General features: G+C 35.3%; 11 protein-coding genes, 1 long non-coding RNA gene and 5 pseudogenes across 16 annotated transcripts; 7 read left to right on the top strand and 10 right to left on the bottom strand.

Annotated features, from left to right (window-relative positions):
* Positions 1-18,368: 18,368 nt before the first annotated feature.
* On the top strand, positions 18,369-19,853 carry LOC120184758. The gene is made up of 3 exons (XM_039189137.1): positions 18,369-18,463; positions 18,500-18,637; positions 19,156-19,853. Exons 1-3 carry the CDS (start codon positions 18,424-18,426, stop codon positions 19,851-19,853), a joined length of 876 nt encoding a protein of 291 aa, XP_039045068.1. The 5' UTR covers positions 18,369-18,423.
* Positions 19,854-20,233: 380 nt separating this feature from the next.
* On the bottom strand, positions 20,234-21,514 carry LOC120184731 (phosphoribosylamine--glycine ligase, chloroplastic-like). The gene is given in 5 exon segments (XM_039189115.1): positions 20,234-20,499; positions 20,502-20,745; positions 20,837-20,862; positions 20,865-21,366; positions 21,458-21,514. Coding segments are annotated over 5 exon segments (984 nt in total). The 5' UTR covers positions 21,500-21,514; the 3' UTR covers positions 20,234-20,329.
* Positions 21,515-24,022: 2,508 nt separating this feature from the next.
* LOC120184724 (shaggy-related protein kinase kappa-like) lies at positions 24,023-28,694 on the bottom strand. Of its 3 annotated transcripts, none has more exons than XM_039189109.1 (14): positions 28,418-28,694; positions 27,917-27,988; positions 27,289-27,528; positions 27,019-27,111; positions 26,850-26,909; positions 26,486-26,758; positions 26,063-26,137; positions 25,698-25,754; positions 25,479-25,619; positions 25,336-25,386; positions 24,815-24,910; positions 24,644-24,727; positions 24,437-24,539; positions 24,023-24,339 (listed from the first exon to the last, which is right to left on the bottom strand). In XM_039189109.1, exons 3-14 carry the CDS (start codon positions 27,433-27,435, stop codon positions 24,251-24,253), a joined length of 1,269 nt encoding a protein of 422 aa, XP_039045040.1. In that variant the 5' UTR covers positions 27,436-27,528; positions 27,917-27,988; positions 28,418-28,694; the 3' UTR covers positions 24,023-24,250. The 3 variants fall into 3 exon arrangements, with proteins under 3 accessions (XP_039045040.1, XP_039045042.1, XP_039045041.1); XM_039189111.1 differs by lacking the exon at positions 28,418-28,694 and adding an exon at positions 28,075-28,101; XM_039189110.1 differs by lacking the exon at positions 27,917-27,988 and having other exon boundaries at positions 28,418-28,693.
* Positions 28,695-55,070: 26,376 nt separating this feature from the next.
* Positions 55,071-57,013, bottom strand: LOC120184757 (annotated as a pseudogene).
* Positions 57,014-62,136: 5,123 nt separating this feature from the next.
* Positions 62,137-64,430, top strand: LOC120184732 (putative 12-oxophytodienoate reductase 11). Of its 2 annotated transcripts, XM_039189117.1 has the most exons (6): positions 62,137-62,324; positions 62,545-62,685; positions 63,239-63,301; positions 63,367-63,392; positions 63,480-63,641; positions 63,823-64,430. In XM_039189117.1, the coding sequence occupies exons 1-6, from the start codon at positions 62,254-62,256 to the stop codon at positions 64,377-64,379; spliced, it is 1,020 nt and encodes a 339-aa protein (XP_039045048.1). In that variant the 5' UTR covers positions 62,137-62,253; the 3' UTR covers positions 64,380-64,430. The 2 variants fall into 2 exon arrangements, with proteins under 2 accessions (XP_039045048.1, XP_039045047.1); XM_039189116.1 differs by lacking the exon at positions 63,367-63,392 and having other exon boundaries at positions 63,231-63,361.
* Positions 64,431-69,907: 5,477 nt separating this feature from the next.
* LOC120184723 (ras-related protein RABD1-like) lies at positions 69,908-72,713 on the bottom strand. The gene is made up of 8 exons (XM_039189108.1): positions 72,625-72,713; positions 72,433-72,505; positions 72,246-72,293; positions 72,104-72,151; positions 71,430-71,501; positions 70,891-71,046; positions 70,585-70,688; positions 69,908-70,135 (listed from the first exon to the last, which is right to left on the bottom strand). Exons 1-8 carry the CDS (start codon positions 72,636-72,638, stop codon positions 70,048-70,050), a joined length of 603 nt encoding a protein of 200 aa, XP_039045039.1. The 5' UTR covers positions 72,639-72,713; the 3' UTR covers positions 69,908-70,047.
* Positions 72,714-74,440: 1,727 nt separating this feature from the next.
* On the bottom strand, positions 74,441-75,485 carry LOC120184722 (annotated as a pseudogene).
* An 841-nt stretch (positions 75,486-76,326) lies between these two features.
* Positions 76,327-82,959, bottom strand: LOC120184721 (probable serine/threonine-protein kinase At1g09600). 2 transcript variants are annotated; one of them, XM_039189105.1, is made up of 8 exons: positions 82,028-82,959; positions 81,318-81,602; positions 80,607-80,924; positions 79,690-79,917; positions 78,717-78,817; positions 77,793-77,916; positions 77,147-77,656; positions 76,327-76,915 (listed from the first exon to the last, which is right to left on the bottom strand). In XM_039189105.1, exons 1-8 carry the CDS (start codon positions 82,514-82,516, stop codon positions 76,733-76,735), a joined length of 2,238 nt encoding a protein of 745 aa, XP_039045036.1. In that variant the 5' UTR covers positions 82,517-82,959; the 3' UTR covers positions 76,327-76,732. The 2 variants fall into 2 exon arrangements, with proteins under 2 accessions (XP_039045036.1, XP_039045038.1); XM_039189107.1 differs by having other exon boundaries at positions 77,793-77,907.
* A 3,414-nt stretch (positions 82,960-86,373) lies between these two features.
* On the top strand, positions 86,374-93,566 carry LOC120184729 (annotated as a pseudogene).
* Positions 93,567-94,855: 1,289 nt separating this feature from the next.
* LOC120184762 lies at positions 94,856-109,588 on the bottom strand (annotated as a pseudogene).
* A 3,149-nt stretch (positions 109,589-112,737) lies between these two features.
* Positions 112,738-113,442, top strand: LOC120184755 (coatomer subunit delta-1-like). The gene is made up of 3 exons (XM_039189136.1): positions 112,738-112,798; positions 113,027-113,066; positions 113,177-113,442. Exons 1-3 carry the CDS (start codon positions 112,796-112,798, stop codon positions 113,440-113,442), a joined length of 309 nt encoding a protein of 102 aa, XP_039045067.1. The 5' UTR covers positions 112,738-112,795.
* Positions 113,443-117,163: 3,721 nt separating this feature from the next.
* LOC120184719 lies at positions 117,164-117,624 on the top strand. The gene is made up of 3 exons (XR_005522066.1): positions 117,164-117,193; positions 117,290-117,347; positions 117,456-117,624. It is a non-coding gene; the product is annotated as an uncharacterized LOC120184719 (long non-coding RNA).
* Positions 117,625-117,627: 3 nt separating this feature from the next.
* On the top strand, positions 117,628-118,704 carry LOC120184754 (C-type lectin receptor-like tyrosine-protein kinase At1g52310; the record flags this gene model as incomplete). Its single annotated transcript, XM_039189135.1, is given in 3 exon segments — positions 117,628-117,701; positions 117,703-117,866; positions 118,167-118,704. Coding segments are annotated over 3 exon segments (759 nt in total), but the record flags the coding sequence as incomplete, so codon positions are not given.
* Positions 118,705-119,519: 815 nt separating this feature from the next.
* LOC120184725 lies at positions 119,520-122,294 on the bottom strand (annotated as a pseudogene).
* On the bottom strand, positions 122,294-122,884 carry LOC120184726 (protein FAR1-RELATED SEQUENCE 1-like). The gene has a single exon (XM_039189112.1). The coding sequence runs from the start codon at positions 122,858-122,860 to the stop codon at positions 122,321-122,323; it is 540 nt and encodes a 179-aa protein (XP_039045043.1). The 5' UTR covers positions 122,861-122,884; the 3' UTR covers positions 122,294-122,320.
* Positions 122,885-129,046: 6,162 nt separating this feature from the next.
* On the bottom strand, positions 129,047-141,212 carry LOC120184735. The gene is made up of 4 exons (XM_039189121.1): positions 141,203-141,212; positions 130,154-130,365; positions 129,990-130,053; positions 129,047-129,776 (listed from the first exon to the last, which is right to left on the bottom strand). The coding sequence occupies exons 2-4, from the start codon at positions 130,336-130,338 to the stop codon at positions 129,465-129,467; spliced, it is 561 nt and encodes a 186-aa protein (XP_039045052.1). The 5' UTR covers positions 130,339-130,365; positions 141,203-141,212; the 3' UTR covers positions 129,047-129,464.
* On the top strand, positions 138,909-139,968 carry LOC120184734 (adenylate isopentenyltransferase-like). Its single transcript, XM_039189120.1, has one exon. The coding sequence runs from the start codon at positions 138,909-138,911 to the stop codon at positions 139,938-139,940; it is 1,032 nt and encodes a 343-aa protein (XP_039045051.1). The 3' UTR covers positions 139,941-139,968.
* Positions 141,213-144,179: the final 2,967 nt, after the last annotated feature.

Raw genomic sequence — 144,179 nt, 5'->3', positions numbered from 1 at the left:
TAATATTTTTTTATTTAAACTTATCACGTCGAAGTAACGAATTCCAATAAAATATAATTTTTTTATTAAATTTTATCAAATCGGGGTAAAATGTTTGAATAATTTTTTTAAGAACTCATTACCTCGACTTGACGAGTTCTAAATCAATATAGCAAATGCTATAGATCCCTAAATAAACTTCTATATATCCTATTGGGCTAATTAATCATACTGTTTTCCTTTGGGCCAAAAAACCGTATCATGAGGGACATCGGGCCATTTGCGTTTTCGTCCTTCAATATTGATTAAATAGCCCATTTTATTGTAATCAATTTTAAGGGTAAAGAACAATGGATGGTCACTTAACTTCGGGAATAGTTCTATCTTAGTCATCAAACTTCAAAATTTTATATTTAAATAACTGAACTTTTCTAAGTTTTTATTTTCAGTCACTCCCCCCAACATTTATACATTTTATTACAATTAAATAAAAAAAATAACCCTTCTACTATTTTTTTTGTTAAAAGGAGAGATAAATCAAGCTTAACAATTCTTGAGATATCCTACTGCAGGGCATTGCAGCCTTCTTGAAGAGTAAATAGTAACCACTGTACTATTTAACAATGAGTGACTGAAAATTAAAATTTTGAGAGTTGCTTATAATAACAGAACCTTTCAAAATTAATGATTAAAATAAAACAAATTCCAAAGTTGGATGATCACCCCTGTATTTTACCCTTTTCAAGTTACAAATTATATAAATTTTAGCTTCGAAGCTAAAATTTGTGAATTCATCAACCAATCAAGATTCTTGCCAATTAGTCTTCGAATGATTAGTAGAGTTGAAGTCTTGGATTTTTTTTTCGGTTCTCTTTTGATTTTAAGGTTTCGTCCTAATTAATTTGGATTATTTCACGTCACACAACTGGCTTGATGAATGAGTTTCTCCACAAAAATTTTCTGTATACACAAAAACTCAAACTTGAAATTTGTTTAAGCATTATCTAGCTGCTTATCACTTATTGGAGCATGGAGAAATCAGGTTATAATGAGGGATGTCGTATGACACACCAAAAAAAAAATTTGTATATAAATTTAAGGCTTAAATATACAAAAGGTGTCAAACGTATGCCCATTTTTCCATTTTAATGTCTAACGTTTTTTTCGTTCTAGTTTCGTATCTAACGTTTTATTCCGTAACTCAAAATGGGTCACGGTGTGACGGACCGTTTTAACCGTTAACTTATTAAGTTGGCGTGACCTATTTTGAGTTACGAATGAAACGTTCGTTTTAAGACTAAAAATAGTTGGATGGCAATCAAAGTTGATTTGGAAAAGGCATTCGATAGACTGAATTGGAACTTCATCGCTGACACCTTCTTGGATGATGGCCTTCCCCCAGGTATTTGCCGCATTATCATGGATAGTATTACTTCCACTAGTTTTCAGGTTCAGTGGAATGGTTCTCTAACTCCGTATTTCCAGCCTCAGAGGGGTATCAGACAGGGGATCCCCTATCACCTTATCTTTTTGTCCTTGCTATGGAACGCTTAGGACATTTGATAAATCATTCTGTTACTAATGTTGATGGGTTCCTTTTTCAGTTTGTGAAAAATGGTAGCGTGCTTTCTCACCTGTTCTTCGCCGATGACCTTATACTTTATTCCCGGGCTGATATGACCCAGGCAAACATATCAAGGACATCCTCATGGTTTTTAGAAACTCCTCTGGCCATCATGTTAATGCAAGGAAAACTAATATTACTTCTCCCTCAACACGGATCCTTCTATTCGTTCTGATATTACTAATTTCCTTGGGTTTCAGGAGGTCGATTGTCTTGGCAAGTACTTGGGAGTCCCAGTTCTTCACAGGAGGGCCAAATGCTCTGATTATTATCTTATCCTTGATAAAATACGTAATCGTCTTTCTGGATGGGCTGCTCACTCCTTGTCTATGGCAGGTCGTATTGTCCTTGCCAATTCGACCCTTCTGGCAATTCCGGATTATTTCATGCAGCCCACAATGCTTCCTAAGAGATTTTTTTGTTGATATTGAAAACTTGTCTGTAAGTTCATCTAGGGCTCTTTTGATACAACGTCTAAGATGTCTTTGGTTAATTGGGAAGCCCTTTGTCAGCCTCAAGAACACGGGGCCTTGGTTTAAGGAGGGTCCATGATTTCAATGTGGCTTTTATTCTCAAAGTCGGCTTTGCTTTGATTAGTAATGACACTTCTCTTTGGACTAGTCTCTAGCGTGAAAAATACATGATGGTCGATAAGTATTCAGACTCAATTTCTAGAACCAATTGTATACCCTCTCTGGCGGGTTCTTGCAAAGTATTGGAAAGATCTCCAGCCGGGTCTTACTTGGTCCATAGGTCATGGCACTTCAATCCGACCCCTCAATGATGTTTGGGTGCCTTCGCTTGGCTCGTTAGGTGATCATGTGGTGAACGCTGACTCTCTTTTTTCGGATTGCTCTATGCGGATTTCACTAACAATTGTGGAGAGTGAGACTATGGTAAACTTTCTCAAACTTTTACTCATGAAGTGATTATGCATATTCTCAGCATCAGTTGTCCTAATAGCTCTGCAGGTGAGCATCGAATTATTTGGCGTTGAAATCCTAAGCATCATTTTACTGTTAGTTCAGCTTACCTTATCTTAGTAATGCTGCTTGGGATGCGAAAGATACATTTTTGGAATTCACTTGGAAAACTCAAGTTCCCCGACGGCTCAAACTTTTCTTATGGATCGCTTTTCGGAATCGTTTAATGACCAATTTGGAAAGATGTTGTTGCTCCATCGGATCTTCTCCCTTCTGCTGTTTTTGTCCATTAGTTCAAGGCCGGCCCAATACATGTGCAAGATGAGCGACAGCCCAGGGCAGCATGTAGGGCCGGGGCATCAGGTTGGACCATTACAAAAGTGAAGCTGTTTTGCAAGTGATGGCTCTTTTGAGTGGATTTGTTGGAGTCTACACTGAGGTAAAAAAAATTAGATACGTGTTCCATTTCTTCTTTGAAGTTGTAACTTGTTTTTGGATGATTATTTACTGTTAAGGTGTTTCGCCGATGTTGCCTTATTTGATTCTGATTGATTTAAAAAAAAACATTATCGTTGGGTTTTCGTTAGAGTTTTTGGACAAAATGAGTTAATGGGTATCCTTTGGATGATAGCCTGAAAAAAAGTTGCATTCTTTTCTTTGGGTGAAAAGTATTGAGATTACACCAATCTGGATTATTTGGGTGATGGGTTTTTCTTTTAGAATATTCGAAAGCATGCCTTTTTTGTTTTCTTTATTTACATCAATGTCTTTTGATTTCTATTTGCATAAGGTAAAATAGAAATGAGTTTTCTGCAATGTAATTTTAGTTGTAGAAAAATCGTAAAACTTAGGCATAAAATGTATTAAGTTCTCATTTCATCTCGAATCAAAACTTTATGAGTTTAGTTCACTTTATTTAACAAATCTAGTGTTTATAGTTTGATTGTTTGAATTTTGATTGTGTAGTGACAAACTTAGTTTGATGGAAAAAAAGCTGTAGCTAAATATTTTCGTTCAAGATATATTTTAGAGTGATACTTCTGATTATTTTGATTTCATCATTAATTTTCAGATCAGTGATTGTGAGAAATAATAAGTAAGAAAGAACAAGTCAACAACATAAACTTCAGTCACCGGTCAGGTTGTATCTTTCCTTGCTAATATATCTGTTTTATTATTTACTTGCTATTTATTTATTTTATTGATTACTTTTAAATATGTTACCTCAAAAACAATCATCGGTTGTCCAAAATAGAAAACGAAAAACAAGAACAAGAAATACGGTATAAGTATAGGGGCATAAAAAATATTTCTCGTCCAGGCATTAAAATTCATTGGACCGGCCCTGCATTAGTTGAAGAATCGGTAATCCATATTCTGCGTGATTGCAAGGTGGCTCGAGCTGTCTAGCTTCTTTGCTTCCGCCTGCCCTCCTTCATTCTTTCTTTAATATGAATTTGCAGGATTGGTTTCGGGCTTGTCTCCTTTCTACCGCTACCGTTACAGGTGGCAGATCCCTTGGCCAATTCTCTTCTGTCCATAACCTGGCAGCTTTGGAAGGCGAGGAACGATCATGTTTTTAACATCTTGGAAAACTCCACTAATGGCATTTGAGTAAGGGGATTACTTGGGCCAGGTACTATTATAACAGTTAAACGCCTCCGACACCTATGGTTTTACCCCATCAAGACGCCAAATGGAAGAAACCGAACCCAGGATGGCTCTGCTTGATTGTCGATGTCGCCATCTCTTCAACATCAGGTACTGGCTCGATTGGTGGCCTCTTCCGAGATTAAACCAGGGCTTGGCTCTCTGGTTTCCAGAAATCTGTTGGAATAGCTTTCGCTCTTCAAGCCTAGCTTTGAACGATCCTCATTGGTCTTCAGTGATTCTCTTAGATGTAGGGCCTGGGCTACAGAAGCTGTTGACATGGTGAGTGATCCGAACGCAAGTCGCAATCCCCTCTCTCTCGTTAGACTCATTGATTCTCTTAGATGTAGCTCCTGGGCTACAGACGTCGTATGGATCCCTCGAGACTGCAACAAACCAGCAGATTACCTTGCTAGAAGTGCTGCTCCTCACTCTCTGGAGCTCATTCGACTATCTAGCCCTCCAGCCGAAATGATTCCCCTTCTGGAACAGGACTCCATGTCTCCTCTACTACTGTAGTAGCTTAATTGTTTCCACTTTTCAATTAAAAAAAAGATTCAAGTAGGTACATAACGATCTCTCCTCTAATATAAATATACCAGACCGGTTACATAATTTAAACATCTTTTGGAATGCCACAATTAGAAATTACTTCTGATGCAATTAAAAAACTTATTACAACAAAATGTTTCTTGCATGTCTCTTGAATTAATAACAAATTCACAATAACAGATTCCCTCGAAATAAGTAGTCATGGCCAGTGGTAGATCTAGAAAAATTTTGTAGGGTGGATATATATATATTAATAATATAAATTTTTTTATACGATAAAATTTCAGAATCGGCACCACAAAATTTTAGGGTGGACATCACACATATATTAATGAATAAAACTTCAATTTTAAAGAAGAAATTTTGAATTCTAAGAAATTTCAGAGTGAGCACGTACCCACCTAACTTCAACTTACGTCCACCATTGGAAGTGACCATATTATTATCTTAAGTCATGAATCATAGTTTTAATACCATTTGTTACTAATTTATAAGTGAAAGGTAATCAAAGTGAGATTAACATAAAATAAATCAAACAAAACTTGAAAAATAACATGATTCAGTCATGTCTATCTCAACATATGAGAAAATAAAAAATAAACTATAAAATTTTTATAATTTTAAATTTTCACAATTGTTAAAAATTTAAAAATATTTTTATAATTTTAAGTTTATTTACTAATGTGATATATATAAAAAAATAGTATCATTTATATATAATTAAATCTTGTTGCTATTGTTTACCCCTATAGTATTTGGATATATATATATATATAATATATATATATCTTTGGGTTTTTTTTAAATTGAGGATGTCACTGTCTATGAAGTATAATACTTCTAGGCAAGATTATGACTTGGCTTAAATGAAAAACTTAAATGATATTATTGGTTAAGGTCTTAGATAGTCTTTCAAACCATTCACCGACATTTTGACGATACTGTTGACAGAGAGTAGAAGAGAAGCTATTCTTTTTAAAGGGTCTTCAGCTCTAATCATTGCTTCTATGTAGGAGCAGTAGCTTCAGTGTTTCTGAAAAAAAGTGATGGGGTTTCTCTGCACATCATTCACCTTACCTGGTTTGCTTTTTAGAACATCGTGGTCTAAATCCATCACACCCTTGTTTTCGTTTTGATTTCTCAAGCTCTTTGCTTTAAGCCGCAGTCAATGTTGTTCCTCTTCTCTTGAATCATTACATTTATGGCACTGCATATGCATTGCTGTAAGCTCTCTCTCTCTCTCTCTATCTCTTTTTCTTCCTAAACTTTCAAGTCAATTCTTGTTGTGTTCTCTTTTCATTGCTTTTCTATCCTGTTGGGTCTTCTTGTGTTTGTTTTCAATCAAATACCCAACTTTTCTTAAAGATCATGCCGCAATTGTGTATGTTTCATCTTTTGCTTCTTTATTTGGTTTAGTTGGAGATTATGTGAGATTTGGTCATTTCTCATGATTACACCTGAATAGTTATTAATCTTTGATAGTAATCATCTTTTAATGTGAGAAATTCAGCCTTTGAAATTCTTACTTTAGAAAATGCAGTTAACAATGGATTTTAAATTCATGTGGAATTGGATTTGATTGAGTAATGAATTCAAATAGTTGCCAGCTTAACATTGTGAATTCAGCAACTAAAAAAGTGACAAACTTTAAAAAGGAACCAATAGATTTATGTTTGGTTTCTGGTCTCCAAGACAGCAAGGCCCATGGCTTTTGATTTCTTAGGGTTTTTGCCTATTCAGACAAGGGTATAGTATTAATTAAGCCATCAGGATTATGCACCATCATTCCCATTCAAAGAAGATCAAAAGCAAAGTGCACTGCTGGGAATTATCATATAACTTAGTCTTTACATTTTTCAGTTGTGTATATAAAAGCTAGCTGCTCTCAGCCCTTGAGAAATGGTGCATGTCTGCTTTTCCAGGGCAGTCTTAGAGCCATGGGATCAAAGGACTAACTTTCCTCTCTTGGTAAGTGCTGATGTGAGCTTTTCATTTGTAATGCTGCTTTTCAAGCTTGGGTCAATGTTCTTTTCTTCAGTTTTTCATCATACATCTATGATTTAGAGATCCTGACTGAGATACTGATATCGAAAGTGCTACGGCAGCCTGAAAGTTCCACTTCCATATCTTTTCCTGAAGAAGAATGATCGAAATCACCCGGAAATGACTATGGTATCGGTATCCATATCCGAATATGATGGGTCTACGATGTCTGAAAACGATTTCACTATGGTGTACCTCCTGCTAATGTTTATATCTTTTTTCCTGTAAAATTTCTTGAGCATTTCATCACTGACATTCACAAACATCCTTTCTTGTTAAATTTACTTTCGAATTTATCTGAATCGTGTATTACTGATTTGATCGCTTCAGGATGAGATTATGTTCGTATTGAATGCATTTGCTCATGTAATAATTCACTATGTTCACCATTTGGAGACACCTTGCCCTTGAAATGTGGATAATGTTCCTGGATTTTGATGATTACCTTTTGAATATTTTTCAGACTATGACAACTCTTGAATGAGGTTCATTTTTCTTAGAGGAATAACCTGCAACTATGACTGAATCTGCTGTAGTCGTGTTGTGATTTACTAACCGCTATTACGGTCTCTACAAGAACGATCACGGCCTTTCAGAAGCAACCATGGATGAGTTTGGAACTGGAAGATCAATGCCATGGAACATATACCAAGTTCAGATCCGAGTCCGTCTCCACCTGCAGTCGATAAGGAACCGCATTGAAAACCTTGGGGACATCCATGAATGCCATTTCTTTTGGCTTTGTTGCTACAGCCATCTTGATATCAATGTTGTATCATGGCCATCTTCGAACACCTCTTTCAGCCAAATCCTGCGGTTCATCACCGATGAAGACGCAGCTCTAGGATCTGGAGCGGTCAGAAAACTCGAGAATCCGCAAAGAGTAAGCTTCTATCTCATCAGGCTGTTAAGTTAGTGTACCTGCACATTCTGCTGTGCTTTCTCTTTTGGCAGCATTACTTTAATTAGAACAAAGAAAACTTAACCAGATCATCGGTCACGAATTTTGGTTTTCGACTCTTCGGACCTCAGCAATGATTGTGGAAAGATGATATATACAAGTAAAAGTTTTTTTTTTCATTCAATCTTGAACCTGATGTTTGATGTACCATCGTGATTGCAGTTATCGGCATCATATGCGGCTGATTTGTCGGTGGTGATGCCAGGGGAGCAGAATCCTACTTACATCGCTCAACTGCTCCCCTCCTTGCCCAAGGGAAGGCATCTATTGGCCTCGCCATGAACATAATTTGTATATCCTTAAGCAAACATCATCATCACAACTATGTTCTTTATCATATTCATCAACAATCAACCTTATTGTCATCTATACTATTTATTATCCAATGAAATATATAATCTTGAAGCTGGTTTCATCCAAAGAAAACAATCCCTTGCAGATCACAAACATCAATGATGAAGTTTAGTTTATCACTATAAATCTGACTATTTTTATGTTTCCACTTCCCAATTCCAATATATCTTTGGATTCTCTGATATTCAGTAACTTTTACTATTTGCTTCCATGGTGGCCAAAGAATACAAAGTGATAAGTGGAAGTGAAAATCGTCAATTGCTCATCGATGTCATCTTCATCAGTTAATATTGCAGTCAATAAAGAATATTTTACCAGGAGACACAACTAATCTTGCCCCGGAAACAACCCAATATCCAGGTATTTCTTGTGGTCCTCTTGTAATCTCTGTTGTATCAACATATTTCAAAAGCTTGGGAGCTTGAACGGGCACTGGAGGACCTCCGGGGTAAACTGCGGAGTTTATATTCACATCAGCTGGTTTTGGAGGTGGCTTAGTGATGACTGATTAGTGTGGATATGAGTCCAGACTTGGCTGCCGACCCAGGTGACCCCTCCCATTCTGGCTGCTTAACGGAAATAGCTCCCGAGAAGGTTGCGAAGCGTAGTCGTAAGAAGAGGATATTTTTAAAACCGTGATTCTCAACCTGCAATTGGGCTCCAGTTACAATTGAAAGATCCTCATCAGACTCGATGGGAGCGGTGCATACATAAGAATAGTTATTCCAATAAACTTTCTCATAGTATTTACGATCATGAGACTCTTGGCTGAAGTTCCCTTTCGAATCATCTACATGTTGGAATATTTTTGGAAGGGACGAAAGGTGCTGCAAGTGGATGGCTAAGTGGTTGCTCCTTTTACCTTCTAGATACAGTCGGAGGCCGGTCACAGGCCTCTTACCCACATCACCCTGTCATGAAAATATATAACTAAAAATTAGGTACAGTTCTCTTCATTTTTATATTAACGAAGACTTCCTACTAAAGGCTGAAGCTCAAATTCAACGACCCAATAGTTAATATCAGTTTCAAACTTTTTACTTGCCATGCGACAGTTGAATTATGCTCTCCTTGGGAGACCCAAGAAAGACGAAATCTTAATAAGAAGAACCACTCAACATGGACAAAACCTACATCGTCAAAAACTGGTAGAGCTCTCCCATTGGTGGTATATAACCAGTCATTATGAGAAAGGTTTCCATTATCACTTCCACCCCTCCTTTTGTAAAGGGTTATAATATCCTGCAATTTTGAGGTAATTATTGAAGACATTGATATTGGGAAAGAAACTCAAACCTTAATCAAGGAGCTTTAACTATTAAGCAAACAACACTATATGAAAGGAAACTGACCTCTTTATGTGCATGTGAACTTGATGGACTGTTACTAGCAAACCTTAGCCGCTGTTCCCTGATTTCAAACTGAAACATAAAAAAATTGATTAGATACCTCAGTGGGGAAGAAGAAACACACAAATTATGCCAAAGGCTCACCTATAATGATGATTGACAGATAAGTTAAAAAATTAAGTTTTACAACCAAAGGAGTCAGCAGATGAATAACCATAATTTATTATTTTATAGAGATCAAATGATCTCTAATATCAAAATGCTCACAATATTTTTCATGTCGAATCAGGTCGGAATATGATATAATTTTTTTTTAGATCAAATCAAATTAAAATAAAGGATATATATTCACAAATCGGGTCAGATTAATAAAAAAAATCCCACCTTAACCCAACCTGTTTTCATCTCTAACTAAATTACAAAACACAAACTAGACGACGAAGGGGATCACGTGGGCCGTGATGAAGACTTATTGACCAAAATGAATAGACAGCTTGGAGGACGTGCTGCATTAATTCAACGATCTAGCGTTTAGTCAACATATTTACCAACTTTACAAGCTTTTTCTGTTTATGCATGTTTTATTATTTTATCCAATAATTCATTGGGATGGAACACATTATTATAATATTTTAATTGTTAGATAATTATCTACCCATGTTGAGCGGAGAGGGTGAGTGGCATTCAATTTCAAATTCTTTAAATAAATTTTTTAAATTTTATAAAAAGAAAAAAAATTTAGTTAAAATATTTTATTTCGTTTTAAGAATTTGATATGATCAAATATAGGAGATTTTAGACCAAAAAAAAAGTTGAATTGTTAAATAATTGACGGAATATTTATGATGCTTGTAATATTCAGAATATGAATCCTTATAATTGTTTTAAAATATAAATTTATTTATTATCATATTAAATTTAAATATCATGTATTTTACATACCTGTTTTTCGGAAGACACCGAAATATAGATATCTTATACTATGTGTCGAGAAAAAAATGTTAATATGAGAATAAAAAAAAGGTTAACTACATATTTTGTCATTTAATATCACTTTGGTTTCATTTTGGTAATTTAATTATTTTTTAAGTCGTACTTAACGTTATATTTTAATTTTATTTTGATCATCGGTCGTTAAAAAATAAACGAAACTATTGACATAATATTTTTTTCAATTTTTCAATGATGACGTGACATTATCTTACGGCGATGCGTCAACATCACCGTTACTTTTTCAATGATAGATGACCAAAACATAATGTTAAGTATGATTTTGAAGAAAAAAAAATTGAATGACTAAAATATAATCAAAGTGATAATTGAATGACTAAATATGTAGGTTATCCTAAAAATATATGTTAATTGAAAAGTAATTTTTTAAACACTTATATTACATATAAGTACTTAAAGTGAACAATTTTCATGCAAGTACTTAAAGTGTTTTTTTATCAAAATAAATATTTAAACTTATTTTTTTCGGTCAAAAAAATTTTAGCTATTAAATAAAAATAATAATATACATAAGTTAGGGGTAAGCAAAACTTGATTTATCTCGACTCAAATTGACTTCGACTTGTAATTTTTTAACTTGACTCATCTCGAAAAAATTTAAGTTCAAATCTCGAATAGTAACTCAATTTTTTAGTAATTAGTGAATTAATTTTTAAGTTTGAGTCGGTCCATCGAATTTTTACAATATATGTATATTGCATATGAAAAAATATGAAGAAATATATTTGTATTGTATATGGCTATAAAAAATATTTATATGAAATCAAATATATTATAAATATTTACAATTAAATTTAAAACAGAAACTTAAAATTTTGACCTGACTAGATTTGAATTTTATAAACTCGAATCAACTCGAAAAAAATTAAAGTCAACTTTAAACTATAAAATAAGATTCGTTAATTTAAATAACTTAAAATTTTTTAACTCGACTTAATCGATCGTTCCGTTTTAAGTATTTATTTATTATATAAATTCTCTAAACAACGATATTAAGGTTAAAAGGTCCTTTATTTGATCCCACGTCTCCCCCCCCACTCTCCTCTCTAGGCTCTCTTAGCCACTCTAGCAAACCCCACGAGTCCCACCTCCCGTTTTCCAGTTCCACAAACCAAGAAACAATGAACGGATACTCATATTCCAAGATCAAAGTTGAAGTTGCAGGCAATGAAAGTTCCATATCCATGGTGTCTTCTTCTCCCTCAGATCTTCGGCCCATCCCTGAACCCGAAACCCCGAAACCCACTTCGAGCCCAACCCCAAAAACCGACCAAAAACTCGAACCCCGACCCAATGTTCATCGGAGCAAGAAGACGACGGCGGTGATCGAGCCGAGGGCAACAACGACGGTGGTGGTGAGGAGAGATGATGTCTGTCGATCCCACACTGAGACGAAACAGCTCGGTTTTCTTCGGCTTATGCGCGCTCCAGCCCAGACCGCCGTGAAGAGAGCGTTCTCGATGCGAAGATCTTGCTCGGTATCGGAAAGTTATTGTAGGATCCATGACCAGCTTGTGACTTAACATCTCCCTTGGATGAAGATCAAGTACCGGGCATCAGGGAACTGAAAGATCTGTGAAGAAGAAGAACACAAGAGACAAGATCCTTAAAGCATGGAAGAAATTATTTAGGCTCTAGTGTCGTTTAATCACTAAATTTTTCATATGCTTTGCAATTTTCTTTTCTTTTTAATTATGTATTTTTCCCTTTTTTAAAAATTTTAAATAGTTTTGCCATAATTTCATATACTGAAATACTAGGCTGATTTTTTTTCTTGCAATAATTCATCGAAAATATATTCGAATAGACCACTCTCAAAATTATTTCTTTAAATAGAGTGATTGTTACAGTACATCAAAAGATTACTTTGGAGGAAACGCAGTTCAATAAGTCTCCCATATTTTTTTTTTTAATTTTCAATTTATTAAATTTTAATTATTAAATAAAAAATTGGAAATATTAAAATGGGGGTGGGGATAGACACACATTGTGATTTGGGGGAGGGGAGTCGCATGGTTCACGCGACCTTAGGAAGACACGAGAACCCAATGAGATTTCGATATGTATTATAGCATTATCACATTTGAACAAATAATCTCTCAGTTCTATTCAAATAATTTTTTTCTATTGTATTATTGCAAAAAATCACCCAGAATACTATATGATAAAGTAAAAAATTATTTTTATATCCTCTCAAGATTTCGTTTTTATTTATTAGGGAGTTAAATTAGATTTTTTGTTAACTAATTTCAGCGGAGATTTTTTACATACACATGAATTCAAATTTTATATCTTACTTAAGCGATATCAAGTTGTTTACCATTTGAATCAACTCCGTTGGTAGTTAAATTAGATTTTAATTGTATCTAAAATTAAATAGGATTGAATTTTTAAAATAAAAAGAAGGTAAAATTTAAATTCGAGGTCTTATTTATTTAATAAATATTAAATTTCTAGCATATAATTACTTAAAATTGTTTTTCTAGCGTATGAATATTTTTTTATTGATTTTATTGTCCCAGAATAAAATGTTTAAATCTCATTATAAATGTGGTTTAAGCTCTGTTTTGAAAATCGGATCGGACCGGTCGGTTCAATCGGGAATCGTTGTTTAGTCCGGTTCAATTTAAACCGGTTGAACCGCTATTAGTGAACCAGCCAAAACCGCTGAACCGTTCGAACCGGACCGGCAGAAAAAAAAAAACCGAGATTTTTTTTTTTTTTTAAAAAAAAATTAACAAACAACGTCGTTTTGTTAAACGAGCCAAGTCGAACTCGAGTAGCTGAGCTCGACTCGAACTTGAAAAACTTTAAAAGTAAACTCAACTCAACTCAACTCACAAGCTAAAAATTATCAAGTTCAACTCAAACTCGAAATATAATATTGAAACTTGAACTCAAAAAGGCTTGAACTAAAAAAAAAATTAGAAGCTCGATTGAAGCCTAAAATTCGAGTTTGATTGAAGTGAAAGAATAGTTTCACTCAATGCTCACCAAAAGGCTCCATGATTTGAATGTCAAATTACCTCTATTATTATAGAAGTTAGTTGTGATGCGCTTCTATGTTTCTTAGCAATATGAGTTTGTTTTGTTCTCATATTTACTCTTCTTTAGACTTTTGGGATGTTCTTCTATGTTTCTTAGCCATGTGAGATTGTTTTTAAAAAAATTAAACTAAACAATATCATTTTGTTATGATTTTTTAGCCCAAATTTATTTTTTAATTATAGTTATATATTTATTTATTATTAATATGTTTTACCTTAAATATTATGTTGTAGTTAATTTGAATCATTTTGTTCACGTGATTTTATGGTTTTTAACTTATATATATGTTATGACTTACTTTGAATATAACTTGTGATATAAAAAATTATTTTTTATTAAATATTTTTGGTATTTTTATTTAATTTTTAAAATAATTATGACGTCGTCTGATTCTTTCGACCGATCGAATTGATTCGACCGGTTGAATCAATGAATCGGTAGCATGACCGATTCGCTAACCGATCTAGTTCTGAAAACTATGGGTTTAAGTGATTGAAAAATTACTTATTCGTTTAAAAACAGAAGATGCAAACGAGAATTGAAGGGACAAGACAAGACCATCAATAACACGTGGATTTTATTTAGACACACTAAAAGAAATTTATTTTTATTATAAAGTCCAAAACTTGTAGCATTTTCGTGGAATCGACCTTCCATTGTCTTTATTTGTAGGTGTAAACCCGAGCATAGGATACTCTTATCATTTTTGGACTCAACTCTAAGTCTAAAAATATATGTATTTATCATTTGGAAATATCCTGGAATTCATTAAAATTCACCGTTTGTCACTTTCGAATTTATTGATTTTAAAAGAAAATTTTAAAAAATTTACCCTTTATCGTTTTCGTATTCGTAAATCCTTAATACTAACCCCGTAAATAATTATAATAACAAAATAAATTAACACTTTTATTTAATAATTTTTTACATATTATTATATAATAATATTTATTTAATAATTTACCCGAAAGACGGATGCTTACAATAACAGCGTATGCTTCGGCTATGGGGACTGGGAGGGCTTGTGGCGTCTTAGTTAATGATGGAATTCTAATTTTAATCCCTTCAAGATTTTAATAATTTAATTTAATCCTTATTAGCTTCTTAATAAAATGGATGGTTTTATTTTTGGCTCTTTCTAAGAATTAATAATTTGATTTAAAACATTTTAACCCATTTATTTTTAACTCTGACCCCAAATTTTTATTCACTTCTTCCTGAACATTAGGGGTGAGCAACGAAACTGAGAAAATCGAAAAACCGACACGAACCGAGTAAAACGGTTAGGTTCGGTTCGGTTTGGTTTTAAACGGTTCGGTTTTCGGTTCGGTTTAAAGGCTTCATTTTTTTGATTCGATTCGGTTCGGGTTTTCCATATGGAACCCATTTGTTCCATATTGAACCGAATAGGCAATTTTTGTAAAAAAAATTATAGTTTCAAGTGATTTTTTTTCATTGAAAAACCGAAAAAAACCGAACTGAACCGAACAAAAAAACCCGAACCGTTAAAAAACCCGAACGAACCGAAAAAACCGGTTTCGTTTTTTCGGTTTTTTAACTATTCAGTTTCGGTTTCAGTTTAAATATTAAAAAACCGTTTATTTCGATTCGGTTCAGTTTTTGGTAAAAAACCGAACCGAACCGAATACACCCCTACTTAACATCACCTAACTCAGTCATAACAGACCAAGGTATTGATACGAATTATATAAATGATTCGAACCAAACAACCAGGCTTGTCTGGATAGTGTAGATGGTTATCACGCTAGTCTCACACACTAAAGGTCTCCGGTTTGAATCTGGGCTCTGACACTTTTATTAAATCTCTTTTTATTAGAAACAAAGAAAATTGTTAATTTCAATAAATTCCTATCTATTTAAATTTTATTTCAATTAATTATTGTTTATTTAAAAGAATATTTATTAGTAATAGCGGTTTTTTATTTTATTATAAGGTGGCGTTTTTAATAAATTATTTTTATTAATTTGGATTTTGATTATTTAATTTTTTCATATTAAAATTATTTTAAGAATTTTAGATCTAGATTATTTCAAATTTGAATTTCATTCGAGTTTATATTATTTTTATCTTTTTATTTTTGGGAAACTTTTTATAATATTTTACTCTTTAATTTGTGTTAGAATTTATACATACTATTTATATATTTTGAAATTGAAACATATTTGTTAAGATAAAATTACCCGAATCATCAATCAGTCTACATAAATATACCAAGTAATAGAAGAAATGACACTTAACATTACACGCTACCTACTTGATGGAAAGATCGTGATGCATTAAAAAGATAATAAGGATAAGAGATGGGCATGGGTCGGGTTTAGGTCGAGTTTCGGCCAACCCGACCCGATCCGAAAATTTTGTAGCCTTCACCGGACTGGACTCGACCTGAAAAATAAACCCTCCACCCGATCCGAACCCGATCGGATTCGACACGAAATAATAAAAGATATTATTTTTATTCAATAAAACAGTGATTTAATTGGAAAACAATAATATATAGAGGGGTATTATTATAATTATTCCTAAATATATATGATAAAATTATTATTTTTGGGTGGGGTCGGGTCGGGTATTTTTCACCCTAAACCCGAATCCGACCCGAACATCACCTTTAAAAAAAACATGGCCCGACCGACCCGAACCGTATTAAAAAAAAAATCATATCTGATCGAATCAGGTCGGATCGAAACCCGTCGGATTCGAGTTCCATGTCCATCCCTAATAAGGATTGATTTGTTCTTTTCTAAATCGAATCAGGTCGGATCGAAACCCGTCGGATCGAGTTCCATGTCCATCCCTAATAAGGATTGATTTGTTCTTTTTCTAATAGTAAGAGTAAATGCTTTCTAAAAAAATATTTTTTCATAATACTCCTATATTAAGGTAAATTTATCTAAATAATACCATTTTATTAATTAATTGTTATACCTTTAAAGAAGACTCTAAGAAAGCGATATCTTAAATTAACCTTTAAGACATTATATAATCTCTAGAATTAAATCGTTTTTGGAGCTCATATTCATTTATTTTGTTTGATATTTGACAGAGATTTAACAGTTGACAGTCATATCCACATGATCTATTTGTTTATTAACAGACATGATAATCATAGGTCTGACACCAATCGTCCTATAATCGACATATTTATTTTACATAAAAAGACTGCAAGAAAGACTCTATTTTCCGGCTCTATCACTTGAATTGCTCATCTTCTCCTACCTTCATTTCTCTCCTCACATATGTCAACATCGACTCATGATTGAATCTCCACCGATTGTGATTTTTCGCTCAAATTAAAAGAAGTGGATTGTCTATGATCGATGAGATAAACTTGTTTCAATCAACAATTGATGCAATGAACTGAAAACGAAAGAAGGTCCTTTTTTTCATCCTTCCTCGAGGTATAAATATTCGACTATACGATAATTGGTGTCAGATTTGGGATCATTATGTTTATTAATAAGCTGATAGATTATACAAACATTACTGTCAAAAACCATGTCAAAGACGAAGGAATATGAACTCTGAAAAGTCAATCCGATAAAAGATGACTTTAGAGATAATGTGATATCTTCAAAGTTGATAAAAATTGATAATTTTCACATAATTTTCTCCAAAAATATAATATTTTTGAAAAAAATAATTAATTACAAAAATAGTACCTTTTTTTATACACGATGTCACATACGTAGCCTCATGTGTCATAAAACTATATTCTACAAGTGGATTAAATGTTTTTATATTATATATAATCGTTTAAATTTTTTTTGCTTAATTTATATTAGCTTAATTATTATAAATTTTAAATAGTTAATATTTTTATTCTTTCCATATTTAATAAACTCTAAAATTTCATAATATAATTATTAAATTAGCGTTTATATAATTCATGCTTAAATAATTAATACTTAAATAATTCATAATGTTGTTAAAAAATAATTTATAATAAAATAATTAAAATAGGCCGTAATCTTATGTAAACTGAAGATTATTCATTTGATTTAATTTTCCATTTTTCATTTACTATTTTGGGCAACCTATTTCTCGTACGTTCGATTTTCAACAAGCACGTATCGCATTATAAATTCATCGAGAAACAAGAACAGAATTCTGTTTTTCATTCTTCATATAATTCCCAGATCTTCTCCATTTTCGCTCTGCTGCAATTCGGACTTAGTTCTCGCCGTCCAACCAACTAGTAATTCTATTGACGCCTATGGCTTCTTTATTTAGATTTGCTAATTTTTTATTTCCTTTTAATTTTACCAATGATTGCTTAAACTGTTTTGTTTTTCTGGAAATGCAACGAAGATTCTCTATGGTGTTCTCCGTTCAATATATAAATGCATATTAATTTGATTGCAAGCAACGTATATTAATTTGATGCAGTTTGTTTCAATAGATTTCGAAGGAGGCAATTGCTCATAGATGAATCGGTTGATCGAAGCGGCCTAATCGGTTGATCGAAGCGGCCTGAACCTGAATCTGGTAGGTTTTAATTCAATGAGATTTCATAACATTGGATGGAATACGTTTATTGTCAGTTAATTAAAAATAACTGTTTAATTCAATACTGTTTTCTTTATTATTCTCTGTATTGAAATTGCAGAACATCACTGTTTTCTGTTTTCAACATAAATCATCCGATTGTTCCGATCGCAGATTCATTTAGAATGTGAATTTTCAATTGTGTTTGAAGCTTTTGAATTTTCGATTGCCATTTATTGAGCTTTTATTTCCTTTATTAAATTTAGTGTTGTATCATATTTTAATATATTTTCCTCAAATTAATTTTAATTAAGAAAACGCAGATTAGGGAAGGAAAACGCTAACGCATAGATTTGGCGTTCGGATTCGATATTGAGACCAACGAGTCCCCGAGTGAATCACCTGTCGAGGCGATTCAAATGACGGCGAGCGAAACCGTTCGATGCGAAGAAGGACTGGCTTCATCGCCAATGAATCCGTCATCGCCGATGAATCCTTCATCGCCGAGGAGTAGGGTAAAGTTTCTTTGCAGCTATGGCGGGAAAATATTGCCCAGACCAAGCGACTGTAAACTCAAGTACTTTGGTGGAGAAACTCGTATGGTGGCGGTCCCGGGGGATATCAAATTTTCAGGTTTGCCCTCGTTTTATCCTTGTTAAGTTGTATGCGGATTCGATTCATTCCAATGGTAATTTGGTCATTGTCTTTGATAGTTTTGCCAATATTTACAAATAGTTTTTTGGCTATAAATCCTTTTTTCGTTACAATATTTTATATATATTCTTATTTGGTAAATAGTAACGATTAGTACTTCGTATTTTGATGCTAAAGAATTTGGATGAACCTTAGATCGATTTAGAATTCAAAATTGGCTATTCTAACTGTTTTTCCAGTGTTTTAGCTATCATAATTTGGATTGATCACTTGTATTTCTAAACTGTATGCAACAAAGCCATAGCTATAGTGTTTAGAGTTGTTTTATTGCTTATGTTTTCGTTTTGGCCGAAGTTCAAATCTTAGTAACCTTTCTCCTCTTAAAAAAGGGTATCTGTTTTGGAAGGAAAAATAATTGTAGCAATGTGTGAATATCTTGAAGAAATCAGCAAAATATAAAGCCATTTTTAAAGTGACATTTTATCTATATGTGACAGAGTTGATGAAGAAGGTGAACAGTATGGTTGAAGGGGACATGGTTCTGAAATTTCCCATTATCCCTGATGAACTTGATGCCTTGGTAACTGTAAAATCCGACGAGGATGTCAAACATATGGTCGATGAGTATCGTCGTTTGGAAAGTGAAGGAACTCCAAAACTTCGTGCTTTTTTGTTCCCTTCAAACCCAATCGTAGTTGAGAACCAAATGAACCCTGTTGATCACTACGCCATTGAGCAGCGGTATATAGAGGCCATCAATGGCATAGTTCGCCCAAGTTCAAATAATACTAGTGGAAGGCTCACCCCTGTTAACCCAAACCGCTCCAACTTCAGCCCTTCTGCTAGCACTTCCCCCAAAGCAGCTTCTCCAGATATTAGCTCTTTCCTCTTGGAGCCGCCATCAGTTTCAAATGGGAACCAACATAATAAACCCCCCATGCCTAAAGTCCAGAGTTCTCCAAACATGTACAACCTCCATCTGCCAAGTATCTACAACCATAGCAATCACCAAGTTTTTCAGCCACATTATCATTATCACCAAAACCACCAGCAACTACATCCCTACGGCATTCCATCTCCGAGAACATGCCCAGATTTTCGGGCTGAAAAACCCCCAGGGCCACACGAGTTTGTGAGGGGTGCTATGGGGCATGGTCATGTTCCAGTAAACCGAGTCTATCGACTGGAGAAATGAAAGATAGGTACATAATTTTTTTCCTTCTAGCATACTGATCATCAGCAGTGGAAGGCTTTTTATTTCCTTCCTCTATACATATCTGGTGTGAGTTCTTGTTTTCTCTTCTTGCAAACTTGGTTCATATAAATTGCCAAGTTGAAGTGGTAAACAAGATTTATAGATTTGTGAAAAAAAATATGTACATATATCTAAAGAAATGGCAGTTGAAAGAATGAATTTCCATGTTCTCTCTGTTGTTTTGAAATGTTTTTACTATCCTCTCACCGTCCTATGGCTCATAAGTTAATTCATTTCCATTAGGTAAAATAGACAAAAACCGGGCAGAGGATTATCAGGTAGTGTAGAACTTTCCATATGACATTCTTCCGAAATTTAATTGGCATGTCGTTCATATAGCTTATTTCATTTCTCAATTGGTGTAAGAGTTAGTTATTTTAAGATGTCTAGTCAAAAGCAGGGATTTTAATGTTATTCTAAGAACTTCTAGCAATTTGCTTGTGAGGAAGTGCTCTCCATTCGATATCATTCCCGTAGAATCCTCCCGGCCAGTTGATTTCTTCAACTGCAAGGTAAGCTTTATACCATGCTTCTTCAAGGTCTTTGACTTTAGCAGTAATCCCGAGAACACGGCCACCGGTAGCATGAAATTGCCATCCGAATCAAGTGCAGTTCCAGCATGGAATATCTTGACAGAAGGACCAACATGTTCTGCTTCCTCAAGGTTCTGAATCACGGTCCCCTTCTCATAGGAGCCAGGGTAACCCTTGCTCGCCATCACTACCACCATAGCCGACCCGGGGGACCAGTCCAGTGACACCCCATTTAGCACTCCTCTACAAGCTGCCAGCAGAACTTTTGCAAGATCAGACTCTAAACGAACCATCAGGACCTGTTGCAAGAGCAAACCACAAGTGCAATTTAAGAATCTATTATTGCCTTATTGCTTTAAAAGATGGCAAACAAACCAGCCTATAACTGACCTGATACTCCGGGTCTCCAAACCGACATTGTACTCGATTAGTTTTGGTAAGCCGGACTTCTTCTCGATCATTAGTCCAGCATATAAAACCCTGACAAACTTGCATCCTTCCATTGACATGCCCTTAACTGTAGGGAGAATAATGGATTCCATGACCACAGCTTGAACTTCTTTAGTTAAGACTGGTGCAGGGGAGTAAGCCCCCATCCCACCAGTATTAGGACCTGTGTCACCGTCTCCAACCCGTTTATGTTCTTGTGCAGACTCGAGTGGTATGGCATTCTCTCCATCCACGAGGGCAAAGAACGATGCTTCTTCTCCTTCGAGAAATTCCTCGACAATGACCCGGCAACCTGCAGAACCAAAAATGCCCTCAACAAGCATTGAATCAATGGCTTCATATGCCTCCTCCGACGTCATAGCAACGGTAACTCCTTTTCCGGCAGCCAGCCCATCTGCTTTGATAACAATAGGTGCTCCTTGCTCTTTAATGTATTGCTTTGCAGCTGATGCATCTGAAAATGTTTGATACTAAACCAAACATTTTAAACAAGCATTAATACAACAGAAAACATGTTTGATACTGTAATAACAAATTTTTGCATCGAATTCGAGATAAAACCTTAGCCGTAGGAATCCCATATTTGTCACATATAGTCTTCATGAGTTCTTAGAACCTTCCAAAGCGGCAGCCTCAGCAGAAGGGCCAAAAGTAGGGATTCCGGCCAGGGATTCAAATCGCGGTTTCGGTCATGTCCCGTTTACCGCGATTGCGGCCATAGCCGGCGCTATTGTGAGTATATCGGAAGGTAGCGCTAATGCTATTTCGCTGGCGCTATCATGGTCGCGGACCGCTATTTAAAACCTTGATTCCGGCCATTACCAAATCTTTAGCAATACCTGAAACAAGGGGAGCCTCCGGTCCAACAACGACCAAACCGACACTCCATTTGCGGCAAAATGAAATCACAGTTGATCTATCGGAGATGTCGAGGTCGGAATACAAGTTGCATCGCCTGAGGCGGAAATCCTGGCATTGCCTGGTGCAGACGGCATCACAAGATGGCAACCGCTGCAAATGGCATGTTCTCTTCCCCCTCCACCGATAACTAGAACCACCACTCTCTCCGCTGCACAGTATAAATGACATTTTTACTCAAATCAAAATCACCTGCTTTACCATTTTTCCAATGGGCTAGATGATTCACAAAAGGCTTGTACAGGAGTAATAATATTACATGAAACTGGTTTTAATTACACTCCCAGTCCATGTACTCTTCAAGCTTTTTGAAATATACCTACTTTTAACGGGATCAGATTTAAAAATTAAAGTTAAATCAATAACATTTCCATTAAATTTAATTGTGGCATTTTAATATTTAAAGGCTAAAATCCAGTTGATAATAACTCGTTCGAATTTAACGGTGGACTCAAGTTTTTTAGTCAGACAAGTAGATGCACTAAAGTAGAGGGACTAAATAGAAATTCCGATTCTTTCATGGCCTTATCATAAAAATAAACAAAAACCAATAACATTACAGAAAATGGAGAAAAAGGGAAATAAAAACAGATAAATTAATGGGGGAAAAGGGTTCTTAAGAGTAGTTCTTACCATACCGGAAGCACCGTTATTGCCATGGCCATCGGCGGAAACGGAGAGCTCTAATTTCAGTGAAAATCATCGGAAGAAAGTAGAAGACCATCGTGAATCATCGATGTGCGGCCGAGACGAGCTATGGTGATTGACGGAGAAAACGAAGGATCCCGCTGAGAAAGAAAAAGAAATCCCAAGGAAGGATTTTGATGGTAAAAAGGAAGTGGTAAAAGACTGAGAAGTAAAGATTCCATTGTTGTTGTTGACAGCAAGCATTGGATAAGGGGAGAGATTAATGGTCGTTAAGGCCATGCCTTCTTTGCCGTTGTTCTCTTTCCTCTTCCTTCCAAACACTACAAAATGAGTTAGCCCTCAATTGATACTGAAAAATACATGACATGGCAGTAGGGTTTAAGGTTCTATCGTATTTTTTTGTTAAATTATGAATTCAATCCCTCTTGCTTACAAAAATTTAGAAATTAGTTCTTAAAAACCATAGTCATTAAGTGGATTTTCAGTTTCACTTCCAATCTCATTGTTGTTTTCCAATTTTAAAAAGCTCAACGCCTAATTTACACTTTATGTAGGCATGTAAACCAACCGTTCGGTAAGAAGTTCGTTTATTTATTAAACGAACGAACATGAACATTATTTTATGTTCATTTAATTAAATGAACGAACATGAACAGATGGCTCGTTCGTTCATTTACGTTTGTGAACGTTCGGTAATATGTTTGTTCATTTATGTTCGTTTATGTGTGTTCATTTATGTTTAACCCAATCTCTCTAGACCTATTTAAAATATTAAACCCAATAAATTTTAATATTATACCCATAAATATTTTTAAAATTCAATTAATTTTAAATACAAATAAAAAAAGCTCAAAACAATTAAATATAATATAATCCTAAAATTGTTAGGAAAGAAAAATATATATTTTCATTTATGTTTGTTTACGTTCGTTTATTCTGTTTGTTTATGTTCGTTTACATCTGTTTGTTTATGTTCGTTCATGTGTGTTCGTTTATCATTTTAAATGAACGAACATGAACGAACACGAACAAGTTACATTCCTTAACGAACGAACACGAACAAGAAAATTTTCTTTCGTTTAGGTTCGTGTTCATTCATTTGTTCGGTTAAAGTTAAACGAACGAACATGAACATACCCCGTTCGTGTTCGTTCACATACCTAACTTTCTACAAACGTTGAAGGTTAAATTCGTTTATTTGACATAATTTATAAATATTAAAAAATTGACAGAAATTAAGGTATTTTTTAAAGACCAATTTGTCCAATTTCAGGATTGAAAAGGACCTAAGAGGTAACTTTACCGAGGGAAAAAAACTCCGATTTCCAAAATCCGAACCTCGCACGCATATATAACTACTGATTTTCAAGCAATGATAAGATGCAAGAACTAAATTAGCTTCTTAAAGTCTTAACAAATTAAAATGAATGCACCGATCCCTCAATTTTGTGAAACTCGTAATTAGACCCCAAAAAAGGAATTGTAAATATTAAAATTTGTTAGTAAAACACCCCACAGATGGGATCACAGAATAAGGTTGTAGTAATTAAAATGACAGTCTTCAACAAAAAATATATATAATAAAAAACCAGGTTCATCAGCATCACAGCCTTGGTTCTCCTTTGTTCTACTCACTTTTTGGTTTTCTTAACAGAGACGATACGGGTATGGGGCAATTTTTTTTTTACTTTATACATACGATGATACAAAATAAAACGACATGACGTGGTATGGCGACGCGTGGCACGGCTATTGGCTAGTAGAAGCGCAAGGAACTCGGAAAGGTTACTAAGTATGCAGCGCCATGAATAAGTTCTGCTTACGAGCATGCTCCGGAATAAGTTTCTTCACAACATCAGGGGGGACGCCCGAGAGCTCTGCCAATGCAAGGGGAACAAAGTGTAGAGCAAGAGTTCAACCAACAAATCTTGATGGCATAACTTGCTTCTATTCTAACTACCAAGTGAAACTCACCTTGTGGCTTAAAATTGAAGAGTGGCGGGAGCGGACGGCCATTAGGAAGTCGAGTGCTCGGATCCCTCAGTTCATCAAAGAACGGGTGAATGCAAGCCTCCAGCTGCAGTAACATTGCCATCGAAGATAAATAAAAAGGCCGATTACTGAAAGATATTTTTACTATTACTACTCAGTACGGCATAAGCAAAGAGTATCATAACTTACAGCAGTGCAGCGCAAATTGGGAGAGTACTGAAAAAACCTGCAGACAAGGTCCACTGCTTCCGGAGGCAAACGCTTTTGGAAGACCTGTCGCAAGAGAACACGTTATTGATTTCAATAGGAAACCTTATGGTAAGGAGAGTAAACAATGAAAAAAGAGAAGAGCACGCATACCTTGTGCCATGGATGAGGCTTTATCTGGGGAAACTTGAATTCAGTGTAGTTCGGATTCATGCACTTGATCTCCTCCCTGGTTGGAGTCCCCAAAACCTAAACAAACATTCAAACTCAGACTTTATCAGACACATCCTAAGGGGAACTTTGATGTATATGTTTCCAAACATTGTATCAAAAACAATGGAGAAAGGAGCAGTATAGGGTAACGAAGAAATTGTTCTGACACAGACTGCATTCACTGGCAATGGACAAGCTCAAATCCTAAATTTTGGCTTGAATTTTCTTCTATTCATGAAAAGGAATAATTGAAAAGAAAAGATATTATAAATTAATGGGCTTATCTATAATGTTTATCAAAGCACCCCAAGGGTACCTAAAATATCATTATTAACATAATCAAGTTTAAGCAAAAGTCTAATAATTATCAAAAACTAGTATTGTTGAGATGTAATAAACTTCAAAAGATTTTTCAAGTACAGTACTCCAAGAAAAGTGAAGGAATAATAAGATGTAATCACCTTAATGATTTCAACAAGTTGATCAACCCCACTTTCACCAGGAAACAGCGGCTGCATTGTATGGTAGTAATCGGAAACATAATTAATGAAGAGAACAGTAACTTATAACAGTACCCTTATTAAACAAATTAGACTGGAGTTACCTGTCCAAGAAGCAATTCAGCCATCACACAACCAGTAGACCAGATATCTATCGCAGTTGTGTATTCAGTGGCACCAAATATGAGTTCTGGAGCACGATAATATCTTGAGCAGATGTAAGAAACATTGGGTTCTCCCTTCACCTGAAGCAAGGAATGGATGCCAACTCAGGTGATGAAACAAGATTCAGCACCAAAAATTATTATTACATGAAAACTTACAAGCACTTTTGCACTCCCAAAATCACAAAGTTTCAACTGATGTGCATGTGGATTCACCTGGAAGAAAAAAACCATAGAAGTTGAGCCTCACCAAACCAAGGATAATGTGTCTCCAAATAACTTTTAACCAGATAACATTTTTCACACATAAAGAAAAACTTAAACATATAAAATCCTCAAAAACATTACTGTACATCTTAACTTGATAAAAGTAGCCAGGAAATAACAGGTTTTTCTCAATATGGTCAAGAGACTTGATCAGTTGGATTAACAAAACAATACAGTTACGTTCAGAGTATACACTATTACATGAAAAACATGTACTCTGTAACAAAATACTTGACTCCTTAGAAGAAGAGTCTTACAAGTAAATTCTGAGGTTTGATGTCACGGTGACATATACCAATGCAGTTGTGTAAATAGGCAAGTGCTCTGCATATCTGCAATCCAAATGAAGACAATTAGCTACAACTCTATCCAGTAAACTAATTTTTTTAAAGTTCAAACTGAAGAAAAGGAAAAGAGAAGTTTATCTCTAGAGAATCTGGAATATTGGACCTATCTATTGTTAAGGCTATAGTTTGAACTAAAAATTGAAAGATGACTTCTCATTTCATTACCATATGATTTAGCAGTAACGCCAAATAAATCACGATAATATATCACTTCTGAAACAACTCTGAACCACTCAACCCAATTAAAGGTTATTGGGAAAGAAATATATCCCAACTCCATTCCATATATCAATATAACATAAAAGGATATGCTTTAATAGGACGGAGAAGCACCTGGTAGGTATATAGTTTAACATATATCAAAGGCATTCGTGTGTTCATCCTGCTGTAGCTTCTGGCTGTACGATGAACAGTTTCAGGTACATACTCCAGAACAAGATTGAGGTAGAGTTCTTCCTTGTCTGTTTTTGAGAAAAAATAATGCTTAAGAGCAACAATATTTGGATGATCCAGCATTTGCATAATCTGCAACTCCCTATTTTTGTAGCGCTTATCTTGAAGAACCTTCTTGATGGCAACAATTTCCCCAGTTTCACGACACTTTGCCTGCAGGAAACAGTCAACTCATTCAAGATTATGATCTATCTAACAAAGTCATGAAAATATTTTTAAGCAAGAATATTATTAAACTACTTACTTGGAAAACAACACCGAAAGAACCAGTACCAACAGCATGCTCAGCAATATAACTAACATTCTGTCAATCCAGCAGAAAATAGATAAATTGAGAATAATGCGGGTTGATAAAACATCAATCATAGAATCATGCAAGGAAAATTTTGCACGTTAATTTATTTTCTTTCAACCTGTTTTGATTGACCATTCCGACTACCAATGGTTGTTCTTATCACATGTCCTGTTTCAGCACCCACTCCATCAACTATATCTGGTTCACTATCCTGCATGGATAAAACATAAAGGATCATCTACAAATAGAAAAGCCTCTTGCAGAGATTGTAAAATTACGTTCAAGGTTTCAGTATCAGACTACTATATTCTCAATAAGCGTGGCCATTGTAAAGCTGCTTGAGAAGTTCTAAATGAAATACTAAGGAACTAAATAGTGAGCTTCTTACTCTGTCTTCATCATTGTCCACCTTGTCTCTGAGTCTCATTTCAAGCATTTCTCTCCCCAGCCAATCAACAGAACTAGATGAGCTTTTGAAACCATTAACAGATCTGGAACTACCCACTCCTCCATTTCCTAGGCTTGCAGATGCCATAATTCAGCCAGGTAAACTTTATAGACACTAGTATTGGCTATCCACTAAATACTACGTAGTGCAGCTGCCCATCCCATCCAAGCACCTATCTTCCTAATGGATTCCCAAAGTTAAGAAGGAAGAAACCATTAAAGAGGAGAATGTAGAATGTTTATTATCAAGGTTTCGAGCAAAAATAACATATATGACTGATAGCCAAGGTGAAGGATCAGAACAAAAAAAAAAGTGCATTAAGAATATAGTTTCTTACATAACACCATAAACGAATAAATTCCTCAAATAAAAATAACTACAAACTTCCAGGAGACATAAATTTAAGTTTCTAAGCATTCAAGTAAACTATGATACTGAAAACATATGGGAATCAAATGTTAACAATTACTTCTACATATAGCATACAGAATATATACTTTTGCAGAATACGAGCGTCAGAAAAAAGCAATGTAACAAGGAAACAATAGATTTTCAGTTAAGAAACAACCTGTTGAATCAAAAAGTCCACAGCTTAACTTCAAGTTCAAACTAGTGAGATCAGCTACATAAAATTTGCTCCCTTCAAACAGTTAAAATCCAATTTCAGATTCTCTAAAGCATACCCAAAATTCGTTGTTTGTTTAAATCTTATGCCAATTACCATACCTTTATAAATGAGCTTTCTTTCAATTAAATCAAGGTTGTCAGCGTGATCTATCGATAAAAGAAATAAAGAGGAACAAGTGGTATCAAAATTAATTACGGCGTGCAATTATCTGTTCCTCCCACACGGAGCTCCGATCAGATCCAACCCTAATCTAGCCAATCAGAACACCAGAAACCATATAATCTTCCACTAAATATTTGAATTAATGAAAAGAACCCTAAAATAAACCTTTTTCATACCATCCAGAAGAAGAAGAAAAACAGCAATTTTCATTGATAATGAAACCCCAACTGTTTCACTTCAAAAAGAACAAAAAAAAAGGGTTCTCGTTTTTATACCTACTCGGAAGTGTTCGTAACGAAACCGAAAACAAATCAAGCGCGGTTCTTTATCCTTAGAGTTCGGTTACGAAACTCAAATCAGATTTTTTTTCTTCCTTCAAACAAAAAATAACTGAAGGCAGACAGCCGTGGACTGTTTCTGATCTGATCAAATTTCCTATTTTCAAGATTTTCCCGATATTTCTTGTAATTTTCCCCTCAATATTTTGAGTGGAGATCGGAGACAGGGAGAGGGAGAGGGAGAGGGAGAGGGAGAGAGGGAGAGAGGGAGTGTGTTTTGGAGTTTATGGATTTTTTTTGGGGGAATATATACGAAATGAAAATTATCTATCTTCATGTCTTGTTATTACATTATTTTATTTTATTTTAGTTTAATTTCTCTTTCAGTCCCTGTATTCTTCATACGCTTAACATCTAGTTTCTCTTATTTTATTCCCGCGAATATTCTCTGTACTCTTTTAATTGCGTAGCATTTTACTTTTTTTGAACATAGAAAAATATTACGTGGCATTTTAAAACTAAAAAAATAGGTCACTTGAATATTATATGGTGTAAAAAGTCAAATAAACAAATATTTTTTTTTTATAATTTGGGACAGAGATGAGAATGAGACCCGAATTTTACGAGTTCTGACTTGAGTTGATTTGATTAGGTCAAATTTTTTTTAAAAATTAGGTTCGGACCGGCTGAGTTTTTAGAGGTTATGTTCAAGTTCGATTCTAGGGTGAAAAAACCCGACACCTGATCCGAAAAAATTATAATTTTATCATATATATTTATGAATAATTATAATAATACCCCTCTATATATTATTTTTTTCAATTAAATCCATAATTTTATTGAACAAAAGTAATATTTTTGAATGAATATATTATTTCAGATCGGGTCGGATCCAGTTCGATTTTATCTCAAAAAGACGAATCGGATAGATGGTGTTTATTTTTCTGGTCAAATTCGAATCGGAATAGATAGATCGAAAACCTGACTCGACTCGACTCATGCTCATCCCTAATTTAGGATGATTTTGCATGGTTTAAATTATAAATGTTTTTATCTTAAATGTTCAAATTATAGTTTTTAAGTTTTAAATATTTTTAAAGTTTTTATTTAATTTTAAAATTGGGTTTATTTTAAAAACGAGATTAATTTAGAAATAGATTGTGTATATTTTGAAAATCAATATATAAAAATATTTATGATAGTATTGATCTCCCCTGTTAGCATAAGTCAGATGTTCAGCTCTGATTGAATAATTTTTTAAAATAAAATGAAACTATAATTTTTATATAATTTATAATATTTTTAAGATTTTTAAAAATTTTAAATATTATTGATGACTCTTATATCATATTTTTAATTAAAATTTTACTATTGTTTTGTGTTTTAAAATTAATTGAATTCTCATCTATACTTTTATTAGTGATTTATTAAAAAAAACATTGTATGTGAATGATTTTTCTCGAATTAAAAAAATGAAAAAATCTAAAAAAACATCTCATGATAATTTTAAAATTTTAAATTAAGATATTAACTTTTTCAAACAGGTATAATTAAAATATTTTATAATAAAAGGATTAAAATGAATTTTTAAATATAATTAAGAGTTATAATATTTTTATAATAAAAAGAGTAAAATATTTCACTTGAGTCTTGACAAATGGCTTTAAACCCATGAAAAATGATGACGAGGGTCCCTTATAACACAACAATTGAGAATTTTGGACTTTACATAAAAGTCCTTGGAAGATAATTTAACAACTATATAAGTCCTTATCATTATATTGTATTAATTTAAGGGTAAACTACGAACATAGTCACCCAACTCTCACTTTAGTTATGTTTTGCTCACTTAACTATTTTTTTATAATTATCAGTAACGTTATGTTTTGGTTTTATTTTAGTCAGCTGTCATTAAAAAATTAGCAGAATTACTAACATAATATTTTAATTTTTTCAATGATGATGTGACATTATCTTTCGGTTACTTGTCAGTATCACCGTTAATTTTTAACAACAGATGACCAAATAAAAACTAAAACATAACATTAGTGATGATATTTAAAAAAAAGTTGAGTGACTAAAATTGAATCAAAATGATAATTGACTGGCTGAATACATAATTTACCCTTAACTTAAATAGTTTACTTAAATAGTTTTAATAAAGTTTGTCAAAGATTAAGTTATTAAATCTTTCTATACTCATTCCAAATCTTATTATATGAGATTTTGATTTAAATTTATTATAATTTTTAATTTATTGAGCGATCTTATTAATAAATGAAAAATATTATTCTTTTTAAATGTATTAAATTCAAGTAATTATGTTTGTCCATAGAATATGTGTATATTGTTATTGATTTAAAAAATCTAAATATATACTATTTTATAATTAACTCAGATTATTAAAACAAATATTAAAATTTTAAAGATTTAAACAATGTTTTGCTTGTTAAATTATATTTAAATTCTCATTTTAACCCTTAACTTTTTTTTAATTAAAAGTGACCCTTAACTTTTTATTTTGATACCTATTTTTACCTTTGGTTCTAACACCGTCAAAAAAGTGCAGCCAATAATTAGTCGACACGTTATAAGAACAATAATCTTAAACTAAATTGGAAAATAAAATTATTAAACATTAACACGACAGTGGAGGAGGAGAAAGGAACAAAAGATGTGATAAAAAAATTGGGTTTATTTGTGGATTAGTCCCATAACTATATTTAATTTAATTTAAATTCCCACACTAATATTTTCTTATTTTCCAATTTAATTTAAAAATGTTATTCTTCCCACGTTCCAACTAATTATTGACTGCTATATTTTTATTTTAACGGTGGTCGTAACAATAATCAAAATAAACCATGTAATGTTTTTTTAAATGGTAATAATAATTGATTTTATTAATTAAACAAAAATAAAATATAATGAAAATTTATAATCTAGAAAAAATATTTATAAAATATAAATAGTTAATTATTTCAAATATAGTGCATCAAAATATTTAAAAATTAACCCACAATTAGTTGGTGTAATCAGACAAGATATTAATTTATTTAATTAAGATTAATAATATTCTAATATTATAAATTGAATAAACTGGACTGAAAAGACGAGCCTCTGTAATATTAAATTTAAATTAATTGATTAATGAATTAAAAAATTAATAATTAATAGAAAATATTTGAAAAATTAGATGGTCACGATTTGATGTAAGTGATTATGGAATTTGAAAGTCAATTTTCAATTGTTAGAATGCAGGCTTGGTGCTACCACCACCACTACTTTCCTCATGCAACTCTCACAATCATTGCTTACACTTCCCCAAATTTGTTTCCCTTTTGACAAAAAAAAAAACTAAATGTTTTTAGGGTAAACTAATTGTCTAGTATCTAAATTATTAATTTTAGTATCTAAACTTTTAATTCTTTTTCAAAATCGGACTTAATGTTTAGTTTTTGTTTTATTTTATTATCTCGTTAAAATATTAATGTTAACCTTCGAAAAAAAATTTAAGGTTTAGGTACTAAAACGGATCAAAACTGATAGTTTAGGTACTGAGAGCGTTAAATTTTTTAATGACAGAGTACTAAAATGAAAGAAAAACTAAACATTATAGATGACTTTTGAAAAAATTGAGAGTTTAGATACTAAACGCATAGTTTACTTTTTTTATTTCACAGTTTTTTTTGAACTTTTAGTTTTAAGTTAAATCTCATCGGGTGATTCAAGTAAGAATTAAACGATCTCGATGGTAAAATAATTATTGTAATTTATTGAGGTCTCAGATTCGAGCACTAAGAATGTTAGGCGTTTAAGTGTTCAATGTCAAATGGTTGAGAGTTATCTTTAAACAGAAACTATTTTGCATTTATCTTATATTAATAAAAAAATTATTTTGAATTCTTTGACAAATTTTGTTAAATGGCAAATTTGATGAAATGAATAGTATATGACGGTAGGGATGAAAAATGAGCGAGGCGGGTACATGTACTCCTTCTATCTCTACACCCACCTAATATTTTCATGTTTATCAAATACTCACCATCCACAATAAGTAAAATTTTTAAATCCTCATCCGCTCACGCGAGCATATTCTTAAATTTATCCCCACGTCAACTACCCAATTGGATACTCATCATCAATCTCGTATCCGTTTGTACCCGCCTGACAACCTCACAGATAACAAAAACAACAAAACATAAAACACACGCACATTAAAAAAAACCTAATAAACGAAGGATTAGCTGAGTTACAGATTAACATAGATTTTAAAAAAAACCAAGGTCTTAGTGTAGATGCTTAATTTGTCTGGGAAGTTAAAAACCAGAAAAAACGTGGGCCATTAGCAATAGAGAGATATTTTGAGCATTCAAGAAAACCGTAAAAGATCGGTTTATGTTTAACAATTAACCACCAAGAACGTGGGGCACAGACAGGAAACTAAAGGAGGTGGGAAAACCAGAAAACGAACACAAAAAGGGACCAGCAGATAGAAAACAGGGGGGGACATTCAGAAAAAGGAAAAAGAACAGAAATAGAGGGCAAAAAAAAAAATTAACCAAGGAGGAGGTGAGCAGAGGATCATCAACAGTAACCAGAGAGCAATTCCAACAGAGGATTCAAGCAACAATTAAAAACAAAAAGCGTTCATCAACCACAGTGAACAGAACTCTTCGAAAAAAACATCCATTGCAATTAGAGTTTCACTCACCATTGTATTGAAATCCAAGAAGCAATTGAAAGCAAGGAGCAGTTTTTTTTTTGGTATTTTCCATCCTTATTTCGATTTCCAGTTTAATATATGTATGTCTTTATTTTGAAAACAATTAGAAATTTAAGCAACATACATTAATAAAATAAAACTACAAGAGAACAAAATAGAAGAGAGGAAGAGGGTCGTTTTACCTTAGGCGTTTGGTGTTTTGTTCTGTCTTTAGTCTCCGGGGTCGAGCGAGGGAGCAGTGAGTTTACCTTTTGTCTGTGGCTTCACTGTTGGAGTCTCTTGAAGGTGTCGTTTGAAGAGAGAGTGGGAAGGAGGAACGTTTGGGAGCGTTGGTGGTTCAAGGAGATGAGTGGTCGAGAGATGGCTGTGTGAGTTTGTGAGTTAGAAGTGAGAACTGCGCAGGGAGAGGGAGAAGAAGGGAGCATTGCGGCTGTGAGGAAGAAGAAAATATGAAGAATGAGGGTTAGGTTTAGTTTAAAGTAGGTTTTATATTATAATTTTAGGGATAATTTCTTTAAGGTCACTACACCTCTGCCGTTGATTTCCATTTTGGTCCCAATCGAGTCTTGTTTGTTTTGTAATTTGGACTTCATCTTTCATATACATTTTATTTTAATCCATGAATAGAGTATTTTATTATTTTTAATCTGATCTTCATAGTTTTATGCGTATTTAAGTTCAGTCCCAAATGTTGTGTCATTTAGTTCTTGTTATTTTAGGCATTTTGCTTCTATGTTTTTGCATGTTTCGTTTGAATCCCTAGGCTGAATTTTTCATGTTAGTAATTTTGTTCCTTTATTTTTATGCGAATTTAATTTCAGTCCTACATATGTTTAGGTATTTATTTCAAATTTGGTACATGGAATGTGATGGTTTTATATGTTAGGACTTTATTTATGCTAAATTTATGATTTTAACTTTAAAATTTATGGCTCGTTCCATTTCAGTCCTTATGTTTGTTTGACATGGCATTTTTATTCATTTGTGTATTTATCTAGGTATAGGTTTTCTTGAAATCATTTTGCATAATTTGCATGATAGCCTCACGCGCATAACTCGACCTATTACATAATCGGACTAAGGGTAATACCCTTTTAATTTAAAATTGTTGAAGTGGGCAGTCATAACTGATTTGAGGTCCGCTTTTAATGATTTTAAAATAAAAGTGTATCCCGAAAGTGAAACTCAAAAAAAATGATTCGTCACCTAAAATTTGGGAACGAGAGAAAAAAGAAATGTTCGTTTATTTAAATATATCGAGAAAAGGTTGTTATATCTTTAAGATCTGGTCTCGATATTTGTAAATAATCGAACATTCTTTATCTTTTTAAAACGACTTGGTAATTTTAATTTAATTATTTTGAGTGCTTTTGAATGTTTTAAATTTACATTTTTATTTGATGAGATCAAAAATCAAAATAAATCCGAATTTGTAAAGTTCATTGCAAAGACGTTAATTAATCGATTAGGTACCGATTTAGGGCGTTGTGGGGGTGCTAATCCTTCCCCACACGTAATCGACTCCCGAACTCATTTTTTTTTGTAACGCAGACCTCAATTTGTTGTTTTAATTAAAATTAATTTTTACTTAAAATGACGAAACGTTTTTTGGTGCCCAATCACACCCTAATCAAAGATTGGTGGCGACTCTTCGAACCGTATTTTTCGATCGTAAAGAAAATTCAAAATTTTTCGAAACGAGAGGTCTTTTAAACTGCATTTTTTTAAATCATTTGAAAGAGAATAATTCAAAAATTAATGTGGTTTTTTAAAATCTCACCTTTTCACTTTTAAGAAAAAATCGTTTCGACAGCTTGGCGACTCTGCTGGGGACCTTTTTTTTAGAGAGTCAAGCCGATAGTCGATTAATTAATTGTCTTTGCAATTGAAAATTACAAATTCGTTTTAATTTGATTTTTGATCCCTTGTTTGGTTTTTAATAAGTTTTGTTTGTATTTTGATTTTTCTAATTTAATTTGGTTGAGAATTAAATAGTTGTACTGATCTGTTTGCTAATGATTTCAGAATAATTGTGTGTTTTGGGAATTGATTTTGAGTATTTTTATTGTTTGTTTTTTCGCTTTTCCTCACACACTGCACAGCTGCATTGTCATAACATGAGCTAAAACCCCGCTCCGTCCTATTTAAGTAGGAGTGAGAGACTATGCCCTCGTGTGGTTTTCACCTCCGCATGGGATAGTGGATCGCTCCTGGAGCTCACGCCTTATGGTCCTCGTGATGGTAATCACCTCCGCATGGACATAAGGAGGTGTGTTCCCTCGAAATTGAACTCGATCCCTTAAAGCCTGTGATGGGCCAGGATTGAGGGTTTGGCAGCCCAATGGGGCACCGGCAAGGACAATTCGAGAACCTATTGCTTTAGAACCTAACCCGGCATATAGTGAACATAGAGCCCGAACTTAGGTTGAACCAAACCCGAACCTTAAGAATCCCGTGAGGAGGGTACACAAGGAAAAGCTTTTTTGAGTCATTTATTTTCGTTTTTTCGAATAAATGCATGCGAACTAGATATCATGCGGTTAGGTTTGTTTTTGAATAAGCATGTGAATTAGATATCATGCGGTTAGGATTTCTTTTTATGGATAACAAAGCATGGGGGTAGATATCATGTTGGGTAAGATCTGATAAAGCATGATTGGGTAGCCAGCATGTGGGTAGGATTCTTGAATAAATTATTATCCCGACTTAATTGCTTTATGTTTACTAATCGATCTTTTGTTGTTTTTGCCTTGTTTCTTTTCTGTGTTGCATTGCATTGTCCATTACATGGTGTTGATTTGGGGTCGATGTCCATATAGAAGGCCAGTAATATGGAACGAACGGTTCGGAAAGAGGTTGAGGACAATGCAGATGTTCTGAGGTGGTCGGAACAGTCCCAGTTGACCAATGGAGACAGCGTGATGCCTGGATATGTGTCAGAGTTATTTGGTTACACTCACATCAACGTACGTCAGAATGATCTAAGTGAGCTAAGAGAGATATGGGGAAGATGGGAAGCAGCCGATAAGGAGATGTTTTATCAGTTGTACGGCGATATTCCTTGTCTTCTGGATGTTCCTATTGACCGAAATCTGTTTAGAGCATTGGCGCAGTTCTGGAATCCGGCTTATAGCTATTTCACATTTGGTAGGGTGGACCTGACACCAACAATAGAGGAGTATCAAGCTTTGGTCCGTTGTCCGAGGTCCCAAATGGATAGAATATATACCAAGCTGCCAGTCACTCCTTCATTTAAGAAAAAATTACTATTGATGACCGGAATGAGTGAAGATTGGGTAGTCAGAAACATTAAGAAGAAGGGAGACAATGAGTGCATCTCTTGGGCTGCTCTGAAAGAAGTAATTGCTCATCATCCTGATAAAAGAAAGAAGCTTGAGTTGTTTGCTTTAGGGATTTATGGGCTTGTTATTTTTCCAAAAGTGCTAGGATATGTAGACGTATCAGTTGTTGACCTGTTTGAAAGATTAGACAAGCACGTGGATCCTGTTCCAGCTATTCTAGCTGAGACGTTTCGGTCTTTGAGTTCTTGTAGGCGCGAGGGAGAAGGACGCTTTATAGGATGTGCGCCTTTGCTGCTAGTGTGGATTCTGAATCATTTTAAACATGTTGAAAGAGCACCAGGACGAGGGGTTTTCGCCTTTGAAAGATTTTCTTTCTAAATAGTGGCCTGGGGGTTTTACTGAAGAAAAATGGATGGTCATCTTCAAGGATATCAGAGATGGAGATATTTTGTGGCGAGCTTCGTGGAATACCTCTTCGGATATACTTTACCGATGTGGAGAGCGAGATTGGGTTCCTTTGTCAGGTATATGGGGTTCTGTTGGGTATGCACCGCTACTAGTTTCCAGACAGTATGGATCGAGGCAGTTCATCCCAGCCACGTGGGACTTGGTAGGATCGGATTTTGCATTCAAAGGAGATCAATATAAGGTTAAAGTTAAAGGGGTTGCTGAGGCTTGGAAGCAAACTCGTCGTGTGAATTTGTTCACTTATGATCTCGAGTTATCTCAAGAGTACGAGCAGTGGAGAAGCGGTCGAGTAAATGACAATATCCCGATGGTGAATCCTGAAAATATTCAGCCAGTGGAGGAACAGTTGAGAGTGGTGCCATCTCCATTAGAGTTAGCCAAGCGCGATTTCGAAGCAGAACGGAGACAATGGAGAATGACTTTGCAGAAGCTAGAAGATGAAGTGTATCAAAAAGGATTGGAGATTGACATTCAGAAGAGTAAAGCAGATCGAATTGAAAAAGTAGAGAAGCAACTTCGGCTGGATTTTGACGATCTTCGGTCAACTTATCAGCGAATGGTAAAATCTCAAGTAGGTTCTAGCTCGAGTAAGTCTGTCGAATTGAGGCAAGAGGTGGTGAACCTCAAAAGATTAGCCGGAGAGAGTCAAGAAGAGCTCAAGCAAAGCAGGCACCAAGTTAAGAGTTTATCGAAAGAAAAGGATTCTTTAGAGCAACGGTTACAAAAGAGTCAAGCCCATAATGAAAAGTTGAAGGAGGAAATTTCAAGTTTAAGGACCGCATTACGATGATACCGAACCGAGGAAGGTAGCTCGAGCCGTGGGGAGGTTGAAAGTTTGAAGAGACAAGTGAGCGAGCTCGAACCCATGGTTCAAGAGTTTCAGAGGCAAGCAAGTGAGCTATCGATAGTTCCCTATGAGGGGGATATACAGTGGCGTTTTCGATGGGAGCGAGCTTAGGCGAGAGTCAAGCAAATAGAGGACTTTACTGCTTGTTACCTAGACCACGCGCGGGGAATAGCTCAATATTTGGTCATTTTATCTGAGGAAGCTGCTGATGTAACTGAAGAACTGGATCCTGAGGCTGAAGAAAACCAGAAGATCGTGGAGTTACTAGCACATGTACAAGAAATAGGAGAGATGGTGCAGATTTATTTGTGATATGTTTCAACTTTGTAATTGAACGTCGTTCTAATATAAAGAGTTGTTCTAAGGAGTCGTTCCAGGATCAACACCCTGCATTTTGCATATGCATTTTTAATGCATTTAATTTTTGCATCGCATTCTATTCATTCATAATCATATATTTTATATTCATTAATAAATATCAGCGATAACAAAATGACTCTGTGACAGAGTAATACTGGAAAATCCCAAGTATATCTACAGAACCAGGAAGAAAGTTATGGAAGACAAACTTGCCCAAATTGAGAAGGCTCAATCGGAGTTACAAGATAATATCAAGAAAATGCAAGAAGATATGATGAATGCCCAAAAGGAGATGTTTGCCAAGTTTGCGAGTATGTTGGATGGAAGAAATCCAGAACATGGGAAAAGCCCTATGCCAGAAGGTGTAACTGAAGACCCACTTCATCATCCAGGGTTAACCCCAGAACAATCTCAGAACGTTCAAGTGACCCCTGTTCATGTTGGGAAGGTGCACATTAATCCAGTCGGTGCTTCTGTTAACGTACAGCCTGGATCTAGTTCGTATCAGGAAAAAATCAATATCATCAAGTTCCAGACCTTGATGAAGAAGCCAAGAAGGACCAAAACAATCTGTTGGAAGAGAAATGGAAGCAGTTAGAAAGAGAGGTTAGAGCCATGAAGGAAGATACCAGTGTCTATGGATTCGACGCAAAGGAGTTAAGTCTAGTTCCTGATCTGGTCTTGCCTCCAAAGTTTAAAGTTCCTGACTTTGAAAAGTTTGATGGTACCAGGTGCCCCTCTGCACATATCACAATGTTTTGTAGGAAGATGACCGGATACATAGGGGACGATCAATTGTTGATACACTGCTTTCAGGAAAGCTTAACTGGCTCGGCAATCCGATGGTATAACCAGCTGAGTAGAGCTAATATTTAATCGTGAAAAGACTTGGCTAAGTCCTTTCTTGAGCAATACAAACATGTGAAAGATGTTAGGCCCAACAGGATGATGTTGCAAGGAATGGAAAAGAAGTCTAACGAGAGTTTTAGACAATATGCTCAAAGATGGAGAGATGTAGCAGTGCAAGTCCACCCGCCATTGGAAGAGGAAGAAACAAATATGCTTTTTGTCAACACCTTAAAGGCTCCTTTTTTCTCGCATCTTATTGGTAATCCTTATCGAAGTTTTGCTGATGTAGTTACGGCGGGAGAAATGATTGAAATGGCTGTTAAGAGTGGGAAGCTCGAGGGATGAGAGTCTAGTAAGAGGCCACCAACGAGGAAAAAGGAAAACGAAGTCAGTAATGTGAGGCAGTACGATTCTAATAACATCACTGTTTCCCGTCCTCAAGGAGCAGGGTCATCGACACAAAATGACAATAGACAAGGGACAAGGGACCAGAGGAGAGAGAGGCCTCAATTTGACCCCATCCCGATGACTTATAAGGAATTATTTTAGATTTTGTATGATCGGCATGTGGTTTCGCCGTATCATGTGACACCAATGCAACCTCCTTTTCCCAAATGGTATGATGCTAGTGCTCAGTGTGAGTACCATGCAGGGAACCCTGGGCATTCCATTGAGAATTGTACTGCTTTTAAGAAGGTTGTCCAAGCTTTGAGAACGAGGAATGTCATCAACTTTGGTGACAGTGAGAAGCCGAATATAGCTCAGAATCCGTTGCCAAGCCATGCAGGGGCAGGAGTTAACGCGATTACTGAAGAGAAGGGAAAGAGAATTGTAAGTAATGTTAGTGAGGTGGTATCACCTATGAGTTGGGTGTGGTGCCAGATGGTCAAGGTAGGATTGTTGAAGCCCAGTTTGATGGGTGAACAGTTTAACAGTGGAGAGGTATGTATGTATCATAACAGTGAGGGACACAATATTCAGCAATGTCTTGACTTCCTATCTTTGGTACAAGACATGATGGACAGTAAAGAAATTGAGTTCTTTAGAGAGATTGCTGAAGAAGAGGAAGTGGAAGTTTGCGCTTCAGAAGGATCGTCTAAAGGGGTATACAATGCCAGTTGTCCCCTAATTATTACTCCCAAAAATCGAGTTGCTGAGAAGGTAGCCCCGAAAGTGGTTATTACACCTCCATCTCCATTCCCATATCGGGATAATAAACAAGTGCCTTGGAGATATGATTGCCAGATGGGAGATGTAACAAAAGAGAATGAGGAAATAGATGAGGTGGGACGCTTTACTAGAAGCGGTAGGTGTTATTCTCTTAATCCACCTAAAGAGTTTGAGAAGAAGGTTGCAGTTGATAAAGGGAAAAAAGTGGATGTGCAGATAGAAGAGGATAAGCCTGTTATTAATGAACCAGTAACCGAGAGTGAAGCGGTAGAATTTTTGAAGTTTCTGAAACACAGTGAATACAGTGTTGTGGAACAATTACACAAGTTGCCTGCCCGTATTTCTGTTTTATCATTACTTTTGAGTTTAGAGGCCCATAGGAATGCTCTATTAAAGGTTTTGAACCAGACTTTTGTTCCGAAAGAATTGCCCGTTGAAAAGTTGGATCGGTTAGTTTCTAATGTACAAGCTGATAATTTTTTATCTTTTCTGAGGATGAAATCCCTTCTGGGATGATGGGTAGCCAGAAGGCTTTGCACATTACAGTTAAATGTAAAGGGCATGTGTTATCCCGGGTCTTGGTTGATAATGGTTCAGCTTTGAATGTGATGCCCTTAGTGACTCTAAAGAAGCTTCCATTAGATAGTACACTTATGAGAACTTGTCAAAGTGTGGTTCGAGCTTTCGATGGGACTAAAAGAGAAGTGTTGGGCAAGATTGATGTTCCTCTAAATATTGGTCCAGCAACTTATGAAGTGGAATTTCTCGTAATGGACATTATGCCTACGTACAATTGTTTGTTGGGAAGACCTTGGATTCATCAGGCCGGTGCAGTTCCGTCCACATTGCACCAGAGACTCAAATTTGTGATTGATGGAAGGTTGGTATGTATTCATGCTGAAGAGGACATTATTGCTTCTGTTTCTACTACTGCTCCGTACATTGAAGTGGATGAGCAAGCGGTCGAGTGTTCTTTTAGATCGTTGGAGTTTGTCAATGCTACGTTTGTGGCCGAAGACAGGAAGATACCAAAGCCTCGATTGTCAGACTGTACCAAGATGGGGCTCAAATTGACTCTTGGAAGAGGAGCGAAAGTTGGAAAGGGGTTAGGTCGACAGTTGCAAGGACCGGTGAATCCAATATGCCCTGTTACTAAAAAAGATCGATTTGGTTTGGGATATCAGCCAACTTCGAGGGATAAGATGAGGGGAATTAAGAAGGGCCAAGAAATCAGAAAGGCCAGATTGGCTGGTGAAGACCTTAGCTGGGAACCCATGACCTTCCCGCCGTTGAGTAGCGTTTTCATGTCTGGGGGACATATGTTTCAAGGGAATTCGAGGAATACTGAGGTGATGGTTGAGAATGCCTTGGGAGATTTAGACATTAACGTTATAACTGATGATGAATTTGAGGAAATGAGAGATATGGGCATTTATCCTGCACCGCCGGGCTTCGTGTTGGACAATTGGACCGCGGAAGAACTGCCTGTAGTTTACAAATCTTTTACAGAGTAATGCACTGGAACTTTCTCCCTGTTGTTCATACCCTGGGGCAATAGGTGATTTTATGTAAAGGGTTAAGCTGTTTGTTTTTTCTTGCTTTCAATAAAATATGCATTCTGTTAGTTCCAAATGGCAAACATTTTCCCATTCATTTCATTCATTCATTCTTTGTTGTATATATGTATGTATTTATTTCTTTCTATTTATTTATATGGGAAAAGATTCTCCCATATTTATATATGTATATATATCTTCTCTTTCATTATTTTTTCAGGAGCTCAAATATCAATAATATGAATGCCAATGACTCTGACCCGGAGATTGATTTCGAGAAGTCCATATGTCAAGGAGAAATCGAGGATTGTGATGATGATGAGGGATGTGAACTACCTTCTGAATTGTTGAAAATGGTGGAGAATGAAGATAAGCAGATTCTGCCTCATAAAGAGTCTACTGAGATTTTGAATTTGGGGACAGATGAGGATAAGAGGGAAGTAAAGATTGGTACCATTCTGTCAGTTGGAGGTCGACAAGATTTGATAGAATTGCTTCAAGAATACAAGAATGTGTTTGCTTGGTCATATGAAGATATGCCGGGTTTAGATACAGAGTTGGTTGTTCACAAACTGCCAATAAAGTCTGAATGTAAACCGGTACAACAAAAACTGAGAAGAATGAGACCCGAGATGCTGCTCAAGATTAAAGAGGAAGTGAAGAAACAATTTGATGCCGGGTTTCTTAAAGTGGCCAAATATCCTGAATGGGTAGCTAATATTGTCCCAGTACCGAAGAAGGATGGGAAAGTTCGAATGTGTGTTGACTACAGAGATCTCAACCGAGCTAGTCCAAAGGATAATTTTCCCTTGCCACATATAGACACGCTAGTGGATAATACTGCTGGAAATTCTTTGTTCTCTTTTATGGATGGTTTCTCTGGCTACAATCAAATTAAGATGAATCCTGAAGATATGGAAAAAACGACATTCGTTACCATGTGGGGAACGTTTTGTTATAAAGTAATGCCGTTTGGATTGAAGAACGCCGGGGCAACATATCAAAGGGCCATGGTGACGTTATTTCATGACATGATGCATAAAGAGATAGAAGTTTATGTCGATGATATGATAGTCAAAGCCAAGACAGAGGAAGAACATATTGTGAATTTGAGAAAGCTTTTTAAAAGACTAAGAAGATGCCAGCTAAAACTCAACCCAAATAAGTGTACTTTTGGGGTGACATCTGGGAAGCTGTTGGGATTTGTAGTAAGCCAAAAAGGAATTGAAATAGACCCAAATAAAGTAAAGGCTATTCAAGACTTGCCACCCCCACGAACACAAAAAGAAGTCAGAGGATTTTTGGGGAGATTGAATTATATAGCTCGGTTTATTTCACAGCTAACAGAAAAGTGTGATCCCATATTCCGCCTTCTTCGTAAGAATAACTCAGGAGAATGGAGTGAGGACTGTCAAAGAGCTTTTGAAGCAGTGAAGAGATATTTGTCGAGCACTCCAATCTTAGCACCACCCATCTCAGGCAAACCCTTGATTCTTTATTTGTCAGTTTATGAAAATTCAATGGGGTGTGTGCTGGGGCAACGTGACCAAACTGAGAAGAAAGAAAGGGCTATCTATTATCTCAGCAAGAAGTTCACTGAATGTGAGACAAGATACTCACCCATTGAAAAGTTGTGTTGCGCTTTAGTATGGGCTACCCGAAGGCTTAGACAATATATGTTGTATCATACTACTTGGCTTATATCTAAGCTTGATCCCTTGAAATATTTAATGGGTGTGCCTGCATTATCTGGAAGATTAGCTCGTTGGCAGATCTTATTGTCCGAGTTTGACATCCAGTATGTAAACCAGACGACAATTAAAGGAAGTGCTATAGAGGAATTCATTGCAAGCAGAGCTTCGAAAGAATATGAGTCGTTGAGCTTTGATTTCCCAGATGAAGATTTAATGGCTATTTCGGTAGAAGAAGCAGTGGCATCCACTAGTAAATATTGGAAATTGAACTTTGATGGTGCTTCAAATGCCTTGGGACATGGAATCGGGGCAATTTTGGTCTCACCAGAAAGAGAGCATTATCCTTTCACCAGTCGGCTTAATTTTGATTGTACAAACAATATGGCCGAGTATGAAGCTTGTGTTCTGGGTCTTAGAGCTGCTGTTGAACGCAAAGTAAAAATGCTTAAAGTGTATGGGGATTCAGCTTTGGTAATATACCAGCTCAGAGGAGAATGGGAGACAAAAGATCCCAAGCTTGTAGAATACCGTAAGTTGGTTATGGAGCTTGTTGAAGAATTTGAAGAAGTAACTTTCAATTACCTCCCCAGAGAAGAGAATCAAATGGCAGATGCCTTAGCCACACTGGCAGCAGCGTTTAAGATGAACGAGCATTCAAATATGATGCCCATTGAAATGAAGGCTTATGAGTATCCAGCCCATTGTTTTAATATTGAAGAGGAAGAAGATGGAAATCCCTGGTATTATGATATCTTACAATATATAAGGTATCAGAGTTATCCAGAACAGGCCACTGAGAATGATAAGAGAACCATTAGAAGAATGGCATCAGGGTATGTGCTTGATGGTGAGACCCTATACAAGAAAAGTCTGGATCAAGTCTTGTTAAGATATGTGGAGGCGAAAGAAGCCAAATTGATTCTTGAAGAAGTGCATGAGGGAATATGTGGTACCCATGCTAATGGGCATGCTATGGCTAGGCAGATTATGAGATTTGGGTATTATTGGTCAACTATGGAAACAGACTGTATCAATTATGCCCGAAAATGTCACAAATGTCAGATTTATGGGGATAAGATACATACTCCTCCTCATCCGTTGCATGTAATGACAGCTCCGTGGCCATTCTCAATGTGGGGCATGGATGTTATTGGACAAATTTTGCCCAAAGCTTCAAATGGTCATCGCTTCATTCTGGTAGCCATAGATTATTTCACCAAGTGGGTAGAAGCAGCTTCTTACGCAAATGTTACCCAGTCTACAATATGCAAATTTTTGAAGAAGGAGATCATTTGTAGATATGGTTTACCAGAGAGGACTATCTCCGATAATGCATTGAATTTAAATAATAAGATGATGGACTCGGTCTGTAAACAGTTCAAAATAAAGCATCATAATTCCACCACTTATCGCCCAAAGATGAATGGGGCAGTAGAGGCGGCCAATAAGAACATCAAAAGGCTCATAGAGAAAATGACTGAGACCTATAAGGATTGGCATGAGAAGTTGCCCTTTGCTCTGTTTGCTTATCGAACTTCAGTACAGACTTCAACTGGGGCAACTCCGTTTTCTTTGGTTTATGGGATGGAAGCTGTCTTACCTATTGAGGTGGAAATTCCCTCACTTCGGATTTTGTCAGAGGTAAAGCTTGATGAGGCAGAATGGGTCCAAGCTAGGTATGACCAGTTGAATTTGATTGAAGAAAATAGATTGAAAGCTATTTGTCATGGTCAGATGTACCAAAAACGTATGATACGGGCACATGGTAAGAAAGTTCGCCTTCGAGAATTCCATGAGGGAGATTTGGTGCTTAAAAGGATTTTGCCTATTCAGAAGGATTTCAGAGGAAAATGGATGCCCAATTGGGAAGGACCTTATGTTGTCAAGAAGGCCTTTTCTGGGGGAGCTCTAGTCCTAACTGAAATGGACGGATCAGAATTACCATATCCAGTGAATTCTGATGCTGTTAAGAGATATTTTGCTTGAAGAAGAAATAAAAGAGAAAAGAAGAAAAAATGAGAAAAAAGAAAAAATGATGAAAAAAACGAAAAGAAAAAAAAGAGAAAAAATTGAAAAAGGAAGGAAAAGAGAAAAATGAAAAAAGAGAAATAAAAGGAGGGTTCAAGATGAAAACCCGAAAAGGGCGTCTTGGAACCAAATGAGGTCTCAAGTTGAAAACCCGCAAAGGGCGACTTGAGTTGAATTTGAAATTCAGAATTCGCGCATGGTGGAGGTTCTGAATCAATTTTGGAAGTGGAAAGAGCTCCTAATATGGATAGTAACAATGACAGTTGGTGATCAAGGATGAGACTAAAGATTAATGAGTCTCGATGAAAACAACCAGAAGAGAAATTGAATGCATATGAGATTCAATACTGGTTTAGGGCATCCAATGATAGAGATTTGGGGAGTTTAGAAGTAGCTTCATACTCTTAAGCACCACAATTTTGGAAATCCTTCTGACAGAAGCTACATTCGAGACATTCTAACGGCGTGCCAGTTCAAAAGCATTTGCATTATTGATATTTGAAGACGCCTACTCTTTTGTTCTTTTACTGTTTCCAGCTAAAAGTTTGCCATTTAGTTGCCTAAAATTCTCTGTATTTATATAAATAAAGAGATGTCTTTTCTTGATAATTTCCCTTTTGCAAACATCTTATTTTGAAAGGTTAAAACATATAGCTTAACTTGAAGTACATGAGATCATTTTTTGTATTATTGTGCAAAAGATTTTGGAAAATGCAGGTATTCTGAAGTTGACAATGGTTTAAACATGTAAGCTTGTGTGGCCATGGGAAACTAAAATCCTCAAATTCAAAGAAAATCTCAGCCATTAAAAGATGACCCAAGGAGGTTATCATTGGTCGAGAAGTTGGTCAGGGATACTGACGGGTTTCAAGAAAGAAATAAGTCAAGGTACTGTTAAGGCGAGAGATGTGGAATTGAGATTGTCAACTAGGGTGAATTGATCAAACGTTCTGTGCCCAAGATGAAGCCGAGTTCCATCGAGATCAAAAGGAGATAGAGTTCCTACAAAGAAGAAAACACATTGAATTGCATAATTGCATACATTTTAGGTATGAGTAGGATCATGGCATTCATAATCGCATGATGGCTTAAATATCTACAGGTTTCCCAGGGATAGTTGAAGATTGAAGATATGAAAGCATCGAGATGAAGATAACTGGTTTAACCTTTGAAGCAAATCATCTATAAGCCTTCACGAAAGAGTAGTGAAGCAAACAAGTTCGTTGAAGATTGAGTCCTATACTCTCTGAATGAATAGGTAGCGGACAAGTTCGTTGAAGATTGAGTCCTATACTCTCTGAATGAATAGGGAGCGGACAAGTTCGTTGAAGATTGAGTCCTATACTCTCTGAATGAATAGGGAGCGGACAAGTTCGTTGAAGATTGAGTCCTATACTCTCTTAATGAATAGGGAGCGGACAAGTTCGTTGAAGATTGAGTCCTATACTCTCTGAATGAATAGGGAGCGGACAAGTTCGTTGAAGATTGAGTCCTATACTCTCTGAATGAATAGGGAGCGGACAAGTTCGTTGAAGATTGAGTCCTATACTCCGTGAAGGAATAGGGAGCGGACTAGTTCGTTGAAGATTGAGTCCTATACTCCCTGAAAGAATAGGGAGCGGACCTGTTTATTGAAGATTTTTCGAGTTCTATACTCTCTGAAGGAATAGAGAGCGGACCCGTTTTATTGAAGATTGTTCAAGTCTTATACTCTCTGAATGAATAGAGAGCAGACACATTTTATGAAGATTGTTCGAGTCTTATACTTCCTGAAGGAATAGGGAGCAGGCTCGTCATTTGAAGATTTTTCAAGTTTTATTTATCCTGACGTAACATTCTCAGGACCAGACAAATTCGATCATCTTTTGATCTTTGCTCTATTCTCGTTACACGACAATGAACAAAGAGGGGCAGCTGTAGATGCTTAATTTGTCTGGGAAGTTAAAAACCAGAAAAAACGTGGGCCATTAGCAATAGAGAGATATTTTGAGCATTCAAGAAAACCGTAAAAGATCGGTTTATGTTTAACAATTAACCACCAAGAACGTGGGGCACAGACAGGAAACTAAAGGAGGTGGGAAAACCAGAAAACGAACACAAAAAGGGACCAGCAGATAGAAAACAGGGGGGGACATTCAGAAAAAGGAAAAAGAACAGAAATAGAGGGCAAAAAAAAAAATTAACCAAGGAGGAGGTGAGCAGAGGATCATCAACAGTAACCAAAGAGCAATTCCAACAGAGGATTCAAGCAACAATTAAAAACAAAAAGCGTTCATCAACCACAGTGAACAGAACTCTTCGAAAAAAACATCCATTGCAATTAGAGTTTCACTCACCATTGTATTGAAATCCAAGAAGCAATTGAAAGCAAGGAGCAGTTTTTTTTTTTTGGTATTTTCCATCCTTATTTCGATTTCCAGTTTAATATATGTATGTCTTTATTTTGAAAACAGTTAGAAATTTCAGCAACATACATTAATAAAATAAAACTACAAGAGAACAAAATAGAAGAGAGGAAGAGGGTCGTTTTACCTTAGGCGTTTGGTGTTTTGTTCTGTCTTTAGTCTCCGGGGTCGAGCGAGGGAGCAGTGAGTTTACCTTTTGTCTGTGGCTTCACTGTTAGAGTCTCTTGAAGGTGTCGTTTGAAGAGAGAGTGGGAAGGAGGAACGTTTGGGAGCGTTGGTGGTTCAAGGAGATGAGTGGTCGAGAGATGGCTGTGTGAGTTTGTGAGTTAGAAGTGAGAACTGCGCAGGGAGAGGGAGAAGAAGGGAGCATTGCGGCTGTGAGGAAGAAGAAAATATGAAGAATGAGGGTTAGGTTTAGTTTAAAGTAGGTTTTATATTATAATTTTTAGGGATAATTTCTTTAAGGTCACTACACCTCTGCCGTTGATTTCCATTTTGGTCCCAATCGAGTCTTGTTTGTTTTGTAATTTGGACTTCATCTTTCATATACATTTTATTTTAATCCATGAATAGAGTATTTTATTATTTTTAATCTGATCTTCATAGTTTTATGCGTATTTAAGTTCAGTCCCAAATGTTGTGTCATTTAGTTCTTGTTATTTTAGGCATTTTGCTTCTATGTTTTTGCATGTTTCGTTTGAATCCCTAGGCTGAATTTTTCATGTTAGTAATTTTGTTCCTTTATTTTATGCGAATTTAATTTCAGTCCTACATATGTTTAGGTATTTGTCTCAAATTTGGTACATGGAATGTGATGGTTTTTTATATGTTAGGACTTTATTTATGCTAAATTTATGATTTTAACTTTAAAATTTATGGCTCGTTCCATTTCAGTCCTTATGTTTGTTTGACATGGCATTTTTATTCATTTGTGTATTTATCTAGGTATAGGTTTTCTTGAAATCATTTTGCATAATTTGCATGATAGCCTCACGTGCATAACTCGACCTATTACATAATCGGACTAAGGGTAATACCCTTTTAATTTAAAATTGTTGAAGTGGGCAGTCATAACTGATTTGAGGTCCGCTTTTAATGATTTTAAAATAAAAGTGTATCCCGAAAGTGAAACTCAAAAAAAATGATTCGTCACCTAAAATTTGGGAACGAGAGAAAAAGAAATGTTCGTTTATTTAAATATATCGAGAAAAGGTTGTTATATCTTTAAGATCTGGTCTCGATATTTGTAAATAATCGAACATTCTTTATCTTTTTAAAACGACTTGGTAATTTTAATTTAATTATTTTGAGTGCTTTTGAATGTTTTAAATTTACATTTTTATTTGATGAGATCAAAAATCAAAATAAATCCGAATTTGTAAAGTTCATTGCAAAGACGTTAATTAATCGATTAGGTACCGATTTAGGGCGTTGTGGGGGTGCTAATCCTTCCCCACACGTAATCGACTCCCGAACTCATTTTTTTTTTGGTAAGGCAGACCTCAATTTGTTGTTTTAATTAAAATTAATTTTTACTTAAAATGACGAAACGTTTTTTGGTGCCCAATCACACCCTAATCAAAGATTGATGGCGACTCTTCGAACCGTATTTTTCGATCGTAAAGAAAATTCAAAATTTTTCGAAACGAGAGGTCTTTTAAACTGCATTTTTTTAAATCATTTGAAAGAGAATAATTCAAAAATTAATGTGGTTTTTTAAAATCTCACCTTTTCACTTTTAAGAAAAAATCGTTTCGACACTTAGTACATAAAACACTATAATAAAAGGCATAATTAGATTTTAGAAACATAAATGATAAACACAGTCGTAAAAATATTTATACCCTAACATTATAAACATTTGGTTAAATTACAAGTCATGTCCTACAAAGTCTTAAGATTTACAAAATTGTCTATGAAATTATACCAATTTCATAATGGTCCAAAAATTATACGGTGGGTATGTATGATAGGTAAAGTCTCACCCATCACTTACCTATTACCCACGGTGGGTGTGACTCTTTGCGTTCACACTCACTCACTACCCACTAAATTTATATACATTCCCACCGCAATCAGAACGAATGCGATGCGAAATCTACGAAATTATATATGTCTACCATACCTATACGAGAGAAGACAACCGGATCATTGAATCAACATACGTGATCTTATATATTATATCAATAACAATATTAATCGAACTTCATTTCCGACAGGCTGTCCAAGCTCGTCAAGATGTATAACCAGTGGAGATTCTCTCGTTAGTACAGTTAAAAGCTGATGCGTGGGTTGCTTTAGGTTCTCTAGTCTTTATTTACCAAAATAATAATAATAATATTAATCGAACTTTGTCTATAAATATAATAAAGTTTAGAAAGAAATATTATATATAAAAAATAGATTTCTAATTATAAAATCTAAGGATATAATATAATTAAAACTATAAAAAAGAATATTGCAAGCTTCAGTTTGTTCTGTCCCGAATTCGAAGGGATAATTACAAAAGATCCATAGCCGATTATATGTATGTATAACATATATTATATGTTTCTTCATGAATACTATTCCAGGGTGGTCCTTCACTATTCATATGTACAGTCTCCATAACAATGATTAATTTTCTTCGCAAAGTAGAAAAGAAAGGCATTGGGTGTTTAGTGCATGAGAATTGGAAGGTAACATCTTTCTTTTTCACCTCAACTGTCCTTTATAAGTAAAGGAAAAGGACATAACTTGAATCATGAACTTGTGGTTGGCAAGATCATGCTCCTTTGGGTCTTAGATAAGGGATGTACACGAGACGGAGCGGGTCGATTTTTTTGTCATCTCGATTTTAATTCAAAAATTGAATATTTTCATATAATTTTAACCTATTCGAACGTTTAGTGATGCTACATTGTTTCAAATGTATCTCGGTTTTTAGGTAAAAACTTATTTTCAATTTAACATAAGTATTCGCGTGTAGAAGATATAAAGAGATATTATGAGAATAGTTGCGTATATAGAGGGACATTATAGTAACTATTCAGATCAAACCGACTTAGAAACATACTTTAAATACAATTTTATTCGAATCTTGACTATTTCTTTCACAAAACTCCAATCTGAATCCATCTTTCCATTTAGCATGACATCAAATGGGACTTGATGAAATTCTTTGTTAAAGTGAAATTAAAATCATGATGTAGGGAAATGGAGAGCAGGCTTTGCATTTCGACCTCCACCGTATCTATTCAGATTCGGTAACTTTTCGCATGCTCAAACCTAGGGATGGGCAAGTGACCGAATTTGACCGGTTCAACATGATTTAATTCAGTTGGGTTTTTTTCCAAAGATTTTGAATTTGAATCGGTTGGGGTTTTTAGAAAATATGTTCGAATATGATCGGATTCGAATTTAGGATAAAAAATATCCGATCCGACTTGACCCAAAAAATAATGTAAATTTACCTTATATATTTAAAGATTATTGTAATAATAACTATCTATTTTTTTTTTCAATTAGATCCATATTTTTATTGAATAAAAATGATATTTTTTTTATAAATATATTTATTTTGGGTCAGATCGAAATTGACTTTTATATCAAAAAATTGGATCAGATTTGGGTTTGGTGAAATCACTCCCAAAATTCATACCGAAATTCAGGTGAATAGTATATATTTTTTAATTAATTTGAATTGAAAAAAATCCGACTCGACTCATTTCTATCCCTACTCAAACCAATATAACCAAACTCCAAGCTTCTCTCTTAAAGAGATTGTGGTATGGTAAATTAATGCATCTTTTGTCCTCTAATGTTTATTTTTAGCCCAACCCATTAAAACTTGAAGACCCATTAGTGTACCCACACTCAAACGAAAGAAATACCCATAGATCATAAATTACCTAACAGAAGTTTTTTTTTTTTTTTAAAGCTTAGGCTTAATATCAAAATAAGTATCCAAACGAGACACAAAATTTTAAATAGGTGTCTAAATTATTTTTTTGACTCATCTCAGTATCTAAAGTTACCTATTCGAAATCCTGGTGGCTTTGTGGTGTTTTGATTTCACCGAAATCCTGATGGTTCTCCATCGTCGGTCTCCTTCTCCGTTGATCATGTTTTCCCATGTCTCGTCCTCTCCATGAAGTTGACCACTCCGCTTCATTAGTTACTACGAATAACCGCATCCGTAGTTTATTTTTAGCCATGCTCTTTCCACTTCCGGGTCTCATAACCTGTAATTTACTCGAAAATTCTTTGCACTGACAATCTGACAATATTTTCATGCATATTTCTACGTATGCATGCCTTTTGATTATAAGATACGATCAGTCATTGTATTGTATTTTTGACTTCGTAATAAGTAATATTCTCTCTATTGTGTTTATTTTGATCGTCTCTGCCTGCAACATGAACTGGTATGTATACTTGTTTTGTTATTCATCTATTAATAATTGCAGAACTTCGGGAATGAGTGTTATCGAATATATTTAAATTGTAAATATTCGATAAAATTGAATGATATCTTATCGAAAGATACATGTTATCGAATACATTTAAATCAATAAGATTCGATAACATTTTAGGTATCTTTCGATAACATATTTGGTAGATGGATATGATGCACATTTTTATGTTTAAATACAGATATATTTGATTTGTTTATATTTTATAAATAAAGGTCGTTTATAAGTGTTTATTTAATTTTTATTTCTTTTATAAAATTATAAATGTCTATATTTAATATTTAAAATTAGAATCATGTACATTATGGCTTGTTTGTTTCACTAATGACTATAGGTATTTGAAAACATGTTCAATGAACACAATAAATATGTTTCTGAGCATTAAATGAACAACTATGGAGAAAAATAAATTTTAAATAAATGAGCATCTACACAATTCGTACCATCAGCAATCACTAGAAATAAGGTTGTTTCGTTTCAAGCTTCATCTGTTGTATGGTACACACTTGTAGTCACAAGCAAATGTTTTATTATTAAATCGAATCGAATCAGGCAGATAACGAACACAACCAATACAGGGCCGATTTCTCGTCCCTGAAAACGTGGTTGCATTTGATTTATCAAGACCTTTCTGACCTCTTTTACAAAAGTGTATGCATCTCCTTTCCAAGGAAAGCACAAACCTTAGAATTCATAATAAAAATCTCAGTTTTATCATTACAAATAGCACAAAGTTATGGTTGGAATTTTTACCTGTCCTCGCCACGGGGTGTGCTTAAATCCTGATCTATGGCTACTAGAAAACCTAGTTCTCTAAAACAACACGAGCAGCGATGCTGTTTCAGCCTGCATATCGAAAGGTAAAAGAATCAACTTAAAAGAAGGATAAAATGCAAAACCAGAAAATGTCATCAGATAACAACAATATGAGAACTTGAAGACAGACACACGTTCTCTACAGCCTTGCATGGATAAGGAACTCAAAAAGCAGACCGACAGATGCATATGGATATACATATTTGAGTTTCAAGCTTTGCATATGCACGAGTGCATATCATATTGAAGCTCAAAGTTCCATATCGGCATAAAAGATTATGAAGTTCTTCATTTACATGCGATCATTTCATGGTATTCAACTACTAGAACACATTATACAGGCATATAGTTCAAACAAAACAAGGGATGTAACTGAATCTATATGATTGAGGACCGCCAAAAAAGTTTTATGTACACACCTCGAATAGGACAAGCTCAATTTATGAAGATGCTGTCAGCCCCCAAGGCCTAATTCAACCTCGAGTTCATCATCTTGTTCAAACAACTTCAAAAGACGAGCATATTGTTCGTCTCGTTTCTTTTTCTGCCACAACTTGTAAAGGAAAAATGAAAACAAGCCTACTGCAACAAGCCCGAACAGTACGATGACTATTATGGTCGCGGTATTACTATTTGCATCAGGCTTGGTTTTTGAGCTTGTGGAGTCATCAGAAAAACCTGAAAAAAGGAAACAAAATTGGAACATTCTATACTTTTAATGTCCGTTGCAGCTACTTAATCCATAGTCCAATCGAATTCAACAGCAAAAAGGTTCAATGAAGGATAAAAAGCAAGTACAACAATAAGAAGGAACAAGACACAATAATTTCACGTCGACCGTTAAATCAAACACCATAATTTCCCAAAAGTTCATGGATATTAACCTTAATCATGCTACATAAATCCTAATTGCCAAATTTTACCGCTACATGGCAGATTTATCCTAGCAAAAATTTCAAAAGAATAGGAAAAAAACTCATGTTTAGATTTTAATTTCGGGAAAGATGGATACAGAATGCTCTGCTTTTGGTGTTCGTTCAATGTTAATTTCCTTGAAGCCAAACAGATAATACTAAGAATTACTAAAAAAAATCAATCAATACATAAAATTGTGCGATCTTCATTCTCGAACAAGTAAACTGTACAAATTGACAATTCAAATAAACTTTATTTTCACGCAATCAATTATTCAAATGCAGATCAGAATAGAAATTGATATTTCAATCAACGAATACATGTGTCATTCAAACAACAACAACGAAACAAAAGAGAGTAGAAAAGCGATTTAGAAAGAAACCTGGAATGAATTGTAGATAAACCGAAGCGAAAAACAGTAGAAAACGAACCGATCTACTTCTTGAAATTCCAGTCATTCTCTCAATCTCTCTTCCCCGCGGCAGAGAAAGCAGAATCGATCTTTTTCTCGGCCTACAATCTTCCAGATTTCTCTGACAAAAGATGCCGATTTTTGCAATGCTGCCCGGTACTATATATTTATATTCAAATTGAATTCTCCGCGAAGGATATTTATCTTCAGGCCTTGAATTTTTCCAACTAAAAACAATGGGAAAATGTCCACGATGATGGCCCAATGCTTTGACAAAACTTCAGTTAAGCCGATTTTTTTTTTTAAATACTAAAGTAAAGATAAATTAACCATATAAAATAAATATTTTTTCTTAAAACAATTGAAATGTATGAATTACACACTTAAACAAAATCTATATAAAAATAACGATTTGTTGATAAATTGATATTCAATAATAATTTATTTTTCAATGATTATTAATCTTTATCAATATTTAATCCGATAGTCTAAGTAGAGATATATAAATAGTATAATTAAATAAAAATTATCTCGATCTAAAGAAACAACGTCAAATTTAACTCTGAAAAGATGGGTTATAAAAGTAGACAAAAATGTAATACAAAAATAGATAGAATTATCCATTATTTTCATATGAAAAGGAAAAAACTAATTATAAAAAATAATATAATTCCAATTGATTGAAGGATAAAGGAAGAAAAAAAGAAAGAAAGAGTAAATGGTCAATTAAGAAAATTCGGTTGATTAACCATTGTCCAGAAGTACCGATCGAAATGAGGTAAAACTCTTGGACATCAAATAGGTAAAACCCAGAAAAAGGTTCATTGTCATCACAACATCGGTAAGGGTCACAGAATGTCCGACAAGGTAAGTGTTGCAAGCGAGATGAGTGTTTAGAGCACCCAATACTCTCTTCAACGCAGCAATTGTTTGTTGCTTCCTCGGCCTACATGCAAGGTCATCCATAGATGTTAAAGGATTAAGGATGGTAAAACCAAAATGATATAATACTAAGATCAGAAGAACAGGGCTATCATCAATATTTTTTAATTATATACAAGAATTTCTAGTTTTTAATCCCATACTTGTTTCATAACAATGAACTTACGATTCACTTTTAAAACCAAGCATTGAAGAAACATATCTACAATTTAATAAACGATCACTTAACATATTCAACAAACTTTTAACTGATAGGTAAGCAGAGAATGAGGGATGAAAATCAATATATGGGAGAAAAAACGTACTGGGGGAAGATACACAGCATGCCCCATCCTTGGTCTAAACCAGGAAATGATAGTAGCATCAATTTCCAGTGAAGCAAAATCAATAAGGGCCTAAAAAAGTCCACAGGAAGGAAAGGAAAACATCATGTAAGGTAGCCAAGTAAAATCATAAAAAAAATCTAATCGGAGTACCGAAAACAAGAGAGAGATCTTACACATTCTTACAGAGATGAACCATACAGAGGATTATCAGCCATCAAGCGTGTAACTAAAGCAACAATAAAATGACCCATTAGTTTTAAGAGAATCATTTGAAGATGAAGATTAAGGGGGTAATGAGTTCAAACCATATCGAGCGATTGCATTGCTTTCAAATATGGGGCCATCAGGTGTTTCCAACACAGGAACCTAAAAAACCAGCATGCATTCTTCGTTTCAAAATACTAAAATCAATATATAAAACAGCATATCCTTGAACATCATTGCATGTACGTGTACCATCCCGATAGGGTTCATATCTTGAGAAACTCGGGTGTTTTATTTGAGACACCCATTTCGAAATTATCAGCAAGTTTGACATCTATACCACTGTACTCTGCAGCAATAAGAGCCTTGAATGAATTCTTATTGACCTTACCAGCATGCAAGATCTACAAAATAGGACAAACAAATGTGTTATTGAAGAAAGTAAAATAGTTCATAACTCAAAGCATGAACTGAGTCCAACGATTACTTGAATGACTATAAAGGAAAAACTTGAAGCAAGTCAGAAATTCTTGCCAATCGAATTAGAGTGACAAAATATATAACAATGTGGTTTTACTTCTATAAGAAATCATGATGTTAGAACTGGCATTACTTGTCCCGAATTATTCAAATTTTTTATCCAGATACGATGCTTGCTCGTTACAACTTGATTTTAACAAAACAACAATAAAAGGATTTAAATTTCTCAGTCACACAGAACACCAGTTAAGAAAGATGCAAAGCAGAAATTATGCTAATCTAATGCTCACTCAAGAAATATCAAAAACTATATCATAACAAAAAGTGCAACGAAAAGACTACTGGTTTCAATGATCTAACTGAAGAAGAAGTGAACTCACAAGGGCCATAGCTTAACGAAGAAAACGTTTAGCACTCCGATATTAGATCTGAAACAGAGAAAACAAAGAAGTTCGATAAATAAACCTGGATCACTTTAATAGATACTTCAAGTACCAACTTACCTTTCCTTAATCGAACTATGTGTATGTCAACTAAATTTAGGGTGAAGTATACCTCGATGAAGAGCCTCTGGAAAGTAACGTTCTACCCAGAGTGGAGAGTCTTGCAAAATTAGGGTTCAAGTCAAATTGTCAGAGATAAGTGAGATGACGATTAGAATTATATTAAATTAGAGGATTATAGTTGGAATATTTGAACTATGAAGCGAAATTCAGGTACCACTTTAAACATAGTACCAAATTGAACCTTGAGGTCAAGTTTAGGTACTAATTTGCACCTTGAAGTCAAGTTCAACTACCAAAATGCATATTTACCCAAGCTGAAAATTGGAATGGTTGCTGTTTGATAGGGCTGTAAATGAGTTGAATCGAATTTGAGTATTGTTGAGCTCATATCGACTCGAAAACTCTAGAATGAAGCTTGATTCAGTTCGAAAACTCGCAAACCTAAAAATTTTAAAGCCCGACTCGAACTCAAAAACTCTAGAATGAAGCTGATTCAGTTCGAAAACTTGCAAACCTAAAAATTTTAAAGTCTGACTCGAACTCAAAACCCTTAATTAAAACTCGTAAAAGCTTGAAAATTATGAAATAAAAAATTCTTAAACTTAACTGGATTGAAGCCTTAAACTAGATCTCGATCATTAAATATATAAAAACCTTATATTACATTTTTTTATAAAACCAACACATAAATATTAATATTACTAATAATTTAATTTTTTAAAAAATAAAATATTAATATATTATATTTTTGAATTATTCGTAAATTTTTCGAGTCAAGTATCAATTTATTCTTTTCAACTCTATTAAAACTAGATTCGAGTTTAAATTTGACCGAATTAATCTAAAATAATTTTCAATTTATCTAATCTCGTATACAGCACATGCATGAAAAACGTGGTCTCCTTTCCAGCTTTTCATCTTTTTTCCGCCTAGCTGTCTATGGTAGAGCACAAGGTTCTTAACCTTGAGGTCGTGGGATCGAGTCCCATGGAGGGTATTTCATAATTCGGAGGTCTCTTACGAAAGCTGCTCTCAACCTGGTGTTGGGGGTAGCCTACTATCTTACCTCCCCCTTACTCCATATATATGAGAAAAAGGGACAACCATTTTTTGAAAGGCTTAATGCCCGTGCCCAAATTATATATATATATATATATATATATATATATATTGTCAAATACGTAGGGCCTACATTTTTTTCTTTTGTGGTGTCTAAAGTTATAAACATGGGTTTTAGAATCGGATCGATTAATAAATCGATCATGCTATCGATTCACTGGTTCAATCAGTCGAATCGGTCTGATCGGTCGGAAGAATCGGACGAAAATTAAATAAAAATACCAAAAATATTTAATAAAAAATAATTTTTTATATTACAAGTCATATTCAAAGCAAGTCATAACATATATAAGTTAAAAATCATAAAATCAAGTGAAACAAAATGATTCAAATTAACTACAACATAATATTTAAGGTAAAACATATTAAATAATAAATATAATTATATAACTATAATTAAAAAATAAATTTGAGGTTAAAAAAATCATAACAAAATGATATTGTTTGGTTTAATTTTTTTTTAAAAAAAAATAAACCCACATAGCTAAGAAACATAGAAAAACATCCTAAAAGTCTAAAGAGTAAAAATATGAGAACAAAACAATCTCACATTGCTAAGAAACATAAAAGCGCATCACATCTAACTTTTATAAATAATAGAGGTAATTTGGCATTCAAAATCATGGAGCCTTTTGGTGAGTATTGAGTGAACTATTATTTCACTTCAATCAAGCTTGAATTTTAGGCTTCAATCGAGCTTCTAATTTTTTTTTGAGTTCAAGTTTCAATATTATATTTCGAGTTTGAGTTGAACTTGATAATTTTTAGCTTGTGAGTTTGAGTTGAGTTGAGCTTACTTTTAAAGTTTTCAAATTCGAGTCGAGCTCAACAATGCTCAAGTTCGACTTAGCTCATTTAACAAACGACGTTGTTTGGTTTAATTTTAAAAAAAAAAACAAAAATCCTGATTTTCCCCTTTTTTCTGGATTTTTTTCCGATTTTTAACCGGTCGGGTTCGAACAGTTCAGCGGTTCTGGCCGGTTTAGTAATAGCGGTTCAACCGATTTAGATTGAACCGGACTAAGCAACGGTTCCCGGTTGAACCGGCCGGTCCGGTCCGGTTTTCAAAACAGAGGTTACAAATGTTAGTACTTTAAGTGTCTATCGTCAACACCATTAGTTATTTTCGTTAAGTGACACGTTTCACAATTAGGGATGACAAACATGTGGGTCGGGTGCAGATACCCCTCCCCCATCCCTATACCTATATAATATTTTCAAATTCACCATCCGCCCACCACCGATGATAGGTAAAAAATTTCAAATTTACACCCGCCCACGCAGATACATTATCAAATTCATCCCCATACTCATTATCCAACTGGAGACGTACACGGCTAGATCCGTCTAACACCAACCTTAAGTTATAAATAAACAACAAACATAAAACAAACACGTCCATTAAAAAACATAATAAAATAAACTAGGGATTATCTAAGTTAAGTGTTAACATAGATCTTAAAGTACACAAAATATTATAATAAAAGACATAATTAAAGCCTACAAACATAAATGACAAACACATAATATTTTTGTTATTTGACACACATAAATAACAAACCCTAAAATTATACCTAAATTTATAATGATTCAAAATTTAATGGGTATTTAATGGGCGGGTGAATGCGGGGCAGGTAAGGTCGCAAACCCATCACCTGTCCACTATCCGCGATATGTACCACTTTCTAAATCCACACCCGCCCACTACCCACTAAAGTTATACCCATCCCCGCCCCAATTGGAACGAGTACGGTGCAGAATTCACGAAGTTATACCCGTTTGCCATCCCTATTCACAATTGGTAATTTTAATTTTTTTTATAAAAATATTATTATATTTATAAAAAAAACATAATTTTTTTATATTATAAAATAACCACAAATCTCAAATCCTAACCTTAATATACTGTGGTCGTTCTCTTCGGCCACAACCATTACCGTCGACGTAGTTCTTACAATCATTCTAATTATATGCCACCGTAATTATGGCCGATTAAATATTGGAATCACGTGAGATCATGATTAAATTATTTTTTTGCATGTGATACGAAGAATGTATGGAACTATAAGTCGAACTAATTATGTGAAAGACTGATATTTCTTTACTTAATTGAAGGATCGCTGTTACCATTGGTGTCTTCAAGAGAAAAAGTGCACTCTACATAAAATTTACACAATTATAATTGCTGAAATCATAAAATTTAATCTAGATTCTTTTATTAATCCTTTTGTAATGTGAAAGTTATGAATTTAGTCCTTATAATTTAATTTAGTCATTTTTACTTTCTATATTATATGAAAATATAAATTTGGTCCCTCCTAATAAGAGGATCAAATTTTTTCATCTTTCTTACCGACACAGCATATTCTATCTAGATTATCAAACAATAATTATGAATCATACAAAGAATTTTAATAACATAATCATCTGACAAATAATACAGAAAAAAATAATCTATCCACGTGTCTAAAATAGCTTATTTTCATTAATAAAAATTATATTGAAACATACTTTTATATTTTAATATACCAAAACTCTATTTTATTCCTTTAACTTATTAAAAAATTGAATCATATAGTGAAAATAATTTTTTAAGGGTTTCAAACTTTAATCGAGTTAAAAATTCATTCTAAACACAATAATACCTATATTGTTCATGTTATATCAATGTAGTACTGATGCTAATACTTTAAAAATACACAATAGTATTGATACTGCTCAGGGCAGTAATGATACTCCTTTTGTTTTACAAATTCGAGTAAGCTATTTTAATATTGATACTATTTCAGTACTGATACTACTTTTAACAATAGTATAAAATACTCCAAATGGTAGTACCGATATTACCTTATGATTTTAAAACTTATGAATTATAATATACCATTTTGGTATTGATACTAGGGATGGCAATGGGTCGGGTCGGGTTTTTGGGACACCCGACCCAACCCGATAAGAAAGGGTTCTCCACCCGTGATCCGACCCGACCCGACAAAATTAATGTTTCACCCGACCCGACCCGAATATATGACTTAGAAACCCGACCCGACCCGAAATAAAAAAAAATTAATTCAATGAAAACAGTGACTTAATTGAAAAAAATTATATATAGAGGGATATTATTGTAATTATCCCTAAATATATAAGATAAAATTATATATATTTTTCGGGTCGGGTCGGATTTTTTTACCCTAAACCCGACCCGACCCGAACAGTGCATTTAAAAAAACCCGACCCGACCCAACCCGAACCCGAAATTTTTTTAAAAAAAAAATCCGACCCGATCGGGTCGGATCGGAACCCGTCAGACTCGGGTTGAGTTGCCATCCCTAATTGATACTCATACAATATCAATACTACTTATAACAATAGTATCGATTTTTTTTGTTAGTATAGATACTCCTCTTTCTATAAGGATTATTTTTTTGTAATTAATGTAGGTATTACCGATACTTCAAGTTCGAGTACCAATACTCAAAGCGTTTGGCATCATTTATTGTGGGAAATGTTATCCTCAACGCCTTACTAATTCTCACAACTACCCAAACAAGTAGAATTGAACGAGGGGGTATAACAAGCAAGACTCCAAAACATATGTGAAGATAAGAGAAAAAAAAGTATAAGCACTCAAATAGAGCCAAAACGAAAGTCAATATTCTAATTTTTTTTTTTCATAGGACACTTGTGTACTTATTTTGTATTCATTTTTCTTGAAGTGTTCTTGTTGTTCTAAATTGTACAAACATATTACTCGTAAGGATTTTTTCAAAGTTTGTTATTTGTTATTAGTGTGAAAACTAAGGTAGTGGATGTAGACTTCATCGAGAAAGTTGAATCACTCTAATTTTTTTGTGTTCTATCTTTATATTTTTTTCTTATTTACGATCAAATATTTAATTGTCAATTCATCCTCTATTGAATATTCCATTGGTTCAATTGACTCGATAAATTAAATAAAAGAGTTAACTAATTTTCATATTTTCTAACTATTTAAGAAATTAAATTAATGTCTAATGAAACAGGCCCAATTTGTACTACAAGTAGTTGAAGCAATGTCTAATGAAACAGGCCCAACTTGCATATAGTCTTGACCCGCCAATAGCAGGGATTTTCATCCTCAAGCCCTGCTCTGTTTGTCTGCATAACATCTAGAACTCACCACACAATGATTAACTTCCCTTATCAAATCCCGGGTTTCGTCCTAAGTTTCATTTGACGCTTACAATACAGTAGAAGAAAGTAAAACAAGATTGCTGTTTCCATGGCAGGCAAGGAAGCGATGATCCCTCTTCTTACTCCACATAAGATGGGAAAGTTCGACCTGTCTCATAGGTTTGTACTCCACTCATGTCCATCCTCTTTCTTGGAAGATAAGTTCATTTATGCTGATCCCCCCCCCCCCCGAATTTTGGGTTATTGAAATCTAACACAAGAGCATATTTTAGCAATGTTTTTTATGCTCAAATTGTGAAAAAAGGGGATTTTGGATTAAAAAAATTGGTTTCACGGTCCTGTTGATCATTTGTTATCTATCGAATACTTTTGATTGCAGGATAGTTTTAGCACCATTGACGAGATGTAGATCATTCAACAATATGCCCCAATCGCATGCTATCTTATATTACACTCAGCGTGCAACCAATGACGGTTTTCTCATATCTGAAGCCAATGCGGTTTCTACTACTGCAATGAGGTTAGTCTTTGTTCCCTTCATTTGATATATGACTTAGAACAATGTTTGATTGTTATTAGGATTCGGGTGTGTATTCGAAACCGGTATGGTTAGGTTTGTTGGAGAATTTCCATATTGATTATGTGAACTTTGGGGGGTCGATGTTCATTTTACAATTATACCGATATTTTATGCGATTTTTCTTACCAGTAATGCTAATGTTTTCGATTTTCTAGCAGTCTTATACCAACATTTTTCAATGTGTTTAGAGTATCTTGAAGGTCATATTCCTTTGTTCGTGTATTCGATTAGAGTATCTAATACGGGTACTTGAATGAAAAGCAACAATTGTAAAGATAAATCAAATCTCACAAGTATCATAATCATGCACTCAGTTGACCATCGATGGAATGACGATACATGCATGTAGATGTTGTGCTTGTCACATATAGATTGTCATGATTCGAAAATCATTCATATATGCTAAGAACTCTCTTGAAGAAAATACTCTTTGGTTTGCTGCTTATAGAGATCAAAAAGTAACTAAGCATAGCTTTTACTTGAAGTTTCCAAGACATACCTGGACTTTGGACAAAAGAACAAGTAGAAGCATGGAAACCTATTGTGGAAGCTGTTCATGAGAAGGGAGCCGTCTTCTTCTGCCAGATTTCCCACGCTGGCCGTGCGTCTAATTACGGTATGCTTGAAGTTGAGTTTCGAGCTTCTTTGTCCGAGCCTTCTGTTTATTTTGACTTCAACTTGCTTAAGATCAAACCAAAAACGATTCCTGATATCTGTTATACTTTTTGAGGCAGCTCTTCAACCTAATGGTGAGGCTCCAATCTCATCCACTAGTAAGGGGATCACACCCGGCCTTGAAGGACGAGATTGGTCACCTCCTCGTCGGATAAGGACTGATGAAATTCCCAATATCGTCAATGATTATAGGCTCGCTGCACGTAATGCCATCGAAGCAGGTGAGTACTACCCTGTTTTGCCTTGTGCAAATTAATGCTCAGCTTATGAACAATGGTGGTTGATCTGTATAAACCTTTATATAACTACATGGTTCTGCTTGTGGCTCTTGATTTTCGAGATCTTCGGAATCAGGATCGTGGTTCCTTTCTTCTTGCATAAAATTCCCTTATTGTTTTATAGGATTCGATGGGGTTGAGATCCATGGTGCATACGGGAACTTAATCGAGCAGTTCATGAAAGATGAAGTAAACGATAGAACCGATCGATATGGTGGGAGTTCAGAAAATAGGTGTCGGTTTGCTCTGGAAGTAGTCGAAGCTGTGGTTAATGAAATTGGAGCAGACAAAGTCGGAATGAGACTTTCACCTTACAGCAACGCCTTGGAAGCCGGTGACTCGAACCCGGAAGCACTAGGCATTTACATGGCGAATGCGCTTAACCAATTCGGCATCGTTTATATTCATGTGATTCGGAACAGAGCGTTTAGCCTTCTTCCGATGAGGAAAACCTTCAAGGGGACTTTCATTGTTGCTGGGGCATTTGATAGGGAAGATGGAAACAAGGTCATTGCTGATCAGTCCGCAGATTTGGTGGCGTTCGGACGCCTTTTCTTGGCTAATCCGGATTTGCCGAGACGGTTCGAGCTCAATGCAGCTTTAAATACATGTAATGAGACCACCTTGTACCTTTCCGATCCTGTCATCGGTTACACTGATTATCCATTTCTTGAAGCTTAATAATTTCCTCCCATCCTTAGAAAACTTTGAATGGATCATATTTTTCGTTCCTATTTATGTTCATGATATGCTTTTTTGGTTGTGAAGTTTACTAATTATTTTTCGTAATTTTTCAAAGTGAATTATTATAAAATGGCGACTGTGACATCACAATAAGTACAAGATATTAATAAATTTAACAGTTTTTAGGATAAATTATATGTTTAGTATTTAAACTATTAATTTTGGTCTATTTTTGTATCTAAACTTTCAATTTTTTTAAAAATCATACGTAAAGTTCAGTTTTTGTTTCATTTTATTATTCTATCGTTAAAAAATTTAGTTTTTGTTTCGTTTTAGTACATTGTTCAAAATTTAATGTTAAATTTTAAAAAAAATGAAACTTAAGGTACTAAAACGGGTCAAAATTGATAGTTTAGGTACTAAATATGTTAAGTTTAACGGTGAGATATAAAAATAAAGTAAAAACTAAGCAATATGTATGTTTTTAAAAATATTGAAAGTTTAAGTACTAAAACGAATCAAAATTGATAGTTTAGATATTAAATGTGTAGTTTCTTTTATAACAGTTTGATCAAACTTAACTATTATTTTATAAATTTTTTTATAATTTTGAAATTTAAATCGTTTAACAATCATTAAAAAAATAATTCAGTATTTTTTCTTACTTTCAGCTTCTGAAATATTGTTAATCATGATACTAAATAGCACAGAAACGACGCCGTCTCAAATTTTCCTCTTAGTCGAAGCCATATGCCCATATCTCTAAAAAATCAAGTCTGATTTCTCATATTACCCTTAACAGTGCAACCACCGGTACGTAGAACCGTTCAGGGCCATTTCGTCATATCGGCCACCCAAATCTTTATCAACGCGCGAGATGAGCGGTGTATTTCACACCAATTCCAAGTTCTAACTAAAGGCGTAGACGAAATCTCGGTGTGTTTTTTTAATTAGATTTAAAACTTTGAAAAATTGATTTTATTTTTATCTTCAACACTTAAAAAAGGACAGAAACTGAAAAAATGGCGAGGAGACCGGACGAGGAATACGATTATTTGTTTAAGATTGTATTAATCGGCGATTCTGGTGTAGGAAAATCTAACTTGCTTTCCCAATTTACTCGGAACGAGTTTTGCTTAGAATCTAAATCCACGATCGGAGTCGAATTCGCCACCCGCACTCTCCAAGTAACAATTCTCTCTCTCTTTTCTCATTTTTGTTTTTATACTTAATTTAGTTGTATTTTTTCTAATGAAGTGTGTATATATATATTTTGGTTTTTGGATAAATTATTTCCAGTCCTAAACATGCAGTAGATCTGATCTGTTCCTTGTTTGATATTTCTTTTTTATTTGAATTTCTCTTTTTTATTCGGATTTGAATTTAGATTTAAAAACAGTGTAGATTGATTGAGTGATACAATCAATGTAGAGATTCACGATTATTTCATAAATCCATGAATTTGTTGGATTGTCTGTTTAATGAATTTGACAAATGCATGCTTCCTATATTTTCCAAATAGGTTTAAGTGTGCATGAAGATCATTTAAGCAACTGAACTATTTTTTGGCACCCTATTGAAATAATTAAGCCATCTGATACACTATGGTTCTGTCGCTCGGAATATGTAGATTTAGCGGTCAGCGTTGGTCAAAGAGTTGAATTGATGAAATTTTGAAATGTAGGTGCTTAATTGTGTTAAAAAAGTTATGGTCTTGATTGATTTTTTTTCCAAAAGTTTGAGAGCCCCATGCACCCTTAAGCCTTCCAAATTTGTATGCATTTCATCCTTACAATTTATATTAAATTCTTGTTCTCAAACATAACATGAAGAAATGAAGTTGATTAAATGTCGTTCTGGTTTGGTCATCTAGGGTGGGTTCTCTTTGTATATCATTAATTTCTAATTGAAATTGGGGTACCAAATATATTCCCTATAAAGTATTCAATTAAAAAATGCAAAAAAATATATTCCCTATATGGGAAAAGTAAATGAAAATGTAAATATTTCTCATTGATTGCAAGTCTTGCCATTGTTTGACTAATGTTTTGTACGTTGCTTTGTCTTTTGAATGTATCAATTCCTTGAAGCTATGTTTGAAAACATAAATTTAAAAGTTCGGATTTGGTAAGTTCATGTACTTTATATGATTTACTTAAGTCTATCACTAAATAGGCATCCAAATCAAGGAGATGTTTAGGGTCTTCTTTCTGCGATAGAAATGCCTGACAAAGTGATATCTCTCTGGCAATGCTAATCCACATTTTGATGTGAAAAAAACAGTGCAACTGACGTTTAAGATTGAAGGGTATTCTTTTAATTACCAGAACATGTTGAATGTTTGAGCGACATGTACTTGATATTGAGTTGGTAGTAATTTTTCATGAGTTAGTGGTAAAAGACAGTTGACATTAGGCCTAGCGTTGGAACCTGAACAATCTCTTCCTCTGCCCTGATCAATGAGAAAAATTGTGAACGGACAAATCATGAATCATGTGCTATTGTTTGTTCGAAAGTTTCTGTTATTATTAAAACAAGGTAAAGAATGTTGCTTTTTTAACTTGATAAATTCTATTATTTATCTGACCTTTTAAACCTGAGAATTTAGATGTACTTAAGTTACTTACACTTCTTATTTCTATCATTTAACTTGATGGTCTGCCATCTTAGAACTGATCTTAAATAAATAAGTTTAGATTCTAGACAATTTGTTTATCTCGTCCAGAGTCGATAGGAAAATGCGTGATGGTTCCGTGTTCCTAACATGCATAGGGTAAAAATTGACTCCTTGTAATGCGAAAGACTTCCGTCCCATTTCTTATTGTTCGTTGGTGTACAAGACTATCACTCGTATTTTGATGGATAAATTGACTCCTTTTTTCCTGGTATAGTTGTCCCGAATCAGTTTGCTTTTGTTAAGAGGAGGAACATCATTGATAATAAACTTCTGGCTCAAGAGTTAGTTAAGGGCTCTGTTTTGAAAACCGGACCGGACCGGCCGGTTCAACCGGTTTAACCGGGAACCGTTGCTTAGTCCGGTTCAATCTAAACCGGTTGAACCGTTATTAGTGAACCGGCCAGAACCGCTGAACCGTTCGAACCGGATAGGCTGAAAACCGGGAAAAACCGGGATTTTTGTTTTTTTTAAAAAAAAATTAAACTAAACAACGTCGTTTGTTAAACGAGTCAAGTCGAACTCGAGTATTGTTGAGCTCGACTCGAACTTGAAAACTTTAAAAGTAAGCTTAACTCAACTCAAACTCACAAGTTAAAAATTATCAAGTCACTCAACTCGAAATAAATATTGAACTTGAACTCAAAAAGGTTGAACTCAAAAAAAAAAATTAAAAGCTCGATTGAAGCCTAAAATCGAGCTTGATTGAAGTGAAAGAATAGTTCACTCAATGCTCCAAAGCTCCATGATTTTGAATGTCAATTATCTCTATTATTTATAGAAGTTAGTTGTGATGCGCTTCTATGTTTCTTAGCAATTGTGAGATTGTTTTGTTCTCATATTTTTACTCTTTAGACTTTTGGGATGCTCTTCTATGTTTCTTAGCCATGTGAGATTGTTTTTAAAAAAAAAAATTAAACCAAACAATATCATTTTGTTATGAGTTTTTTAACCTCAAATTTATTTTTTAATTATAGTTATATAATTATATTTATTATTTAATATGTTTACCTTAAATATTATGTTGTAGTAATTTGAATCATTTTGTTTCACTTGATTTTATGGTTTTTAACTTATATGTTATGACTTGCTTTGAATATGACTTGTGATATAAAAAATTATTTTTTATTAAATATTTTTGGTATTTTTATTTAATTTTTTAAATAATTATGACGTCGTCCGGTTCTTCCGACCGGTCGGACCGGTTCGACCGGTTGAACCAGTAGCATGACCGGTTCGCTAACCGGTCCGGTTCGCTAATCGGTCCGGTTCTGAAAACCATGGTTAAAGGGCATGCTAGGAAGTCCCCTTCTCGTTGTGCCTTGAAAATTGATATTCATAAGGCATTTGATACTCTGAGTTGGGATTTCATTTTGTCGTTGCTAAAAGCTCTCGAGCTTACTAAGAAGTTTAGGGGTTGGATCGAGGTTTGCCTAACCACTTCCAGGTTTTATGTTGTTATTAATGGTACTTTAGTTGGTTTTTTCAAAGGTGGCAGAGGGATAAGGCAAGGGGATCCCTTGTCCCCTTACCTTTTTGTTTTGGCCATGAGTGTTCTTTCTAAGCTTCTGGATTTGGCTGCTGCAAGGAACATGTTTCAGTTCCATCCCAAATGTAAGAAAGTTAACTCATCTGAGTTTTGCTGATGTTCTTCTTATCTTCTGTAAAGGTTCATTGGATTCGATTTTTAGAGTTAAGTGCATTTTAGAGAAGTTTTATGTGTAGTCTGGTTTGAAGCTTAATGCTGCTAAGAGTGAGGTCTTTGCATCTGGGGTCAGTGCTAATTCTCTTGCTGCAATTTAGAGTCTATCGGGGTTCAATGCAAGTTATCTGCCTGTTTGTTATCTTAGGGTTCCTTTGGTAACTAGGACACTCTTTGAGAAGGATTGATACCCTCTTATTGAGAAAGTCAAGGCCAAGCGAGGGCATTGGAGTAATCGTAATCTTAGCTATGCTGGTAGTTTGCAACTCATTAGGGTTGTGCTTTTTAATGTTGTGAACTTTTGGTGTAAGCAACTCATTCTGCATCAGTCCATCATTAAGCACATTGAGCAGCTTTGTGCTAGGTACCTTTGGAAGGGTTCTGACTCTCCCGCAACAGGTTCAAAGGTTAGTTGGGAGAGGATTTGCTCCCCCAAATCTGAGGGGACTTTGGTTTGAGGGATCTTAAAACCTGGAACAAGACTTGCCTTTCTTCTCTTGTGAAGGACATTCTGGCTGGCCAAAGATCTCTCAGGATTGCTTGGTTTCACGTTTATGTGTTGAAAGGGGTTGGGTTCTGGCAAATTGTTCCCAAGACCCATTTTAGTTGGTGTACAAGGAGGATGCTGAAATCTAGGGAGGAATCTTTCGCGGTGCTTGGTGTGATTACTGATTGGAGTGTGGTTACCACCTCCTGGATTTGGTATGAGATTCATATTAAGAATGCTGTTGTGTCTTGGCATAGACTGGTGTGGTGTCCTCTCCAAGTCCCGAAGCATGTTTTTATTGTGTGGCTTGCAATCCTAGGGAGGCTCTCTACAAAGGATCACCTTCTTCGTTGGGGTGTTGCTGTTGACTCGCATTGTGTTTTCTGCGGTAAGACTGAAACTCGGGATCATTTGTTCTTTGCTTGTTCTTATTAGGGTGAGGTTTGGAAAGGGGTGTTGCGGCTGTGCAACCCCTAAAACATAAACCCCTAAAAATTTAAAATTACCATATAGTTTAGATTTTATTTACATATTTTTTATTGAAAATTTATTTTCGCCCCCTAAATATTTTATAAGTTAAAGTCCGACCCCTAAAATTTTATAAGTTCAAGTTCGTCCCCCCAAACATAAAATCTTATGTCCTTCCCTACACACATGGTAAGTAATCTAAACATAAGATGCAAATTATTAACAAGCATCACAACAGAGGGTTCAAACAGGTAACACTTTTAGTTTCGGACAGGTTCATATGATATGCAACATGTTTATGGCCTCTCTAAGACAGAGATGGTTACGTTGTCGATTAGCTACAGCAGTTGTTCTGTTCAATCGACTGTCCCTTCATTTCGATGGTTCCGGTTGACCTGTTGGCAGCAGGTTGACTACCCATTCTGCAAAGATTTTGATAACCATATAGGTCAACTTCATTAAAAAAAAAGTGACAAATAGAAATAAATGTGGAGATTGGACACAAACGAAAGTAATTTTCGGACAATCTAGGCTGGTGAACTATTGAATCGAATTCAATCGACTGTCCCTTCATTTTGATGGTTCCGGTTGACCTGTTGGCAGCAGGTTGACTACCCATTCTGCAAAGATTTTGATAACCATATAGGTCAACTTCATTAAAAAAAAAGTGACAAATAGAAATAAATGTGGAGATTTGGACACAAACGAAAGTTAATTTTTCGGACAATCTAGGCTGGTGAACTATTGAATCGAATGAAAGAGCTAAGTGCTCCGAAGTGCAATGGTGACATCTTACTAATAAACAATTAACCAATTACTAGCAAATAGGATAAGAAAAGGAACACATGGAAGTGTTGAGAAGTCATTTTACTTTTTCTTGATTTCACCAGCCATGGTTAAGAAAGCCTGCTCCACGTTGATTAAATCTTTAGCGCTCGTCTCCAGGAAAGGAATCCCGAGTTCATCAGCAAAAGCCTGCAGTTCATTGAGCAACAGGATTGCAAATTAATCAAATTATGATGCCGGCAGTAAATTATCTCAGCAGCAGCAGCAGGTTACATTTGTTTATAAAATTTATCATCTTAACAATCAACATCTCTGGAAAATATGAGAATTAACTGATGATAAAGCTTCAAACAACACATTTGTTGTTTGAATTAGAAGCAACCACGCATACCTTAGCTGTTTGCGTGTCAACAACCTTGTTCTCAACTAAATCACATTTGTTGCCAACCAGAAGCTTGCATACACTGTCATCAGCATATCTATCAATCTCATTCAACCATTGCTTGACATTATTGAAGCTTTCCATCTCAGTAACATCGTAGACAATCTGTTCCAATCCCAATAAACAGAAGGATAGTGAGACGCTTATGCAGTGTCAGAAACGAGAAATAAGAAAGGGACCGTTAACAATCATTTCAGAAGAAAAAAACATCATTTTCTAATTGAGTTCTTCAATATGCAAGATCTAATAGCCCTCCCTCTTTCACTAACTTGAGAAATACATAATAAAAACAGGCAGTTTTGGGTTCACATGACAAATTGACAATTTACATGTTCAAACAAAATATGGAATATTGACCGTATGTATATATTACTTGCAAGAAATAAATTAACAGATTATGTGATGATCAAATTTGTTTGAAACACACCGCCAATGTTTAGTTTGGATAAAATTCTATGATTTACAGATCAGACGGTTCAGTTTCTTACAATTATCCCATGAGCTCCTCGGTAATAACTGCTCGTAATAGTCCGAAAACGCTCCTGTCCAGCAGTATCCCACTAAACAAAAAAGAGTAGAACATCACATGTTAAAATAGATACGGCCGAAAAAAGGCGGGGATTAGAGGAGAAGGATGCATGGTTCTTCCTTGCTCATTTTTCCCAACACTAAACAACCAGAGTCAACTGTCAGGTAATAAATTGGATTAACAAATTAAACTAGTCATATAAACACCATCCCATCGGCCACAACTGAAAACTCCTGCATCATGACACAATCAAACTCCCTCTTCTTATACATCAAAACTGAAGGTTATTTTAGCTATGCAAGCCCTCGTTTCCTATTAAACTAATAAATAGGACCCGTAAAGAAAAACATTGATAGTGTTCCTCTTACATCGTTGCTGAAAAACATAGTATAGTTCAACTACATATTCTATGCTGTTGCGTGCTGATTCTACCATGAAACCAACAGTTTGACTCAAGATTCTCACAAGTCAACTATCTTTACTAAACGACATGTATAATTATAAAGTTCCAAACAACAATGAATGAACAAGATTTGACCAGAAACAAACTTCAAAACAACAATTATAGGCTTAAATGTACATGATACCCAAATGCCTAACACCATTTTCTTTGAAGAAACATGTTATACTAACAATTTGCAGCTTGATCGTCTTGCCATCTAGCTCCACAGTTCTGATTTTCTAAATATAAACAATTAAATAAGACAAATTTCACATTTTTAGTACATGTAGAAAAATCTCCATATATTTATACAACAGAGAGAAGGAAACTCACAAAATCAACACCGATGGTACTGATATAGCTATCCACGTAAGAATCATCCTGGAAAATTTAAACACACACACACTCTTAAAATTCTTAACCTCTAATGGCTCTTAAGATCAGTAAGCAAACTGAAAATGTCAAAACAAGAGCAAATTTTTTAAAAAAAATAAATAACAGCTAAAGAAATTAAACTTACGGCGAATCTGAGAATCAAACATGATTTTCCGACTGAAGAGTCGCCGATAAGCAGAAGTTTGAACAGATAATCGCTAAAAAATTAAAAAACATACATATTAAAGAGAGAAGGAGCACAGATTTAACTACTTTCAAAAGAAATGAGATTAGAAATATACATAAATGAAAAAAAAACTTAAAGATGAAGGCTCACTATTCGTTGCTCATTTTGAGATCCAAAAGACTTGAAAATCTTTGGGACGAAAGGCAGAGAAAAGGGAAAGTTCGTGTTTTTAAAGTTTTCTTCCGATTGCCGCTCTATTTGCCAATCCCTCTCAATCACATTTCTTTATTAATTATTATTAGGGGTAAACTACACATTTAGTTTCCCAAATATCACTTTTGTTACGTTTTGATCACTCGTCTATTTTTTTTTCTAAATTATACTTAATATTATATTTTAATTTTATTTTAGTCACACAATTAAAAAATATTTTTTTGATAAATGTTCTATCATTACGCAAGAAGCAGCCAAATACGCGTTACTGTAAAAGAATACAATCAACCCCTGGAGGGATTTAAAAACCTCCAACTATACAAAGCAATTGATTTACGACGTCACTTCTAACTCTTATCATTAGAAAATTTCACGTGCGACAGTTTTAATATACGATTAAAAAATACGTTTTCAGTTTTGTTATTATTATTTTTAACAAAACCGTTAAAATATTACCGGAAACATTATTATTTCTACCGGTTTTATTATTATTGGACGCTTTACTGATTTTGTTAACATATCCAATTTTATTATTTTTTCTACCGATTTTGTTATTATTGAACACTTTATCAGAAATATTAAAAAACATTATTGTTTTAAATAAAATAATGATGTTGTAAGTAATTTTTTACTGATTTTATTAAAAAAATAATTAAAAAATCAATAGTGTATTTTCTTATCTTATCGCACTGTAAAAGTTCCCCTACCATTCCCCTTTATCCTATAATCTCCTTCGTACAAGCATCGAACTCCCCTGTGCCGTTAAAAAATTACACAATTACTAAGCACTAACTAACATTTTTTAAAAGACAAAATAATCTCAGTGATCAAAAAGTCTAGATAATATACGATTTTGATTAATTTTTTTTGGATTTGTGAAAATGACCAACAAAATTGCAATGCGATCTCTAATTCGCATTGCGATCTTCACTATCGCAAATTAGCGTTGCATTTCGCGTTGCGATAGTTGAAAATCGCGTTACGATTTTCCCATTTCGCGTTGCGATAGTTGAAAATCGCATTGCGATTTTCCATTTCGCGTTACGATAGTCTACAGTTGGTAATGCTCAAATCCCACATAGTATTGGAAACACTATTGAGAATGGTATTTAAGGTTTGGTTTTCCCACTTCCTTGTTGAGTGATAGAGAATAAGGGGGACTCTCGCGCACCGCCGCCGCTGTCCGTCTCGGGTCGGGTCGTGTCGGGTCGGGTCGTGTTCATGGTAATACGTGTCTTCGACACGTCCGCGCAGATACTATCTTTTTAGAGAAAATTCTTAAGAAACAATTTTTTTTTTTAACTATCACAACGAATTTGAAAAATCGCAACGACAACTGTAAACTATCTCAACGACAACTGTAGACTATCGCAACGCGATTTTCAACTATCGCAACGCGAATTTGCGATAGTGGAGATCGCAATACGAATTAGAAATCACATTGCGATTTTGTTGGCATTTTCACAAATCTAAAAAAAATTGGTCAAAATCGTATATTATCTAGGATTTTTGGTCACTGAAGTTATTTTCTCTTTTTAAAAAGAAATTCAATGATTATGATCAAACATCAACATCACCCATTATTTTTCTAATGGTTGAGTCATCAAAACGTAACAAAAATAATAGTTGGTTACTAAACATGTAATTTACCCTTCAATCACTTCCAAATTTCTATTTTAGTTTTCAACCTTTGGTGGAAATTAATACTAATTATATTACTACTGTAATTAAGAGGTAAAATTTCAAAATTTTATATTTATTCTATGCAATAATGGCATGCTTTCCTATTGTGCATTGGAATTAACGTATAGGTTCAAACAAAAAGGGATAATTCCCCATGAAACAGCATCAATCAACAATATAACAAAGAATTTGTAAAATCATCACTCTGGGCAAAATGCCCTTTCCAAGCCATCCTTATGGCTAGGGATCCTGAAGTGTCTAAGCCTCCCTTCTTGCTTCTTCATGTACCCTTCACACAAAAATGACATGGAGAATTTATCTTCGACGACTCGGTTCACGTCGAGCACAAACACATCGGTCACTCCTTTCCCTTTATTCCTCGCCATCATACCCGCGGTGTATATGGCGGTCATCCTCCCGGAGTGTCCTCGTAATACCGGTCGGCGCGTCTACCATAATCAAGTCCCATTTCATCTCGTAAACCTCACTCGGCAAACCTTTCAATGCAAGTTGGCACATTGAGTGTTTAGGGTCCGCGATCGCTGTGCATTCGGGCCCTTTGCCCACGTCCATGAGATTATCGGCTTGGTTCACCTTGCTGTCAGACATGACATGGTGGGACTCTAACGTGGGGAACCGGCGTCGGATTTGCTCTATCCAAGCCTCATCTTCTTCGAGGAAAACCGTTCTTCCGCCGTAGTTGAGTGAACTCCACATAAGGCTATCATGGCCCAAACCGAACACTAGGAAGTTGCATGGTGACTTCTTCTCTAGTATCTTCGCCGTGACCGAGATCTCCTTCCACGTTTGTTGCGGGGTGATATTTGAGGTCGCGTAGTGTACGAGAACTTGGGAAAGAGCACGCGGTATCTTGTCGCATGACGCCGAGCAATCCTTGCTTTCTTCAACTGGACTAGATGTTTTGGCCGGCACAAAAGTTCGCAACATGCTCGGAGACGATGCGGTTTCTTCGGGAGACGACGAAAAACTCGATCTCAACACGAAAAGGAGGAGAAAAGCAAAGAAGCCCCCTAAAAGGAGGACCTTGGAATTGAGGGCTTGACTTGTCTTAGGCCTCATGTTTTGCCTGAAATGTCCGATGCATGGCATGCTTATATTTGAGCTGCAAATACATTAAAAACTGGTGAAAGACATTGGTATGATACTTTAGCTTCATTATGCTTGGAAGTGAAGAAACACCAGTTACTTGATGAAGACAAAACATCTACGAGGATTGTGCATGAAGCAACAACAATGTTGTTGGCACATCTACTACTAGTTTGGTGGATTGCATTAAATTAAGGTTCATTCTAATACCCAATTTGTTGCTTTCTATGAATTATTAAGTTTACGGTGCAACAGCAATGGAAGATTAGGGGAACATTAGTTTTCAGAATTTGATAGTTGGATGCCCTTTCAAACAATAATGGGTTAATTTTCTATTCTGGTTGTTAGATTCCAAAGGTAGGTGATAAAAGCAATGAAAACGAAAGCTTTCGTGGTTAAGCTTGATTCGAAATCGAAATTATAAATATCCAACTCGGATCGAGATCAAATTGATAACTTGACATTGCAATAAAAATATAGTACATGGGTGAGTGTTATGTACTTTGTCCAAAAGTAAGACAGGAACATGTGTTTTTGAAATTGCAAGAGACATGTCCTATCTAAGGATGAGCATTCGATTGAATTAAATAAAAAAAAATTGAGTTCATCAAACTAACGAGTCATATTTTATCATTCGAACTTTACCTGAAATTTGAGTCGAGTTATTTAATTTTTTTTAAATTTAATTATAATTATTTATAATATTATGATCAGAATTGGTTCAACTTGAGCATTTCAAACATAAGTTGGAGATTAATAGAATGTAACCCGTAAGATTGAATAGTTTAGCTGTACATAAAGTCATATAGCCTGTAAAAGTAAAATCGAGATGATGGCTCGGCTGGCCATTACAAAAAATTGCAGGGATCTTAAATGTAAATTTATAAGAAGCCTATTTTAGCTGTACAAAGCATAGTTCAGAAAGTAAAGTATAACAATGCCTCTATCTAAGGTAACAACAAAATGGCCTGTATGCAAATTTCAAACATAAATCACAAACTCACCGAATACCGATGGATGTTCTCGGTTGTCCACTGCATTTTCTTTCTGAGCGAACTTTGGCCGGATATATTGTCTTGGCTGCATGGTAGAAAATCCACGATGATCGAACATCATCCGGCAGCAAGACTAGTCAAACCTCCAAAACAAAATAATTTTTCCTAGTAATTATATTATGACACACTGATGAGCTTCTGGACCGGAATGGAACCCGGTATGAGCTTCTTCTAGTTTCTCACCCTCCTTTTCTCTGGTGTTAAAGTAGCGATTCAGTTTGTCCATTGTCGTCAAAGTTAGTTTTCGACATTTTGTCTGCACAGCCTCTGCGAACAGCATTCTGAATTCGTCTCTCGTGCTCTTTAAGCATTTCCTCAAGGTTCCCTCCACAAGGCAACAATGATCCGGAAGAATGAATTCGGTTATTCATTGAAACGTAACCCTAGATCCACAGACAAGATAAGTGTTAGTAACTCCAGACAGTTGAAACTGATAAATTTTGTTGTCCATTATGCCATGAATACTGCAAAAGCAATTGTTGCAAACCATCCATCACATGGTATCAGTTTTCGCAAGAATAGATATCGAATCTATTACTAAACGAAAAGAAAAAGGATGTCTTGGCCAAAAAACATGAACGATATAACTGATTCTATTTACGAAGTTCCCTTACCACTGTTGATTCCTTGGAAAATTGTTGTTCATCCTTAACATTCGAAGCCTTTGGCCTATCGAGTAAACGATGGGACAGTTCATGCTTCTCAGAGGACTTCACAATATCCAGATGGTTATATCCGGCATTAAAATGCTCCTCTGGCCAGTGAGGATTTATGTTATTCTCTTTAGTCATATCGAACCGTGGACAGCCTCTAACCGCAATTGAATTAGAAAATCTGGACAATTCCAATGTTCCACGATGAACATATGTTGCTTGAGATCTCAACTCTTCGGGCTTCCTAGGAGAACTAAATGCTCGAGTGGAAGCCTTCATAGACTCAATCTCATTCGTTTTCCTATTCCGAGAAGATCCAAATCTACTAGGGTGCAATGACTGGCCATAATGAGAGTTGGGTAGAACTCTTTCTGTTCCTTTCAGAGGATCAATAGGGAAGGCAGCACTCCTGTCTTCTTCAGCGTAGTGTACTTCACTGATGCTTTTTCCACTGTATTGTCGTCGCCGCTTCTGTATCAAGCAACACAGTAAACATCAGTCCTGACCAAAAGACTGATTTTCCAAGTGTTCAAACACCACACATTAAGTACCATCATAGGCATATGCATTTCGCAAACGCAAATAAGTCTCGCAAGTTAGAAAGTACCTGTATGGATGTTTGTGACTCGACATTCAAATCTGGGGCAGGAGCAGCAGTAGATTCTCTGGAAAGCCCTCTAGCAGGATCGTGTGCATGGACTTTCCCACCAGCAGCTCGTTGCCTGGTTGTCCTGTTAACAAACAGGAAGAACAATTGTTTTATTCCTTTTTGGGGGGTAAATTAAGAGAGAGCATAATCAATAACACACAACCCAAACCAGTTGGTTTACGCTATGCCTCGTAGGAATGACCATAAAGTATAACCCAACCAAATTGAGATTTTTCATCTCTTTCTTATAGGAATGACAATTAACCCAAACCAGTTGGGTTACGCTATGCCTCGCCCGCCCGCCCGACCCTATAGTCCCCTTTTCTTTCTGTAAAATAGGCTTGGGGGATGGGGTGGATTTTTAATTAAAATTTTTCGGTATGGGGCAGGCGGTTTCAACCAAACCCGTCAGCAGTGAGAAGTTCACCAAAATACCCCTTTTAATTTTATAACTATTTTATACATTTTAATTAGACTATTTTAAACTTTTATATAAAAAAACATTTCAACTTTTGGTATATATTGTAATTAATTTATAAGATTTCATAATGTGTATTTTATTTAATCTTGTAAAAATATAATATAAAAGAATTATGCAGTATGCTGGCCTCTAGGGCAAGGTAAAGTTGGAGTCAATGAGTTTTTCATTTTTCGGGGTCGGATTTAGGTGTTAAAGTTTTAAATAAAATCAAGGTTTGGGATGGAGTCAAGCAGAAATATTACTACTTCCGACACAATGTCAAGTACAGATCACAAAGAGGTTACCAAAGCTTCGAGCATAATGAACTAAAAGTTTATAGGCCCCAATCTAATTTTCACACAATCTTGTTTAAATATTGACGGGATAAAAAAAATTAATACAATGTAGGAGCAGATAAATACCTTCTAGATTCCTCTTCTCGAAGCTTGGCATCGAACTCCTTACTAGGTGGATACTTTGGCAAACTAGATGGATCACAGGGAAGAGGCTGTGTTGTAAAGAACTGGAAGAGAAACTTTGGAGTTAAAACAAAATTACCAAAATGAAATATTGTCAATAAAAAGAATGTTAAGATGACAAGTAAGAAGGAAGAAAAGATAGGATAATAATAAGCAACCAACAGTTGACATTCTAATGAACTACCCAGCAAGAACCAAGACAAGCTGTGCAGTAACAACTTCATCGCTGGCATATTGAACATGTTATTTCTCGAGTAAGAGGAAGAGCTGATGAGTGCCAATGAACCAAACAAGCTGGACAATTATAAAGATTGAAACTGATAACATTTCAACCGCAGCAAATAGGCAAAGAAAAGCTTCTTGCTTATTATAAAGAAGAATTTATTTCCATTCTTACCAAGTTAACCGAAAGGCATATTTCAAATCCCCGACTATGACAATATGTTATGAGTCAAATAGTTGGCTAACCCTTGGTCTTAGTTTGGCAAATACTTGTTCAAAGTTAATTATGGTATTGTAGATGGCACTAGCTTACGTGTATGTGAAATGAAATAAACTAAAAGTACACTCTCCCATGTTCATTTATTTCTTGTCTAAAATCTCTATTCCTTTCGCGGCTGCTAACTAATTCCATATAGGCCTGCAGCTGAATAAGAGTACTCTTAAGAAGATTATAAACAGTAAAATGTCAGAAAGCAATTCAAGCTAATAAAGTGGGTGTTAAGACTTGGGGGTTTCCTTTTTCTAGCTTGTATAAGAAAAGTCAACAACTTAAATTGTTCTCAAGGAAATCAGTTGGACTAACAGACAGATTGATATAAAAAAGAAGACTGTAAGTAAGGTAACAAGTAAGAACTAAAAGAGCTCCGTTCTTGATGAAAACACACAACTTGGAGGAATACCATATTAACTTTACCTCACTCTGAAGTGCTGAAGAAGCAGTTCCACGAGACTCGGGTTCTATCGCAAGAAGAACCTCCAAAATGCCCAAAGCAGATGCAGGAAAGTCCTTGAATGTCTCAGAAACACAACTTTTATATGGATGTTGAGGTTTGAAAATGGTTGCATGTGGCAATTTTGATCTCTTCCAATACTCTTCAGAAGGTGATCCACAGAGTTTGAAGATTTTATGCAATTGTTCAACCTAAAAAGGTTAAATGATCAAAATGTCAAACACCACAAATTAAATTACAAAGCTCAACTGCAAATGTACTGCTATGAGTAAATTCCAAATAATAACTTGTAGCTCAGATCCGGAGTACACATCCATTGTATTGTCATGTCACTAGAATGACAATTACAGTGATAAAAGTTGAATAACTTGTAGCAGTAGATCAGTTAAACCATGGTCCAGTAAATACTCAACTAACTCAGATGAGTTCTGTCAGTTATATAGATAAATGTCTACACCAGCAACACCCCCGCCCCCCAACCCACCTTAAAAGTAAACACAGACCCAACACAAACACATAATGAACAAATAATTTGGCATTTAAATACATGGGACATGAAATGACAGCGAATTATGTACCTAGATCAAGGCAGAGTGCTGCTAGTAGTATGACTTGAAGATAAACTTTTGGCATCTAGGTCTACCAATGTCATAATAGCAAAGAGGGACCCAAAATTCTCTTTGCATTTATATTTTTTCATCTTGTTAAGCATGAGCACCAACATGCACACAGCCACAAACACACACGACTTATATATATATTCTATGTCATCATAAGGAGATTTTTTGTTTGTATCATAACAGAAAACTTCATTAGAAGCTATCATGCACAAGAAGTTTAAAATTAAATGCGTTGACACCCCAAAAAGTGAAATAAGTACCTCAGTTCTTCCAGACATGATAGGCTTGCCAACAAATAATTCAGCAAGTATGCAACCAGAACTCCACAGATCGACGGCAACTCCATAATTTGTAGAACCAAGCAAAAGCTCAGGAGGACGATACCATAAGGTTACTACACGACTTGTTAGAGGCTGCTTCTGATCGGGATGGAAAAAAGTCGCCAGTCCGAAATCACCAATCTTGAGATTTCCATTACAGTCTATCAGTAGATTTGAGCCCTTGATGTCACGATGCAAAACACCATGCCTATGGCAATGGTCAAGTCCTTGGAGCAGCTGCTGCATATAACACTTGATCTGCACAGTTACACATAAAATTCAGCACTTGAAAACCCTAACAACTGAGTCCCTTGTCTTTCATTTGAAAACCATAAAACATCATTATGAAAGGTTGCACTTTGACAGAAAAAATGTTTCAAATTGTACAAGCAGGCAATAACTAAAGAAAGGAATTTCGATCAGATTTGTTTTCCATTTTGAGTTGTAAATTTGATTATTTTTTGCTACATGCACAATGTCCATAAAAACCAACGAAAAACCACTCAAAGTTAATAATGTCACAAACTTCTCATGAAATTGTTTTCTTACACCATGGCTATACTCCTTTGACGTCCAGAAAATAATGGAATCACAAATTTTATGCTGACCCAAAAAACATTAATCAAATCAATATTGAAGACATCAATATACCTGAGCTTCAGTAAACTTAACCTCAGGCGCTGTTAAAAGCCCTGAAAGATCATGTTCCATGTATTCGAATATAAGGTATAAGCTTCCAGATGCCCTGGAAGGAATTAGACCTTCAAGCTTCATGACATTAGGATGATCAAGCCGACGCAAAATAATAATTTCTCTTGCCATGAAACAAACACTTTCAGGGTCCATATTAACAAATCGAACTTTCTTCAAGGCAACTAACTTATTTGATTCAAGGTCACGAGCTTTGTACACACTGCTGTAAGTTCCTTGGCCAATCTACATTATTAGCAGGACAGTTAACTATATTTATTGAAAGAAGAAAAATAATATAAAGTAAACGATTACATCAATAAATCAAAGAGCTAATGCCCCTAGCATATTGCCATAATTTGTATCAAGATGCATAATAAGTTAATAACAAAATACATTCTCATTTTGTCTGCAACGTCGTAGCCAGGGATGGACCAAAGGGGGGCAGGGGGGGACAGTCACCTGCCTGAAAATTTCAATTTCTCCTATATTTTTTACATTCTCTTTGTATTTTCTATTGATATTCAATTTTCGCCTCCCCTAAAATTTTAAAAATTCATCCCTTAATGTAAAATCTTGCATCCATTCGTGGTAGTGGCTAGTTTCTGGAATGGGCATCATACAAGAAGCAAAACTATAAATACATTAAAAATTAAAACTATTGAACAAACCTTCTCCAACTTCTCGAACGATTCTGCCTTTCGAGGTATCCATCCATTGATGGCTTCCCCAGCTACCGTTGCTAGCCAAGATGGCCAACCAGAGACCACCTGTGCACCTCCCTCGCCACCAGTTGCATTCATGATCCTGGGCATCCTTGGCTGCCCTTGTCCACCCCTACCCTCGGCATCCACCGTTGAACGTATTTGCAGCTCGGAAGGGGTCTTTTTAGACCTCTCAACGACCGCCAGCGCTGCCATCGGTTCCTCATCATCGGAAGAGGAGGAGGAGGAAGGCCCTGAAACGGCACTGTGGTCCGGCTGCTGATCTGAGATCAACCGTTCAGTGGCATCTGTTTCGGCCTCCACATTGTCCCTTTTAAAGGAAACAGATAGCTTTTTTGCTGATTTTCTCGAGTTCTTGTGGGCCTTGTCCCTTTTGCCATGGTTACTTTCAACATGATCATCTGCTCGAGCACCTTTCGAGCAAAAGCAACCCATAATTTATAGCGCCTGTTTTTTCCCCTCAATCAGAAACCAACTCATCCAATGTAGTCTCCCTCTCGTTATTATCAGATTCAATCATCGTCAAAGAAAATGTGTCCAAATTTTCTCTCTAAAAAGGAATGCAACTTTCTCTGTTGAATGAGAAAGACCCAGATCACAAATCAAAAGGATGTCCCAAAGAGATTGCTAATTCGATAGATCCCGAAAGGCCTATACTACAATTAACAAAAAACCAGATCCCCGAATAAAAGGGGGAAAACGAAAAAAAAATCCCAGAAAACGGATCAAAATGAGAATTCAATGAACCAAATTTCGGGGACCTCAAAAAGCAGCTTTGCTCCCCCAAAGAAACAAATGAAACGAAAATGCATATAAACTTCAGCAACGATGAAAAGAATAATTTCTGCAAAATATTAACAATTGAATTGTCTAAATTTTTTGAAGACGGGAATTTGAAGTAAATATGCCATGCAAGTGAATGGAAATTTGAAAAACACAAGTTTCTTTCTTTACTTGGTCAAATATTACTCCTTTTTTAGAAGTCCTTACAAAAGAAGGGAGATAAACACGGATCTACGAATCAGTCCTAAGATTACGAATAGCCCTTGGAAAATAATAGCTTTTGCTGTGTTTTTATTTTCCTCCTGTATCACTGTGTGTTTGGTAGAGAGGAAAATTAAAAATTAGATATTAGAAACAGAAAAACAAAGAGAATGTTTACAGTAGAGTAGAGAGGAAGGGGAGAGTGAAAAAAGAACAGAGGTTGAAGTTGAACGCGCCAAACGGGGGGCGGAAGAAGGTGGCGCGTAGTGAGGTGGAGAAACAAACCATCAAAGATATCCTACCTGACAGCGACCTGACTTTTATTTTGATTTTCAACTCTTGGGCTCTTTCACATTTTTTTACGACGAGATAAATAATAAGTTATTTAAATTTGATTCGTTCAAAGTTTAATTAATATTTACATTAAATTGATTTAACTCGAGTTAAAAATTGATTTGAATTTTTTATTTTGATATGATAAAATTAATAAAAAATATATATTTATTAAAATTTATAACCTCAACGTGATGAATTTAAATAAAAAATATTTTTTATTAAAGTTCGTCATCTCAATGTGACGAGTTTCTTGAACCCTATAAAAACTATTATATATTCCAACATAGAATTTTCATTTTTAATTTCTAAGAAAATAATTTTTGGAAAATGATATCAAAAGTAAGTGAAAATATGAAAATTAGAAAAAGGATGTTTCATATCAATGCGATCTCTAAATTTTTTTTATACTCGATATGATCCTTAAATTAAAAAATTTGTAGTATTTTTTATTTAATGTATGAATATCTTAATAATTGTTAATGTTTTATGTTTTAAATTTTAATAATTAAGGGTAAATCATATGTTTAGTATCTAAACTATCAGTTTTGGCTCGTTTTAGTACTTAAACTTTCAATTCTTTCAAAACTATACATTAAATTTTGTTTCGTTTTAGTGCCATGTTCAAAATTTAATGCTAAGTTTCGAAAAAAATTACAAGTTCAGGTACTAAAATAGACCAAAACTGATAGTTTAGGTACTAAACATGTTAATTTTTTTAATAACGGGATACTAAAATGAAACAAAAACTAAACGTTAAGTATAATTTTTAAAAAATAAAGTTTAGATAATAAAATGGATCGAAACCGATAGTTTAACTACTATATACATAGTTTACCCAATTTGGACCTCTCAATTTGGATTGAAGATTAGATTTTTTTTTGGATAAGATCACTATAAATTTTAAACTTAAATAAATATTTAAATTTGAATTGAATAAAATAAATTGTTGATTTTTAATGATAAAATCAATTACTTTGGATTTAAATTTAAATTCTAAGCCAAAATTGATAAGTCCAAACATGCCTTTTTTTCTTTTGAGTTCAATATCTACTTTAGCCTCTTAACTTTAAAGAAATTCTCATTTCAGTCTATTCGTTTAATTTATAATAAACTTAATCCCCTAAAATCATATTTTTATCTGCATCATTATCCTTTAAGTTGAAGAGCCAAATTGATAAAAGAAAAAAAGAAAAAAATAACAAAAATAAGATTTTCCTAAGGTTGAAGGACTAAGGTACATATTAAAATTTTCTATTTTAACGTGGGACGTGGGGTTTCCTTAAAAAAGAGGGTGAAGTAAACAAATGGTCGCTTAATTATAAAATATTACTTTATTGAGTATCTAAATTAGTAAAAGTTACAAAATAATCTTCTAATTGTAAGGTGTTACTTTGTTGAGTTACTCGACTATTAAGAGTTACAAAATAATCATTCAAATATTTATATGTTCCAAACTCGTTCATTTTCATTAAAAAATTGATGGTTGTCAGAGCTAGACGTTAACATGTTGAATGAGATATAATAGTCATTTGAAATTCTAGGATCATATTTTATCATATCTCAATCAGCAAGTTAACATCCAACTCATAATGCCATTAATTTTTTTAACAGAAAGGATGAGTTTGGAGCATATGAATAGTCGGTGATCATTTTGTAACTTTTAATATTAAGGTGATTCAACAAAATAATGTCCAAAAGTTAGGGAATCATTTTATAACTTTTAATATTTGGAGAACTTAAAAAATAAGATCCTATAGTGTGCGGTTCATTTTTGTAATTTGCCCAAAAAATACCATCCTACTTTTTACATGCTAAATTATTGTTATTTATTATCTCTAAATTATTATTAAATTTAGGATGTAAAGTAAAAAAAAGTATTATTTAAAACGTAAATCGTGAATAAAGCCAAAATATAAGAAGCCAAGGGGTATATAGCAAAATAAACCAAATTGTTTAGGGACCTCCCGTGGTACTAATCAGAGAATAATTATAACTAGAAAAACAGAAAGCTGGCCAGGGAACAAGCAACTTGAAAACAAAATCAAAGCCTTTATGTTCAATCTTATGCTTCCCCTAAATCCCACGAACGATTCCGTATAAATCTGAGGATTCAAAGAGTTTGATTTCCTCATTCTACGAACCCCATTTCGGTTTTCTGGGCAGAGGCTTCTCAGGTTAGACACCCATCGAATCTTGTTCGTAATTCATTGGTTGGTGGCACGTCAGTATATATTTATGTGATCATTTGGCGATTCGAGAATTTGATCATTATTTGAACATTATACAAATCTGTCTGTTTTTCGCATACCCATTTCAGTTTCTGTCCAATGCATCTCAGGTTAATGATTTCATTGTCCATCTTTCTCATTTTTTTAATCAAGCCCCCCTCCCCAATTTTTTTTTTATCTTTTATCTTTTACCTTTTACACATGTATGTATGTTGTTTGTATGTATATCGGTGACTGCGGTGAAATGGGTTTTTAATGGATGTAGATTACACATGTATGTATGTTGTTTGTATGTATAACTAGTATTATGTAGATTGGTATGTCTAGCAGCATGTATATGTGCGTGTGATTTAATTTATTAGTTTAGTGTATACCATTTCAGTGGATTACTTGTGTATGGATCTTAAATTCAGTTTCTTTATTTGATCGATTTAGTTTGAACTTTAAATACAATCCTAAGAAAGGAATTTGGATTGTATCCAAGTTTCCCACATCGGGCAAAGTGTAATAATAGTATCTTGATGCCTTATTGCAGCACTCTTGTTGTGGTACGATAATTCTAAATACTGCCTGTGGTCTGAATATATGGAAGTTTTTGTATTTATTTCTTTTGAAATATTTGTACTTCTTTGTAATCACTAAAATGGTGGAGAAAGGGAAGTTATATTTGGAACTATACAGAATCATAACCGAGCTCAGGTAGTTTTTAGTTTTATTATATTCATGATATTGTATCTGTTATTCAGAAAAGATGTCTGAGGGAACGCTCATGGGTAATGGTCTTGATGAAGGAAATAAAGACACATCTGATCATTTGATAAAGACGGTAAATCTATGTTCTTAGTTACAATTTTGGACAATTATAAGTTTACTTTTGCTCATGTTTGAGTGTAGACCTGATTTTGCCTGTGATAGAAGCTCCCATATAAAGATATTAGGCGGGTATATGAAATTGTGTTCTTTTCATGTTGAAGTCATCCTTCAGCTCGTCCCGTTTTCAACACCATTCTTGGAGCACCATAATGAAGGATGCTTAATTCTTATCACATTATTGGCCTACAAAAAAACAAAGCCTCAAAATGACTCCTTTATTGATGATAGTTAATGTCATTGTTACTGCATTTATGTTTCAGAAGTTCTTTTACTGTTTGAGAATTTCTATGTTTGGCTGAAGGTTGAACCGGGGAAACCTGCATCACTAACTTGGAAGCGGAAACTTGATGGTGAGCGATGTATTCCTTCAATGTTCACTCTAACTCTTCAAGAGAAATTTCAAATGGTATGTTTAGACAACAAAATTTTCTGTAATTTTTAGAAATCATTAATCTCTTGATGTGTGTGCATATATGTTACATGATTTAACTTTTATTCCTTGAAAAGTAAAAGCATTAGAGTGCCCTTTGAGACCTGCATATTCAAAAAGCTAAAGTGAAAATGGGTTAACTTGAACTGAAGTTGGCTCAATAATTGCGGACAGGGAACCTGTTGTGGTTATGTCCTAAACTCGGAATAGGAATTTGTTTATGTGAACCATGCAGCCTTTCTTTTTAGTGCGAGCAAATGTATAACTCTATACCGAGAGGTCCTTGTTTGAGAGAATCATGCTAGTGACATAATCTGTGAATAAAATTGTACAACATCTTTAGTACATTTTGTTGTCCTTGTTTGAGAGAATCATGCTAGTGACATAATCTGTGAATAAAATTGTACAACATCTTTAGTACATTTGTTGTATATGAATTTTAGCTCTTGCTTTTCAAAAATAATTTGACACACCATCTCAGACATAGTGCTCATGAATTTAGTAATGATAAATCTAATTGTACTACATATAATGAACTCAGTTGTGTATAAACAAATTATTCTTACAACACGAAGTATGCTTGACAGTTGTATAAGTGTGTAGGAAGATGGATTTCGACACGCATCTGTCCAGCATTTTCTAGTTGCAAATGTTTCTATATAAGTTCTTTAGAATATAATGTGCATTTGACATAAGTGTATGGTAAATGCGTAACTTTTCTTGTTATTTTTTCATAATCAGACAATTTTCTATTGCATTGATAGGCTCCGATTGGTATTAGGCTGTACCAGCAAATCAGAGAACAATCAGCCAAAGGAAGGGTAGATTCTTAAATGTCTTTTCTAGCTTCTTGGGTTATAAATGGTAAAGATGACCGTTTGACCTAATTTTTCTGGACCATTTTCTGACATTGCATCTTCATGTTTCTTTTGCAGCGGGTTTTTATCGACCCATTTGCCAAGCGCTGTATCACTTCTTCTCATGGTGTTCCTCTCGGTGGTGTCGGGTAGGTATTCATTTACCTACCAGGAATTTTGGTTTCTTATTACTTCAATGCCTAGCATTAAGCTTTTATCAATTTATAGTTGATTTGCTTATATGGAGTGTAAAGCCAATCCGAACTATTCTTATATTTATTTACTAATAAAATATTTAAATTATTTAACCTGCACTTATCTCTATATAGTGAGTGGTAGATTTTAGAATATATAGCAAAAATTTATGTGAAGAAAATGTTGGAAGTATCATAAAGTTGACTGATTTTTCCGTGCTTGCTTTGTTTTATTGACCTTCTTGTGATTAACTCTTTTAATATTGTCACCCCCTCCTTCAGTGCAGGAAGCATCGGAAGAAGTTACAAAGGTGAATTTCAGCGTTGGCAACTATTCCCCAGAGTTTGTGAAGATAAACCGGTTTTAGCAAATCAGTTTTCTGTAAGTTGGAATCTCTTGACAGCACAGAGAAAAAAAATTTATCGTTGTTCCATCGTTGCCTTTCTTAGAAGCAATATCCTTTTTATATCAAAAGTAGGCATGTTATAAAGCTGGAAACCATCCTGATTAGCATATTGTCATTGCTTCCCCCAGAATATGAAGATAAACCAGTTTTCTGTAAGTTGGAATCTCTTGACAGCACAGAGAAAAGAAATTTATCTTCATTCCACCGTTGCCTTTCTCAGCAGCAATAATTAAATTAAACTAGATCCTTTTTCTATCAAAAGTATGCATGTTATAAAGCTGGAAAGCATCCTAATTAGCATATTATGCATTTCTTCTTCGAATTCATGAGCCTGTGACATTTTTAATTGATCAAACAACTTAACTTTCTAGCAGGAGTGACAGCAAGATGATAAAAGTGTGATTAGGAATTACCTGCTTCTCTTTTACATTTTGAACTGTCATTACCATTTCCATTTAATTCTAGTTGTATGTAAACTTGATGTCCATGATATCTTCTAATTGTTTGTCGGAAGAGTATGTCTTAATCAAATGTAAATATTTCTTGCAGGTGTTTGTTTCACGCTCAAGTGGAGAAAAGTATTCCAGTGTATTGTGCTCTGCGAGTCCTCAGCTGGTCAAGTAAGAAAATATTCTTCTGTTTCTTGTGATTAAGAAATGAATGTCATTAGTGAATTCATGAGCACATAATCTCTGGCTTATTTATGCATTTGATTCAAAATAATTAGAAGTTAAACAAGGAAAAGTTTACCTTTCAAATATCATGTGAATTAACAGAGAAAATGAAGACTCAGGAATTTGTTCTTGGGACTGGAATCTGAAGGGTAATAATTCTACATATCATGCTTTATACCCAAGGGCTTGGACAGTATATGAAGGTATCTACGTTATCATGTGGTGTACCTTTTTTTCTTTATGACCATATCCTTTAATATATCATCTTATATGGTTGCACCATTTTGTTTTTTATAAATGCAGGTGACCCCGACCCAGAACTTAAAATTATTTGTCGACAAATTTCACCATTTATTCCTGATAATTACAAAGAAAGCAGCTTTCCTGTTTCAGCTTTTACTTTCACTGTGAGAAATGGGTCTTGTAAAAGTTTTCTTTGGCATGATTAACTACTTGCTTTGTTATTGATCAATTGAGTTTTGAAATTTCAGCTATATAATACTGGAAAGACGGCTGCAAATATCACATTGCTTTTCACTTGGGCTGTGAGTAGCCATTTTCCTTTTAATGTCCTTTTCCCTCAATTAACCATTAGACTCATGCAACATTACTTTTTTGCATGTCTACTCAGAACTCTGTGGGAGGAGATTCTGAATTTTCCGGTCGTCACTCCAATTCAAAAATAATGTAAGAATCATATGCTTCCTTAAGCTTGAGTCTGTTTGTGTGTGGGTGGATGTGTCTGTATACTGATTTCAATTTTAGTCACTTATAAATTTAATCGTTTATTTAAGTTCTTTGTAATGGAATATTCCGTAATTATAACCATAGCATCCTTATGATTTATACTAACCTATCAAGTAACTGATTTTGCTAGGATGAAGGATGGTGTGCATAGCATCCTGTTGCATCACGAGTAAGCTCACTGGTGAAGATGGGAGATAAAAAAATGTTTCAACTTGGTTTGATCGGTTAAATGATCTTTGCATTGCATCCTTTTAGTTTCTTTTTAAGTAACAATATGCATTTACTGGAACAGGACCGCAGATAGACATCCTCCTGTGACTTTTGCAATTGCAGCACAGGAGAAAGATGGTGTTCGAATTTCAGAGTGTCCGTGCTTTTTGATACGTGGGAACTCACAAGGCATAACTGCAAAAGAAATGTGGCAAGAAATAAAAGAGGTTTCTTTTCTTTTTTCCCTCTCTTTCCATGTCCACTACATATGATATGATTATTGACTTTAGCATTTCTTCTTCGCCATAAACTTTTACATACCATTAATTAAATTTGATGACCGTAATTTATGAGACTCGAGTCATCTACGATAATAAAACATTAGAGGTGGATATGTTCCCATGTTTTTGCATTCTAACAGTTCAACTCTAACCAATATAGTCCATAGAAGCTGTGATTTCTTAGCAGTGATCCAGTTCATTGTAGCTTTTCTTGACATTACTGTTGAGCCAACAATACTCAGTTCTTGAATATCGGTGAATTCAATGCTTGTATCTACGATTTACTTGACCATGGTTCCAAATTTACTGGGCTAGCAAATTTACTGGGCTAGAAAGACTGGCTCTCTTTGGTTGCTTTTTTCCGAAGTAAAATGCAAAGAGCAAAAAGGACTAATTTGCTTCTTTTGTCTTTTTGTTATAATTTTCTCAAACTTGCTTTATAGCATGGTTCGTTTGAGCATTTAGAGTGCACTGAAGAGTCGGTACCTTCAGAGCCAGGGTCCTCAATAGGGGCAGCCATTGCAGCTTCTATGACAATTCCATCTGATGCTGTACGTACTGTTACTTTTTCATTGGCTTGGGACTGCCCTGAAGTGAAATTTCAAGGTGGAAAGACTTATCACAGGTGTGTGATGAAATACTTGTGCAAGGAATACAACTCAATGATATATTATCAGCATAATGAATAGGTGTATGTATCCACAGGCGTTATACGAAATTCTATGGAACTAATGGGGATGCTGCAGCAAATATTGCACATGATGCTATTCTCGGTAATAATTCCTCGATCTCACAATGTTAGCATGATTTTTAATTTTAGTAGAGTAAGTTTTCTATAAAGTTCTAGAAAATAAGATTGTTAGCAGAGAGGAAATTCTACTAAAAATTCAAGTTTACTAGTCTCTCAAACCCGATGCTTTTAGTGCATAATTTGCATTTCAATTTTTCCCTGAAACATAGAGCACAGGCATTGGGAGTCGATGATTGAAGCATGGCAAAGGCCTGTACTTGAAGACAAGAAGCTTCCTGAATGGTTAGCTCAGACTTATTACCCACAATTGCTTATGCTAACAGTCTAATATTTCTGAACCCCCTTGACAGGTACCGTGTCACTTTATTCAATGAGCTCTATTATCTTAATTCAGGGGGACAATATGGACAGGTGCCTAGATATTGCACTCGATTGTTGGAATCGGATTTCTTATAAAGGATGTGCTAATTTAATCCCTCTTTGTTAGTTCTGCAGATGGATTACCTCCAGTCAGTTTAGCAAGCATTGGAGGAAGTAAGTTTACCCTTGATAGATCACAGTTAGGTTTGAAAAGCATCGTTGATGCTCCACGTCAAAATGATACTACTGTTGATATTCTGGGAAGGATGACTTCTATGCTCGACCAAGTACACGCTCCAAATGGGCCTAATTCTGCTTGTGGTACAAATTTGCTGCAAGAAGGAGAAGAGAACATTGGTCAATTCCTTTATCTTGAAGGGACTGAGTATCACATGTGGAACACCTATGACGTTCATTTTTATGCATCTTTTGCTCTAATCATGTTATTTCCAAAACTTCAGCTCAGCATCCAGAGAGACTTTGCAGCCGCTGTAATGATGCACGATTCTAATAAAATGACTCTTTTACATGATGGACGATTGGCTCCAAGGAAGGTTCTCGGAGCTGTTCCGCATGATATTGGAATTGATGACCCATGGTTTGAAGTAAATGCATACTGCCTTTACGACACTGCTCGATGGAAAGACTTGAATCCGAAATTTGTTCTCCAAATTTACAGGGATTTTGCTGTCACTGGTGACAAGAAATTTGTGCAAGCTGTTTGGCCCTCGGTTTATGTTGCAATGGCTTACATGGAGCAATTTGACAAGGATGGTGATGGGATGATTGAGAATGAAGGCTTTCCCGATCAAACATACGATACATGGTCTGTGTCTGGTATAAGCGCCTATTGTGGTGGGCTATGGGTGGCAGCTTTACAGGCTGCAACTGCCCTGGCAGCTGAAGTAGGCGACAAGGATTCTGAAGATTACTTTTGGTACAAGTTTCTCAAGGCAAAAGTTGTCTATCAGAGATTGTGGAATGGTACTTATTTCAATTACGACAACAGTGGCAGCCGCACAAGTTCATCTATACAGGCTGATCAATTGGCTGGACAATGGTCTGTCATGATGGAAGGGAACTTATTGTTTCAGCATTTACTTTTCGATAACCTAGAATATGCTTTTGGTTAGAATTTTTAAGCTTCAATTTGCACTTGAAAATCATTTTCCTTTCTTCTGAATATAGGTCTGAACATAGGAATCTCTCCCATTTTTTTTTTGGGTTAGAAAACGGATGGTACTTTCATCTATCATATAATGCCTAAATTTAAGCCTGTATATCTTCGCATTTTGCTTATGCTAATTGGAATTGAACTATGTAGTCCTGAGGCTTATTATTTTTCATTTTGTTGCATGTGCCGAATCTCTTCGTGTTATTTTGCTTGCGTGGTAATAAATTCTACGATCTTTATAGGTATGCAAGGGCATGTGGTCTTTTGCCGATAGTTGATGAAGACAGAGCAAAAGCAGCATTAGAGAAGGTTTACATTTTCAATGTCTTAAAAGTGAAAGACGGAAAGCGGGGGGCCGTGAATGGGATGCTGCCTGACGGAAGAGTTGATATGTCATCAATGCAATCAAGAGAAGTATGGTCTGGTGTTACTTATGCAGTGGCTGCATCAATGATCCAGGAAGATTTGGTGGATATGGCATTTCATACCGCAAGAGGAGTTTTCGAAGCCGTGTGGTCCGAAGAAGGACTCGGGTAAGATGGCTTTTCCCTCTTTTAATGGTTGGCACTGTTTTTGTTGCATAGGAAAAATTCTCCTCGAACTTCATGTAGTGCATCTATTATCATTATTAATTATTGGTTGAACATCTTCATTTGGCTTGTAAAAACGGCCGCTATTCTGTTAACAGATATTCGTTTCAAACTCCCGAAGCCTGGAACACAGATGATCAATACAGATCTATACTTTACATGCGCCCCTTGGCCATATGGGCAATGCAATGGGCTATATCGAGACCCAAACTTCCGAAGCGAGAACCGAAACCCGAAGTAAAGGCGGATTCCGTACGTCCACACCATGCCGGATTCTCCAAAGTCGCTCGCCTTCTAACGTTGCCCGAAGATCAAGGATCCAAGGCATGTGGCAGACTATGTTCGACTATACTTGCCAGAGAATGTTGAAATAAATTATTTGTTTCCTGTAATTATTATTATTTATTACAGGGGTCGATATGGTCAATAATTGGAAAAGTTGGTTTGATTTTTAACTCTTAAGGTAACAATGAAAGCATTTTTGCCTCATTAACACAATAACACTCCGTAAATCAAGTTTTAATTTTCAATCTTTTTAATTTGTTCTTTCTTTTCTTGGTGTAATGGGGAGATATTGGAGATTGGTGGGTGGGAGATGAAAGATACTTTTCTTAAATTAACCTACACACAATTTAAGGATTGTATCAATTTAGCCCCTTTATTATTAGATCGATCAATTTAATCCCTCTGTTGTAAAGTTTGGTTCGAAAATGACATTAAAATTATTATTTATCATTCGCAGTTCAATTTAAAAAAGATTCCATTTGCAAAATATTAGGTATATTAAACAATAATCGATATTTTCTAAATGGTAATAGTTAACTTTGTAAAAGATTTCACCGTATTTGATTCTTTTGAGAATAGGACTAAATTTCTACCATACTCTATAGTAGAAGGATTACATTGATGCATTTGATAATAAGGGAACTGAATTGATAGAATACCTATAATAGAGGAACCTAACATGTACTGTGACCATCACAAAAAGTTTGGACTGACTAATTGTCAAGTTTACCCCTTTCCTCTTCTACGAGTTAAAAATGTTGGACACGTGGCGTCCAAAACGTAGCGAGTACAAAATGCTTGTGGGTATTCGAGCAGACCGCTTTCTTTCCATTATCCCCACGTTCTTGGAATATTACGTTGAAACCGGCGCGTGTACATTTGACAAATATTTCTGCTTGAATCTAGAATCAGTTAATTTAGAATGGACTTGAGGGGCGGGTGCCACACCTAAAATTTTTAAATTTTTATATAATTTAGATTTTTTTTAATATTTTCTGTTAAAAATCTGTTTTCATTTTCTTAAATTTTTAAAAATTATTTTTTTTAATAATTTTATAAATTCGTCTTCTAATATAAAATTTTACGTCTTACTTTGTTAGACCAAACCTCTAAAAAATCAATTCTAACCATTAACCATTGAGGTCAAGTCGCAGTATGGTTACTGTGCACAAGAAACTCTTCAAAGAGTTCTTTCCTGATTCATATGGGCATTACGGTGAACTTTGGTGCAGTTAAATTCACTGTTAGTCTGACTGTTTTTAGTCTTCATGGTGATGCAGTTAAAACAAATAATAACTGAGGTGAATAGTTTAATAAAAATATTGAGCTAATTTATAGTATTCTAATAAAAATAAAGACGATCTAAAACTTAGATTTCCTCCAGCTCTACAAAATTGAAGATGGAGAAGACCTAAGATATGTAAACTCGGTTGCTTACAAGTGTGTTCCACAAGTAACACTGTTAAGAGAATGTGGCTGCGCGCAGCTATTGACTAATGGAAATCATTCTAACAACTTCCGAGCCATTCACATCGGGTGATCGGAATCAGAGGCGACATCTTCTAAGCTTCTTTCGTTTCTTCGTCCCTTTCCATGCCTTGACCTCCTGGGTGCTTCATCCTCACTTTCGCTGTCATCATTTCTGAAGCTGTTTCCGGCAGCAAGCGAATCTGCCTTTTGTACTTCTTGCTGATACTGAGTCTCGTCATCCAACGCACCCCCTGGACCGGTCATGTCCTGTCCCCTACCCTGCTCCGATCCTGCACTATACCTATCATTGGTTGGTCCGCTGATCTCTTTTAATACCCCGACCAGAATTCTGTGAGGAAGGTGCCGGAAGTCCAGAAAACGTAGGTGCATGCCAACAAGTCGGCCACCTCGAGGAGGATTTGCACCTGTAGGCCCCATACCCCCAATAAATGGAGCATGCCCTGGCCCCATCATCATCCCAAGTCCACCACCTGGAAACATTGACCCAGGTTGTGGAGGTCGCCCTGGAAACATCATGCCAGATGCGGAACCCCTAAAATCTCCAGAAAACCTTGGTCCATATGGGGAAAATGGACGGGGAGCACCAAAGAGATCCGGCATCCCAAAACCATCAGGTGCAACTGGTCTATAAGAAAAGCCATCACCACCCATCATCATAGGTGGAAAACCACGCATCCCGGGCATGGGTCTGGCACCACGACCAAGTGGCATGTGAGGGGGCCACATCATTCCTCTGCCTCTTCCTCTGCCTTGATCTACGGCACCTAAGCTTTCATCTTCCTCCTCACTTTCATCTTCTCCTCTTCTTCATTGTCCTCAAATGGAACGATGTCTGGGTTCTCTCCTCCAATATCTGAATTGACTCCCTTTGCTTTCTCTTCTTCACGTTTTGATTCTGCCGCAAGCGAAGTAGCCTGTATCCATGGGAATTTTAAAAAAATTAATACAAACATGCATATTCATTCGTTGTGGACATCCAATATTTGTCCATCTCTTTGTCTAAACAACCTTCCAACGGAAAACGAAGTACACAAAATAGATTGCTCGCCAATCAACTCATGAGTCTAATCTTGCACCAGTTACTCTCTACAAACACCCGTACACAACTTTAACACTAACGCCACTTGCATATTATGATTCATTAGGAGGCTATTAACCTCTGTCTCAAATAGATATTTATATAATACATGGGTATATAAATGAAAAATCTACTAATTAGCACCAAGCAGTAGAACACAAAATTTGCTTCCCTCTTGGTCTTTTTTTTTCACTTCCACTGGACCTTTTTTGTTTTGAACCATTACTTTTACCACACTTATTCTAATAATTAAATCTCTATTCATGTTCAAACTCAGAAATTAGAAAAATAAAATAGAATGAGCATACCATAAGCTCACTATCTGGTTCAAGATAAAGCATGGAGGCTAGCTGCTCACCAACAGAAGGCTCTAACTCCTGACAATCTCTACTTATCTGCCAGCACACAAAGTAGACCAATAAGTTTAAACTATGATCAACCAAAAATACAGTAGCTCAGCGCGTTTGAGTATTGCTTACTGTAGAAACTACTACTGCAGATAAAGATACATTGTAAAAGCAGATACATAATTCAAAGAAACCATATCATTAGCCTAGTTAATTGACAAAATTATTCGCCAGGTAAAATTATCCTCGTGCAATGTGAAGACTTTAACTTTAAAAGGCTAGAAACTATACTTTTACTGGTAGGTTCTCATTGTAGGGGTTCCTCAAATGACGAGTTTTGTGGAAGGAAAGCTCGCATAACTGCACATCAAGAATAGCAGTGAGTAACCAGAAGCTTGTAACTTTGTACAGAACAATCTTATGCATGCCGCAAAAATTCAAAATAATCCATCTAATGGGGAGCATTAAACCAATCAGCGACTAAAAATGTAGAAAAATTAGATTTAATAAACAGAAATCATCAAAATAAGCACTATCTAAGAATATCTTTAACCTTTTTAGTTCCTTAAATCTGCTACGTGGAGAATTTTGTTCCAAAAGCAAAGGAAGAAGGGAGAGGGGAGAAGAAATGCACCTTTAACCATTTTACTGAGAAATTCCGTCCATAATGGGCAGTTCCATGAGCATACTTCCAGTTCCCTCCACCAATAGATCCACCAATTTTGGATGTCATCTTAGCACAACCCTGATAAGCCAAGACAGAGTAATAGTAAAACATCAAAAGAGACAAAAAGGCAAAATTTTGTACTAATATTATCATAAGACGTAACTGAGGACTTACTGGATATAAAAGCTAAACATTGTCAGATATGAATAACAAGTTATTTCAGAATCACACAGGTACCGATTCTCATATTGAATAGATAGAGGACTGGACTGGGGATATAAGTTTCTGAAATACCTGGAAATGCCGAGTACGGTTAACAGAGAATATCAAAAAACATTTTCAGCAGAATCAAAAGCTTCATTCAGTTTAGCCTCGTTGCTTCTTTGAGTTGCCCATACTCCTTGTTGGACAGATAGTTCCAGATTTTCGCAGTTGCAACTTTTAACAATAAAATACCTAAGAAACCATATTTAAAAACCAATCATAACAAAGTTACTCATAAAAATGACACATAATTCAACACAGAGAATAATGTCAAATTCAGGAAAAATAAGAAAGCAAATAGAACCGTGTAGAGGTTATAACTTATAAACAGAAGGCTGCCATAGACCAAGATGAATGCTAACAATAGTAATTAATCACTAAATCAAAGTAAAAAGTATTATAATATAATTCCAGATGCTTATTACTGTAATGATTGTCAATTATAAAGCTGAATTTAAACTTAAACATTTTTAGGCATACTAGTTCTCTACCATTCAATTCAAAGCCAATACAATCACTACTTAAGGAAGTTTAGCTAAACTCAAGCATAGATTAAACCTTTAGCATCTTATTGCTGACAACTGAGCATTTTAATTCATTTAGAAACAGGATTAAAAGTTACGACTTGTCAAGAGGACTTTCAATGTCAAGAGGACTTAGACGGGCTGTTCGCTTCCCCATTATTGTTTAATTTTATAGGAGAGCTCCTTAATCTATTGCTTATCAAGGCGGTTTCTTCGGGGTTGTTCAATGGTTTGGTTGTAGGCAAAGAAAAAGGTTCTTACATGCTATTCCATCTGCAATTTGCAGACGACCTTATAATTTTTGTAATTCATCTAAGACGGATATATTAAACGTTAAGAGAGTTCTACGGGTTTTGAAATTATGTCCGGTCTTCAGCTTAATCTCAGCAAAAGTAAATTATTTGGCATTAATATTACTGATGAAGAGGTCAAGGAGTGGGCGGGGGACCTTGGGTGTGCAGTTGGTACTTTCCCTTCTGATTATTTAGGGCTGCCGCTTGGAGCAAATAGGAACTCGTCAGCTCTGTGGGATCCGGTTGTGCTGAAAATTTTCAAGAAACTTTCGGGTTGGAAGGCAAAAACTCTTTCTTTGGCAGGGAGACTGGTTTTATTGAAATCAGTATTATGCTCTCTACCTACATATTATTTGTCTATGTTTAAAATTCCAGCAGCAGTGAATTCTAAGTTGCAATCCATCATGGCCAATTTTTTGTGGGGAGGAGGGGCAGAATCTAAGAAAATACACTGGGTTAACTGGTCAACAGTGTGTAAATCAAGAAGTTGTAGTGGTCTGGGTGTGCTGAATCTTAATTTTATGAATAGGGCCTTATTAGAGAAATGGTTTTGGAAGTTTTGCAAATGATAGCGAATCAATTGGAAGAAGATGATTTGTTCCAATTATAATTCCAGCAGCAGTGAATTCTAAGTTGCAATCCATCATGGCCAATTTTTTGTGGGGAGGAGGGCAGAATCTAAGAAAATACACTGGGTTAACTGGTCAACAGTTGTGTAAATCAAGAAGTTGTAGTGGTCTGGGTGTGCTGAATCTTAATTTTATGAATAGGGCTTATAGAGAAATGGTTTTGGAAGTTTTGCAAATGATAGCGAATCAATTTGGAAGAAGATGATTTGTTCCAATTATAATCAGAACACTAATTTGATTTTTTCTCTAACATATTACCAACAAATGCTTCTTGGATTTGGAAATCGGTGGTTTAATAATCATTTTAAAGATGAGTTTGGTGCTAAGGTTCGTAGCATGTTCCAAGTCAAAGTGGGTAATAGGGAGAGATAAGGTTTTGGTTTGATATTTGGGCTCTAGATCATCCCTTTGAAGACTGCTTTTCCGAGAATATTTGCTCTTTCTTTGAATCAGTTTGGGATATTAAATGAATTTGGTGAGTTCAATTCATCGGGGTGGTCTTTGTATGTTCAATTGAGAAGAAACCTATGTGATTGGGAGCTAGAACAGTTTTCAAATTTTCTTGCCATCATTCATACTTCAGTCAAGAGATGGTCTGATTTGGAGAGGGAATGGGGAAGGCATTTTTTTGTTAACTCTTGTATGAAGACTTGTTTTCTTGAATCGGTAGGAGACAATTTTTGGGTGAAATGTATTTGGAGGGGGTTGGTGTCTCCTAAAATAGAAACTTTATGTGGCAAGTAGCCCATCACAAATTGGCAGTTAAGTTTGAGCTACAAAAAAGAGGGGTTTCGGGATTGTTGATGTTTCTTGTCCTTTGTGTAAAACAGAGATTGAATCTGTCTCTCACCTATTTTTCTCTTGCACGCTGGCATGGTCCCTATGGAATATTTTTGAATTTTTGGAAAATTAGTTCAATTCTTCATGTAAATGCTCAAGGATTTTTACTTGCTTGGAATGATATGATGCCTTCTTCTTCTGTTTGGTCCTTAATTCCGGGTGCATGCTTTGGACCTTTTGTAAATTCAGAAATGCTGTGGTTTTTGAAGGAAGGTCCTTGGATCAGATTGAGTTATTTTCATGGCTAGGCTAAGGCTTGCTTCTTGGTTCTTAGCTAAGTTCAACGGGTATCTATTACTAAAGACACCCTGATTAGTGATCCATCTATTGCAGATTTTTGCTGTTCTTCCAGAAATTCGGCTACTAAAATTGTGTCTTGGATTCCTCCTCCAAAGGGGTTATCTAAAATTGATGTAGATGCAACAGTTTGCAATGATTGGCGAAGAGTGGTGTAGGTGGTTTACTAAGAGATGATGGTTCTTTCAAGAATCTGCAGATCCAGACCCTCCAACTTTGCTGGAGCTTATTGCCATTAAGAGGGGTGTACTTATCTTTGAGCCTATTCTTCAGAGGTTTAAGAATCGATTGGTTGTTGAATCTGATAGCAACTTGTTGTGGATTGGGTTAAGAATTTAGATAGTTGTCCTGGTGTTTTCTTCATCTAGTGAAAGATATTGTTGTCATGATAAGAGTATTGGAGGTGCTATCAGATGGGTTGACAGAACAATAATATAGAAGCTGATAGCTTAGCTAAGGCTGTATTGGGTAGTTATTGTTGGTTGGATTAGAATGTTGTTTAATTGAGTGAAAGATGTGTTGTTTGGTGGGTTTCGGTTTGTTTTTGTAAGGGGATTGTTTGTTTTAAACATTTTTTTTATAGAAGTTTAGGCCTAATTAAAAACCCCCTTGAAACCCTCCATGTTATATCAGTAACATGAAGGACCTAGGAAGGAGAAAAAGTGCCTAAAATTTTATAGTAGAGCATTAATACATAGGCAGACCCGAAACAGACTGCTAAACCTCCAACAGAAATGACATAAGACTTAACACAAAACACCTTACAACATAGGAAATACCATTTCCTACACTTCAACACAACCAACATAAATCAACAAATCACCCTATCCCATCTTTAGCTAATTTGTCAGCTTCCCAGTTCGCCGCCCTCAAAATGTGCCTAATAATAATATCCTTTCATGCCATATGCGAGACTATGTTTTTTACCAAGGAATGAAACAAGGGAGTGCATAAACCCAGATTCTTGATCCACTTCAGGGCAATATTTGAATCGGATTCTAGAATAAACCTCTGATTAGGACCGACACCTAAGTCATCCAAAAGACAAAGCCCCCTCTTAATCGCCAATAACTCTACCATGATAGGAGGCCACCCCCAACACTTTCAGAGAACCACTGAAGCAACACACCACTACTGTCCTGAATCAGACCCCCAATACCTCCTTTAACCATCCAAAAACCATCTCCATCAACATTTAACTTTAAAAACCATCCGGTGGAAGAATCCAACGGTTGGTCGAGTACGAACCTTTCTCCGACTTCCCATCGATCAGCAAGTTTCAAGTCACCTACTAAGGAGTCTAAAGGGATTAGAACATCATTAAACCTTGCAACAAACCATGAGGCTATCCTAAATCGAACAATGAATGACAGTCTGACTACATCCAGCTTCCCTTTCTGAAAAGTAACCTCATTTCTGCACTTCCACACTGACCACATCACCGCCCTTGGAATAAACTTTCATATCAAAGAGTTAGGCATTAAATCATCCCACAAAATGATAAAGTCAATGATGTGCTTTGGAATCACCAAAGACACATTCCAAATTTTCAAAAAAGTAAACCATAGACCCCATACAACCTCACAATGCATAAATAAATGTGAAACTGATTCCACCTCCCTACCACACAATGAACATAATGGATCATCAATCTCTGCCACATCTCGCTTCAATAATTCCTCTTTAACCGACACTCTCTGATGAGCTAACTTCCAAACAAACGTTTCAATCCGTGGAGGTGCAATCCTAACCAAATATACCTCTCCCAAGTCTCATGATTCTGCTCAGTACCAACCTGATCAAGAAAGTATTGATACAAGATTTAGCTGTAAAACAGCCCTCACTATTCCTTGTCCAGATCCAACAATCATCATCGACAGGAGATATAGAGATATTATTCAGCATAGAAATCAACTGAAGCCACTATTCAATTTCCCAATCGGCCAAATTTCTTCTCATTTGGATGTCCCACACCCAACCAGAGGCATTATTCACCCTAAACTCCATCACTTTGTCCGATTTATTACTAGACAGAACATAAAGTCGAGGGAACAAAACTTTCAAGGGTACTTCTCCCAACCAAACGTCATTCCAAAATTCCACAGAGTTCCCATTCCCCGTCTTCAATCGCATGTTCCTCCTAAGACAATCCCCAAAACCACCATTGGTAAGAAATTGTTGACAACCCTTTCCAAATCCACGAAGCACGGGCTGAGCACGAATTCCCAACTTATGGAATTCGAATCCAAGTTATAAACTGCACACACCACCTTCTTCCACCACGACTTCTTTTCTGACGCAAACTTCCATACCCATTCCCCAATAAAGCTCTATTCAATAATGATAAATTTGGGATCCCTAGACCTCCCAATCTTTTTGGTTTGCTGACCGACTTCCAATTAACCCAATGGATTTTTTTGCTATCTGCCGAACCCCCCCCCCCAAAGAAATGAAGCCATGATAGAGTTGAGTTTTTGTAGCACAGGAACTAAAATTCTGAACATAGAAAGGAAATAAACTGGGAGAGAACAAACCGATTTTACCATCACCACCCTTCCTGCTAACGACAAGGAATTAGCCATCCAACTACTCACTTAGCATGAAATCTCGCCACTATTGGCTCCCACATAGCAGCCGAATTCCTCTTATACCCCAAAGGTAAACCTAAATATTCTGCTGGAAAATGGCCTACCAAACAGCTGATATCATTAGCCCAAGAAACTAACTCCTATCCTCAACATTAATACCATAAATCCTGCTCTTGGCTAGGTTTATCTTCAACCCCACCAATAGCTCATATATTAATAACACCCTTCTAACATTTCTCAAATCGAGTAGAACCTTTACTAAAGCTATAAGATCATCCGCAAATTGCAAATGCGATAACTTGAAAGGCCGATCATGAGCACCTAAATCAAAACCCGAAACAGTCCCATATCCACTGCTTTAGTAAGCAGCAAATGCAACAACTCAGCAACCAAATTAAACAACAGAGGCAAAAGCGAGCAACCCTGTCTTAGTCCCCTAGTCGTATGATATTTCTCCGTAGGTGATCCATTAACTAAGATCGAAATGGAAGCTGATGACATACACTTATACATCCAAGACCGCCACTTATCACAAAACCCTATTTTGCTCATTATATTCATCAAAATGACCAATCAACCGAATCATAGGCTCTCTTAAAATCCACCTTTTAGACTACTCCCTTCATCCTTTCTTCCTTCAAAAGTCAATACTTTCGTTTGCAATAAACGAGCAGTCCAATATATTTCTTCCCGGAATGAACGCGAATTGTGACGGACTCATCTCGTTAATGCACAAACTCAAACGTCTAGCTAAGACTTTTGAAAGAATTTATATAACCCTCCAACTAGGCTAATTGGCCTAAATCTTCCAACCCCTCCGGATTTGCCTTCTTAGGAATGAGGGAAATGAAAGAATGGTTCACCTCCGAATCCCACTCCTTTCCCACATAAAACTCCTTAAAAAACAGCATCACATCATCTTTCAAAATATTCCAGAACTTTTAAAGAATCCTAAATTCAAACCATCCGGACCCAGAGCTTTGTTGGAGTTCGAATGAGCAATAAAATCCCAAACTTCCTCTTCAGAAATGAACTCTCCAATGCTGCACACTGCCCTTACGAAAGTTTAAGAAAATCTAGACTCAAATCCTCAACCTCTAGAGTGTTCTTTTGATTGAACAACCCCTTGAAAAACTCCATCACTGAAGCTTTAATTAAACTAGGATCTTCAGTGACTTCATTATCCACCTTGAGGGATTTAATACAATTCATTCTCCCTCTCACTGTTGCACTATGATGGAAAAATCTAGTATTCCTATCTCCTTCCAGGCTCCATTTCAATCTAGACTTTTGCAACCATATCGACTCCTCTTACTTTTGTAGCTCCCACAATTCATTCTTTGCTTCAACTATGGATTTCATTGTTGCCCTGGAAAGCCCTTGTTGCAAATCCAATTCCATGTCCTGAATTTTTTCTCCAATGTACTGATTTTACCTGGCAGCTGTAAATAACCCCTCCTAGACCATTTCTTTGCCACTTCCTTCACCGGTTAAGAACTTTGGCAATAGACGACGAATTATCCTCTTTTTCAAATTGAAGCAACTCCTTCTTTATCCTCTCACTAAACCCATCTTCCTCCAACACATAATTAAACAATCGAAAAGGTTTGGGACCCCAATTACATTCCCTATCTCCAACAAATAATATTGTGATCAGAAACGAACCTTGGCTGCAAAATTTGGCTAATCTTGGGAAAAAGAGAAAAAAACTCTGACCAAAAAACCTATCCAACCTCTCAAAAGTGGGAGCATCTCTATTATTACACCACGTAAACTGACCTCCAAATAAAGGCAAATCAATTAAATTCGCCTTACTAACAAAATCTCTGAAAATGTTCACTGTTACCCGATTCACTTCACCTCCAAGTTTCTCTTCCTGAGACACAGCATTGAAATCTCCACCTAAACACACTGGACAGTCAACCTGTTCCAGAAAGGATACTAATTCCCTAAAAAACATCTCCTTCTCAGCATCCACACTCGGACCATAGACATTTATGAAGCAGCAAATACCTGGAAATCTATCCAACAACCCCTTTAATGCCACAAAACTGCTATGAATAATCTCTTCCTTAACCACAAATACCTTCTGATTCCACAACATTATTAAACCACCACTAGCACCTACAGCAGGAATTGATATCGAACCAGTAAGAATTTTGCCTCCCGTTTTCCTTACTAACAAAGGACTGACAGCTTCCAATTTAGATTCTTGTAAAAATACCATTGTAGGCTTTTTCTCTTCTACAAATCTCCTAATAACTCGCGCTTTCACTTTCCTACCCAAACCCCTTACATTCCAGCACATAATGGACCACTTTACCATAAAAATTGTGTCATAACCATATCTCATATTCCTGCTACCAACCTTCAAATCTCTCTGCCCTTTACCAGAGGAACCACTTTGGTCAAGAATTCCTTCTCTTCTCCTTTAAACTTAACCCCCAACAGTTTGGACACATTCTAACATTCCAATGCTTCTGCCACCCCCTGTTTCTCATTTTCTGAAACAAAATCCGAACTCTTAGCACAACTTTTAACATCCCACCTCCTAGCATAAACCTTTTTATAAAAACCTCTCAACATTGCTCACTGACGCACTCCTCCCAGACGGTCGTCGTTGGACCGGTGTAACAGACTCATCTTGCAGATCGGGTTCGGCTTGTGTAACAATTTTTGAATCTGCAGACATATTACCATTTCTATTTGCTGCTGGACTTCCCTGCTCAGGCTCATTCGCCTCTAACCTTCCCAAACTATAATTGAGCCCATCATCTTGTACAACTTTATCTTGCCCCAAGGTAATATCTTCCAAGCTGATCTCCTTTTGTCTCCCTTCAGAAAAAACTCATGACACTTTCTGTTGACAGTGAACCTCACCTAGTATTGTCCCTTCAGCACAAAAGTCAACATCTAAAATATTATTACCTTCTCTATTTTCTTTCAAATTTCCATCGTTAATCGTGTCTCCCCTTGAGAAGCACCCCGAACCCATGCTTCTACCCTATTCAGAGGGTCTGACATCGTCTGGATATCCAACTGCCCTTGCAACCCACCTCACTCCTCCCCTAGGTTCCCTTCCGACGAGTTCTCCCCCCAAGGATCAACTATTCCTTCCACAGAACCATCTTCATCAACCCCATCTTCTAACTCAGGAAAGAAATCTTCACTGCCTTCTACCTTAATCTTAATAATAAAAGGCCTTCCATAAGTATTAATGGTAACATGGGAGGGGATATCAAACGGGCTCTCAACCCTTAACAACATATGAGCCACCTTACAATCCACTCTTTGAGCTGTCTGCTCCTGAATCTTCACTAACCTTCCTCATCTCGAAGCCAAACCAGAAAATAATGAAACTGACCAGCAGTTTAATGGAACACCGAACATGAATACTGCACAGAAAGGTAAAGGAACACATTTCTCTTCCATAACAGGCTCCATCCTTTCAAACCTGAAGGACAGTGCCTCCCACTTATCTTCAACCGCTGCATCTTTCTCCTCCATTGACTGGAATACTATCAAACATGCGTTCTTCGCATATCCCCACCTTACTATCTTGACATTAAATCCTTCATTTCTTAATGCTCTCTGCACGAAATCAACTTCAAAAATCGCTTTGCAAATACCTGTTAATGACGATCTCAGCCACAACCTTTCCTCCATTGGAATAAAGACTTCCAAATGCTTCTCCTCCTCCCTTTTATCTCCAAAGCTGCTGACTTGTTAACCCTCAACCCTTTTCACTCCCATTACCGTATCTTTATATGATCTACCATCATGAAACTTGTTCAGCAACTCCTTTTTATCCACATCCACTGCATGGTAGGAAACTCTTTTCCTTTTCGAAACCTCCAAAACTACATCAGCAGGCTCTGCGACACTATTACGATTCAAGTTCCTCGGAAAACTACTCCTCTGATACTTCGCCGTCAACACCATAATTCTCCTCCCATCAACCAATACATTATTCATCTTAATCTTAGCATTAAGCAAATCCTCCTTGTTTGCAAAGTGCACAAAAGCGAAAGTCTTGTCCTTGTAGTTAGGTCTCCTATTAACAAACGGAATGAACACCTTAATCACCTTGCCATGAAGGCTAAAACTATAACATCTTCTTGTACTGATTCTCAACTCTAGATTTAACTACAAAAAATTAAAATCAGAAATTTATTCCCTGTTGTTCATGAAATCACTTTCTTATTTCTATCATATTCTAATCTGTCCCTTCTCTCATTGAACCACACCATTACATGAAGCTGTAACTTAAGTGAAATGTGGCAAAATTAGCATGAAACAGAAAAGTGACCTTTTTTCAGATTTCTAAAAAAGGGGAAGAGAAAACACACCAGCACCAGAATACATCACATTCTAGTAAACAAGATGGTCCAGGTGTAGAAAAATGCTTCAATATATATATATTTTCAAAAAGCAAAAACAAATGGAGAGATTATTTTTCTTTCTCGCCCTTGTATTCATAAAAGAATAAACCTTTCCACTACAAAAAAAAATATGTGTTGTATCCAAAGCTGCAAAAGTTAAATTACAACAACTTCATTACTTCTGTAGACATGAGAAAATAGGAGAATAAAGGTTAATTTATTCAACTCTTGGGTCTTAAATCTAAGTAAAAGGTTTACACATTTTTAGACCCCTGCAAAATAAAATAAAAAATACAAGAGCTTGAAGGAGTATAACAACACAGAAAAGAATAGTTAATCATTCAAAATATAAGATTTGAACGACACAGAATAATGATGTAGAAAAAAGAGCAACTAACTATTTTAGGTTCTTACGAAACTAATTACATCTGATAGATGATGTGTGAATTCTGTTGGACAATTATTGTTCAATTAAGGACTCGTCACAATTCTGTCCAAACAAATACAATTACTGATTTACAGAACCTGGTTAAGACCCCAGGACACCTAGATATTCCTTGAGGCAAAGGTATAGCACTTCTGTTCGCCTGGTTAGACTGACTATTGGGGACATTTTGTATCTGCGTCTGGCTGACCTGTTGTTGAGGCTGTTGAAATTGCTGCTGCACATTAGCAGACTCTGTTGTTGAAGGTTTTACAATTGCTCCTTGGTTTACATTGTTTTGTCCTTTTGGAATCTGAGATTTTTCAGTCTGTTGGGAAAAGCCGGCATTCCGTTGTTGAAAAAATTTGTTGTTATAATTGTAAGAAGTCAATTGCTGAATTTTGTAGGACTTCTTCCACAGATGGTGGAGGTCCAGGGAGCTTTGCATGCCTATATCGGCAGTCAGGACCATTGGGACAAAAACCTAGCTTGTACCTGCAATCATGAAATTCAGTAAACATAATTACTGCTAAATATTCAAGAAGTTCCATGGTTTCTGTTTTGAGATGCATCAAAAGCAAGCTATTTGGCAATTACAATAAAACAAAAAATGGGGGTCCAATGACTTCAAAAACAAAATAACCATCCGTTTCATTTAGCTTTCCCTAGGTAAAGCATAGTTTATATAAGCTATTAACTAAATTCACTTGAAATAAAATGATAGAACACTATGGCTCATCTTATAAGGCACGTTTAATAGAAAATAGCACTTTGTTTTGTTCTAGCCATTCTCTAAATCTTCTTTCATGACCCAAATCCTATAAAAACTAGTGCAAGAAATTGAACCGATGTAAGAGGAAACAATAATAACGCAAGCATAAGCCCCGAAAAACATACATGTTACACTCCTTGATGTCCTCGTTGGTGTGTTTATAGACACAATCTTGTTCCCTGCACTCACCAAAGAGCCTAAAAAACCGGCAGACCGGCATACGGGACTTGTCGTACTGGTGAAGGAAACCGCAGGCATCACCCTTCATGCAAAGGCTGCGGAGCCAGTGGCGGCATACAGTCTGTCGAAAGCTCCTTCGCCCAGCTCCGCCACCTGAAACGGCGGGGGAGTCATTCGTCAAAGCAGGGGCAACGCCTTGGGCGACGGGGTTGTTGTTGTTGTCGGCTGCAGAGGGATCGGAATTGACGACAGGCATGGAGGCGGTCGGGGCGGCGGGACCCACATCAAGACCGCCTTCGAAATCGAAGCTGAGACCTCCCTCGGCGTCATCCATAGTGGCCGCTCGTGATTGTTTGTTACTTTTCCCTTTTTCGGGTTTGATTTAGGGCTTAATGTATAAATCTGCGAATTTTACCAGTGTTTTATGTGAGAGAAATAAAAAAACAGGAGTTATATACTTTAAGGGTAAACTATATCCTATGTTAATTATATGTAGTCATCCACTAATACGAATCAAATGAATTCTATAATAAAAAAATTATTGTTATTCTTTAAGATTCTGAGTTCGAATAATGTTAAAGGTGTGAGTGTTTAACATCAAATAGTCGTATTTAAATATATATTACCTTATACTTGCATAAATTAATAAAAAAAATAATAATCCACTATAATAATATTGTCTGCTATATAATAGTAATGATATTTTCCAAAATTATTATTGTGTGATTGTAATATTCGTAATTATTATAATTGTATTCATTATACTCGTATTTACAATAAACGAAATATAAATGAAAATATAACTGAAACCACAATTAAAATTCTTTTATGTTAGGTAATAAATATATTATTTTTTGAAAATTATAAATATGTTTTTTCAAAATATTATTTGAAATATCTCACTTATTTTTTAATAGAAACAACTAGATTATTAAAAGGTTAAAATATCTAAAATTTACCATAAGAGTTTACAATTGTCATAATAAACTAAATATATAATTTGAACATTTTTCTATAACATAAAAACTTTTCACTTTATATTATATAAGAATCATACATGGAAAATATTAAAATCTCGATCAAAAAATAGATACGAACAAATTGATTACATCGACAACAAACAACAAAAATGAAATTAAGCTATTAAAAGACCATCGATAATCACAAATCAGAGCCAAGAATCATGAGAAACTATCCGCAAACGCAAAATCGCACATCAAAATTCAATTCAAAAATCCATAACAGAAAAGATCAACATGACTACAAATAAACATAAAGATATGAGCCGGTCATCAAGAAAAATTACTTCTACATGAGCTACTCACCATAACTAAAAGTTGCCGTTCAAGAGTCCTTTAAAGTTAAATGTGGAGTCCAGTTTTTAGTTGAGATTGGAAAGTTAATATTGCTGAAAGAATAAGAGTGTTTATCTAGCTCACTATTCTGAATAGACTAAACACGAACGAAATACGGTTCAAAAAGAAGATGACTCAAGAGAACCAGTGTAAACATTGCCAGGGAGTTAGTTATCGAATCGATTGAACACATACTGAGAGAGTCTAAAGTATCGAAAGAGGTGTGGGAGAAGACCGAAGTACGGAGTCAAGATGTGAGCTTCGAATCTAGGGTTTTCGAAGAATGAATGAGATGGAATTTTTTATCGGAAAAAGTGACCAAATATGGAATAGGTTTGGGAACTCAATTTTCTACAATCATATGGAGCTTATGGAAAACCAGAAGCGAAGCAATATTTAAAGCAATAATCCCAACACAACTAAGTTGATAAACTACAACAACAATCTGGCAAAAGAAATCACCCAAGCAAATAACAACATAAAAAAAATGGAGGAAACCGCCAAGTGGACACTGGATCTTGAAAAAAAATGGTCTAATAAGAGATGAAAAAAAAAATGGGCGTACGGGTTTATGGTAAATCTCGGCAAAACAACGATCGTCGTGGCCGAAATCTGGGGTATAAGAGAAAAATTGAGCCTTGAGAAAGCCTTGGGAGCGACGAACTTAGTAGTCGAATAGTCGAAGCAGATGCTCGATGGGCAGTCGAAGCGATACAGGGAGGTGGATCGACCAACATGTAAAATAAAATTCTTATTAGTGAATGTCAAAAAATGGTAAAAGAAGGATGGTTAAGGAAGTTCGACATACCTAGAGAGAAGAAAATCGTTGCGTGGATCGGATGGCACACCTAGCTTCCATACGAGTCGAAGGGACGCACAAAGTTGAGGAGCCACCAAATGAACTGCTTAATCTGTTGCGAGCCGATATCCATGGGATAGAGCTATTAAGATGGTAAACAAAACATTGTCGTTTTGTCCTATGTACCAAAAAAATACATTAGAAACGGAACGGGGAAAAACGAAACGAGTTGTAAGAACTAATCTATAAAAAAAAATCAAAGGTTTAAATAGTATTTTGACACATGAAATTTATTTTATCATTATTTATTTTATTTTATAAAAATCTTTCAATCTTAAAATATGTTATCTTCAATTTTGTCTTACAAAAAAAGCATCACGTGACATAGAATATATATTAAATTAAAAAAATTAACAATTTATTTAAAAAAAAATTAATATATTGTAATACATTGGCTTAATTATAAAATCCAAACTATATTGCTTTTTCCAAATTGGTGCTCAAACTTTTTTTGAACCATCAAGGTATCTAATGTTACAAACGTTATCATTTTAGGTGATCGGGATGTAATGACTGTTAATAAATTTTGTTAAATGTCACGTGTCAAATTTTGGTAATTTTAATTTTTTTATAAAATAATAAAAAAATTATATTTATAAAAAAATTTATTCTTTCTAAAATTACAAGAAAACCTCAAATACCTTAAAATTTCAAATCTCTAACTATAACCCTAGCCTTCCTTGTAGGCCACTGCATCATCGACGCTACCCTTGCCATCTCCATGGTCAGTCATTGTCTCTCTTGCCGTCGTGCTCGTCCTTGGATCTCCTAAGTGTGGTGAATTTAGGGTTTTGAGTTCACCGAAGATGTAATTTTGGGTCGCGATTTTGTCGTTTTCTTTATCGGAGATGCAGTGTTTCTTGTCGAGTTTGGCTTTTCGTAGGGTGGAGGTTTTGGTGAAGGTTCGATTGACGTCAAACGGTGACGAGCGATGGAGATTTAGGGATTGAAATTGGAGTTTTCAAAGTTTTGAGTTTCTTAAAAAAGTTTTTAGAATTTTTTTTTTTTAAATATATAATTATATTTTTTAATTTATATAAAAAATTTAAAATTACCAAAAAAAATACAAAAACGAGACACGTGTCACTTAACAATGGAATTTAACTGTCGTTACAACTCGAGGGCCTAAAGTGATCACGTTTGTAACGTTATACACTTAGATGATTAAAAAAAGTTTGAACACCTGTTTAGAAAATTGATGTAGTTTAGGCACTTGTTTTATAATTAAGCCTTTTACGTTTTAAAGGCATCACATGATATTTGTCAAGGTGTTAAAATAATTGGTACATGACTAAATACTATTTAACCCAAAAATTAAAGGGCAAACTACGAGTTTAATACATAAACTATTAATTTTAATTTGTTTAGTACCTAAACTTTTTTATTTTGTTTTCAAAATCATACATAATATTTAGTTTTTGTTTCATTTTAGTGCATGTCGTTAAAACTTAATGTGTTTAGTACCTAAACTATCAGTTTTGGTCCATTTTAGTATCTAAACTTTCAATTTTTTTAAAAACTTAACGTTAAGCTTTGAACATAGGTACTAAAATGAAACAAAAAACTAAACATCATGTATGATTTTTTAAAAAATTGAAAGTTTAATTACTAAAACGGATAAAATTTATAGTTTAGGTATTAAACTTGTAGTTTACCCAAAAGTTAAATTTGAAAGGCAACCCGACTGGGGCTGGACAATCCAAAATGGGTCCAAAATAAAATAATGATGAGTCTACCGAAACGCTGATATATACTGGGCGGATTTAAATTTATCTCTCTTCTGTGCATTTAGTCTAGACGACCCGATCTCCCGCGAGAAGATCATACACACAGCACACATCAAATTAGATCGAGGTAACCTCCTTCTCAGATCTGGAAACACCGCTATCCGAATTGCTAGTTTATGTTATAAATTCTCCAGATTTAAACGAACCTATACTTGTCGAAAATTTCAAAATGTTGAAGACTTATATTCAGTCGTACTGGTGTTTTCCCCGGCGAGTAGCCTAATTTTTGTCTCTGTAGCAGTATTCCATTTTCTTGTCTCCCAAGCACTGCATTTTTATTATTGATATTTGAATTTACATGCTTGTTGCTGTATAGATCTGAGGTGGTCGATGTGTTTGCTGATTCGTTTTTTGTGTTTTTTGTTTTTCACATTTATTGTACGTTTTGTTTAAGATCTTCTTGAATTCGTTCCCTCTTTACTTACTTTATCTTGATCCCATTTCCAGATTTTAATTTTAATTTCCTTTTATGCTAACATGATTTTCGTTGTCTGCTAGTTTCTCTGATTAACGCTTCAATTTGATATTGGCTGGGTAGTTTGCTCCGATATCCAAGATGGTACATACCTTGCTCTTTATTTTCATTCTCCTTTGTTCTTTTTTAGTTGAGTTGTCGGTTTGGATAGATCCTCGTTTAACTTATTTTTATACTGTTTATGCTCCAATTGAATTGTGTAACGATTTAGGAGACATTGAAGATGAATACTGAACCGTTCATTGCAACCTACGAGGTTCATGTTCTGTTTTCTGCAATGATACAAAAGTTTCTTCTATTTTTGTGATTCAGGTTGTACTTGCTGCTTCTGTTTTAAGCAAGTCCGGAAAAGGTCAGTTCATTTTTTTTGTTGTGGTTGTTTTTCTCATGTCATGATGATTGAATTGTTGAAATGCAAAATTTGTTTGTCTCACTGACATTCTTTTTTGTCTCTTATTTCAGTGCTTGTCTCCAGGCAGTTTGTGGACATGACTCGCATAAGAATTGAGGGTCTTCTTGCAGCTTTTCCCAAGTTGGTGGGCACCGGAAAGCAACACACATATGTTGAGACTGAGAATGTGCGATATGTTTATCAACCAATAGAAGCTCTTTATTTGCTTCTTGTAACTAACAAACAGAGCAATATTCTTGAAGATTTGGAGACTCTGCGACTGCTCTCAAAGCTGGTGTGCATCAGCTGCTCTTTGATTTATTTTCTCTCTTTTTAGATCTTTGATCATAATAAATTACATAAAAGTAAGAGATTTGATTTTGTATTTCTTTGGCCACCTTCAGTAATTGCAAGTTGATTTTTATTCTGTAGTTGAATGGACACCAGTGCAAATATAATCTCAGTTTCTTTTATCTGCATGTGTTTTTAGCTAGTCATTCCTAGTCACTTTTGTATCTCGTAAAAAATTTCTGTTACCTTAGGCTTTTTCAATTTGTATCTCGTAAAGATATTATTGATTTACAAGTCTTTTCTTGCTTCCGACATTGACAGTGGATCGCTGGAGTTTGTTACGCCTCCCGCAGATTCATCTGCTTTCTTCCCCATTTCTGTTCGCTTTTCAGCAGCTAGTTTATACAGTGACCTGAAGGTTTGACATTCAAATTCCTTCACCTCACTTTATCGAATAAATGCCACAGATTTCACTCATTCGGGGGAGTTATCGGTGCAGGTCGCGAACATCATTCCGCTGAAAGGTGGTGGAGCTCCACCCAAGTTCTCCCAGAGAACAAATTTGATTACGGAGAATTACGAAGTCGTGTGAGCGATGGATATTCAAAACTGTAATAAGAGGTGGTGAGTTTCTACTGCAGTTTTACGGTGAGTTCACTTCTATTTATGATTCAAACAACCGCTGCATCTTCCTTTTTGCAATTTTGTTGCTCCAAGTTTATATATTCTTTTCTCTCTACGGTATAAATAATAGCTTCTCTTAGACTGGTAGACATCAAAAATGGGTGAGTCCATTTTTTCCCGTCATTTATAAATTTTGTTATCCTCTGATTGATTTCATTGGAAATTATATATATTAGTGTCTGTTGTTAAACTTATTCTATAATTTATGATCAATGTATTTAGCCCTTAATCTTCCACAGCTTCTGAATAAAGAGCACTGAACTAAATTCTTTTCTAGTTCTTATGGCCATAATATCTCTCATGATCACTATAAATTTGTATTTTAACCATATAAATTTTAAAAATTATATTATAATTGCTAATAGTATTGTATTATAATAAAATGGTCACTTTGAAGTATGCCCTCGATAAATTGATGACGAAACATATCAATAAAAAATAATATTTAATTTAATCATTAAAATATTATTAAAATGTCAACTAAGTTCTTCAATAATCGTGCAATTTGAACCATTAATTCTATTAAGGATTGGGATTTAAATTAGGTAGAACAAACTAAAAGATCTTGCTTTTTTTTCTTGGTTGCCCTCTTTGTTCCAATGTTTTGTTTTTATCGTACACCTGGTTTTGGTGGGTGAGTCTTTCAGTAGGAATTTTCTTCATACATAAGGACTCGAACTCTAGACTTTGTTTAAGCGATATTAAATTGCTTCCATATCAAGCATTGCATCATTTCATTGTTGAGATGCTAATCCATACAAAACCTTTAAATCCAAAGGTACAAAATGAAAGATAACACGCCATTGCACACAACACTTTGTATATCACATTAATATCATACAATACACGACAATAAATCTCAAGACCATTTAGCCAAGAGCGACATAGAAGCTGCCCCGAGGTCGAGTGAAAGATAAGATCCGAGCAGCAATTTAACATTGCTTTGCATTATGGGGTTCATGAAATCTACCCCAAGGAGGTAGACAAGGGACATATAGATCAAGATTCCAGCCGAAAGGGAGTTGAAGATGCCTTCCACCACTAGTGCTTTGGGGCTATTCTCATTGTATACTTTTGATACGCCCATGCCTATGGCTATGCCCGTTGGGGTTGTCAGGGAGAACAGCACTACCATCATTGCAATGGCTGGCTCTTGAGCTTTGCCTGCACTCAATCATAATAAGCCATTAAGAAAATGACTATTTTACAAAAGTTAAAGTTCTTGCTATGTTAATGTACTTGTTGGGTTGGGGGGAGAGAAATGAGATGTGGTTTTTTGTTCTTGATTTGAATGGAGAATTATTAGATATGGTTCATATACCAGTTGGAGGACAGATGTTGGAGCGGAGTGAGCGAAGCGAACGTAGCGATCAACATTTGTACGGTACGGGGTATTTTTGTAATTGTATTGGGGTTACTCTTATATACTGTAATTGTAACCTAATTTTGTATTATTGCGAATAATAAAGAGAATAGCCACTTATCGCTCCCAATGACGTAGGCACATTGTCGAATCTCGTTAAATCTTATGTTCTTTATTTGCTTTACTGCTTGTTGATTTTCTGAGTTCATTAGCCCATTTTCACAACAAGAATTACAAACAATAGTTTAGCGGACTAAAGAAGATGATGAATAATAAAGATATTAAGTCCGAGAGAATCGAGTATCAGAAAGAGTCTCATTCTCCAATATTGCATGATGATTTATATACAAATATTTAATATTATTGTCTAGCCTAGAGTGATGGTTACTATTTGTAATTTGGCACGCATAGATATGATTGTCATATAACATATTTAACTGATTACGTGAGTTTGCTACTAATCACATTAAAGAACTATAGTTATCTAAAATATATGAAAATCCAAAAATTTCAGGAAACTTCAAATATTACATAACTTGATAGACTAGAAAATAACAACATAGGTATAGTTTACAGAAAGGATAAGGATGAGGTACAACAATATTATACTAATATAACTCTTAACCTTTCAACATTAAATGCTTACATCCTTAACATTTATGGTGCTAAAAATTCGGGTCCTTAGTATTTATTAAATAATTATATAAGGATCACTATTTTTTTATCAGATTATTATAAAATAATTCCTAAATTTACTAAAAATATTATTATTTATAATATCACAAAGACTATTTTATAATAGTTTAATAAATTTAATGATTATTTTTATGACATTTAAATATTGCGTAGAAAATTCATGTCTTTTTTTTGAAGGCGGCACATATACGGATTTTCTATAAGTATTTATTTATTGTACTAAAATTGTTCACTCCAAAATTTTGTTGGCGCCCACCTAATAAAAATTTATATTATTATTATTATTATATATGCATATCATTAAAAATATTTTGAAATTTATCAATATATATATAAACTCAATAACAATATGCATTATTCAACTAAAACTATTTTCATCTTCAAAATTCGAATGCAAAACTTTATTTAAAAATATCGAATTTATTATCACGCGATCCTATGTTATATATGGGAGGAAATCTCAATTTGTGAAGCCAATTGGGCATTGGGAAAAGAAAGAGATGTCCGAAAAGGCGACATGCAACTCCGTGCAGATAGCGTGAGAGTGTGTCCGGTGGTGACACGTGTATGGTAAGTGGACCTAATGACGAAAATTAGCTGACCCTAATCCCATATGTAATGGAGTAAAAGGAAGGTAGGGTAATAGAATGCTCCCAACGCTAGATTGAGAGCAACTTCCGTGGAAGACATCCAGTAATTATAAATTGCCCATCATGAGACCCGATCCCACGATCACAAGATTAAAAGTCTTGTGCTCTACCACCGTGGACCGAATGACGACATTATGAGAAATCCCCACTAACTTAATTAAATACATAAAGACGTTTCCTTAATCTTATATTAAGTTATATTTTCTTAGACATTCTCGACCTTAAACTTTTAAATGCTATTGTCTTATGTCTAACCTACTCACTGACTAATTTTAAATGTTGTGTTTTTGACTGCTTTTTTTCAGGGATAAATCAAAACTGAAGTTCAAGACTACTAAAGCTTGTGCTTCTGCAATTTATTCTCTTAGTTTCTCCTTTTGCTGTCCCGCTTGAGGCTTGACACTGTAAAATTGTACGATCCATCTCTCTTTTTTTTTCAAAAAATAAGGTGTATGCAAATTGTAGGAAGGTTTCCTTTTGGTTATCATTTGATGTCTCAGGCTTCTAATGGATCTGCTGCAACATTTAATTCTTCCTCCCAGCATGAAGGCAATGAAGGTGCTGGATTTGTGTATTTGCTTGTAGAATTTTTTTTATAGTTTTTTGTGGTATATATCGGCATTTTTGAAGATTAAGCTGTTTCATTTTTGTTGGGTCATGTAGCAGGATGCCCTTCTGGTTGGGTTATTTCTCCAAATAACATTAAATGCTTTGGATACACTGAAAGTCTCCGGTCATGGAATGAATCCGAGGTCCACTGTAAACAATATCATGGACACTTAGCGGCCCTAACACCATACGAAGAATTGAGCTTTGCACAACATCTGTGTGGTATATTTGTCGACGGTTGAAGAGATCTAATTTTCAGCGGAAAAAAGAGTTCTACTCTGAAATTGGTAGGGTTGCTAAGCTTCGTTGTTGCTGTGAAAGGATGCTGCTATGATCACGGAAACCGCTACATCGTATATGAGTTTGTAATAAACGGACAGTTGGATAGATGGCTATACCACGTACCAAGGGGTGGTAGGAGCTTGGATTGTACCATGAGGATCAAAACTGCGACAACTCTGGCCAAGTGAATTGCGTGAGTACTAAGACTAGACCTTCTTTATTGGTTAAGTACAACTGTAATTGATACTTCGGCATCCCCATTTCCGCTTTTGCTTGGAGACAAGTTTATAAATTCTTATATTATTTGTCTAGGGCGTTTAAGTTGATGCAGGCATTGTTATTAGTTCTACATTCGCTAACTCGTGTATTTCGAAATTTTGCATCCTCGTCTGGTTTATGGATCTGTTAATTGGATTGTGATCATACTTCTTGCAAGTCATATTTTACCTTGTAACAAGTGTCTAACAAGTTAATAATTTAAAACAGGTTCCTGCAAGGTCAAGCCACACGTTGTGCACAGGGATATACGTGCAAGCAACGTGCTACTTGATGAAGAGTTTGGTTCCCACCTGATGGGGGTTGGTCTTTCGAAGATTGTTCCATGGGATGTAATGCATGAGAGGACTGTGATGGCTGGTGGAACCTATGGATATCTTGCCCCGGAGTTTGTATATCGGAATGAACTCACAACAAAGAGTGACGTGTATAGCTTTGGGGTGTTGCTGCTTGAAATCTTAAGTGGGCGCAGGCCTTCTGAGCAAGTTGAACCAGTAGGTTGGCAGAGCATATTTGAATGGACAACACCTTTAGTGCAGGCCCATCGCTATCCGGAGCTCTTGGATCCGCTCATATCTTCATCAAGTTCTGATATTCCAGAAGCCGGTGATATTCAGAAGGTGGTGGACCTCGTGTATGCTTGCACGCAAAATGTCCCTTCTATGCGGCCGAGAATGTCTCACGTTGTTCACCAATTGCAGCAGTTGGCTCAGCCAGCCGTCACAAAATAACTTAAGTTGTACATCCGGCTCGGGGGCTTTTTGCCAGAGCTTTAATTTTGTTAGTAATAGTTTAGAGCAACCTTAATTCTAGTAAAACTAATTCCAATAGGTGAATGCTAGATTTGCTGTTCTTCCAAGGTCCTTTCAGCCTTGTGTATCAATTAAGGTAATTCAATTGGTGGACTAGATCGGAATCGGCTCGAGAAACAGCTGAGGGACATCAAAAGGAACACGAAAAGTTCCAACAAAAGCTGAAGCTCAAGGCTTTCGTTCTCCGTTCGCAAATGAATATGTTACCGAAGTTGTAACTCGTGCAGTTCATGATAGGAAAAGATCGGAATCAGCTCGAGAAACAGCTTTGAGGGATATCGAAAAGAATGTCTTTGGTTCTAAGAACATAGAACCTGTTGATCCCCGTTCTCTACAGCGGCCATTGCCTCAGCCTGAGAACTATATTGTATAAATGCATATCTTTTTGATCATTTTGTGAACCATCCTCGACAAGCTTGACTGTTATAGATAGAAGCACGGCTCTTGGACTTTGAAGTTTACACGTTCATTACATTTAATACTCAAGTTGAATAACTTACAACGAAAAGTTGAATATTAATACAGCTAAAATCTTTAAGATTTGAATTCTAACAAAAAAAATCAGAAGGCTCTAACTGTAATCTTCAGAAACGTACAAGTACAACAAAGAATACAGAATTTGTATAATTTACAGATCACAAGCCTCTTATTACAAGAGTTCCTTAAACCATCCTCGAATAGCCAAACCAAACTACGACAACCTTGCCGGAACACCGGAATCAATCAAGGAAAATACAGTAATGGTTATAAGAAATTTTATATACATATGTTTGAATTTGTTAGCATCTTTATCATTGTATATGAAGCAGCTCCTCCTGTGAATTCTCTTCAACACTCAACCCTATCTGAATGGGAAAAAATCGAATTCTACGGGCCTCATTCAACCAGTCTGAACTTACTAACAAATATTGCCGCCAAGATCAATTAATCAACTCAAATAATTCAATTACCTTTGTTAGAACTTGGACTAGCTCTATAATGTCACCTATCGAGAGAGGTGCTTGTAATGCAGCTTTCTTGATGTCATGCTTTGTAACTGAGAGGATCCTGCATTAGGCTGGTCCTGAAATGAGAGCAAAATCCCTATCTAAGAAACCACAGAAAATAAAACACCAGGAAATTCCTAACAGCAACTTGAGTACCATGTCTTGTGAACCGTGAATGCCGTGACAACCGGGAATGCTTTGTGGCCTGAAGGGTAACTGTCCCTGTGATGCACAATAGGCGCAATCATTTAACAACTAACAAGCTTAACTAGCTTATTCAAACACATATATAATCTGAGAAAAGCTAAACACAAAGGAACCATACTTCTGGCTGTATGGCCCAGGAAGCATGAGAATCCTTCAAGACCATCACAGAACAAAACGCCGTACCATCCCATTCATTCTTTGTTGAGTGATGTAATGAGCATCATGTGGCAGGCCAATAGAGTTCAACTGTCCCTGCAACAAAAATGAAATCATACTGTTTAGAATTACATAAGAACCAAATAAAATTCGGGACATGAGTCGAATTATTTTTTAATAAGCTTATTCGTAAAATCATTGATCCATAACCTAACAATCAAGGAAGGACGCTCTTCCAGGGGAAAGGAGAATGTCATACCATTCCCGGCATAAGTTGTTGGGTGCCAAAATAGCTATTGAGAGCTGGAGTTCTTGAGTTCAGTTGTTCCTATTAAAACAACCAAAAAATTCAGTATGGTAAACCTGGTATTAGTTTTCTTGCCATATTATTGGTCAGTCAGTAAGACTAAAAAGTCATACCATCCTGTGTATGCTGCTGTCTTGTGACTCGTAAGAACATTCAAGATTTGGAACTTGTACATTTGATACACCCTGCAGAAATTATGGAATCAAGATTGCTTCACAATGAAATCAACAGACTTTATTTCTTTGAGGAATCGTAAAAGTACATTAAAACAGAGAAACAACCACCACTAACCACTTGTTGCCAGTTGTTGCATCTCCCAGTGTTTGAGATCTCCGTTTCCGGATATCCCTAAGAGATACAAAAGAGGTTAAGATGAAAACCGAAGCACTTTGGTGAGAAAAAAGATAGGTTTAACAATAACTACTCCCTGACCTGTCTTTTAAGGGATGTCTTAGTCTTTTTTACTGCTTTGGTAGTGCTGCTATTTTGGTTCACTTCTTCAAAGTGATGGGGGCCTTGAGTTTGTGGTGACATTGATCGTGTTACAGTCTGATTCGAGTAATTGACACTCTTGCATTTTCTCAAAGCTTCTTCCAGAGCATTGCATACAATATTGTAACTCTCTTGAGAAAGAGATCCTTCATCACCCAACTTAAAGGCCCGTTGGCAAAGATCATTGCAGCGATGCATTCTAGTCTCGACAGCATCCAGCTGTTTTCCTGTTGTTTGTCTACTCCTTGCATCCTTTGTCCAACGTTTCAATATATGCTGTGACGGGATGCTTTGTACCCCAGACAACTGTAAGATAATCAGTATATGTCTACAAGGAAACCCATTAAATTCAAAACCACGACACAAACAAGATATATCTGATGCTGTATCATTCCACACCACCACGAAATCTTGATTTTTCTCAAAGTCTTGAACCTTAAAAGTCACAACGCCTCCCTCTTCACTTTCCTTCCTTGGATGACAAGCGATTCCTCCCAAAACCTCAACCTGGAATTTTTTAAATACTGCATGTGTAAAAAGATGCCATTTGTTTTTCAAAAAGTGATGGAGATTTCAATCCAGGTGCTTTATGCCAAGTTTCAAAATCAGCTTTAGCTTCCTCTTCAGATTTCTCTTGCAAAAGTGTTTTATACAGATCCAAGAACTCTTTTAACATGGTTTTCCTTTGTAGATATCTGTCAAAGAAAGAGCTTACACTGTCTGATCGTTGCATTGTGGACATCCCTGCAAGAAAAATGCCTCTCATATAGGCTGGTACCCATTTTAGACGATCTTCATATAACGATCGAAACCATAGGTAATTTCTTAAATTGAACCCATCAACCAATTCCCACCATTTCTTTTCAAACTGTTCATCGGTATAAGATTTAAAGATGCAATCGTCGAATTTGGCCATGAAATCTTCATGCTGCCCATTGACATAGCTAAGCTTCTTAGGTATCTTGCTCAATATATGCCACAAGCAAAAACAATGACGGGAATCAGGAAAGACCTCTACTACAGCTTCTTTCAATGCTTTGTCATGATCGGTTAGTACCACTTTCGGAGCATTTCCACCCATTGCTCTAAGCCATGCCCGCATAAGCCAGACATAAGTTAATTTAGTTTGGTTGGCAACTAACGCACAACCAAGTAACAGAAACTGGAGGTGATGATTTACACCGATAAAGGGAATAAGTGGTAGTTTATAATCGTTCTTGATATATGCGGTGTCAAAAAAAACCACATCATCGAAATAACCATAATCAAGCCTTGCTTTGGCATCAATCCAAAACACATTTCTCAACCGCTGCTCTTCGTTGAGGTCTATGGCATAAGAGAAGTTAGGATTTTCATCTTGCATACAGTTAAAACGTTCAAGTAAAACTTGCAGGTCCCCTTTCTCTAAACCCAATATCTGACCGGATCACCACCTTTATGACGATCAAGTTTCTTGTGCCCACCGGCTTGCGTGGATGTGGAAACATGCGATCTTTTACTTCTTTCAGGGATAGCATGGAAATTATTGTTACCTAGAGCTAAATGTGTATCATCTCTAGAATAATACCCCTGGTCTGGGAACGTATCATGGTTATGCTCCTTCACAAAACTACAAACAACCCACCTCCCATCTTGCCTTCTCTTAACATGCATTCCAGCTTTGCAGTCCGTCTTAGACCACGACCGGTTAAGTCTGCCTCGTTTCTTCTTGACCGGAACGGTTGCTGCGAATGCCGGTTGGTCATTACCGTATCTTGTGCATACAAATTTAGCATCGATGAACTTCCCGGATACTCGTGATCGACGACTAGCTTTAATTATAGTAGAAAAGCCCATAGATTTTGCATATTGCTTGTAGAACGAAAATGCCTCCTCCTTTGAACCGAATTCCAATCCATCAAGAGCAGCATTAATAGAAATGTCATCACTACTATTACCCACCATATTAGTTGTTCACTTCCTAGGCGTGGGAAGCATTGGTTTAATCTTTTTTCTCCAAAACGCAAAATTCCAGCTACTGAAAGTAAAGTTCACAGTTCAATAATTATTGCTCAGAAATTAAAATGCAAACCCAGAATTTGTGAAGGTGCAACTCAAAGAGAATTGGGGTTTAAGTAAAATTGATCAATAATATACAGAGCTGAACATCAACTGAAATCGATATTCGCAGTGCTAGCGGTGAAGAAGAAGAAGAAAAAAGAGTGAAAAACAAAGTAAAAGTGCTGCAAAATGAAAATCAATAAGGCAGGAATGAACGGCGGAGAACAGTGAAAGGGAGTTTACCTGAGGATTGAGAATTGGATTTGATTGACGAGAGGGAAAGAGCAACAGCTGAGCAGAAGCGGAGCGAGTAGGGTACGGCAAGTAGGCATAGACATAGGGTCGTTCAGTCCTTCTTTGAGCCCAAAAGATATTGGGCTTTGACTATCTATTTTAGATTTACGTTTAGTACGTAAACTATTATTACATTTGTTCTTTGAGCCCACGGCATTTGCTCCGCCGCCGCCACTGCTCCTCCCTCCTCCTCCTTGGTTTCCACAGCTCTCTTGCTCTTCTTTCGACCATCTTCATCACCCGTGGCCTGCCCTTGTCTCTTCTTTATCTAGTTATTCAATAACATTCTAATCCCCTACTCTAAACAATAACATTCCAGTTCATGAGTATTTGAAAAGTTTAATATTTTGGTCCAAATCATTAAAGTTACTGTTAATTGACAACTCTCTTTAGATCATTCTCAATTTTGAACTCAGCAAAGTAATCTCTCAAAACATAATTTTTGTGATCTTTTATATAAATTTTTTAGCACTTATGAGATTCAAATACAAAATTGATTTTTTTTTCTTTTTAAACTTGGTTATCTTCTTCTTCTTTCTTGATAAATTTAAATTTTATTACCCAAGATGCAGAGTTCTATAAAAATAATCCCAATAATGAGATAAAGGATACAAATATTATCCCAACAATGGGATAAAGGACTACCTACTTACAACAGAATTGGATGGTCAACACCCAAACGATTACAAAGGTTTATATTAATATTATCTAATTTATTTATATTCCTTCCTCTTAATTGGATACGTACAATCTCCTTAATAGAGTTCAACATTTCTTTCACACTTCTTGTTCTTCCTCGTTACAATCTTCTATTTCTTTCCTCCCACAGTGAATAGATTAAAGCGTACCAAACAAGTTTCAAGATAGTAGTGAGGAGGGACTTACCTTTCCAAGCACTACAGGTACAGTCTAACATGCTCACCCATGGTAAAGGAGGAGTGCTTAAGCCGGAGATATTCAGGATATCATTCCATAAGGAAACTGTATAAGGGCATTCATTGAACAGGTGGTCCTAATCTCCGTAACCTCATTGCAGAGTATACATGTGACGTCAGTAACGATTCCCATTCTAAGAAGCCTCTCTTTAGTTAGGAGTCTGTCAAGAAGCGTCATCCATGTAATCATGCTATGTTTTAGAATGTGTATAGGAAACCATATCAATTTGTGCCATGAGACTTTATCTCCTTTTACACGAAGTTCTTTCCAGAAATCATTTGTCTTCGTAGCTCCTGTAGATAAAATAGGGATGGTAACTGCCCTGAGTTTCAATAAGCGCCTGATACACCGACTAGAATTTGCAATATCTTCCATGAACATAAAGTCTTTATCCTTGATAACGTAGCTTTTAATTCAAGCTACCCACAATTATCCCTCTCCCGCAAGGATGTTCCTGATAAGTTGTATCATATATGCTTTGTTCCATGTTTTGATATCTTTTAATCCGAATCCTCCTTCAGATTTAGCTTGGAAAATTTTTTGCCAGCTAACTCTTGTTCCAGTGACAACCTTATCAGTGGTTTTCCAGAAAAATCTAGAGCAAAGTTGTTCAATCCTGTAAATAATAGTCTGAGGTAGAATTAATTGTCTGCACCAGTAGTTTGATATATTGAATAGGACAGCTCTGATTAGTTCTAATATGCCTGCATAACTCAAGTGTTTTACCGACCAGTGATGAAGCTTTAATTTGATCTTTTCAATAAGAACTACACAGTCCTTTTCAGTGAGTTTCCTCGTGACTAAAAGAACCCCTAGGTATCTCATTGGCAAACAACCATGTATGAATCCTCTTGATTGTAAAATATGCTCGAGATTTTTGATTGAGATTCCAGTAGTATATAGTTCACATTTGGCAGCATTAATTTTTAGACCAGACATTTCATAAAATTGGTCGAGGACACTAAAACAAAAACATGAATTAGTTTCCATAATCACACCAATAAATAACATATAGATTTAGTTTTTATTATTATTTAAAGATACGAAATTTATAGCGGACATATCGCAGCTCATCATACTTGATGAACTATCTGCTACAAGGAAAGCTATAATCTTGATAAAAGCTGAGAAACAGCTGCATCTTACACCGTTTCTAAGCTAAATTATTAGCTTATTCTAAAATCAACTTTGGAACTAAAACATATTTTGCCAAACTCTTCTTCCTCCTCCTCCTCTTCTTATTGTTCTCATTGCTGCTGGGGAATCGCCATTACTGTCTTCAACCCCCAAATATCATCGTCCCAAGCAACATCGCCGAACAATGCACCATAAGCCCTGTCGACGAAATCCACACCCCACAACGGCGACCACGCCGTCGCCCACGGCATTTGCTCCTCCACCCATTCCTCCCACCACCACACCATACCCCGTAAGCCGCCCTCCGCCGCCTCTTCTCCTCCTCCCCTCCTCCTCCTTGGTTTTCGCAGCTCTCTTGTTCCTGTTTCCACCGCCACCCATGGCCTCCATATCGCTCCTTTTTCTCTTCATGTTCTTTTTTCTCTTACGATGGAATGAAACAGGGAAGAAGACGGTTGCTTATGTATATATATATATATATAGGATGAAAATGGCTGCTGGCGAGTGTTTGTGTGGGCAGATAAACTGATAGAATCTACCACCTTGGCTCCATGACCAGGCACTTGGTACCCAACTCAACCGTCGCCCATCTGGACCGTTGTTAAAATGGCGGCCCGGTTCGTTGAATTTATCTTGTGACTTAAAGATTCAAAGACACAGGACAGACCGGTAAGAAATATGGAACTACTTCGTTATTATAGAAGAAACACGTGGGATTGGTGGGTGTTTCTGTTGTGGAAGCTTCTCAACTTAATCAAGCATCCAAATTCCATTACTTGTTCCCCAAGGATTAGGGGTTGGGAGGATGAGTGTTTTTCCTTCATCTAGTGGGTTATGATCTTATAAGGTCGAATTATTATTATTATTTTTAAAAAATAGATTTATATCAAGTTTTTAAGAGAAAAAATTGAGTGAGTTTGAATTCGACTTTAAGATGAAAATTATTTAATACTATTTGACAATAATAATATAATTGATCTTTATATGTTTAAGGAAGATTGTTATATTATCTCGCTATATATATATATATATTAATTAGGTCTTTATTCCGATCAAATCAGGACAATAATTCATGGGGATAAACTATTTAGACCAATAGGACATCCCAAAATTTATTTGAGATATATGATATTTACTATAGTGGAGGGTAAACCCGTCAAGAGAGGTTGACGAGTGTAAAAAATATATTAAACCTCGTCACGATGGTGACGAGTTTAATTTTTTTATTAAAACTGGTCGCGAGGGGATGATTATCTCCAATAGAAAAAATAGATTTTATTAAAACTCATCCGTCATCATCCCCTAAGTGACGAGCTAAAAGTACTGTAGTAATTGTCGTAAATTACTAATTAATATATGGGTCATACTGTAAGCTCAAATAATTATTCCGTTTAGATTATTGAGTTAATTTTATCTTTTATTCATCTAATAAAAATAAAAATTATATATATCGAGTCGAATTAAATGTAGAGTTTATGTTCAAATAGAAGGTGTTGTGAGCAGAATTAATGTGGATCAGTTATTTAACCTACTTTTTTTAGGAATACGAGTATGGGTTTGATGCGGTCATTTAAGACTTGGTTTCGACTAGATTCCAAGTACTCGGTCAAACTTGCGAACCTCGGACATGAAGGTCGGCCCAACCATGGACCCAGGGTAACAAAGTCCAAAGACAACAATAATAGTTAGAGAAAACTACCAAGAAGGTCATTCAACGTTTATGAATTTAATGTTTTGATCACTTAAAAACCTTTTATTTTAGTCACTCAATTTCTACGATGTTGTACCTATAGAAACGGAGACTTTGGTGGCTTGACTTTTAGGCACTATAGTCTTGGTCAACCAAACTCTCTCTCTCTCTCTATATATATTTTTAGGCACGAACTAACTTACCTTAATGGTTAAAAAAATCATTTTTGTTTTTAGAGACCACGGGTTCGAGTACCAGCGATTGTAGTAGAGTTACTGAGCGTTAATTATCAAATAGTTGAGAGTTTTTAGAACAAATACTACTTTGTAATCACCTTAGCTCTCTATATATTGTATATATTATGTTATTGTTGGTTCATATTATATAATAATTTTTAATTTTATAATTTTTTAAGATTGTTGGATGAACAAAATAGACCTTTGAAATTAACAATAATAAATGAAAATATATTCACTGAAAAAAAACAAACAAATAATTTTATTTGTCTATTTTCACGCATCCAACGTTATTAAAAAATATTTTTTATAATTATTTAGATATGTGTTTATATTATATAATTAAAAAATACTATATATTTTAAGTAATTTCTTTAATATAGTATTCACTCGATTTTTAAAAGATGAATATTATTTTTATAAATTTATTAAGATGCAGTGAGTATTTTAATAAAAGTTGAAAGGGCTTTCTCGAAACTTATGATAACTAAAAATAAATAGATACATTTTCAATAAAAATATATAACATATCAAAGAAAAAAATTAAGATGAAGTAATTTCAGTGCAATTTAGATTTGACGAAGCTTATATTTTATATATATATCAATTTTTAAAAAGATAAAAAATTACCAAATATTTAATAAATATTTTAAAATAAGATGAAATAATTAATAGGAGTTTGTTTGTTTCCATGTACTTAATTTTTCGGATAATGATTTCCTCATCTCAGTATTTGGTTGGCGAAAATAGATTGTCAATGTAATTCATTTACTTGTCAACTGCATTGCCTTTGCATTTTCAGGAAATAACTTACGGTTTGATTTTTCGTAAGCTATTTTACAAACTTTTCACTTAAAATCATAAACACTCAAAAAATAGTATTTTATATATTTAATGTTATATATTATTTATTATTATTTTAATAAAATATTAATCATTAAATTATATTAATTGAAATTTTAATATTATTTATATTTTTATTGTTATAATTATAGTATTATAATATATAATTATACTTTTATTTAATAATAAATAATAAATTATTAATAAAATTAATTTTCTTTATTAATTTCATAAATATAATATTATTAAATAATTGAATATTTAAAATACACTCTTTAAAATATAATATAATATAATATTTTTATTTTAATATTTTTATTTTTAATATTTTAATAATATTATTATTTTAATAAGTAATTAATATAATAATATATTATTCTTGTTTTAATAAATAATTAATATAGTTCATAATAATTTTATTTTAATAGAAAAATTAATAACCTCAATGTTTTTTTATAAATTTATAGATTTAATATTTTAATAATAATATTGACATAAATAATATTAAATAAATTATTTTAATAATTTAAAAACAATATCATTATTTTATTAATAAATAATATTATTTATTGTATTTGATGTTTATAATAAAAAAAATTTTAAAAAAAGTCAATCAATAGAAAATGAATTATACAACATCATCCAAACATCTAAAATGATTTCTAAAAAATATTTTCTATAATTCATTTAACAGAAATCACTTTTCAGTCAACTTCATTTTTCAAAATCTATTTTCCATCAAACAAATGTTAATTTTTCGAAATCTATTTTCCTCGAAATCTATTTTCCGTCAAACAAATATTCTGTAAAATAAGTTACCAAGTCTTGGGTTAGATTAGCCGAACAATTAAAAGCTTAAAGCTAGTATTCTTCCTTAAGAACCGGATAAAAGGCCCAACTTTCATCCTTAAAAAGTGTTTACCAAACGTTGAAACCACAGAGAAAAACCCAATAGGATTATAAACATTGCCGAATGTCTAATTAAATGACTCGGTTACCAGCTTGATTTTTGTACAATTTTCTATCCATATTGGGAGATCAGAAACTCAGCACTAATATGCAAATTTCTACTTCCCAACTCGACACACTTTAATTACAAAGAACAGCACGATATGGCTATCGACACAACCATCTTCCATCTTGCGAGATGCTTCCTATTCCTAAACATCTAAATAACAGCTATGTTCTTATTTTGTTCAAGAAACTCATTTACTTAAATTTCAGTACATACAAAGAACCCCTTAAAAAATATACACATTAAAGGATTCCTTTTCACCGATGACTTCAAAATTCCACGGTTTTAAATCTGGTATTTTGTAAAAGCTCCTCTTCCTTGTTACCTATTTACTCCTTTTGTGGATTGGAATGGGTTCTAAGCCAGTGCAGGGATGCTGCAATTCCGGCTATCCCTGTCAAGGAAGTCGAACCCCTCAACTCTAACAGCTGGTTTGTTACCAAAATTTGCCCGAACACAGCTCCCTTTCCTTGGCCCGGATGGAGACGACGACGACAATCCAGAAGGAGGCGGGATCGGAGATAGTAGCGGAAATGGGGTGGTGGTCTTCTCATCCCCAAATTGAGCATCCTGTATTAATGGGTTAGCTGCTCTGCACGGCGGCGACCCACAAAAAAATGGGGGCGGCTGCGCTACATTTGCACAACTTTCTTCCGCTCCACAACCACCCTGTAATATCCCAAAACCAATAGCCATATGGATTTTATAAGAAACGATGTACTAAAACACAAAGCTTTAATTACTAAACTCTATTATTTTGGTTAGCTGGCACATGGGCAACACACTTAGTTTCCTCTACAATTAAATCCATTATAATTCCTATTTGTGAATAAGTTGAACATAATTTAGGAATATAAATAAAATTAGGTGAAATAAGCATACCTTTGTAAGAATCATATCAAAAACATCACTCCCAGGTTTTGAATCACAAAGCTCCCCTTGATGACTGAAAAAACATCAAACAAATATGTCATTTCTTTGCTTTATGGGGTGAAATTAAAAAGGGAGAGAGGATCAAAGGACATAAAAAAAGGAGGGGGGATTACCTAAGTTGCCAACTAAGGGACCTAACAGGGTGGTCGTTTAAGGAGTTTAAGAAACCTAAACGACGTGGTTTCGGGCAGACCATGGTCTCTCCCCGATCTGTAACCATAACTGACATCGGAAAGGAGCTTCGCATCTCCTCACGCCTGCTTCCGATCGAGTTTTGTTGGAACGCACACTGCTTCATCTTCCACCTTTCACCGGTATTTTTAATTTACTATTAACAACAAATAGTTTACCTGCTCACCACAAACATCCTTAATAAATCATCTTCCTAAAATAGAAACCAAGTAATAACTTTCGAAATTTCTTTTCAAGATTAAAATTCTATAAATCACTAAAACCAGCTTTAAATCCACAGATCTACCCACATAAATTAAAACAAAACAAATTTAAGCAGATCGCTATTTAATTTCACAGCAGATCTACCTAGGCTTAGCAAAAAGAGATGTAAAAACAAAAATCAAGCGTCAAATCTCTAAATCTAGATTCGGGTAAAGACACGATCCAGATCAAGGAATACATGATTCATAGCTTGAGAAAAAAAAGAGCCATGGATCCTCCAAAAATATCAACAAAGAGCTAGTAGAGAATAACTTACCTTAGCTTCTAACCGTAAAGCGCTAAATTCTTGCATAAATGAAGGGGGTGAAACACAAAATTGGTCAAAAATACAAAGGAGGATGCTAAATGAGAGGCACAGTGTGATTTATAGAAGAGGCAAGAGAATCACTAAAAAAATGGATTAATTAATTTTTTTTTTTTTTAAAAAAAGGGGAAAATGCATGCGGGGAGCAAGCGCCTGCAAAGCAACCACTTCTCTGCGATCTGGTCTGGCTGGGCTGTCGCATTTATTTATTCATTTATGTAAAATTTAAAATGAATAAAAAATATTTTTTATATAATATCACGAAGGCGGTGCCTGCCTGCAGCGATAAATATCTAGGAACCAACAAATTTTTACGAGCCAATAGATGGGAAGCCAATATCCGTGTGATTTTGCTTTTGGACACGTGTTACTCGATGGTTTCGGTTTTCAAAGTCAGGAACGTGGTCGGCATGGGCTTGATTCGGGTCGTAGTTCTAGGCTTTTTACCTAAAAATCACCTTATGAATTAAATAATATATGTCATCGTATTTGAAATATTATTTAATCTAACACCTATTTTTAAGAGAGAGAATGAAGCGCACATGACTAAACACGCCTTACCTAAAGGAAGGGAAGGTGCGTGTCATGAAACACATATTTCATGGGTATTTTTGAAGGCACATCCTATAAAACACGCCTCCCGATCACAGTAATTTTCGGTCTGTTTAGAGTAGGTTTAGGGTTTTGTATTTGATTTTAAAGATTTTTAGGAGTTTAGTATTTAGGGTTTAGACATAAAAATGTGTGTCCTATAATACAAAAATATACTTCATATAAATACATAATAAAAAATAAAATAAGAGTCAAATACATAATCAAGAAACAATAAATGAAAAGGTTACAATTTTATTAGATCTATCGAGATTACAATTTTATTAGATATATCGATGTGTCATTGAATGTGTTCCGCAAGGTTGTGGTCGTCTAGTTCGAGGAGGATTTCTTCTTAAATGATCCTCATCCTCTTTACTCTCATCATCGTTGTCGTCGTTATCATCATCATCCTCATCCTATTCTTCATTCCTTATTGTCATCATCACCCTCAATAACATTATCTCGATAAGGGTTGAATGTCGATGTATGACCTCTGTAGAATATGGACACTAGAGTTGTCTGACTAACCATCCCACCACTTGTTGAGAACCGCAAAAACTGTAAAAAACCAGACATCGATGTCTGTGAAGCATATTGCGGATGAGGTGTTTGTGGTGGAGGACCACCTGCAAAATAATTTGCGTAGGAATTAAATGTTGGATCTATAAGGATAGTCAAAAAATATCCGCCAGTAGGTGTCATAAAACCTTGTGTGCTCTATGAATAACCATACGGTGGTGGCATATGAATCGACAAATAAGACATCTCAACTGGTGGATTTGGCATCTAAACCGGCTACGGGGGCATATGAAAGTGAAGTGGTGTCCCCATGTAAGTTGAAGGCTTAAGGATGTAAACTGGTGTCGTTGGTTGCTGGTGTGATAGTTTCGGTGAAATAGCAGAGGATGACTCGAAAGCGCATGCTCTTCGTCCAGTAGTGGGAGTTTGATGATGTTGTGACGTTGGACGTTTTTTTCGACGATGATGTATTTGCCTCTTTCGTGCTTCCTCTAAAAGTAAGAATGGCTTCTCGTTTGCGTTGAACCATTCAATATAGCCAGGTGAAACCATTCAACCAGTTTTTGATATATATTGTCGATAGGATAAGCGTTGATGTCAGTTCTCCCACATCGCCAACCAGCCTCTATGCTTCACCAACCAATTGACCTATTTCTTGCTTCGTCTATCGACGTTATGCATATTGTCGATGTTTCTTGGTACTTTTGGAATATATTGTGTAAAACCAAATTGATGAATCACGCAATCAATCGGATGCCGCTCAACAATAGCATAACAAATAAAGGGCACAACCGCCACCCATACATCCAATAGCCCACTCAAGTTAGGTGGGATGAAAACCCTCAATTCATCGTCCAAATATGGCAACCGTTTGAACTAAAACAAAAATATAGATTTCTTATCAAAATTAAAATGAGATTCAAATTACATAAATTCAATTAAATAAAAAAATTAAAATTAAAAAACGTACCTCTACACCAGCTTTCTGGTTAATAAGTAATCAAATATATTGTAATTATTGTTGGATATCACGATGATTTTTTCTATTACTTAACCATCTAAATATATGTGTGTGTGTGTCATTCTATAATAATCAAAACCATTATTTAAAAATAAATTTAGTATTGATACCTTGAAAGTAACGGAAATACATATGATTCATTCACGATTGGACACAAAAAAGGCATGCGGTACCATACTTACGATTGGAGAAGCATGAGACACTCACCAATAGCAGTCTTACTATATTTCGTAGCCCAAGACATTTCTCTAAATAAAAATGCCAACACTGTAGACCCCCAACTCAGTATGTCGGTTACTTCAAAATCGATCAGATGTCGCAACCACATACAATGGACTTGGTTATGAGCTTTTTTCGACATCAATATCCCTCCAATGAGTTGCAGTATATCTATCCATGCAAACACTTTTACCTCATCTTTCGAACAATTTTAGCATAACTCTTTAAATTCATTTTCCAACCACCTTAATCTTATTCGGCCACCGTCGAAATGACACAGGCTACTCCCAATATACTCCTTGCATAGACCTCCCAATCATCATCTGCCACACCATAAATGACAGTTCCATCTACCGAGAGCCCCAATTACATTGAAACATCCTCTAGCGTAATGGTACACTCCCCCATGGTAGATGGAACGTGTGTATCTCTGGCTTCCATCTCTCAATTAGTGCAGAAATCAGGACGGGTTTAAGTTTACAACCTCCTTCAATTTTTGCTAAGTAATCGGATCCAACCATAGACAAATATGGCAAGATACGCCTTAGTGTTTTCATCTTCTTGTTGCGAATAAAAACTTTTCATATACGATCATTTTCCTAACAAATAAATTCTAACTATTAAAATTTGAACTACTATTTCAAAATTATTTAATTAAATTCAAATAAATAAATTCTAAAAATTTAAATAATATAATTGATTTCATAATATTCATAAATTTAAAAAGAATATAATTTCATTTTCTTATCGCATTGGTAAAATGACTCGAAATATAATCAGTATTCAATTGCAACAACACACCTTCCATTTTTTAACTACAATTAATATATATTAACTAAATAAGTTTACAATTAAATAATCAAATAAAAATAATAATAAACTAATCGAATAAAAAATTAATTACTCAAATAATAAAATGTTAATGAATAAAAAATAAATTATAAAAATAATTATACCTTACTAGATTGAAATATATAGGAACGATAAATATTTAGGTGTAATTTATGTGAGTTTTGAAAGGGAGTTTATATAGGCAGTCGGTTGGGATTGGGAGAAATAGGCAAGATGAGGCGAGAAGGGGAGAAGGCGCGCTCCATGGGATGCTCCTTCCAGGGTTGTCAGAAAACCCCAGTAAGACGTGCTTCGGGGAAGCGCCTTCCAGGGGTATGAGCAGGGTATTAGAGGTTTCACCGGTGTCATGCAGTTTTCGACTTAGGCGCTTCCCACCAATCGCGTCTTACCTTTAGATCCTCCTAAAGCGCGTTTCACCGAACGTTCCTCCTTTTTATAGGTGTTAGATCGAACAATATTTGAGAAACGATGACTGATAGGTAATATTTTATTTGTGTGGTGATTTTTTGGTGAAAACCCCATGGTTTTGATTATCTTTTTTAGGAAAATTACATTGATGATCATATAATTATGAAAAAATTTAGAGTAAACTGTAACATTGCCAACTTAATTATTTAGCCTTTTACTTTTATCATCCATCTTACAATTAGGTTTGATATTTTGTCAATCAGACCTAATTGTATTTATTCAGGTCACTTACCGTTAATATTTGACGGAGATGCTAATGTGACAGTTAATTAAATTCATAAAATTATACATTAAGTCTTCACTACTTACACATTTTATCAATTTTGCTCTAATTTGAATTTAATTCAAAAAAAAATTTTCCAATCAAGCACAAATATGCTTTAGTTTATTTTTAGCTTTATTTTGTCACCACCTGATTTGTGGGATAATTTAATAAAGTTGAATATTAAAATTAATTAAAAAAAGCTCTCCAATCAACGTGTAACACATGTCACCTCTTGATTGGAAAATTATTTTTTTGAACTAAATTCAAATTATGAAGAAATTGATAGAATATGTAAATAATGAGGACTAAATGTATAATTTTATAAATTTTATTAACTGTCACGTCAATAATTCCGACAAATATTAACGGCTAGTAGCCTCCAGTAACATAACAACTATAGTATGCTTATCAAGGATGGGCATTTCATCAAGACCCGATCTAATTTGGTCAGTTTTTTTATTTAAAAATTTTAAGTTCAAATGTATTTTTTTTCAAAATGTACAGTTAGGTAAAGTTAGGTCAAATTTAACTTTAGTGTAAAAAATATAATTTGACTCTATATAATATTATAATTATTATTTATATATTTAAAGATAATTATACCTATACTTCTTTTATATTAATTAGACCCAGATTTCCGATCCTACCCGACGAATGGTCCACCCATGCGCATACAACTTGCACTTTCATTTCCGACGCCAAGGCTAGCGGGCTACGCGGTGAGAAGCCCTACGCCAAGTGTGCTACAATGGCTAATCCAAACCCAAAACATCCAGCGAAAAAATTGTAAACAACCGACGGGCTGAAGATCCATGACCAAACACTACGGGCTTTGAATCTCCAAAACACCCCAAACTCGTAATCAGATTTAGCCAATCCAAAATATTACCATCTTAAGCCACACTGGATCACAAATAATTAATTTACAGGTTTTAGATTATGATATAGATTTAGATTTTTAATATTCTTATTTTTTTTAAAGGAATATAACGATGAATTTATTTTTACGGTTTATTTTTAAAAAAAATTTAAAGGATTTTAGAATAAGTTTGTGAAACTTTGGGTATTTTTCGATGAAGCGAACATTAAACTCGTTTTCATGAGATGAAAAGGGGTGAAAAATAATTTAGGATCTAATGATTAGGGGTGGAAATAGGCCAGGTCAGATCAGACTTTAATAGGTTTGAGCCTAGCCTACGAAGATTTTCGTAGGCCTGAGCCTGGCCTATAGCCTGTCAAAGGCTTTTATTTTGGTTCGGCTTGGCCTGTTTAAAAGTCTGACCTGTTTAAAAGCCTGTTTAACAATAAACATTTAATATTTTCAGTTTAGTCACTAATTTTAGAGTAAAGTCCTTATTAAGTCACTCTAACTTAGTGTATTTTACAAAGTAATCACTCTAAATAGGCCGGCCTATCAGGCTTATAAGGCTTTTTAATAAGCCTAAGCCTGACCTATTTAATTTAACAGGCTTTAAAAAGGCTTGAGCCTAGCCTTTTTATTAAATAGGCCAGGCCAGACCAGGCTTTATATAGGCCAGGCTGTAGGCCCCTGTAGGCCGGCCTGATCTACTCCCACCTCTACTAATGATCGACAATGATCAGTGATGGTAATCAACTGCGATGAACGGAGGTCGGAGAGTTTTACTAGATTTAAAGGTTGAATTGGTATTTTATCTAAAATTTAGAGATTAAAATTAATATTTTATTTAAACTTTATGGTCAAATTAATTTTTTTTTTCAAAATACAAAGGTCAAGCTGAAATTTAACTATTTTTTTAAATAAGATGAGGCTATAGCCATTACATTAGTGTCCCTTTAAACATGCATAGGGAGGACTAGAAATATCCCTAAGAAGTAGCTTAGTCAGAGCTAAAGAGGGATAAAAAATAGCAAGGGAACCATCCGTGTGAGTTTCAAGTTTCGCCATAAGATCAGCAGCCATATTGGCCTCGCGGCGGACAAGGATAAAGTCCACAAACCACGGTTTGGCTATAAGAGTTAAGATGTCTCTAACCAATGCATGAGGGCTCGTGAGAGAAGGATTAGTAAGAATACTATAGACGTCGGCATTGTCCACCTGAACATTCAGTCTTTCGTAGCCTCGACTGCAAGCAAAGTTGAGACCTTCATACACACCCAGAAGTTCTGCCTGTTAGACATCGGTTTTGCCTATTATTGTTGAAAGATGTAAGAAAATTCCCATCGTGGTCTCGGATTACACCGCCAATCGATCCGAATCTAGTCGTGGAAGAAACTGCTCCATCCGAATCGAGACAAACACGACGAGGAGGGGAGACTGCCATTGAATCATCTCCAATACAATGTGATGAATTGAAGAACTATGAGGAAATGAAGAATCGTAAACCTTTGCCTAGTAGGAGCTTGCACTTAGTAAAGCGGTTTTGCACAAGAAGTCACCCCTAAAGATGGCTCCATTGCGAGAGTTACTCGGCTATTAAAATAAGTCAGGCCGGCAGTAAAAGTGATTAGAATGTAATCTTTTTAAAATCGTTGACCCATATAATATAAATGGAAACAAACAATGTAATTTTTTTTTGATATTGTAGGATCTCCCAAGATCAGGCTAAAGAACTCGACCCTACAAGGCAACCTCCGGAGGGGCTCAAAGAACCCACCACTCTGTCCTCCCGCTTTTTTCAGAATTCCCAGCCAGCACGGTTCGAACTTCTGACAATTAAAAGTTACAAAATTGTCTTCCGATTATAAGAAGTTACTTTGTTAAGCCAATTGACTATTAAAAGTAGCAAAGTGGTCACTCGATTATTCATTATGTTCAAAACTCATCATTTCTGTTACAAAATTAACGAATCAAAATTTTAACAGGAAAAATTGAGTTCGTAACATAATGATATTCAGATGGTCATCTTATAACTTTTAATAGTCGAGAGACTCGGCAAATCAACTCCCTATAACTAAAGAAACATATTGTACTTTTTTAATAAAAAAAAGAACTCAATAAAATATTATCTTATAGTCGGTGACTACTTTATCTTATATTTTAACATGTATAATCCTCATTCCCGAGCGGGGAAGTCTCACGTACGGAAGCCTTAATATACGACTAAGAAAAGACGCTACCGGTTTTGTTATTATTTTTAACATTTTCAATAAAAAATTACTTAAAACATTATTATTTCTACTGGTTTTGTTATTATTAGGCGTTTTACCGGTTTTGTTAACATATCTGATAAAGCGCTACTTAAAACATTATTTTTTCAACCAATTTTATTATTTTTGGACACTTTACCGAAAATATTAAAAAATATTAATGTTTTAGGTAAAAATAATAATTTTTTAAATAATTTTTTATCGAAAATATTAAAAAAAAACAAAACATATAATGTATTTCCTTATCTATATATTAAGTTTACTGCACTGTAGAATTTTCCGGGATAGACGATTTTGTTTAGGATTTGACATATCTGCAACTTAGACTAATTATTTACAACCAAAAGGTTTGTTTTGGCATTTCCTAAGCAAAATCGTAAATAAAGTAGAAAGCCACTAGAAATTGCCCATTTGTTACAATAATTTTTCCGATGGACAAAAAGAAAATAATGTATAATTCTATACAACGAACCAAATCACATTTGGAGTCTTGAAATTTTATGGAATGCGTAATTATTTAATTTTATCAACGCTAACAGAAACAACTCCAAATTTTCTATAATTTGTCTGTTTGAAGCCCTGCTTGATCATTAGCACTTGAACAGCTCAAAATCTCATTTTTTTTAAAACAATTCCAGCTTTACAACCTCATAAATTTATTTTATTTATTCATCGTCTCTACCAGTCTACTACCAATCTCAAATCCCCTTTTTGTATCTAGTTTCGAGTCAATTATAAACTGTTAATATAAATAATACATATTGTATACATATATAAATGGAAGATGATGGGAAGAAAGAGAGAGATTGATGATGAAACCCAGAATGCGAGAGAGAAGGAAGCTCTTTAGGCACGACCGGTGAAGAAGAACAAAGAATATGCAAAACGTCTTCAAGTTTCTGTTCCTGTTTCTCTCTCTGTGTTGTTATTGTGTGAAGCCAATAGTAATTGGAAGGAGAGGCACACGCAGAAGAAGTGGCTTTTGTATATGTTCATTCACACTTCATCTATACCCATTTTCTTGTTCTCTTCTTCTTCCCCATGAAACCCGTTTTCTCTTCTTCTTTTCACCCACACTTTTACCCTCCTCTTCCTCTGCTCCGCCGTCCAAGGTGGCCCCGGATGAGCTTATCCGCCACCCACCACTCCGATCAAAACAAGACAAAGCTCGTTGTTATCATGGGCGCCACCGGCGCCGGGAAGTCACGTCTCTCGATCGACCTGTCCGCTCATTTTCCTCGCTCTCAAATCATAAACTCCGACAAAATGCAGCTTTACAGCGGGTTAGAAATAACGACGAACAAAATCCCTATGGAGGAGAGGGAAGGGGTCCCACACTTCCTGTTAGGGGATTTCGACTCCATCGACGCCGACGTGGCACCGTCGCAGTTCCGTTCGACGGCGGGTTTCGTAGTTGCCGAGAGTGCCTCTCGTGGGGGGCTGCCGGTTGTCGTTGGCGGGTCCAACTCGTTCATACACGCTCTCCTTGTGGACGCCTTTGACCCCGGAGTGGACGTGTTTGCTTCCGAGTCGTGCTCAGTGAGTCACGCGTTGAGGTACGACTGTTGTTTTATTTGGGTCGACGTGGCCTGGTCGGTACTCCGGGACTACTTATGTCAACGAGTGGACGAAATGCTCGACTCGGGGATGTTGGAAGAGTTGGCTCAGTTCTACGACCCGTCAAAACAAGGTATCCGTGTCGGGTTAAGAAAAGCAATCGGAGTCCCGGAATTCGACAAATATTTCAGCAAGTACCCTCCATGGGAGACGGTAGAAAACGGGTTAGTCCCGCCGCCAGGCAACTCCGACACGGCGGAGAGGAGGGAGGCGTACGAGGAAGCCGTGAGAGACATTAAAGACAACACATACCGATTGGCCAAGAGACAGACAGGGAAGATCATGAAGCTAAGAGCGGCGGGGTGGGACCTTACCAGAATCGACGCCACGGCGGCGTTTCTAGCGGCGATGATGATGGTGAAGAAGAAGAAAGACGAGTCACATTCGCGGGATGTGTGGGAGAGGGAAGTGGTGGGACCAAGCGTTAAAGTAGTTGAGAAATTTTTGAACGGGTAGGTTTTTCAGCCATAATTTGTTGTTTTGTTCCTTGTGCAATGGCTGTACCAACTCACTGGGCAAACAAAGGCCGGTGCTTTTGGTTCGGGGCAGGCCAAAAAACCAAAATTTTTGTAGGTAAACAAAATATGTGAATTTTTTTTGTTTTATTTTCACCACTTAAAATAATGTATATTGGGATAAAAAATAAGTAGATCAGGTTCGTGTGATGAAAAATTTTGCAATTCTTTTTTGATTATACTTAAGGTCGTGATTCGAATTTTATGGAATATATTTTATAATTCAGATGTCTTTTATAAAAATTACTATTAATTTAGTGTTAAGGATAATTTACTATCTTATCTCTTCTTATTCTATTATATATATGAAAATAATGGACAGTCATTTTTTTGGATTATACTTGTGCCAATGGGAACAAAGGATCATGGTGCCTTAGCTTTTATGTTTCATTAACTCGTCTTTAAGCAACAAAAGGTACCCATTTCTCCCTCCTAGTTCTAAATCTCCAGTTTCGTGAGATGGTCTAAAGGAAAACAAGTCGGCTAAAAAAGTTCGATCCTGATAAGGGTATTTGATTATCGTTGAGCGGAACTGACACAATTTCGTAGGATGAATGGGAAGTGCATTTTATGGCAATTATAAATCGGGGGGTCACGTCGTGGTCAATTCTGGTAATTAAATCCATTTGTACTTTGTAGAAAACGATGGGGTGAATTGTCAATTCTCTGCCAGAGTTTGCTTTTGCAGTTTCTACAACAGTTCTTACACCAATTGAGCCCTCACCTACATGGTCGTGATTCAATGGAAAGCATTTCCTCTTTTAAGTTGTATCATCAATCATCTCTCCTATTATCCTACCTAATTTTAATTAAATTAATTAAGTGACATATGTGTTAAAAAAAATATTATTCTTCTTTAAAAGGTACTCATGAAGTTTTCTAGTGTTAAAAATATGGGTCGGATGTTAACCGATAAGCTCTTAAATCTACATAATCATAAACTTTTTTATAATCTCTCTTGATATATAATAATCTTTCTATTCTTTTTGAAGATTTTTTTTAATAGTTTGACCAAGCACGGGGAGCCAAATGGTCATCCAACTGCTCTCGAGAAGCTGAATCCAATTGCCTTAACAATCATATGATATTTCTGACACATACATGAGTTCCATCACATGCCACATTTATCGGCTATGGGGGAGTCCGTAGGCAAATCGGCATTCAGTTTATTAAATATTTAAACACATCACCAATTCACCAACCTCTTGTTTTAAATTAATGGTATATAATTGTCTCATTTTTATCCCCACAGCCAACCAGATTCTGCGATTAGGTGTTGTATTCAAACCAAACTACATCCATATGCATGGTTTGCACGTATAAGGCAAGCACCTTGAGGAAAGCATTGATTGCTTATTGGCTATGATTTGGTTAACCCCAAGCTTCATGGGGTAGAAGATATACAGGAGGTTGTAATCACGTAGGGTGAATATTCAATCGTGTCGAATGAAGTTGAGTAAAATAATTGAGTTTCTGGAGTTGATTAGTCCTATTTATAACTCAATTTTTATTTAATTGTAAATATTTATAATATATTATGGTTTAATTGAATACGATTTAAACGATTTCTTATAACTATAAACGATATACATATATATTTCTTCATTTTTTTATATGCGATATACATATATCATATTAAGTTGAGGTCTCAATTCTAAATTAAAAACTAATCCACTAATTATTAAAATTTGTCTTAAATATAAAACAAGTGTCCAAATTATACTGTTTTTCATGAATATGTGCCTAAAATATTTTTTGACTCATCCCGGTGCCTAAAGTATTTTTTTGACTCATCCCGGTGCCTAAAGTTACAAACATTACCACTTTAAGTGTCTGGCCATCAACGATGTTAATTTTTCCCGTTAAGTGACACATGTCACAGTCTGGTAATTTTATTTTTTATGTAAAATTAAAAAAAAAATTTATTTAAAAAAGCATAATTTTTTTAAAGAACCTCAAAACTTTGAAAATCTTCACCTGAACAACTAAAACCACGTCTACTATCGCCATTTGTCGTTGACGAAACTCCACCCAACCTCACATCTCCCCGGAGATCAAAACCCCTATGAAAGTGTGATCCCACGCGATTCTGACTGTCAATCGATGACAACTACGATGACGTATGACTAAGAGGATGGTAGGGACTACGTCAATGGCGATAGTCGTGGCCGGAAAGGGCATCAGCGAGGGGTTAATGTTAGACTTTGGGGATTTTAGGACTTCTTATAATTTAAGAGAAATTTATATATAAATATAATACTATTTTAATACTTTTTTTCAAAATCATCAAATTGTGACATGCATCACTTAACAGAATAAATTAACATTTTTGACTGCGTGTGCATCTAAAATGATAATGTTTGTAATGTTAGACACTGGGATAAGTAAAAAAATATTTTAGGCACCTATTCGTGAAAAGCGATATAGATTGGGAACTTATTTTATATTTAAGCCTTAAAAAGTTCGATTTATTCGAGTCCTATTTTATAACTCTAATTTTTTTTTGAATCGAACTTATAAAATTACATGTCTAGTCAAGTAAAAAAAATTGACTTAGTTAGTCGAGTTTTGTTTACCCGCAATATAAGCAACATAGTAACTAATGTAAACCAATAAAAAAAACTACGATTTAATGTGAAAAGCAAATTCGATAAAAAAAAAAAACCGACGGACTGAAAAGCATAAAATTCACTATGTCGAAAAAAGAGTACAATGAAATTTAAATCTAAACGTAATTTAGGATTTAACCAACTTACTTTTGAATCCTAATTCCTAGTATCTATTTATAAATCAAATTTCTTATTTACAAAGGAAACTTACATATAAATTAATTTACTCAAACTAAATTCCTACTCTTTATCAGTATACGAAGAAAAAATTAAAATTTTACATGAACTTGACATCTCTGATTACCACCATGAATCCCTATTTTAATCTCTGTTTTTAAGAGAATTTCTTCCTATTCATCTCGAACACGATCAAAAAGAATTTCGGTTACATAACCCTAAGAGATCAAGTGGATGCATACAGCTAATTTGTTGAAATATTAATGGCTGAATATCTCTTTAGTGTTGGAAGAAGAAGCAAAGAGGAAACTACGAGTGCAGAAAATAGTGATAGTCAACTCAACCACCGCATTGAGTTTGGAGAAGAAGAAGTGCTCACTGTAATTAAGTAAAACAACTTCTCATTATTGTTCTAAAACTTTAGTTTAATAGTGTTAATCATAGTTTATAATCCATCTAATAATGAGTTTCATACCAACGTTGACTAAATTATCTTTTAAGGGCCCGACAAACTGCAAACATGGTAAAATTTTGTATTACGTACAGTCAAGTTTATTCGCAACTTGCATGCATGCATGCATGCACTTTGCACTGAAATCTCATGGTCCATGTGCAATGTTCGCAACGGGGCATCAAGAATCGAAGGCAAAAAGGACCGAATGGAGTGCCTCTAATTAAGTTGATTATAGTGACTAAACAAAGGACAATATACCCTATAATATTATATAAATCTGTGCTCAGGGCAGAGACTACAGTAGCTTGGTCAACAAGTATGTTTTGACATTAAGGAAATAATGAAATTCAAAAACGTTATTGACTTTTGTTTAATTTATTGATATTAAAGAAATAACTATTTTTTTATTAATATGGAGTAAATACAAGGCAATATCAGTTCATAGATAACTCTTCACCATTTGACATTGAACGCTCACATTCCTAGCAATCCTGATGCTTGAACCCGAGACATCAATAAATAACAACAATTACTTTACTAACGAGGTCGCTTGATTAGTGCTAAAAAAATAATTAGTTGCTTGTCGCACGAGTACATGTACGAATATTTTGACATTGAAGAAACCATTAGCAGGAGACAATGGTGTTATTATTTTCTATATTTATATATATGCATATACGCGTATGTTTCCCCCCAAACATTGAGACAGTTGATGCTTAAACTTCACTGTAGTTCTTAAAAAAAATTACAATCTTAAATAAATTAACTTTCTTGTTAAACCTATTAAAAACTAATTGGAGCATAATTAAAAAACTAAGGAGCCGATTTAGTCCACGTCTTTTAATCATGTTTTTCAGAACCGGACCGGTTAGCGAACCGGTCATGCTACCGGTTCAACCGGTCGAACCTCGACCGGTCGAAAGAACCAGCTGACGTCATA

Source organism: Hibiscus syriacus, unplaced genomic scaffold (genome assembly GCF_006381635.1).
Source record: "Hibiscus syriacus cultivar Baekdansim isolate YM2019G1 unplaced genomic scaffold, ASM638163v2 tig00112928_pilon, whole genome shotgun sequence".
NCBI lineage: Eukaryota > Viridiplantae > Streptophyta > Magnoliopsida > Malvales > Malvaceae > Hibiscus > Hibiscus syriacus.
Note: the sequence above shows the minus strand (reverse complement) of the source record. Positions and strands in the feature narration are given on the sequence as shown.

What these genes read in the sequence shown, in the direction of transcription:
- LOC120184758 (XM_039189137.1), top strand. Translation starts at nt 18,424, where the DNA reads ATGACGGCGAGCGAAACCGTTCGATGCGAAGAAGGACTGG. An exon ending in TCGATGCGAAGAAGGACTGG is followed by an intron (nt 18,464 to 18,499) that starts CTTCATCGCCAA and finishes CGCCGATGAATC; the next exon opens with CTTCATCGCCGAGGAGTAGG. An exon ending in GGGGGATATCAAATTTTCAG is followed by an intron (nt 18,638 to 19,155) that starts GTTTGCCCTCGT and finishes TATATGTGACAG; the next exon opens with AGTTGATGAAGAAGGTGAAC.
- LOC120184724 (XM_039189109.1), bottom strand. Translation starts at nt 27,435, where the DNA reads ATGGCATCTGCAAGCCTAGGAAATGGAGGAGTGGGTAGTTCCAGATCT. An exon ending in TCAAACCTCAGAATTTACTT is followed by an intron (nt 25,755 to 26,062) that starts GTAAGACTCTTC and finishes TTTTTCTTCCAG; the next exon opens with GTGAATCCACATGCACATCA. An exon ending in CTTCAATTTTAAGCCACAAG is followed by an intron (nt 24,340 to 24,436) that starts GTGAGTTTCACT and finishes TTGCATTGGCAG; the next exon opens with AGCTCTCGGGCGTCCCCCCT.
- LOC120184732 (XM_039189116.1), top strand. Translation starts at nt 62,254, where the DNA reads ATGGCAGGCAAGGAAGCGATGATCCCTCTTCTTACTCCACATAAGATG. An exon ending in AAGTTCGACCTGTCTCATAG is followed by an intron (nt 62,325 to 62,544) that starts GTTTGTACTCCA and finishes TTTTGATTGCAG; the next exon opens with GATAGTTTTAGCACCATTGA. An exon ending in ACGTAATGCCATCGAAGCAG is followed by an intron (nt 63,642 to 63,822) that starts GTGAGTACTACC and finishes ATTGTTTTATAG; the next exon opens with GATTCGATGGGGTTGAGATC.
- LOC120184723 (XM_039189108.1), bottom strand. An exon ending in GTTTGATTCTCAGATTCGCC is followed by an intron (nt 72,294 to 72,432) that starts GTAAGTTTAATT and finishes TAAATTTTCCAG; the next exon opens with GATGATTCTTACGTGGATAG. An exon ending in TTGACACGCAAACAGCTAAG is followed by an intron (nt 70,689 to 70,890) that starts GTATGCGTGGTT and finishes AATGAACTGCAG; the next exon opens with GCTTTTGCTGATGAACTCGG.
- LOC120184721 (XM_039189105.1), bottom strand. Translation starts at nt 82,516, where the DNA reads ATGGGTTGCTTTTGCTCGAAAGGTGCTCGAGCAGATGATCATGTTGAA. An exon ending in AGTCACAAACATCCATACAG is followed by an intron (nt 77,657 to 77,792) that starts GTACTTTCTAAC and finishes TGCTTGATACAG; the next exon opens with AAGCGGCGACGACAATACAG. An exon ending in TTTCCAAGGAATCAACAGTG is followed by an intron (nt 76,916 to 77,146) that starts GTAAGGGAACTT and finishes CTGTGGATCTAG; the next exon opens with GGTTACGTTTCAATGAATAA.
- LOC120184755 (XM_039189136.1), top strand. An exon ending in TTTAAGCAAGTCCGGAAAAG is followed by an intron (nt 113,067 to 113,176) that starts GTCAGTTCATTT and finishes CTCTTATTTCAG; the next exon opens with TGCTTGTCTCCAGGCAGTTT.
- LOC120184726 (XM_039189112.1), bottom strand. Translation starts at nt 122,860, where the DNA reads ATGGTGGGTAATAGTAGTGATGACATTTCTATTAATGCTGCTCTTGAT.
- LOC120184735 (XM_039189121.1), bottom strand. Translation starts at nt 130,338, where the DNA reads ATGAAGCAGTGTGCGTTCCAACAAAACTCGATCGGAAGCAGGCGTGAG. An exon ending in TCCCTTAGTTGGCAACTTAG is followed by an intron (nt 130,054 to 130,153) that starts GTAATCCCCCCT and finishes ATGTTTTTTCAG; the next exon opens with TCATCAAGGGGAGCTTTGTG. An exon ending in TTGATATGATTCTTACAAAG is followed by an intron (nt 129,777 to 129,989) that starts GTATGCTTATTT and finishes GGGATATTACAG; the next exon opens with GGTGGTTGTGGAGCGGAAGA.
- LOC120184734 (XM_039189120.1), top strand. Translation starts at nt 138,909, where the DNA reads ATGAAACCCGTTTTCTCTTCTTCTTTTCACCCACACTTTTACCCTCCT.